We start from the raw sequence: 138,949 nt of genomic DNA, 5'->3' as shown, positions 1-138,949 counted from the left end.
AAGGAGTAAGGAGTCAGAGGTCGTCGTGGTGGAGAGGGAGCCTTGCGGGAGAGGCTGCTTTCTCAGAGCACCATGGGTCATGAGGGTTGTGAGTTTGAGCTGGGTAGGTGCGACTGTGAAAAGAAATCTTTTTAAATCCGTGTGTGTGTGTGTGTGTGTGTGTGTGTGTGTGTGTGTGTGTGTTTTCTACAGCAGCCTGCTGGGAGGAAGATTGATGGAAACAGGACTGAATTCCCTTTCTCAAAGAGAAACCGTGAATGTCCACCAAGGAGAAAAATCAAGGGTTACTTTGGGGCAGAGAGGGTTTCTGTATTCAGGCTTTTAAAAGGGCAGATCACTTCGCAGTATAAACCTGAGTGATGGGCATTTGCAGCTCTAGTGTTATTTGCGTCCACGCCTTCTATTGTGGACATGGTACTTAGTGGTAAACACACAGGATTTTAAGCCCCAGGATTTACCCTCATTGCTGCTTATTGAGCTTCTGAGGTTTGCCGTGGGCTTTGGGACCTTACATTCTTGCTATGCAAGATGTGCTAGGGAAGGAAGGAAACTTTCCATTTCTGAGGTTCTCCACTGAAGGGTGAACTTGGTCACTTGGGGATAATTCTCAATGTCAAGTCACCTTCTCCTCCTTGATTGGTTGCAGACATAAGAAGAGTTCAACTGTGCTAGCAGTGACAGCCTTTTTGATGAGATGCAATCATTGCCATTTTGTTTCCTTGACACCCTCAAGATCCCCTTCAACTCAGTTGTCACTGAGAATTAAAATGAGCACAATCAACACTTTCTCTTATAGCTGCCTGACATCTGATCTCCTTTCTATCAGGGAAAAATCCATATGACACAGCACAATTAGAATCTACGGGATTCCATATCTATCTATATAAAAGCCTAAGCGACTGTCGCAACCGAAACAACCGAACAGACAACCGGACAGGCTGCGTGGGGCGACCAGGCCGGCAGGATGGGTAGTTGGGGGCAACAAGGCTGGTGGGGGGGCAGCTGGGGGTGATCAGGCCAGCAGGTAGAGGCAGTTAGGGGTGATCAGGCCAGCAGGGAAGCAGTTAGGGGCAATCAGGCAGGCAGGCAGGTGAGCGGTTAGGAGCCAGTGGTCCAGGATTAGGTCCGGGGATCGGGCCTAAACCAGCAGTCAGACATCCTCCAAGGGGTCCCAGATTGGAGAGGGTGCAGGCTGGGCTGAGGGGACCCCCCCCCCCTTCCCCGTGCAGAATTTCATGCACCGGGTCTCTAGTTTATGTTATATTCTTCCTTAAGAGGATAAATTAGAACCGAAAGACTCTAGCTCATTAAGACAACTAAAAAAATCATTAAGATGATTAGAACAGATTTGATCAATAAATTCCAAAATACTCAGTTACTCAAGAACAAATCAAATTACTATATTATAAAATATAGTGAGCTTATTGGATTTGTTATTCCTAGAAATAATGCAAAATTAGGACAAAAATAGATCCAGGATGAACTGATAAATGATGGCACCATATGGAATTATTACAGGAAACTTGGGGTCACCTTTGGTAGTTAATATCATATAGCACTATTCAGAAAGTACCACTTGGGATAGTGATGGAATATTGGGCTGGTTTTAATGATGTATAGCAATTTTTCAAAACCTCACCTGAAGATAAGTTTTTATTGATTTTTTTTTTTTTTTTGAGAGATAGCGAAAGAAACACTGATGTGAGAGAGAAACATCAATTGGTTGCCTCCTGTATGAGCCCTGACAGGGTATGGAACCTACAACCTAAGTATGTGCCCCGACTGGGAATCGAACCCACAACTTTTTGGTGCACGGAGAAGGATGCTCCAACCAACTGTGAGCCACCCAGCCATGGCAAATATAGGAATTTTAAACACTGGACAAAACTTACTTTCCATCTGTGTGATGGGAAAGGAATTTTTGTCCCCCCCCCCCATCACTAAGAAAATAATGAATAATATATATCCTGCTTTGCCAATGAGTGCGTATTTTTATTTTATACATATATATATAAATAATATGTTTATATGTATTATATATATATATATATATATATATATATATATATATATATATATATATATTTCCACCATAAGAGTATATTCACAAATACATTCTCAATATACCTAAGTTCTTTCTAAAAGTTTCAAAGAGAAAGCCTCCTAGGTCTGTCTGAAGTATCCCTTGTAAGAGTTTGCCTTTGAGCTCACTGGCAAAGCATGGTGTATATTGTTCATTATTTTCCCATTTCTCTTTCATCCCCAGATATTACTTACCTTCCACCTATTTATTTTATGTGCCATTCTTATTCTCCCAAGCATTTTGTAATCTGTTACTTTTAGTCTATGTTGTCTGTGCTTTTATTGCTCTTTTGACAGTGCTGAGATTTTTTGTTTCTATTTAAATCAAGAAAAAGATGGAGTCTTTCATTGAATATTACACTAAACACCTCTGAGAATTCACCAAACACTAAGTGATCGTGTCAAGTGTAGACATAAGTAGATAGTGTGAGTGAGAAGGCTAAAGGGTGGGCTTGTATTATGGGAGGCTGATAAGATACCTGGTTGAACCAATAAATTCCTCAGACTATTCACCAAATGATCATCTATAACTTGGGTAGAAAGAAGTGGAGATGTTTACATGTTGAAACTAATGTTATACTTCGAAACCATAACAGGAATAAAGAGTTTTATTTTACTCTTGGTGCTGTGGAAATCCACACTTTATCTTTTCCATAAATGCCGCTCCAGTTTTTTAAACTATAGACATTTCTGGAGGAGAGATATACAGACAGTAATATGAAGACAATGAAATAAATAAAAATACCCAAGGCCAGGGTAAAAGCTAATGGAATGCATCAAGTTAAAAAAATACCTGGATTTCACACAGGACTAGATATAATTTGTGTTCCCCCCAGCCAGAGTGGAAATACCTCATCACACATGCAATATTGGGTAGAGTCCTTAGAAAGGTATTTTCCTAATAATGGAGCTAAAATAGTTTTAGATTAAAGTCCCTCTAGATTTACTCCAACAAAGCTTAAAAGGATTCATTACTATTTATATAGTAACTAGAGGTCCAGTGCACAAAAATTTGTGCACTCGGGGGGAAGGAGGGGTTCCCTCAGCATGGCCTGTGCCCTCTCACAGTCTGGGACCCCTTGGGAGATAACGACCTGCTGGCTTAGGCCTGCTCCTGGGTGGCAGAGGGCAGGCCCAATGCCTAGGTGCAGCCCCTGGTTGGGCTCAGAGCAGGGCCGATTGGGGAGTTGGGCCGCTGCCCCCTGTCATGCACAGAGCAGGGTCGATCAGGGGGTTGGGGAGCTCCCCCTTGTCACGCACAGAGCAGGGCCCATCAGGGGGTTGGGGAGCTCCCCCCTGTCACAGAGTAGGGCCCATAGGGGATTTGGGGCACCGCCCCCTGTCACACACAGAGCAGGGCAGATGGTGAGGTTATGGCTCTACCCCACCACACACAGAGCAGGGCCTGTGGGGGGAGGGGGGGAGGGTGCCGCACCCTGTCACACACAGAGCCACAGGGCAATAGGGGGTTGGGGAGATCCCCCCTATCAGGCACAGAGCAGGGCTGATCAGGGGGTTTGGGTGCCTTCCCCTGTCACGAACAGAGCAGGGCTGATAGGGAGGTTGTGGCCCCGGCCCCTGTCACACACAGAGCTGCAGAGCGATCAGGAGGTTTGGGCGCTACCCCCTGTCACGCTGATCCCGGTGCCGGGAGGCCTCGCGGCTCCGCTGATCCCGGTGCTGGGAGGCATATTACCCTTTTACTATATAGAATAGAGGCCTGGTGCACGGGTGGGGGCCGGCTGGTTTTCCCTGAAGAGTGTCCTGGATCAGGGTGGGGGTCCCCACTCGGGTGCCTGGCCAGCCTGGGTGAGGGGATGATGGCTGTTTACAGCTGGTCACACACCCTTCAGGGTGGGGGTCCCCACTGGGGTGCCTGGCCAGTCTGGGTGAGGGTCTGAGGGCTGTTTTCAGGCTGGCGGGTGACGGAAGCTCACAACTGCTCCTTTTTTTCTTTTTCTTTTTTTATTCTGGGCCAGCTTTAGCTCTGGCTCCAGCTCTTAGGCCTCCGCTGCTGAAAGCAGGTTTCTGGCCTTTGTTTACCTGCTGTATTTGAAACAATGTTGTGATCCTGCTGGCTGAAGCCCAGCAGACTAAAGCAGGTTTCTGGGGTTTTGTTTAGCTTCTATATTTGTAACATAGTTGCTTAGAGTTGCAGCTCAGAGGCCGGCAGCGGCAGGCGGGGAACGTTGGAGTCCTCCGTCACTGAAGCAAGCAAGCCTCATGTTCGCTTTAAGCTGCCTGGCTGCCGGCCTGCATCTTGGCTGGCAGTTGATTTGCATATTGCCCTGATTAGCCAATGGGAATGGTAGCGGTTGTACGCTAATTACCATGTTTCTCTTTTATTAGATAGGATGAATAAGATGGTAAATTATGAATTTGAATTTGAGGCCTGATTTAGCAATGTCTGAATTACCTAACTATTCCAAGAAACATGTTGATATTCTGAGAATGCATTATCAAGTGAAATGTAGTGAAGATAGGTTGAATGGAAAATAATAATATATATTTAACAAATGGTCAATATGTTTTTATAAAAAGTTTTGAAATGTAATTAGTTTAAACTCTTGCAATTATTTTGTTTCTTGCCAGTGTGATTAATAATAATCCCTATTGAAGTTTTAATATGTACCAGGTATTATTTTTAAAACTTTACTTGTTTAACTTATTTAATATATACAACTCCTGCAGGTAGGTAAAATCATAATTCCATATTTCCAGGTAACAAAACCAAGCTATGAGGATTAAACAACTTGTCCAAGGCCAACCAGCTATGTGGAAGAGCCAATAAGCTCACTCTGTATTTTAAGTACTCAGGTTCGGGGGCCTGTGTGCTTAAGTAAGTACCTTTAGAGGGAAGTGGCTATTCTATGTCTAATAAAGACAGTATGTGTTTTTAGAAAATATTAGCCAGACTAGATTATAATTATGAAAATAAACATTGGTAAGTGTAGAACAAAATAAACATAAAGTAAGCACAACCCTCAATAGTTGATTCATTCACAAATAAAACTGTTGACTGAAATCAAACATGTTGGAGAAGTGGAATCTCTTCATAGGACTGTGGAAAGCGTACAGAAGCCGTTTCCTGATCTACCAATTACTGCCTGCTTCCAGTGGGCATCAATCCTAATCTCTATGTATTCATTTTCTCCTTCGTAAATTAGAAGGTCTAGGCTCAATTAATTTTAAGGTCCTTTCTCCTCTGATATTTTAAATTTGTTTCTTTTATATGAATATATGCATATTTCTAAGTAAAATTTAAATAGAACATTCTTTCATTGAAACATTGTTGTTTGTGAGCAACATGTACTGGTATATTTTCTCTATGATAGCCACTTTTGGAAGAGAAATAATCAAATGAGACAATTAAGTAGAAGTTATAGATTCAAATATGAAGTTTTCTTTACTTCACTGGATTATGACTATTTCCCTCAGAGGTACCCCAGTACAAAAAATTCTAGCACAGTGCTGACAGTGGACACTCTGTATACACCATTAATTTGTATACATGCAGCTCAAAATCAGTTTCCTCCTCATTCATTTTTGTTAAGTGCTATATCTGCTGCCACCTGGTGTTCATAATAAGTCAAATGTCTTAGAACAGCGGTTCTCAACCTGTGGGTCGCAACCCCTTTGTGGGTCGAACGACCCTTTCACAGAGGTCGCCTAAGACCATTGGAAAACACATATGTAATTACATATTGTTTTTGTGATTAATCACTATGCTTTAATTATGTTCAATTTGAAACAATGAAAATACATCCTGCATATCAGATATTTACATTATGATTCATAACAGTAGCAAAATTACAGTTAGGAGGTAGCAATGAAAATAATTTTATGGTTGGGGGTCACCACAACACGAGGAACTGTATTAAAGGGTCGCGGCGTTAGGAAGGTTGAGAACCACTGTCTTAGAAGGTAATCTAAAAACCTTATACTTTTTTTTAAAAAAACTTCTTTTTAGATCAGTTTTAACTCTACTATAAAATAGGGATGAAGGTACAGAGATTTCTTATATATCCCCATCACACACACATGCATAGCCTCCCCCATTATCAACATCACTCATCAGAATGGTACTTTTTTTTCTCTTTTTTTTTTTTACCCGAGGATGAACCTACATTCACATATCATTATCATCTCAAGTCCATAGTTTACCTTAGAATTCAGTCTTGGTGTTTTACATTCTATGGGTTTAGACAAATGTATAATGGCACCTCTCCATCACTATATCATACAGAGTAGCTTCACTACCCTAAACATACTCTGTGCTCTGCCTTTTCCCTCTCTGCCCCTGGCAATCATTAATTATTTTATTATCTCAACAGTTTTGCCTTTTCAGATGTCATATTATAGGAAGAATAAAGTATGTAGCCTTTTCAGACTGGCTTCTTTCACAGTAATATGTATTTAAATTTCTTTCATGTCTTGATAGCTTTTTGTGTGCGTGTGTGTGTGTGCTGAATAATAGTCCATTGTCTGGATATATGACATTTTATTTATCATTCACTGAAGGACATCTTGGTTGCTTCCGAGTTTTGGCAGTTGTGAATAAGCTGCTATAAACATCCACGTTTTTCGTGTAGACATAAGTTTTCAAATTCTTTGGGTAAATTCCACGGAGTATAACTGCTGGATCATATGCTAAGAGTATATTTAGTTTTGTAAAAAATTGCAAAACCATCTCCCAAAGTCACTGTACAATTTTGCACTTCCACCACAAGGTATGATAATTTCTGTTGGTCTGTATCCTCATGAGCATTTGGTGTTGTCAGTGTTACAGATTTTGGCCATTCTAATAGGTGTGTAGAGGTATCTCATTGTTGTTTAAATTTGCATTTTCCTAATTTTCCATGTGCTATGGAACATCTTTTCATATACTTATTTGCCATCTGTATATCTCCTTCTCTATATCTGAGGTGTCTCTTAAGGTTTTTGGTTCATTTTTAATAGTTTTTTTGTTTTCATATTGTTGAGTTTTAAGAGCTCTTTGTATATTTTGGATATCAGTCATGTATCAGATGTGTCTTTTGCAAACATTTCCTCCCACTAGGTGACTCTTCTTCTAATTCTCTGGATATTGTCTTTCACAGAGCAGCATTTTTTTATTTTAATGAAGTCCACTTATCAATTCTTTCTTTCATTGGTTGTGTCTTTGATATATCTAAAACATCATCACCATATCCAAGGTCATCTAGGGTGTTCTCCTATAAGAGTTTTATTGTTTTGCATTTCACATTAAGGTCTGTGATCCATTTGAGTTCATTTTTGTGAAGGGCTTAAGGTCTGTGTCTAGATTCTTTTTTTTTTTTTTTTTGCATGTGGATGTTGAGTTGTTCCATCACTATTTGTTAAAATCACCATCTTTGCTTCATTGTATTTATCTGAGAATTTATTATGTACTGTGCTTCGATAGCACTGTTGAAAAAAAGGGGGATACAGTTAGAATATTTAGCCATCCATATGTACTTCTCATTTATGGACACTTAATATATATATCTGAATTAGATCATCAATGAACTATAAACTGAGGTCCAATTGGTACAACTGCTTTTTCCTGTTCTCTTGAGCCATTAGCCCACATTAGGGGATGTTATAAGCATCAGACTTATGGGAATTGGAAAAGGAAGTGGATGGCGACAGAAGGCTGAAATGATGGCTACTGGCTAATTGTAGCTTTTAATGATCCACCCTACAGGTTCTTGGAAGTCTCCCATATTATACATATTTGAAAAATGATCTGTATCATCAAGCTGGATTGTATTTCTCAGGAATTAAGAACATAATGACTCCATTTTGACAGATTTATGTGACTATTTATTTCCTTTAACATTCTTTTTATCAATCAATTTGCTTTCTATCCCTTTCCCAGTGATTTACTTTGTAGTATTACTAGTAATGAGCTGTAGAATCATGCAATCTTATCTTTCTTTTCTACATATTGGTAAAAGTCTCTAAATCTAAACAAAGCTAAACAAATCTGTTTAGGGGCAATATAAAGAACATCTTTCCATTTTTAAAAAGATGAAATAAACAAATACATCAAAGGGTGAAGCATACTGTAGTACTTAAAACCTAGGCTTTCAAGGAAGGTGATGTGTGTTGGTTGTGTTAGTATGAGAAAGTTATTTACTCTAGGATCTAGTTCTCTCATCTGGGAACCCACATCTATATAAAAAAACCTTAACACTGGGCTTGGCGCATAAAACACATAGTTAATGCTCAATGAGAAATTGATAAGTAAATAGAGTAATAGAGTAATAGATCGTATTTTGAGTTTTCATGGCAAGCCACAATTGGCACACAAGCAGATTAAATCCTCATTACAATCCATAAGGTAAGCATTTTTATTACTCCTGTTTAATAAATAAAGATAATGAGGCCTATCTTAAATAAATAACTTTTTACACAAATAATAAGTGATGCTATTCTACCTCTATTGAGTGGAAACAAAAATCAACAACCAAAGAAGGGAAGAGAAGGAGGGAGGGAGAGAGGAAGGAAGAAAAAGCCAGAGAAGAGAGAGAAAAGAGAAGAAGTGTTCTTTAGTTTGCTGAGATGTGAAATGCTCCTTTATTTCAAGAGCCTTTGATCATGCAGCTGTCTCTCTTTGGAAGGACACTCCCGTTCATTGTTTAGCCAACTCTTTTCATCCATTACTTCTCAGCTTTAAGCCAATTTTCAGCTCCCACGGCTGGGTCAGGTTTTCCCTGCCTTAGCTTTGAACTTTCCTTTCATCATGCTTGACACAATTGTATTAATTGTCTAATTATTTTTAACCTAGTCTACAAAACCAAAGCTCTGTGAAAAGGGGAATATACGTACTTTGTTTATTTCTATGTCTTAATGCTAAAAGATGGGTGATAAAGAGAAACTCAGTTATTAAATGAATGGAATAATAAAGAATAATAAGAAATAGACAAGTGAATGTGGGGCTGATGATGGTGAGATATTTCATTAAGCAGCATATACCAATAAGGAAGCAAAAAGAAAAAAATAGTGCAGTAAAATAGTTACAACCTGTAAACCCCTAAGTGATGGGACCCCTGCCTGTCTCTTTCACTTCATTGTCTACACTCTCCTCCTCACTCACCATATTCAAGCTCATGAGTCTTCTTTCAGGTTTTAGAATCCACCCACATTGTTCTGAGTTGTGTGTTTTTCCTGGAGCTGCTGTGACAAAGCATCACAAACTGGTTGCTTTAGAACAACAGACATTTATGCCCTCACCGTTCTGGAGGCCAGAGGTCTGAAATCAAGGTGTGGGCAGGCTTGATCCTTCCTAGAGGCTCTGGAGGGAGAATCTAGTTACTCCATGACTTCTCTCTTGGCTTCTGATAGCTGCCAACATTTCTTGGGTTTCCTTGGCCTGTAAATGCATCGTTTAGTCTCTATTTTCACGTGGTGTTCTCTCTGTGTGTGTGTGTGTGTGTGTGTGTGTCCAAATTTCTCTTCCTAGAAGAACACTTTGTCTTATAAACCCAGCCTAATTCATTATGCCCTCATCTCAATTTGATTACATACATAAAGACTATTTCTTTTTGCAGGACACAATGCAACCCACAACAGCTGCCCAGAGTCTAACACTGCTGTTGTTTCTGCCTGGAATGATTTGCCTTCAAATCTTAGCATGGCTACCTTCTTAAGCATGGTACCAGCCTAAATGTCACCTCAAATCAAAAGTAAAGCAACACCACACCAAAATGTCCCTTTTCCCTGACCCCACACTTCATGTCTCACATCGTCTATTTCCCAATTGGTCTCTATTATACCATCTGGCTTGATTTCCTTTTTCATTGCTTACAGATGTTCCCATTTTCCCCCTTTGCCCAATTCCCCCTTCCCTTTTACCCCCTCTTCCCTTGAATCTGCAGGCCGACGCTCTATCCACTGAGCCAAACCAGTTAGGGCACCCCCTCTTCCCTTTAGCTTGATTTTCTTCATGCACTTTTCACTATCTGAAAGTATCTTGTACACACTGTGTTCCTCTGTGCCCCTCTGTAGAACATGATCTCCGCATAGAGCAGGGACCTTGTTTCCTGATTATCATTGTAGCCTTAGCACCTACAATTGTGTCTTAAATAGAGTGAGCACTCAAAGTCTTGCTCAATGAAACTTGTCCTATTTTCTGTCCATTATTTATGACCAAAATAATAATGCATAACACACAGTAAAAAAATTCCACTGGCATCCAACATTCAGAATTTATTGCCATAATCAGTTTACTGGGAGTTGGATAGGTAGCTCTGCTGATGTGGGCTGGACTTACTCACACATCTGCAGGTTGTTGGCTTGATGTGACTAATCTGGGCTCATGGAGACTGGCCTCCACTGGGAAACCTTGGACAGCTTAGTTCTAACAGACAGAGGGCTCAGCATCCAGGAGTCTAGCCTACGCATGTTTTCATGTTTTCAGGCACAAGACACGAAGTGGAGACCTGCATGCTCTCTTTCAGCCTTGCCTCAGGATTGGTATGAGGGAGCCTTTTGCTACATTCTAATCGCCAGAGCAAGACCCATGACCAAGCATGGATTCCAGGGTGGGAAATGAATTTATTTCACTCTTTAGTGAGATAAACTGTAACACCACACAGCAAACAGCATGGATATAGGGAAGAGTGACAACTTTGTACCGTAAATACAATCTACTACATAGGTATTTTTGAGTGGTACTTTAACTCCATTCTAGAACAAGATGGGGTACTAATAAATATCTATTCAAATATAAATTTCTCTTCATTTATGAAAACTATAGAGTGGCAGGCACTTAACATGTTTTTAGTTAGAAGTACTGATGTATAATCGAGTGTGACCACATAGGCTTGACTCTTATCTCTATCATATATCCTATCCTAAGAATCATCTGTAAAATTGGCATAATAATAATACCCATCCAAGAGATTTCTTTGTAAGGATATAACACAAATAAAATGTTTAGCATAGTGCTCAGCTTATAATAAACATTCAATAAATGATAGCCACTATTATTAGCTATTGTCATTCACTACCACTAAAGTATTCAATGTAGATTTATTTGAAACATTTTTTCCTTAAATTTGCAAGTGGGTAATTTAATTGATAAAAAATACCCCCAAGTATAAACCCTGCCAGTATATCTATTATTTATACTGTAGATTGAAATGAGGAAAACCATGATGAGAATTAAAAATAAGACTAGTTTTTGCTCCAGTGAAGTGAGATATCCTGTGATTTATTAAAATTATATATAAATTATTGATCTATTAAAATCCCCTGATTAGTACTGTTTTCTTAAATCATTAATGTTACTAGAGTCCAACTTAGTCCCTCTTGTTGAAAAGTCACTCCTTGGCTTTGATACATTCGATGGCTCAGCCAAATATTACTATTTCTGAAGATAAAGTGTTCCTGAAACTGTGATGTAAGATAGTAGGAGTGTGAGACGTCACTAGTCAGAACATTGTTTTCCAATACCTTGGCTGAAGTTACTCTTTTCCATTATGGGATTAGGTTACATAAATAAGTAAAAAAAAAGAAAGAAAGGAGAGAGGGAGGAAGAAATAGAGCGGGAGGATTTCAGGGAAGCTAGAAAGGAAAGAAGAAAGTCGTGAAGAAAGAAAGGAGAAGGAGGGAGGGAGGAAGGAAGGGAGGGGAGAAATTGTTGCTATTTTTTATTGTTGGAAATATGATTGCTTTATTTATTGTTTGTTTTTAATTGTCTTGTCTATGCTTGAACAATTTATTTTTCATGTGAATTTTAGGGATTCCACTTCTTGGAATATATCCTAAGAATCCTTAAACACCAATCAGAAAATATATATGCAACCCTATATTCATAGAAGCATTATTTATAATACCCAAGATCTGGAAACAGCCTAAGTGTTCATCATTAGATGAGTGGACAAAAATTCTGTGGTACATTTACACAAGGGAATACTATGTGGCCATAAAAAAGAAGGAACTCTTCCCTTTTGCAACAGCAGTGGATGGACCTAAGCCAGTCAGAGAAAGACAAATACCATAGGGTCTCACTTTCATGTGGAATTTAATGAACAAAATAACCTGATGAACAAAATAAAACCAGAGGCATGGGTACATGGAACAGAGGGATAGCTTTTGTGGGGTGGGGGTGTAATGGAGACTGGAAAAAAGAAGGTGAAGAGATTAGCTAAAGAACGTATATGCATAACCCATGGACACAGAAAACAGTGTGGTTATGCTCTGAGGAAACTGGTGGCGGGACCTGGGTGGAGGTGGGCAAAAGTGTGTGGGGGGATCGGAGCATCTTTAATAGTATCAACAATAAAAATAAAGTAAAAAAAAAGTTTTCTATTCTAGTGGTATGTTCTAGTATATCATTGTGGTTTTTGCATTTCTCTTGTGACTAGTTATCTTGAGTTTATTTGTTACTTGTATCTCTCATATATGTCACTTATACCTTTCCTTTTGTGAAGTATCCAAATTTTTTCAATTATTTATCTTCTGAAATTGATGTATAACAATTATTTCTATATTATGGAGCAAAGTTTGTTGTGAGATACGTGTATTGAAATATTTCCTCCAGACCATAATGGACTTCATTTTATTTGCAGTGTATTCAATGAGCAAATGTTTTTTTTATTTAGGCAGTCCAAGGAATCAATTTTTTTCTGTAGTGGTTCCTGCTTTTTATGTCTAGTTTCAGAAATCCTTGATTAACCCAATATTATAAAGGTTATCCCCTCTGTTTTCCTGTAAATTTTTAATTGTTTTAGCCTTTATGTTTATATATAAGATCTGTTCAAAGGAACTTTTTTGTTTAATGATGGGAGGTATAGTTAAGATTTTTATTTTGAATGTGGCTGTGCTACTCCTCCAGAATAACTTGTTGAAAATTTTTCTTTCTCCATTCTATTATCTTGGTAACATTATTGAAAACCAATTGATCATATAATTGTGGATTAATTTTGGGACTCTATTCTGTTCCAGATTTATGTATGCCTATTCTTATTCCAATACCACACTATCTTGATTACTGTAGCTTTATCGTAGCTTTTCAAATCAAATCATGTAAGTCATTAAAGTTTGTATTCTTTGTCAAAGTTATTTTGGCTCCTCTAGGATCTTTGGATCCTCTAGGGTCTTTGGATTTCCAAATTTATCATTGGTTTGATGATTTCTACTGTGATATTGGTTGGGATTGTGTTGACCTACAGATTAATTGGGTAAAAATTGACATCTTTAACAATATTAAATTTTCCAATCAATGAACAGTGTACCTCTTTTCATTTATTTACATTTTCCTTAACTTCTCTCAGAAATGTTTTACAATATTTAAAGTACAGCTTTTGTACATAATTTGTCAAGTTTATCCCTACATACTTTATATATATATTTTTTTAAATATATTTTATTGATTTTTACAGAGAGGAAGGGAGAGAGATAGAGAGTCAGAAATATCGATGAGAGAGAAACATCGATCAGCCGCCTCCTGCACATCTCCTACTGGGGATGTGCCCGCAACCCAGGTACATGCCCTTGACCGGAATCGAACCTGGGACCCTTCAGTCCGCAAGCCGACGCTCTATCCACTGAGCCAAACCGGTTTCGGCAATATATTTTTTATGCTCTTGTTTATAGTATTATTTATTTTACATCAATATTCCAATAATTATCTAATATTATAGAGAAACACTCTCTAATTTTGTTTACTGACCTTGCATCTTTCTAAATTCTATTCTGTGTCATAGCTTTTTCAAAAATGGATAATAATAAAAGCATAATATGCTAATTAGATCAGATGCCCTTCCTGCCAAAGCCAAAGCCGGGGCTGCGAGGGAAGCCCAGGTCCAGGGTGCCAGAGGGAAGCCAGGGCTGGCAGCCGGGAGAAGGAAGGCCTACTCTTGCATGATTTTCATGCAATGGGCCTCTAGTTATTTATAAAAATGTCCATGGGATTTTCTATGTACACAATGTTTTAGTCTCAAGATAAAAACAGATTTAGTTCATTCTTTCATTTCTATTTCTCATTTGGCCCATGGGTTATTTAGCTAAGGCTTTCATTTTTAAAAATTTGGAGGATTTTTCATATACCTTTTATTTATTGATTTTTATTTAATTTTGATGCAGTGAAAGAACATATTGGTCTAACTTCATTCCTTTCAAATTTGTTTTATGTCTCAGCTTATTGTATCTGGGTGGATAATTCATTTGTACTTGAAAACAATTTATATTTATATTTTGCTGTTGTTGGCAGAGAGTTCTAAAATGTCAATAAAGTCAAGCTGGTTGTTCACATTTCCTACATCATTTCTGATTATCTATCTACTTGTTCTGTCAATACTGAAAGAGTGTTGGAATCTCTAAGTGTACTGTGACTGCCTGTTCTTTTAGTTTCATTAGTTTTGTTGTATGTGCTTTAAAATTCTACTATTATATGCATATCTATTTAGGGTTGATATTTCTTTTTGATAACTTGACTCAGTTATTATAGAAAACGTACAAGTTTATTTCTAGTAATATTTATCTTAAATATACTTATTCTTTATTTTAATACAGCCAGGCCAGCTTTCTTTGGATTAGTGTTTTCATTGTATATTCTATCCCATCTTTGTACTTTAATCTATTTGTATCTCATATTTAGAGTGGGCTAGAACTTGACTTGGAGTGGTGTACACACTATATAGTATACAGATGATTTGTTGTAGAATTGTGTACTGGGAACCTGTATAATTTTGTTAATCAATGTCACTCCAATAAATTCAATACTATTTAGAATAGCCATTTTAATATTATAGTCTGCCTGTTCTATAATTAATATAATACCTGAGCCTATTTGTTTTTGCTTCTGCTTAAGAGTCATATTTTCCTACTTCTTACCTTGTCACTCAGTAATGTAAAATTCACAATTCACTAGACATTACCAAGTGATGCATTTTATTGTAGTCCTTAAATATGGCACATATTCAATGACTTTCAGGTTAGGTTAGCCTTTTTGGGCTTGTGTTAAAGTGTATTAAGTCAGGTCTGGAGCAGCCTTTTCATATTAGGGCAGGGATTCTGAAACGTAGTTGTCTCAGGACTACCTCTGTCTGATATCACAATTCTGTGCTCCCTATTATCCAACGTCTAAAAATATGTGTTTCATACATTTTTGTCAAGTTTTCTCATTGTTTACAGTGTTATGGCAATTCCCACTACAGTTAATCTTTTATAAATGGAAGCAGATCTTAGCTTTAATTTTAAATAACCTAAAATTAATTCCTCTTTCCCAATGATTGAACCTCACACTAAATGACAGTTTATAATTTATTTTCTTTCACACTAGCATATTTAATTTTATGCATTCAACCAAAAAGATAGGGAGGAATAACTAAGATATGAGAAGAACGTAACTAAACAGAGTAATCTCTATATATAAAAGGCTGAGTGACTGACCATCCATCCATCCAACCTTCCGACCAACGGACCAGCTGGTAAATATGACGCGGACTGGCAATGTAAAAACAAACTCGCGCATGTGTGATGCATATAAAGCTCTCGCTGGCTCCAATTTATACAGAGTAGGAATATTCCTACCTGAGCCCATTCTCAAACATGGTCAGTTATGGTATATGTTGCTTTCTCTCGAGTTCGAAGAGCATGTGATGTTAAAGTTAAAATTGTAAATACTTCATCACAAGCGAAATTAGTCAAGCACTCTGAAAGTGTTTTTACTCTTAATATGGTATATAGGGAAATATTAGAATAAGTTTAATAAATTTATCAGTTATTGTTTTTATCAATGTTTCTATATCATGTTTTTGTTGTTTTTAATCATGTCTTTGTTGTTATTGTTTATTTATTAATCAATTTATATATTATTTTCAGATACATTTTACTAATTTTCTTTCATCTTTGACACTTCTGTTATAGAGGAAAGGTGAATAGCAATATTAAAATATTTCTTCTAATTAATTTCCTTTAAATGTGCACGAGTCTGTGCACTGGGCCACTAGTAATATAAATAAAACTTTCTATAGACAATGAGCTATAGCATCTCCAGAGAACCTAGATAAATAACTCTATAATCTCAGAGAGAAAAAGTTAATCAGATACAGTTAATATCATAGAGAACTTATTGCTAACATAATAACCACTAAGATGAAATAATATAAAACAAAAAAGCATGCAGAAATCATTGTAATGCTGTCTTCCCTTACAAATGTCCATAGATACTTACAATAATAATAATAATAATAATAATAATAATAATTCATGGTATAGTTGAAATTGTATACCACATTTCAATCTTCTTGTTAAAGAAGAGTTGTACAAAGGAGTCAAGAAGCTTATATCTATAGTGTATGACTTGGTCATGAGGGACATCTACCTCCCCCCCTCACCACCAAGAGTAGTTAACTTTCACAATTGTGTCGATAATTCTGGCTGGTTGAATGCACAAAGGCTTGTAGGTTTAACAAATAGTATGTGATTTGGGGGGTGGGTAAGGCCCATTATTTTTTGTAAAATAATAAAAAAGGTAATGTGATCATATTGGAGATTGATGATGGCTGTTCCAGGAAGATGCTTGGAGCCTCTGACGGTTCTTGTCACTGGTGTTAAGAAAATGGACTGGAGTGGATTCATATTTTACAAGATGTTCCATTGGTAATACATCAGCAGTCGACACTGCCTTACAAGCACTTACCCAATTATAAGGTGGCCTCACGATAAGCTGCCTTTGCTTTTTACATACTCTGCAGTGGAAGGATTGCTCTGGATTCTCATACTTGTGGCTTTAAAATAGTTTATATTTCTGTTAAGCCTCACAATTCTGGTTATTTCTACAATTTACGTGGGTTTTCAGTAGAAAATAATGCAGGTAAATGCAAGCTAATGCACATGCAATCAATGCCTTGCTAAGCTTTTAATCACACTTTCTTCCTGTACAGATCAATTGGTAATGAAGGCATCCAATTACTTTCCTCAGAGTGTGTTTGGGAATAGCATTAAGTGAAGAGATCCTGACATGGCCACCTGTTTATAACTGTGCATTATTCATGAGACCTTTCCTGTGAGCAGCAAACGCTGCAGCAGCAGAGGTCTCTGGCAGACCTTGGCTGGTTTTGCTTGGGTTGCACTGCGGTGGGATCTTTGTGTGCATCGGAAGGATGCATTGTTTTCTTCTGCAGACAGCAATATGAGAACAAAATATATATATTTCATTTAAGGTTCAGGAGAAAAGCAGACATCTTGGAGATGATTCTAAGTCATTTCTGTGATGTAAAAGAAAATAAATCAAGACGTCTTTAATCAAACTGGAGCTGGTATTACAGTCTTGCTTGCCCCAAATATGTCAGTGCTTTGCCTTAATGTAAAGAAGGTTCACTCAGTTGAGAGAACAATTACATTTCTTCCCCAGACTATCAAGCATGATGGATAGACAACGGAAAGGTGATATTTATTCAGCAAAGATAGCTCTTTCACACACTGAGACAACATGATGTACCCAAAGATTAAAATGTACTCCTGCTTCACATTGCACTATATTGTGGACTCATGATAGTCCCCTTCCAATTCAGTTGTTTAGGAATCTTGGAGAGATTTGTACTGAGCAAGAAGTGAAAGTCATTGTAGGATTGGAAACTACAGCCCATGGGATATATGAGACTGCTGTGTTCTCTATTGCACTATTATATAACAATTATCCTGGTTTAAACTCTAAAGAATATAATACTGCTACAATGGTGTGTATTTATTTTTTAATGATTTGGATCTTTGCCTGGAAGTTTTGGGAAAAGGTTTACGATCACCTAAGTGTCCCTCAAAGGTTCTTATTTTTCCTGATAGCTTAAAAAAGATAAAATATGATGTGGCTATTCCCTGCTACTTTATGATTATATGAACCAAGTTGTCCTATCATATTGGTTGTCATTCATTGATTGATGGCTTCACTTGTTTCATAACAGATTGCCCACCTTAATCCATATTTCAATCAGTAGAAAGAAGTTAAAAAGGATATAACTTATTTACATGGTCAGCCTAAACTGAAAAAAGAGACTATGCAATGCACTATTTATTTCAGAAGGCCATGTGACTAGCTAAGAAACAGGAATACTATTATCATAAGAGCATAGAGACACCATAATGAAGGGCACCTTTTATCCCAACACCCAACAGCAGAAGACTACTCACCTTGGATCTAAAAGTAGAGGACAGCCCAGGTAGGCTTATTCTTGATCTGGATCTAAAGTAAGTTAGACAAGACATAGACAAAATTTCAGAGGAAAAAAATATCACCCAGCATACCAAGAACTAAGAAAATCATACCTTGAAGGGGAAAAGACAATTTGTGGCACTACATATTAAGGTAAATCAGGTGTTGGAATTGTCTAAGAAGTATTTGAAAGCATTCATCAATTAAAATTCTTTTTTAAAAATATTTTGTATTGATTTTTTACAGAGAGGAAGGTAGAGGGATAGAGAGTTAGAAACATCAATGAGAGGGAAACATCCATCAGCTGCCTCCTGCACACCCCCTACTGGGATGTGCCCGCAGCCAAGGTACATGCCCTTCAGTCCGCAGGCCGACACTCTATCCACTGAGCCACACCGGTTAGGGCAATTAAAATTCTTTTGAAAGAAATCTAAAAAATAGAAAACTTCCAAAGCAATTGATTTTATAAGAAAGATTGGAATTATTAAACTAAAAGAATATGACAATAGAAGTAAAAATCTCAATAGAAGGGGTCAATAGTAGAGTAGAAATGACAGAGAAGAAAAATCAGTGACTTTGAGTACAGAACAATAGAATTCACACAAAATGAGCAACAGAGAAAAAGCATAGACTGGAAAAAATGAGACTCAGGAACCTGTGGGACAACAACTAAAGAATCATCATTTATGTCATTACACTCCCAGAAGGAAAGTAGAAAAGAGTGGCTAAAAAGTTGTTTGAAAAAGTATTGACTAAAAAAGCCATACATTTGGTAAAAGACACAAATCTACAATTCCAAAAACTTGAGTGAATGCTAAACAGAATAAACACAAAGAAATCTATGTTAAAGTTATACCAAATTAAAAATTTTGAAAACGAAAACCAAAAAAAATTTTGAAAGCAGCTGGAGGGAGATAACATGGCACCTATCCAGAATACCAATGCAAATGATAATGGATTTCTTATTTGAAGTAATGGAAACCAGAAAGAAGTGGCACAATACTTTCCAAGTGCTAAAAGAAAAGAACTTCCAAGTGCAAATTCTATAATCTATAAATTTATCCTTTAGGAATGAAAGATAAATAAAAATATTCTCAGAGTTAGAAGAGCTAAAAAATATTACTAGCAGATGTCATTTTTAAGAATTCAGTTTAACCCAATATATAAAAATATTATCATTTCAACATGTTATAAATATTAAAATATTACAAAGAAATAAATCACTTACTCAAAAGATTGGCTGAACAGATCTTTTTCCCAACAAAAAGGAATTGATAAAGGAAGGAATAATGGAACATCAGAGTGGAAGAAGGAGTAAGGGGAAGAGCATAAATATGGGTGCATTAAAAAGACTTTCTTTTCCTCATGAGTTTTAAAAGTACATTTGATGATTGTAACAAAAACTATAGCACCATTTGATTCCCATGACAAAGCTATTTTAAAACAAAGAAGAGAAAGGGACCTTACTGGGGCTTCCACACTTCATTCAAAGTGGTAAAATGTTGAAATTATTAGACTGTGTAATTCATAGGTAGATAGATTGTTAGGTCGATAGTAATACTCAGAACAATCACTACCAAAATATACAAGGAGATACACTCAACAACACCATCAATAAATCAAGATACTTACCTTCTTTTCTAATTGATAAAATCTTTGTTTTCCTTCAGAGGTGTGCTTTACTAACTTCACCTGTGCTCTACTAATTTCCACTTGGAGCTCATAATTTTTTTCTGTATACATATTATAATTTATAACAGTGGCATACAAATTACCACATATTATAATCAGCTATATAGTTATGTGTTCCCCACAGTAGTCAGTAAGTTCTTTTGCCTCAGATTTGTCTTTGTATGTATGTATGTATGTACGTATGTACGTATGTATACCGACCCAGGTTCTGGGTTTACCTGTAGGATTGTCTCTGCTTTTAAATTTCCTCCATAGAAGAGGACATGGTGATGTCCATAGCATTAGAGACTCAGACAAACATAGAGATAGAGAGATACTCCTTATCTCTATACAGCAATTTCATTCATCTTAAACTTCTCTGTCTCTACTGAGGTCATTTATTACTAGACAGTTATTGTACAGAGTGATTAAATATTAAGGCTCTAAGACTAGACCTGGTTTAGAGTCCTGACCTGTCATTTACAAGTTCTATGTTAGATAAAAGTTCTTATAACTTCCTAATCTTAAATACTTTTCATCTATAAAATGAGAATTATCATTGCTTCATAATAACTTCCTAATCTTAAATACTTTTCATCTATAAAATGAGAATTATCATTGCTTCATGAGTGCTGTGAATGCTAAGCTTATTCATGATAAATATTTAGCATGAGTCTGGACATAACAGTCTGCTTAACAAATGGTAGTCATTTCCAAATCGTTACAACTATTTCAGTAATTATATTTATTAGAAGACCTGAAACAATTTTTAAAGAAGCAGATACTGGGAAATAATAACATACCAATAAATTTAATTTCAACATTCTTTTCTAATTCCAACATTCAGATTCTAATAATATTGAAATAAATATAATGAAGTTATTATGATTTTAATGAAAAGAATGTTTTTAACATTTTGTTAATATGTAGGGGTCTCTGGCAAGCTCACTAACATTAATTTTACTAAATTAAGTGAATAAAAAGCACAAATTTTCCCAGTTTTGAATTTTGAGACTGAATGAATAAACTATCATGTAAGATTAATTTATAAAGGTTTTTTTTTTAATTATTATTTTAGGAAGTTGCCAAACTGACTTGCCAAAGAAAAGAAACAAAACTTAGTGTGGTTAACAGGTTGCATTTATTATTTTCTCTAAAGTATCTAAAGAGTAGAATATATTGTATGGCTTTGTTAAAAATAATTCTTTACACAATATTGGTAGGTTAGTGGCAAACACAGTTTACAAGTAAAAGATATAATTTCCAAACTAAAATCAGTTTGTGGTCTTTATGGAATTTACAGAAGCAAGTTAAGATTCAGTTTAAATATTGGAAGCAGTATCTGCATTAAAGCACTTCCAAGACACAGAAAACTGATAAGCTTAGATAAAGCACCAGGTCAACAGGTTACCAAGTTAACACTGATCTCTTATGGTCCCCATCACATACCTGATGGAGAACAGGAGGAGAAAGAGGAGGAGCACATAGAAAAAAACAGAACCCTGAAGTTGCATTTGCTTAGGGGATCAGATTCCCAAAGGCATCTTGGTCAGGTTAATACATTTTAGAGAAGCAAAGATAGTTAGATTATAATAGTTAAGGCTCAAGATCATGCATTCATAATAAAATACAATTGCTGATATTTAAATGGCATTGAATGTCATACAACATATTGAAAACTTGTCATTTAAGCTTACAGTATAGATATTTTCATTTTGAATCCTTTAGGACTTTATAGGCACATTGATAGCAAGTTTTATACAAAATTAATAAATTTCAGGATCTCAAACTACATGGATGTGACTGCATTTTTATGAATATATCGAAAAACAATTTTGTGCCTATCTTTTAAAAATAATTTTAATACTTAAAATTAATGTTTAGGGTTTTAAAGTGTTTCAGACATAAAACATTTTACAGAGTAGTTATGTATGTGATGAGATAGGAACAGCAAAGAACTTGAAAAGATAAATGAGTAAGTGAAAACTAACTTGCATACATTAATGTTATAAAATCCCACCACCAACAAACTTACACTTTGATCTCCTAATTCAGAGTTCTCACAGTTTCTCTGATCATTTTCTTTCTCTAAAGTATAAAGAACCATAAAATACAGCAAAACATACTTTAAATTGGCCAGTTTCCCAATGGAATTGGCCAGTTTCCCAGGATCAAGACACTGCGAAAATCCCTAGACACAATGGTAGCCCTTGACTCTTCTAATTCAATTATTGTATGCATTTGCCAGATCTTATATACTCAATGTTACATAATGGATAAATGGTAAAATACATCAGGTCTATGATAATGTAAGACTTGAATCTATTAACATATTGCCTATTATATCATTTTAATAAATGTATACTTTAAAAAAAAATGTGTTCCCTTTATTTTTCTTGTTCTAAGAATCATTCTTTTGGAGAGCTGAGCTTAGGTGGAACTAGCCAGAGATGAGAAACCAGGAATCCAAGAACAATGAAAAACACGAATTCCCCTTCCTCATACCAAAAAGAAAAGAAAAACAAAAAACAAAAACAGAGTTCCAATAGATCTTTTTCAAATGTGGTTTGATTCAGCCCAAGGTCTTTGTGATTGATCTTGAAGGCACTTTCTAAGAACTGCCCTTCCTCTTCCCCCAACTGGCATCTGTGTAGCTGAGTTCATGATTTAATGGCCTATAGCATTGTACTGTTTTTAAACGCTATCCTACGTTAAGAAAGAGGGGACTTAAATCCCATCAAATTAAAATATGCATAAAATATACAAGTAAGACCCTTTTGTTACTAATCTCTACCACCTCCATCCCATTCTCCAGAGGAAGCACACAGTATGTAAATCATATACAGAACCCAAGCATTGGGTTATCAAATGGGAAGTTTAAACCACTTTAACTCACTACAGTGATTTAAAGTGTTGTCTTGGTTACATTGAACACAGAGGGGTAAAAAAGTGAATTCAATGTGGAATCTTGTGAAAACAAGCTTAACTTCCATGAGCTGTAAACAATTGCTGATTCAGTGAAATCTTTACTATCTCTAGTCTTTGCTTTTATTTCTGTCTTAAACTTTTAACATTTTTGAGATATGTAAAGAAGGTGAAAAGGTAGTAAGTGGAACTAGGTCTGGCTTTGAATAGTTGATTTTCCTAAGCTCTATCAAATTAGGCATCTTCTTTGGTAGCCTGAACTTCCCTGTCATCATCTATCATATGGATATCTGACGTTTTTTTGTCACTTTGCCTCAAACGGTAACTTTTATAAGCACGCTGAATGATGGTTGCTGAGACTGCCTCTTGTTTTCGTTTCAGGGTAGTTGTAATTGGCTCATATGTGATCTTAAAAGGGTTAGCCAAGATAAACCCCGATTCCATCTCTGAAAGAAGTTTCTCCATCCTCACATCTTTACCCACAACTCTCTTTGTAAAAGCAAGTAAGATGTCTAGGCAATGGATTCTGTCCCCAACAGCCATCGGAAGATCCATGGCCACAAGCTGGCCCTTGTTTGGTTTTGCCATGAAAAGTGGAGCATCCAGAGCAGCTGCAAAATCTGAAAGCTTGCTAGAATCTATGTACTGGGTCCCATCAGGGTCAAACCTCTTCCAGACCTGAAAGAATTTCCTAAAGTCATCTTCACTCAAGGTCTTGGCTGTTTTTTTAGAAGCAATATTTACAAACTCCATAACAAGAACAATGTACATGTTCACAATGATCAGCCATGCTATGAGGATGTAACTGACAAAATAAATAATTCCGACAATGGGGTTACCACAATCTCCTCTAACCTGGGTCCCAGGGTTAATTTTATCAGGATCACAGTCAGACCATTTACTGTTAAAAATAGCATTGAGCATTCCATCCCAACCAGCAAATATTGTAACCTGGAAAAGACAGAGCATACTGCTGCCAAAGGTTTCAAAGTTGGACACATCATTAATTCCAGCTTCCTTTTTCACATAGGCAAAATTGTACATGCCAAAGATGGCGTAGATGAACATGACGAGGAAGATGAGCAGACTGATGTTCAACAGTGCCGGGAGGAAGAGCACCAGAGGAAGCAGCAGATCGCGGAACACCTTCGGTCCTTTCCCAGGACGCAGGATGTGGATGATCCGGGAGAGAACTATCAGTTGCAGGAAGGAAGGAGGTACAAAGTAGTACTCTCCTATCAGAGGCAGAAGTAGTCCTTGATGTGGGGAAAGACAAAGCAGGCAAATTATTTAAATTTCATGGTATTTAGAGGACTATAAATTTATTTTACATTTCACCTTTTTCTATAAGTTAAGATTATTTTATTCATACTCCCTATATAGCATTTAGCACACATTGAAAGTTTGGGTTAGCCCAGTAATAATTGTGGCAATACTGAGAGTATCTAGTAAAATTTGGAAGAGAATTCTTTGCATCATCACCTTAAGAGGATTATGTATCAAATACTTCTGGAATAACAGAGAGCATGAATCTATAATATAGGGCAGTAGTCATTTTTTTCTGATTGTAGTTGAATCAAGAAATTTAATTCAATGCAACCTTTATTGGATACTTAATAAAGGTGTTGTGCACATATGCAAAGATGATCAATGTGGCTCTGTCCTCAAAGACTTGGTAATCTTTAGAGGTAGACATTTAAATTAATTATAATGCAAAGCAGAAAAATCTGGCTGATAAGTATAATTACAAAAAACGTTTTTTATTGAATTTATTGGGGTGACATTGGCTAACAAAATTATACAGGTTTCAGGTGGACAATTCCACAACACATCATCTGTTCTCTGTATCCAGTGACTCACAGATTATAATTTAATTTATTTATTTCATAAACAGTATGGGAGCTCTTGGGAGCTTTCAATGTGAATTGAATAGCTGAGTCTTTGCCTGGAACTATTTTCTGGCAGTAGTGGGTGAGTGAGGGAACTATGAAAGTGAAGACAGAACTATGATACAAGGTGAAATTATAATCGCCATAAAAAAGCATAAGGATGTTCTCTGGAAGTACTGGAGGGGGTGTGGTTTATTTTGAGTTGAAAAGGTCGGGGAGGGGAGAATCATATGAAGCTTTTAACTGAGATGGCATGCAGCATCTGGTAGACTCAGGTCTCACATTTCTGTTGAACTTTGTCACTATTAATGTTGGCATTCTCTCTGATGTTTCTGTCTTATATATACCCTCATCTTCATAGTGTTTTAATGAACCTTCTACTCTGGGTCAATTTTTCATTTATCCTCAATTTTCCAAACTCTTCCATTATGCAGGAGGTATTCCCCTTCAATATAGACATATTTTTCCACATCCTCTAAACTGCAGACAGCTCATTCTTTCCCACTCCATATTTCTCCTGGTAGAAAGATGGAAAAAGCAGGCACCTTTTTTTCTTTACAAAGTGATTTCCAGACACCTTTCTTTTCCATCATTTTTAGAATAAATTAATTTCAACTCCTTGTGGGTCATGTTATTTAACAATACCATCTCCTACCATTCCTGACTCTGTGATGTAGTCATTCCTCCTCATTTATATTCAACTGGACTCTTTAGTTGGCTCATGTCATCCTTCCCATCTCAGCACCTACCATCAACAACCCAGCCAAAGGCCAGTCTTTCAGTCTTCAGCTTTTTTAATTTTAACAATTTTACATCAATGGCCACATTCTGGACCCTCGCAGGATACCTGCCTTCTGATATCTCAACTCCAAACAATTTTCTCTCTGACCACAGTCTCCTCTCTTTCTGATTCAGTAATTCTCACTTGAGTCTCATAGGGCTCTTTAATGCCATATTCCTATTACCTTCCTACCCGCTCCCTCCTGCCTTTATGCACTTTCAGTCAAACTTCTTGTACTTGTCTGTCAGTAGTAATTGCACTGTTTCCACTACCAGTTGAATGAGTGGACTTTCTGGAAGCACAGCTGGGCTGACAGTTCATCTACATTTTTTTACTGCTGACTACACACAACAGTAATTGACAATAAATATCAAATGTCCCTATTTCCTTGGAGCTCACATTCTAGTATGTGTCTTAGAGGAGACAGACAAGAAAAAAACCTTTCTCTGCTTAAAATCCTTTTCTCCTAGATTATTTCTTGGCTACCTCCTTATCCAATAGTTAACTTTTGCTTTTTCCATGAAGTTTTCTCTGACCTCTACTTACTGATTAGGTGTGCTGCTGTAACATCCCTTATATAACCTTTTCATATCCTTAATAGCACAGTAAAATGCACTATTAATTATCTGTATCCATTCATAGATTATAATAGACTAGAGGCCTGGTGCACAAAGTTCATGCATGGGTGCAGTCCCTAGGCCTGGCCGGCAATGGAAGCACAAGCATCTGGCATGGAAGGGCAGATACCAGGTGACCTCTGGGCCCTGGGCAGCACCTGGCCTCCCAGGTCCCCACCTGTCCCCCTCCACCACAGCGCCCAAGTCCCCACATGGAGATGCAGAGAGTGAGACCAAATGCCGTGGGCCAGGGCACGGTGTGGGCCTCTGGGCCACCCAGCAGTGCTGCACAGAAGCTGGGCAGGCGATGTGCTCTCTCCAGGCCAGCCTCGCAGACTGGCTTCTGCATGAACCCATGGCGAGCACGACCAGACCCTGAGGACCCAGTGGCTGCAGCCTAGCTCACCCGGAAGTGGCTGCTCGGGTGCGGGGACGGCTCCTCACAGACACCCAGCACCTGAGCACCCCTTGCCAGCACCACATCACTGATGCCCACCATGTTCTACACCGCGCCTGGGGATCAGCATATGTCATAGCGAGCGGTCGAACTCCTGGACAAACTCCCGGTCTAATGACTGCCCAAGGGGAAATTTGCATATTAGGCTTTTATTATATAGGATTATAAACTATGGGCACACAGGAATTATGACTAACTTGTATACTAATGAGTTCTTTGAATATAGTGCAATATCTATTCACAAAAAGGATAATCAAATATATTGGTTAAATCAAAGACTGAGATCTCTGGAGTAAAACTAGTGACCTTGAGCATTAAACTCTACTGTTGTGGAAGCTGTTAGTAGTTTTAGCGATTAGGAGAAAGGGAAAATAGTGAGCTTGAAAGTTTATATTATACTAGGATGTATAGATATTTAGTGTCATCCTAAAAAAATAATGTAGTTGATATGCTGAAGGGGTAATTAAATATTTACCTGGTGGTCTGTGGAGTAAAGTCTGTGTACTAATTCAAACAGTATTTTTGAATATTTTATATATGTCAGGTATGTGTACAGATATTTTTATATAAAATGCAAAAATGTAAAGCATTTCTGTTGGAAATAACTATAAGAACTTGCCTGAATGAATATTAATACAAATGAAAATCTGACTACATAAAATCTTACCTGTAATAGAGAAAATGACCACTATAAAATCTAAAATGTTCCATCCACTCGTGAAATAGTTGCAACGGAAAGCGATGAGCTTCAGCACACATTCTCCAGTGTATAGAAGAATGAAAAGTATCTGCAGCCAGAGGACAGCGGTATCCATTTGTCTACTCTGTTCATCACTTTGTATCATAAGGGTTATTGCTTGGAAACAGATAAGAACCATAACGATGATGTTAAAAGCTTGACTTGTTACCAAGTCAAAGATGAACCTTCGGAACTTGTTCTGTAGGTGAAAAAAAAGGTATAATAATCATATTAATAGGATTTCTATACACACACAGAGGCTATAAATTTATATCTTCCCTCCCAGCATAAATAGGAGAAGAAGTCAGGGCCTACGTTTGTACCAAACTAGAATTATAGCACACAGTCAAAGCAAACAAGACCATCACAAGCTTTGTCAAGGAACACATTTAGAAAAATGTTTGTCAAAAGCATATTTTGTTAAGAATTTTAAAAACACATTTATTTTAAAGATGAATATATCAAGGAAACTTTTTTTAGAAACTTAAAAATATCTAGATGTTTTCTTACTCCTGGGCAAGGTATTGTTTTTCGAGAGTCCTCATACATCAGCTTCTTCAGTGTTAGATATTGTTTCTCTTGTTTTTCTGTTATAAAAATATTGGAGCCTCCCTGGTAAAGAAATGAAAGAAAAATATATTAAAATCATATTTAATCCAAATTTCATTTTATATTAATATGCATTTTGGAAAGCTTGGTAATGATTGATTTAAATAAAGGCTTAACTGTAGTTAAATAAATCATGTTTAAACTTGTCTCATTTTCTGCACAAAAATCCATATAAAACATATATGGAATACATATCGGTAGTGATTGATATTCAGTTATCTTTTGGTGCACCTTATTGTGGGTGGTCAACATACTTTGAATTTTCAGTTTACTGAGCTACCTCTTGTTAGACCGAGACAAAGGAGGAAGGGAATCCTAGAAAGGCTTCTTTCTAGATATTTGACCACTGACCTCTCTAATCCCATCTGATTAGTAGAGATTCAGAGTTGTTTGTTTACCAGAATCTGCACATTGCTAAACTTTGCTGACATGGCTAACCTGTACTTTTAAAATTAAATGATTCTTTTCTTCAATTTGTTAGAAGGCTTTTCTCCACCAATAAAAAGCAGGTCCCTGTGGTTAGAATAAGTAGACGTAGATGAATTCTGAAGCTTTTGCAATTTGTAGAAGCATTTACATGAAAATGGCACCAAAGAAGTGGTTCAATACTGCCTCTGAATTCTTTCCAATTAAGCACTCCTATTTAAGCCACCCAATTCAAATGTATGACTCTCTACTTCTAGCATGAAAGCTATCCTAACTGAGAAGATGTCTATGCTGGCTATGACTCTGAAGACTTTGAAAGTTTCAGAGAGGAAGAAAGTGCAGTCTTCACATATTTGCACAAATGCACAATGTTTTTTATTTCTTAGCATGCCATTATTTATGAATATACATACAGAAACACTTGGAATCTTTACCTTTTAAACTTGTCTGTACATATTTGAATATAGAAAACAATGTACAGACTGAATATTTTAGCAATGTTTATTAATATGCAGGAACATCAATATTTTTTTTAGGTGAGTACCATATAGAAATGACATTAAGTTGAATCCAAAATGAATCATTTGAAGCAGGACATTTTTATAAACGCATTTGATATTTATACTTATCTTTATTTTATGCTTGTTGAAATTAGCAAGAATAACACCGACCAGCATAGTCAGAGGAAGAAATAAGCCAATGATAATAAAACCAATAAAGTAACAATACATGTAGATATTCACTTCAAAATCAGGCTGCACATCTATCTAAAAGTGAAGTAAAAAATAAACAAGATGAGGAAGAGCATAGAGGATTTTTAGAGCAGTGAAAATACTGTATATGATATTGTAATACATGTCACCATACATTTGTTTAAACCCATAGAATGCACAACACTGAGTGAACCCCAGGGTAAACTATGAACTTTGATTGATTATGACCTGCCAATGTAGATTCACTCTTGGTAAAAAAAATATACCATTCTGGAGAACCATGTTAACAATAAGAAGGCCATGCATGTGTGGAGGAAGGGGGTATGTGGGAAATATTTGTACCTCCCTCTCAATTGTGTTGTAAACCTAAAACTGCACTAAAAAGAAATTCTTTAAAAGTAAAAATGTATAAAAATTGAAAAAATAAGGAAAATATTGATACTGACTTTTTAAAACACTAGGTTTATAAAATAATTTCTGACAAGAAAATCCAACAATGCTACTTGAGGTATGTTTCCTCTTTGATCATTGGTGAAGAGATATCATTGCTTTGTTTACTGGATTTTAAAGTGTATTGTATTGGTTTAATAATTTTTATGAAGTCTGATAATCCTTCAAGTGGGCCTATTGGGCCTCAACCATTGTATATAATCCTGAAAGGATTTCATTGTCCATGAAATGCTCAATCTGAACAGTATTTAACTTATGTCTAGCATAAGTATTTGCTTTTAACTGTTAATTATTGTTCTTGCTGATGCCCTGTTCTTAAATTAGAAAAATGACTTTGCTTGAACTATAACAATGACTTTAGGATTATATTGTACTTACACCAGTAGAATCAACAGCTGAATTCATAATATCAATCCATCCATTAAATGTTGCCTGTAAAAATGGAATGTGTTTAATTCTTACAGAAATTTTATGCTTCATGGCAAATTAAAGTAAAACTCAATTTGTTACTAATATAGTAAAACATTTGATTAGTAAGACTGACCACACTTCAATATATTGTATAACTGAGATTCTTACCATTTTCATTATTACATTTATGTTGTCTGTCAACAAATATTTAAAACTACTTAGTGTAACTGTAGTTGGTAACTTAAAATATTTTAAGATAGTATAAATAGAAAGGCGGAGATATAGGTAGAGAGATAGGTAAATAGTAAATAAATACATGCTTCTCAGGTATCATAGTTACTTGTAACTGGTATTACACGTGCTTTTCTATGGGGGAGTCAAGACAAGAATGGTTCACCTCCTCACATCTGCTAGATGTTGGGTGACTGAGCAGCCATTCTTCAAAGCACTAAGTAGAAATAAAACTGTAGTAACCTGAGTTGGACCAAAAATTGTGACCCTAGTACATGATCAGTGATGGAAGCAGGTTTGGCCAGTACCTGCCATTTCCCGAGTCAGTCCTGCCTTCATCTCTCCTGCCTTCTCCAAAAAGTACAGGAACTGTTTCACTTTTGTTTTTCCAAATGAACTTATTTGTTTACAGTGGTTCTCAACCTTCCTAATGCTGCGACCCTTTAATACAGTTCCTTATGTTGTGGTGACCCCCAACCATAAGATTATTTTCATTGCTACCTCATAACTGTAATTTTGCTACTGTTATGAATCGTAATGTAAATATCTGATATGCAGGATGTATTTTCATTGTTACAAATTGAACATAATTAAAGCATAGTGATTAATCACAAAAACAATATGTAATCATATATGCGTTTTCCGACGGTCTTAGGCAACCCCTATGAAAGGGTCGTTCGAACCCAAAGGGGTCGCGACCCACAGGTTGAGAACTGCTGGTTTATAACATGTATCTATGAACAAATAATAGCTAACATAATTTCTTACCAATTCTGTTAATCATCCACATTTTGTCCTTATGTTTACCTACAATATGGATGCACATGTAAAAAATAATAAAATCAAAAGCATACTTACTACTTGAAGCAATGAAAGGAAACCATTTCCAACATTATCAAAGTTCAGTTTTGCATTCTCCCATGGCATGGATTCATTGAATACAAGACTTTCACATTCACTCCTATTCCTGACTTCATATGTAGGAAATCTTTCTTCACTTGTTGGGTCAATGCATTCATAGAATGTGCCAGCAAATAAGTGTACTCCTATGATGCTATAAGCCAGCCAGATCATAAGGCAGACCAGAAACACATTCAAAGCCGGTAAAGTTGTTTTCATCAAAGCTCTCACAACCACCTGGCATATAAAAGCAAACATGTAAACTGTAGGTTTGAAATGTGAAACTATTTTGATTAAACTAAAAATGCTAAATCATGTAATATCATATTGAAATAACAAAAAAGGCTATCTTTAAAGATTTAATAGGCCATACACATGAATAACCAAAATAAAAAATTTCAATTAAAAATATACATGAAAAATCCAGATATTCTCAAAATGTTTTTAGTAAAACTAATCATTAAAAGAACAACAGAGCTAATAAGTATAAATGCTAGAATAAAGAATTATTTTACTGATTTAACACACGTGTATCAACTATTGTGTGAGAAAAAGGCAAGACGAGTGAACCTGTATACATGTATACGATTATCTAGAAAGCATAAGAGGGCTGGGTAGCTCAGTTAGTTAGAGCATAATCTTTTTGTTGTTGTTGTTCTTAATCCTCACCTCAGGATATTTCTCAATTGATCTTTTAGAGAGAGTGGAAGAGAGAGGGAAAGACAGAGAGAAATTATCGATGTGAGAGAAATACATCGATTGGTTGCCTCCTGCATGTGCCCTGACCAGGGCCCAGTCTGGGGAGGAGCCTGCAACCAAAATATATGCCCCTGACCAGACTCGAACCAGGGAACTTTTGGTCCACAGGCTGAATATCTAATGAACCAACTGTCTAGGGCTAGAGCATAATCTTGATATGCCAAGGTTGATGCCAAGGAGGACACCAAGGCTGACACCAGGTTGTGGGTTCAATCCTCAGTCAAGGCACATGTAAGAATCAATCAATGAATGCATAAATAAGTGGAACAACAAATCAATGTTTCTCTCTTCTCTCTCTCTCTCTCTCTCTCTCTCTCTCTCTCTCTCTCTCTCTCTCCTTCTCTCTCTCTCATCTCTCTCTCTCATCTCTAGAAAGCATCTAAAATGAGAGTAAAATAGGACCAGACATAATTGTTGGGGATTCTAACCTTCAGGAGGAACAGCCTACTTAGGAGAAAGTAAAGAGGTGGCAGAGGACATAAAAGAAGACCAAGAGATTGTAGCTCAGTGAAGTCAAGTCAAAAGACTGTTCCAAGAGACATGAATAAGCAGCTAGCTAGCCTCACAAGTTCACAAATCACTTCACAGAATCACTCTATGCCACTGGTGAGATACTCCAGAATGGAAGTTTGGGAAGTGAATTCACTACCTAAACTTGAATAACAAAAATAGCCTATAATCACTGCCTTCATTTCCTCAACTCCCTTCATTCTTTAATATTACAATCAGCATTGTATTTATTCTTAATCACTCCACTAATGCTGGTATGGCAAATATAAAACCAATTGTTATATCCAATAGAATATTTTCAATCTTTGCTATAGAGAGAAACATCAGTGTGAAAGAGAAATATCAATGGGTTGCCGCCCATACTCACTCTGACCAGGGATCAAACCTGCAACTCTTTGGTGCACAGGATGATGCTCAACCAACTGAACAACTCAGTCAGGACAATCTTTGCTACTTATCTTTCAGTTACCATTTACACTTTTGACTCCCTTCCCTCAAAATAATTTATTTTTCCTTTTTTCTGAGTCACCATTGATTTTCTTTTCTACCAGTCTAACCTTTCCTTCCCTCAGTCATTACTGGATACATATACATTTGCCTGTACTTTCTTGCGTATATTCCTTAGTTTTCTGGGCTTGAATTAATATCTTGACTTTTAATTATATTTTCAAAAAGACTTTATTTCTAAAACTAAGTCACAAATCCTTTGTTGACACTTTAGGTATTTTGATAGGTCCACTGATGCCTCTGATGAAAAAACGCTATGCCTGTTAGTAACTGCACATATATAAGAATAAAAGCCATGGATATGGTTGACCCAAATATTTCAACAGTGGGAGCATCAAGACCTGAAATTCATTAAATACATAAAATATTAATTTTTTAACCATGGAGCTTCCTTATAAACTCAGTGATATATCTTCAGAGATCATTCAACTACAGAATTTCCAGAGGTTTCAATGAAGCTTAATATCTAGAACTGACCTTAATCTAAGAATGGCTACTACTAGTATATATCTGTCCTTGAATTGTCCATGGCTACAATCTCACTGCCATTCTAGGGAATGTTTGGCATCAAATATTAGAGTGCTTAATTTACAACAAGCAGAGGCAGCTTTCTTGGCAAATATCTTCCTACTTTTCTCTAAATTAGGTGCTGGCAATTTGCTAATAGAGGCACTCTTCATCCCATGAATCTAAATTTATTAGAGAAAAAATAACCCTGGTATTATTCCATAACATTTCTTACAGTAACAAAGTTTATTTTAGTTGCATTAATTAACATCTCTTTGTGTGTTTCCCAGCTTCATGGAGGTATACTAGACAAATAAAAGTTGTATATATTTAAGGTGTACAAAGTCATGATTTGGTATACGTATACATTATAAAATGATTCCACAATCAAGCTAATTAACCACATATAGTTCTTTTTTGTTTGTGGTGGTGGTGGTGGTGAAAACACTTTAGATCCACTCTTGGAAAATTTCAAGTATCCAGAATAATATTATCATCTGTATATAGTCTCCATGCTGTACACGAAATCTCCAGACCTTATTCATCTTATAAATGAAAGTTTGTGCCCTTGACCAACATCTTCCTTCTGTAATCCCCACCCCACAGTAATCTGAGTTAACAGTTCACATGTAGTTTACAGCCCTAGCATATTCTATAAACATTTTCAATGGCTATGTTTATGCTGGAAATTTAGTTGTCTTGTTATTTTAAACTCAAGCTTATAGACCTCTTTAACCACATTTTACTTTTCATCTTATTTTCCTCCTTATTTTGGTTTAAAAGCAAATCATTAGGGATAATACCACCTTGTGGGCCTCTATAATGCTGTTAATAAAATGTTTAATAAGTTAACCAGGGACATGAATAATTGTATTAGTTATTATTTAATTATTAATAATGATCCCATAATTCTCCTTTGCATATTCCTAGAAACTGAAAAAAATTACTGCACTAATACAAAGCCTAACCTCAGAAAAATTAACTAGGTGACTTACATGAAAGAAATATCAAATTCTATAAAACTCAAGGTGATTTTCTTCAGGTTTAACAGGAGACAATTATAGTTCCTCTTCAAAGGCAACTTGAGCCTAAATCTAAAGTTCAATTCTCAAATCCCTAAGTCATGACTTATATTTTACTAAAAACCGTGTATCTGTATGTTTTTAAAGATTATACCAAACATTTATAATCAGTTTCCATAGAGACATTTTTTTCTAGGCTCAGTTCATGGTAAACAATGAAAACATTTCTAAGAAATATATCTGCATAGCAGGAAATCATATTTAAACTTGCAGAAATACATTCAGTGAAAATAGAGGAAACTCTGATCTTTAGTAACATTGGAAATGGCAATGGTTCTGGTGAAATAAGTGGCAAATACTGTAAAGAGCATGTTATGAAATTTCAGTCTCCAAACACAGAGGGTCCCAGAATAACCAAGTAACTGCAGGGCTGAAGGGAGGTGAGCCATTCCTGCCTGGAATAAGGTTTCTATGTTGTACATCAGCTCCTCATGCCCCTCAAAGATGGGAGTTAGTCTTCTAGTCATCTTCCCGGTAAGACCAAAAGAACTTCCAAGATTCATTCTTGCCTTATCAACATGTAACTCAAATTCAAAAATATTCAGCTCTTCAACTACAGCTCAGACCCCAGTACATGTTGTGTGACTTCTGGCTCTCATCTCCCATGAAGAGGGAAATGCTACTCCCAGGGAATCTACAGCTACCTATGGTCAGTTTCTCTGTGCTGTCCAGCTCCTCGCCCTTCTCGGGTCCTGGCTGCGCAGGGCTGTGTGCGGGCTCTGCTCCAGGTACCAGTGTGACACCAGGCCCCTACTCCCTGCACCATCATCTGGGACACATTCCCATCACCCCCAGGGGTGTCTGGGGCAAGGAGGACAAGGAAGAGGATGCGAGGACTAAGGGGAAGCTAAGTCCCACGAGCAGCGAGTGTCTGTCAGGAGGCATCACCCCGCCTGTTCCTGCAGAGCAGCAGACCCCTTTCCCCAGGGGGAGCAAATGCTGGGGGACCCTGCGATGCAGGATGGACCCCTGCTCTCCTCTGCCGGCCTCCGGACTTCAGAGGCTCAGTCTGGGAGCAGCACAGGTTGGGCATTTGATCCAGGAAGTGTTGGTTCACAACCCTTGGCGTTCCCGGGTTGAATTCAAAACTGTCCCCCTCACACAGGTTTGTTTGACAAGGAAGGGAACTTCGGAACAAGGCTAGTAGATTCCTGCCGAAAATATTTTATCTCAACTATTAGGGTTTCTGGTTTTTTGTGTTTTTCTTTTGCTTATTTTTATTAGTTTTCATCTTAGGAACAATGAAGACCTAAAATCCTAGTAAGCAAAGCTAATATCCTCTTTTGTATTAATATTGTTAAAGATAAAAATGAGAAGTTTCCAAAACTTTACCTATTTGGAAATTTAGTAATTTTAAATTAAAAGTTATAGATTAGTTTAGGAACGTTTCTCTTACCTTCATTCTTTCAAATTGAGATAGAACTCTAAGTGCCCGAAGGAATTTAATGGACATAAGTAGTTTTAGTTCCTGAGATTTGCCTATTAAGTTCAGACAAAATACCTAGATATATGAAAAATAAATAATTAATGGGATTTAGTTTTAACTTTAACAAAAACAATCTATAAAATAAACTTATCATTTATTAGAAAAAGATACATAGTTAAAGCCTACCAAGAAATATGCAAAAGCTTTACTATATATTTCAATAGATCTTAACAATGACTTATAGAAAGGTATAAGAATATCATTTTGTGTTAAAATCACTTAAAGGATTTAAAGATATCTTCTGGTAATAATACATGTTACTAAAATAAATAATATATATTGTTTATTATTTATTATAATTTATCCTTTATTATAATTAAAGATTAATACTCATATACATTTTTAGTTTGTAATTAGATTAAAAATCAGTTTCATGATTATTTCAATATAATTATAGTATACAATGTATTTGTTGAAACAAAATTTTGAATATATTTACATGTTCTTCTCTATATAAATATAGTTAAGACAATTTACAGAATTAGATTTTAGAGGAAAGGCATCAAGAAAGATATAAGCACAAAGAATAGAAATATGGTAAGGTTATTTTTCAAAGTAAACATATTTATATAAAATGATTAGAGGTTAATAAATGTTAATGGAGATTGAGCAAGGTGGAAGAGTTGTGATTAACTTTTATTGTGCCTTCATATTTTCTGTAATTACAAGGCAACATAAATGAAAAATGTGGAAGCAAGAATATCAGTTTGGAAGCTATTGCAGTGATCCAAATGACAATTTTTGGCTGCTGGCATCAGTGTGATACTGGTGAAGGAATTGATATGTAGTCTCATTCTGAAAATATAATTTAAAAGTTGAGCAAATAGAATGTAATTATTTTAGGATGCTGATAATTTCAAAATATTATGCAATAAGCCTATTTTGTTAACTGTGGGTGCATAGGTGATGGTTAGAATAATCAAGAAATGAAGTGCTGAATTTTAAGTTTTAGAATGAGAAGGAAAGGATAAATATTAAACACTACAAATGAAGAAATAGGGGATGTTGGTGACTAAAAATGTATATAGAGAGATAAAGGAAGATACAAGTAAATGGAACAGTAAAAGAGTAAGAGTAATGAAGCAACAGCAAATCAAATAGCTTTAAAAGTGTGTTTACATACGTACAATAACAACCATGAAGTCCAGCCTGTGCCAGCCATTAGTGAAATAGGCTTTAAAACCATATGCCATCCACTTTAGAAGCATTTCCAGAATAAAGATGTAAGTGAAGATCATGTCAGCATATTCTAATAAGATTTTAATAGTTTTTCTTTGATTGATATATATATCTTCAAAAGCCTATGGGGAAAAAATTTACAGATTAGCATACATTTTTCACATGAGGGGAATGGAATGCCATCTCCAAGAAGCAGATGGTGAGCAAAGTCATAGATTGTAGCCTCAAGGGCTGGTTCACTTCTCTTTCATTTATTCACATAACCCATAAGTATCATTTTCTGATCCAGTGCCTGTAACAGACATCATTAATTGATCCTAGAACCCCTTCTTATAGAGTTTGAACCTGGCCTCATAATTGTTCTAAATAGTGACCATATCAGTTAATCAATCTTAATATAAAAGGCAGTATTTTTAGTCACATCCGATGTGGCTCTTATCTCTAATTCCATGTGGCCAATGCACAGATATATGCATTGCTAATAACAAAGCAGATATTGGGGTTTAAATGTTTTTAGAAATCCATAGTGTTATTATAAGAAAAAGTCACAAAGCTTGTTTCACTGCAGGAATAATCAGGTATACCAGTTAAAACACACAAATATGAAGTGGAACTATAATAGTTTCTCTAAAGCTTCTCAGTTTTAAAAGGTCAACCTTGGTTTTTCTATGGAGGATGGAAAGTTTAATAATGACATTTAAAGCAATTTCATAGTGCTTTTATTTTAGCACTGACAAAAGGCAACAAAGTACTAATAATCTCAGGCAGACTTGTATCAAAGTATATTCAAGGTTAAAAAGTAAGCAAAGATTAAAATAATCTTATTCAAAGAATGGTGTGATTTTCATAAACCTACTTTTAAACTAAAGTAAATACAAAATTACAATAAAATTACTGACTTAATTGAACCAATTATGAAGTAAAAATGTCTATAAAAGCAAATTATAAGTATCATCTAAAGTTATTTTAAAGGACTTTATTTTATTACTAGAGGCCCAGTGCACAAATTCGTGCATAGGTGGGGTCTGGCGGGCCAGCCCCGATCGGGACCCAATCGGGACCCATCGGGGCCAGCTGTCCAGGAAGAGGGGACACGGGAGCTTGGCTGGCTAGTCTGACCCCAATCAGGCAGGTTGGCCGGCCTCAGTAAGCGTCATAGCGACTGGTCATTCTGGTCGTCCAGTCGCTTGGCTTTTATCTACCTATCTATCTATCTATCTATCTATCTATCTATCTATGTATTTAATTTTTGAATAGGCATATAATGCAAAACAATATAAGATGTACAGAAATCTCCACTTTAATTTAAAAATTTAAAAAACAGGCAAAGCTAATCAATGGCAGTTGAATTGCATATACTGGCTACCCATACGGAGTGGGGAAGTGACTGTGGAGGATCAGAATGTGGTTCTGAATTCCTGGTAATGTTCTGTTTCTCAAGCCAAGTGACAATCACACAAGTGCATTTACTTTGAAAATCCTTTATATTGTACAATTATAATTTGTATGGTTTTCAGAATGTGTAATAAATGTCAATATAAAGTCTACTTAAAAACATATGTACTACAAAGTATGGTTCCCAACCATGACTTTATCTTCTCTAGCTTGTGCCTCTCACGGGTAACTATTTCGTATGTATTCTTCTCTGATCTTCTTCAATGAAACAAAGCAAATGATATACATTCTATTTCTCTTGTTTTCCTACCTAAAATGTAGCATGTCATACACTTTATTCTAGATCTTTTTTTTTTTTTCCCTTCTTACCATATCTTGCAATATCAGCATGCATACAGCTCCTGCACTTTTTAAATAGCTGCACAGTATCCCACGGGATGATAATCCCATAAACACCTATTATGGGCTATTTTTGCTTTTCAATCCTTTGCTACTATAAAAAAAAAAATTACCCTGTGAATAGCTAGAGGTACAGGGCACACAGAGTCCAGATACTGCTTGTTTGAGAGATTTTAGGAAAGTCTGAAGCATGAACCAAGACAGACCATTCATGTGGTAAAGCCACTGGAAATGCGTTGAGTGAGATGAAGTCTCAGGGAATCACCAGGGTGGGGCCAGGTTGATGGAGACTCAGATATGGTCCCTGCCTGCTGGCTCTGTCAGGGGGAGGCTCTGAAAAGGAACAATGGCCTCTTCCAGCACTTCTAGCTGGGAAAAAGCTGTCCCTCCAGCTCTTGCCCTGATGCTGGACAATTCAGTTCCTCCCTGTATGAACCTGATGACTTTAAAGGTGCTCCCACAATGCAGAAGCTCAGAATGAATGAGTCTAAGTCCATGCATGGACCCTTTAAAACAGTGATCGCCAACCTTTCGGACTTCATGGACCACCAGTGGTCTGCAGACCACCAGTTGGCGACCGTTGCTTTAAGAGAAACCCCCGGGACTTCAGCAGTCTTCTTTCTCACCCAGCCAAAATCCCCACTGGTTTTTATAGCCAGAAGTTATGGAAACTTCTCTTCCTGACACTGGAACCCTGGGCTGGGGGGCCTGGTGTGGAGCTTGGAACCCTAGTTCCTCAGGGGATCCCTCCACAAGCCAAGATATCCCTGCCAACTTTTATCTGCCACACTTGGGTGTGGAACCAGCTCATTCAGCATCTTCATCGCTCCTACCAATCTCAATATGTCTTCTTCTTTATATCTTTAGCTGTAGGACTTCTGTTTAGCTCTATTCCAGGAAGTCCTGAATGATGGTTGTTCTGTAGTTTAGTTGCAATTTTCATGTGGTTGTGGGAGGATGCAAATACCGAGTTTACCTGTGCCGCCATCTTGACAGGAAGCCTAAACTTTGTTTCTTATATGAAACTTTATTAAAATAAGAATTAAGTGTCTTTTAACATTCCTTTTCCCACTGTTATTAATATATTTTAGAATTGTATTATTCATTTAATATTAAATGATGCCTATACAGATTTTAAAGAAATTATAATGTATATCTTTCAAAACTAAAATCACAGATTATGAACTATGATGGTATAATAATAAATATTAGGATGGAAACTAATTTGTTATGGTGACTTTACAAATTAACAGACTTCTGATATACTTTTCCCATAAAAATCTCACATACCCTCACTTACCAGAGCACCTGTGCTGAGCAAAGTGACAAGGCCAATGAAACACTTAAAAAAACTGTTTTCTACAATCTTGCAGCAGGTTTTCCTTATGTTTCGCCAAATTTTTCCTCTCTTGGATTCTCTACTAACTTGACCTGCTGAAGATCTTCGTTCATAACCTGTCAAGAATAAAACTGTTAAAAAAATTCTTGACAATTCATGAAATAAATAAACATCTCAAAGTTTCTACCATGTGCTTTACAGAATCTAATATAGGTGGTCTCTGACTTACAAGCACTTGATTTTTACTCCTGCTGTACTGAACACTGCAATCACTGAGGAAAAAAGCACAAAAACTTAACTTGTGATTTGGAAATTAAAAAAAATTATGAAAGGCAGCACATTCCCTAAACCTGCAGGACAGCGTCTGAGAGTAGAATTTATCCCCTACTAGTACTACTACTTCTACAAAAAAAAATTTTCTTTTAATCACACACATACAACATCTTTCGAATATCACATTCATATAACACCTGAAAAATGCATTCTCTGAAGATTCCCATGGCATAACAAGTTTTCCCACTTAAATTCGCAAATATTTATTAAATGTCAAGAGGTATTAATATCAGTTAAATTGATTTCAATCCTTAGACTGTATGCAAATGGGAATTTTGTTTGAGATTAGCTGAGGAGCTAACCTAGATGATGGAGTACTTTGTGAGTAGGGTACATGTGCATGGGTTTTGAACTCTATTTTGTGGTCAAGAGAGTTAGCATAAGGAAACCTAAGGAGAAGAGAGTGATTAACCTGTAAAAAAAATGAGGAAATGGTGATGGGTGGAGTTTAAATCAACACTTATTATTTTAGAATTTTTCCTAATATCAATGTATATGTCTTTGGTCAAATTTAAAAAAAAGGAAATAATTCCTCCCTTATTTTGGATGAAACAAGTCCTACAACTCAGCTACTAAGAGCAGATGCTTATTTTGAGTATAGAGATTTGAGCATTTAGCAGTTTCCATTTTGATGATGTCCAGTCATTTCAAAGGACTAGAACCTGTAGCCATTTGTTAATCTTCCTAGGAGGGTACTTTTAATTATGTCATTAAGAGATGTATGTTACATATCTTGTGAGTCAACCAACTGCAGTCTTATATTTTTCTTAACAATCATGTGGAATGTAAAAATATATCACTATTACATGATTTGTTTTTCTATGACAGTTAAGGATGCTTTCATATGAATATTTAAATGTTGTCTCCATTCTACAAAGCATGAAAATACATATACACATAAGCCTAATTCAATTTGTTTTAACAATCCTATAAAGTAAGTTTTGTTATTACATTCATTTTACATATAAGGAAATGAGTCAGAGAGAGGGTAAAAGTAGAGCCCTGGGATTTGAATTCAGGCTTTCTGATTCCAGAGCCCACACTCTTTTTTTAATAATTATTTTTAATTTTTATTGATTTCAAAGAGGAAGGGAGAGGGAGAGAGAGACAAAAACATCAGTGATGAGAGAATCATTGACTGGCTGCCTCCTGCACCACTAGGGACTGTGCCCGAAACCCTGGCATGTGCCCTTAACCAGAACTGAAACTGGGACCTTTAGTCCGCAGGCTGACGCTCTATCCACTGAGCCAAACCAGCTAGGGCAACAGCCCACACTCTTAACTACCGCATTAGATTCCCTAGAAAGTGGCCCCATTTCCTTTTTTTCAAATGTTGACTTTTTTTCTTGATAGTTATTTTAGTTTTCTATCAGGATTCAGATGGGCATGTGCACACATGTGTGTGCACACACACTGTGTGTATTCCTTAGCCAAATTAATAAGTTTTCTATAATTAAAAATATATCCAATAGTATTATTTAGGTTAATAGAAACTTAGTCTAATCTATACTAATAGTCCCGGATTGTGAGAGATTTAAACCAGCAGTCGGACATCCCCCGAGGGGTCCCAGATTGGAGTGGGTGCAGGCCAGGCTGAGGGACAACTCCCACCTCCTCCCTCCCTCCCCCCCTCCCCCCCGTCGCCCATGCATGAATTTCATGCACTAGTCTACTAGTTGCAGTGTAATATCCAAAGGAAATTTTTCTTACTGTTTTTAGGATGCTTTGGCTTCTCATGTTCATTGATCATTTCTTCTTCTTCAGAGATAGCAATATCAACTGTACTGCATTCAGATGAGCTAGATGGCTTTACTTTCTGAAAAGGAAAGTCCCACCAAAAATATTAATAAAGTTTCATTCACTCACTGTAGTTATAGTTCATCTCATTTTTAGAAATAAGATAATTATGCACATGAATACCATTATCAGGTTTAAAAGATTTTAGGCCAAGTTCATGATTAATATTAAAATGTGTATATATCTCTGTGATTGATGGTGTTAAAATTATTTTAAAAATTAATTTAAGATAAAATAATTTTTAAAATTTAATTGACTTCTATTTTTTATTTTATTTTTTCCATCACCACTTCAAAAAGAAAAAAGAAGATAAAATGTATGTTAAATTAAAATTGACATTTAGTTAATAACACTGTTCTCCCAAATGATGTATAGGCTATCTCCAATTTCCAAAAGGATTTGAGTTCCAAAGTTTTCTTGAAGTTATTCACAAATTTTCCAGTATGCTATTTCAATTAGATGAATAGCATCAGAATAAATCACCCCTTGATGCTAAAGATGGGCAGACAAGGGTGTACTTAGTATTTACTGTAAAATCCAGTCCAGACATTCTTAGGTATTTCATCATACAGTGAGACTGATTGAGGTTATCCTGAAGTGAAATGAAGAAATGGCACAAGGAGGCTAGTTGCAGAGATTGACATTTCCCCCCACTCTATTCTTGACTGAAGTTCAAGACTGGCTAGGATAAGGTAGTCATGACTTTGTACATGTGGTAACAATGCAAGTGCCATGCTTGTCCTCTTCTTAAAATGATTTTCCCACAATGCTTTCTTGCACCTTACTGAAAAGTGGACATATAACATATCATGTTTTAAAATGACCAAGATCCCAAAGTTAATAGCTTATCAAATCATTTACTAATTTTAAAAATTAAGATATGTGTTTAAAACATTTGGAAGAAAATCAATCTTATTTCTTAAAAATTAAGGAAAGCTCTAGTAGATTATGTAAAAAAGGAAATTATAAATATTTTGTCCTACTTCTTCCTCCTATGCACAAAAAAATGTTAATCAATATAATCAGGAAGCTTTGTTTGCTTAAACCTTAATGGCAATTTTCAGTAAGACAGTATGGTGCTCAATTTAAAAAATATGTCCAACTGAATATTCCTCTTAAATAAATCATTTTTATAATTTCATTTCTCTTAAATTTCCTTTATTTCTGATTAACTAAAGGCTATAGCCATGCACTGATTTGGATAAAGACAATAAACAAATTAATATTATATTTATGTTTTTTTAGAGTTCTTAAAACCATTTCACCTAAACACTTTGATGTGATTTTTTCCAAACTCCTTTTAGTATGTATTATTTTAAATTTACAAATAAATCAATTAAGATTCAAAATTATATATAGTTTATTTTAGTAGAAGATTTAATGGCATGAAAAAATAGCCATGATATATTGCTACATAGTGAAAAGTTATAAAACCCAATTTAAGGTTTGATGTTATTGTTATAAAATTTAGTTACATATTTGTAATTTAAAAAGCTGCAAGTTTAAATTCCAAAGAAATGAGAGTATATATCTCTGAATTACCAAATCACATGTGATTTTTATATTTTATTCTTTGGCACTTGGTATATCAACATCCTAGGTACTCATGAGCTATGTAATCTGGAAAGTGTCTAATTAAATTAAATATGTAACTAAAACCATACAAATATGTGAACAAATCTATGAGTAGCTAACCAATCAATAGAACCAAATAAGTATGCAGTATAAATTACAAACTTCTGCAACCTCAACATATCCAATTATATTTCATTTCTTCCTTCCTTTACCTCTTTATATCACAGACTTTTTAATGAGATTTGGAAAGGAGTTTCCAAGAACATCTTTATGTGATGTGTTGTGATAAATAGAAATTTTGCCCAGAGATGGATGATAGTCAAGGTCTTAAGTAAAGATATAGAATTGTGCTGGAGAGGAATTTTCTCTGTTTTTTTTTCATAATGGTATTATTTTTTTAAAAAAGAAGAAGAGCCTGAGCCTGGCTGGTATGGTTCAGTGGTTGAACATTGACCCATGAACCAGGAGGTCAAGGCCCATGCAGGTTTTGATCCCCACTAGGGGGCATGCAGGAGGCAGCTGATCAATGATTTTCTCTCATCATTGATGTTTCTATCTCTCTCTCTCCCTCTCCTTCCTCTCTCTGAAATAAATAAAAGCATACTTAAAAAAATATTTTTTTAAAAAAGGAACCTGAGAACCCGGCCGGCGTGGCTCAGGGCTTGAGCATTGACCTATGAACCAGGAGGTCACGATTCAATACCCAGTCAGGGCACATGCCTGGGTTGTGGGCTTGATCCCCAGGGTGGGGCATGCAGGAAGCAGCCGATCAATGATTTTATCTCATCATTGATGTTTTCATCTCTCTCTCACCCTTTCCCTTCCTCGATGAAATCAATAAAAATAAAAAAGGAATCTGAGATTGAGTATGCTAAAGAGTGAAAGTTTCCCTAAAACAAAGATGCCTTTACTAAAGCTAGAAACCCTCTGAATAATTGAAATTCAACCCCTTCTACAAGGCCAGTTTCAGAAGTTATTGCCCATAGTGGCTGCCAAGCCAGAAGAGGTTTGGAAGATAAGATGGTGCTGGAGAGTTGGGGACCTGTAAAGAGACATCCGTTGCCTCTCTCTTCCTGGTGTCTATGAGTAATCTGAGAGGAGTTCCTCGTTAGTTTCAATGCAAAAAGCCCACAGTGCCATTGTGATCTAGGTAGATTGTAGCTTTCTATTAAACTATATCTCCTACTAAGACATTATGCTGCTTTCAAATGGATACAATAAAACTGTATCCAGTACGATGTATACACATGTGAAAAGCAAGTGAACAGCAATATCTACCCTTCTTTTATAGTTTCTTTTTTTTTTTTTTGTCCAGGAGTTTATAAAGCTACAACTGTTCCCAAATCAAACCGTTGGTTTCTCTCTATTCATTAGTCCAATTTAATTACATATGTTATAAAATATGTTGCAGAAATGAACTGACAAGAATCTTACAATTTTAGCAAGCATTAATGTATCTTAGCGTGTTGTAGTCCAATCTCACAACTTAAAGATGCCTAGAAGAGTTTAATGATTTATCCAGTAGGACAAATTGATTTTGAAAATTTGGTTTTCTTCAGTATGCTTACCATCACCCCACACTGCCTGTTTATTAATATATATATTATTTTATCATGATATTATCCAATTTTTGTGAAGTGCTTACTATATTATAGGCATTGTTATATGCACTACTGTTCTTAATCTTTCTATCTTTTATTATTTTTTTCTTTTTTAATATATTTTATTGATTTCAGTGAGGAAGAGAGAGGGAGAGAGATAGAAACATCAATGATGAGAGAGAATCATTGATTGGCTGCCTCCTGCACGCCCCACACTAGGGATCAAGTCTGCAACACCTGCATGGACCAGGACCTGGGAATAGAACAGTGACCTTTTGGTTCATAGGTCAACACTCAACCACTGAGCCAATCTGGCTGGAAATCTTTCTTTCTATTAGAAATAGATACAATTTTATCCTCATCTATAAACTGAAGTTTATAAAGTTTAAGCAGCTTGATCAAGATCATAAGATCAGGAGTAAAGAGTGCTATTGCTAGGATTGAATGGGCAATGTAACGCTGGAACTTCAGTGCTGATTCACCTTCATATCAACAATGCCCTAAATTAATAATAAGCAATCCAGATATTGAAATATCTTACCTCTTTGCTGCTGCCATAACCTGATTTGCTCTGAATCTCCTTATTATCCAGATTTTCTATATCAGATTCTCCGGAAGCAATTGGTACAGTTTCAGAGGCACTTGGACTGGGGATAAGTGACTGACTCTCATTTTCAGTCACTGTGGTTTTCTCTGTGCCACTGCTTTTTCCCTTGTCCTTGAGGACATCTTCAGTGTTGCTCAATTCAGAAAGAGTATGGCCAGAAATATTCTCTTTAACATGCGTGTCATTTACATTGTCCACTGTGTCCTTGGGAACATTTAGTCTTTTACATAATATTTTAGAAAGCACATAGCATATCCCTTTTTTAATTCTTGCCATTGCACACTGGAGATTTTTGGCTTCTTCATTCTCTGCATGCGTTGCAGCATTGCATGAGCTAAAGGAGATCACCAAAGCCAGAAACAGGTAAAGTATCTAAAAGAAGAAGTAAATGAGGTTAAGTGAATCTCATTTTTTCAGCTGAGACTTGAAAACAGCATATTAACTACAATACTATTCAGTTCTTACTCATCTATAATGGGTCAGGTGCTGTGCTAGAGATTTGTATAGTTAGAACTCAACTGAAGGTCACAACATTCTATGAAATATTTGTTTCTCTTTTCTAGAGGAAACAGGCAAGTTTTATAGATGTTAAATATCAAAGGTCACACAGATTGAATTCAAGTCTGCTTTATTTCAAAGCTTGTTTTCTTTTACTGAGCCAAGCTACCTCTGGCAAGGTGAGAAAATGAATTGCTACTCAAAGTGGCTGACTTCAGTTCTACCCCTGATGTATAATGATATCTTCTTGGATTCTGCAAACCCATAGGGAATCTCATTGGGAGGCATCTACTCCTGGTTCTGTGGCCCACATCTAATATTTCTGGACCCATGCAAGGATAGGGATTGGGTAGGTTAATTGATTACTTTTAGTAATAATTTTGGCCAAATAAGAGAAATAATAGAAAAATTATTATCAATAATACTTTCAAGTTATTCAAACTCTATGATAAAATATATTTTGATTTTGCTATCACTAAAAAATATGATCTGTGTATGTTCAGTTTCCAGAGAATCAGATTTTCATCTTGTTTATAGTTATAAGGTATAGATGCTGTTTTTGGATTCTAGTGTTGAAAATTAACATCAATTATTCTCTTAGACTTAAAGTAATAATTTGAGCATAATTGTCTATTATGGAAGTTTCCTCTTCTATCTTCAGATATATGAGCTTAAGAGTTAGTTCATTTTATGCTTTACATATTATTTTAGAGCACAAAGTTCAAATGGCATGCATCATGTGTAAGAATATGTATATATAGTAAGTCCTCATTTAACATCATTCATAGGACCTTGAAAACTGTGACTTTAAGTAAAATAACATAAAACCAATTTTAACATAGGCTAATAGGTATAAGAGCTAAGTTCTTACAGCATCTTTCTGGTCACAAAACATCACCAAACTTCTAAGTAAAGATCCAAAACATTTCTACTAGTAAACAATAAAATAAATGTGAGCTATACACACATGTAAAAAACATTAATAAAAACAAGACAATTATTTTCCAATCTGCTTATTCAACTTCAGGGTCATGGGTGGGTGGCTGAAACAACATTATGTGAATGACATTATTGAAGGAACTACTGTATATAAACTTACATAACGTTTTTTGCCAGTGTTTCTGATTTTTTCAAACATTAAGATCTACTCTTAAAAAAGTATACTGACAATTAATCTATACTAATAAAAGGGTAATATGCTAATTAGACCGGGTCAACTGGACACCTTCCGAATGTCTGACTTCCTTCTGGACAAAGCCACAGTGGCAGGGGCTGAGGCAGAGGCAGTTAGGGATGATCAGGCTGGCAGGGGAGCAAGCAGTTAGGGGCAAGATCAGGCCAGCAGGGGAAGGCTGTTGGGAGCGATCAGGCTGGCATGGGAGGGCAGTTGGGAGCGATCAGGCTGGCAAGGGAGGGCAGTTGGAGGCAATCAGGCCTGCAGGGGACGGCAGTTGGGGGCGATCAGGCTGGCAGGCAGAGGCAGTTAGGGGCAATCAGGCAGGCAGGCAGAGGTTGTTAGGGGTGATCAGGCAGGCAGGCAGAGGCAATTAGAGGCAAACAGGCAGGCAGGCAGGCAAGTGGTTAGGAGATAGTGGTCCCTGATTGTGAGAGGGATGTCCCACTGCCGGCAGTCAGACATCCCCCAAGGGTTCCCAGATTGGAGAGGGTGCAGACCAGGCTGAGGGACACACCCCCCTGCACGAATTTCGTGCACTGGGCCTCTAGTGTGTATATAAAATTTAAAAAGTCTATGAAGATCTCCAAACACTCATTTGTTAAAACTTCTCTCAGAATTGTGTATCTGTGTGAAGAGATGAAGTTCTCAGATACTCTAATTACTGTCCTTCTCATACATTTACACACCTGAGAGAACATGAACTGCCCACCATATAGTGTTCAGTCCTAATGGACTGCTTGTACCTGTAAAGATATAGGTACAAGCAGTCCATTTTATATATATATATATATATATATATATATATATATATATATATATGTAGGAATAAAGTTCAAGTAAGACTCATATGGAAAATTAAAATGTTATTGCAAATATTGCCGTCACATAGATAATCATAATCTTTGCAATATTTTGGTGGAGCGATAAAATGTGGATGGCTTAAAATTGAAAATTTCTTACAGGTGATAATATCTGAACAACTGATAATATATTCTAGAACCTCCAATGACAGAGTCTCTGAGGGCAAACTGAAAATGAAAAACAACACATAACTGAAAATACAAGATCAAATGCCAATATGCCCTGAGATTCATGTGATTTTTCCCATATGATTTTGCCTCCCTTGACAAGCTCAATGACCCTTATAGGAACTTCACTATTGGCCTCTCTGTCATTCTCAAAGGACAATAAGTTCAGGATGTGAAAGAGCAAGACCAAATATAATTTAAGGCGGTTGGTTGTTTCTTTTTCCCTGCCACCTCCCCGCTTCGCTTGGTTAAGTATTAGGCATGGTGACAAATAAGAAAAGGGTTCTAGGTAAGGATTTCATGACGATAAGCTTCATAAGAGCAGGAACCACATTTTCTCTTAAGTAGACAACGAGCACAATGTGAAGCACAGCCTTAGTGATAAACAAATACATGTTGAAAATGAATTAATCGTAGAATAAATAAAAGAATAGATTTTGTGCCAGAATTTGGACAAGGAAAATTATGCTACAACAATTATATTTTTAAGAGCTTACAATCTGAAATTTTTTATACCATGGATACACACATACACACACACACAATTACCCACACACACATGTACATGCATACATATATATGTACTAGGAATGTCACATATGAAAATAAAGTTCAAAATACACTGGAACTTTGGGGCAAATGAAGAACTTTTACACTGTAGAGTGCTTCTGCTTTGTTCAAGTGTGCACTGAACTTAAAATAGCCTGGTCACTTGAAGGATTAAAAACGAAAAACAGGATGTGTAAATGACCAAAGCTATGGAGGATTCATAACCTCTCCTAATTAGAGGCGTAATAAAGACGGGAGGGGAAAAAAACATAAATTATATTATAAACTTAGGGTTACTTTTTTTCAGTCACAGTGTTATAATGAAGGTCAAACCATATATTTATCGCTTTGGGGTTAAGAGATGAAAGGTGAAGTGATATATATAAAACAAAACAGTGGGGTCTAACTTATCAGGTTATTATTATTTTTTTAGTTTTTTGGGAAATGTACTTAATGTCTATCACTTATGAGAAAAAAGCAAATATTTGAGTCCTGTTTTTCCCCCCATAATAAATTTTTATTTTATAAGCCATTCCTTTATCTTAGAAAAAGTAAAAGCTACTTAATCAATTCATGTAGTACCACTTCAATGACTGGATATTTAAAAGTGAAAGCTTTCTCTCTTAATTAATGCATAACAGTTTTATAGAACATTGGTTTTCAAATTTTGCTGCACAATTTAATCAAATAAAAATTCCTAAAATATCCTGATGTCCATGTATCAATAAAATCAGGATCTTTGGGAATGGATCCAAGGCATTATATTTTTATTAATTCTACAGGTAATTCCTACATACATTCAAGTTTGACAGTGTTATGCATAAGTGGTTCTTAAAATCTAATGTGCATACAAATCACCTGTGGATATTGTTAAACTATAGATTCTGCTCCCATAGGTCTGGATGGGTTCTGAGATTCTGCTTTGATAACTATCCCCCACATGATGCCAATGCTACTTTGAGTAGCAAGGTTATAAACCACTGCTATCCAATAGAAATATGATGCATGTCACATTTTTCAGTAGCCACATTCAAAGCATAAACAAAAACAGTTAAAATTAATCTACTAACAGTTAATTTAACTAAATATATAAAAATATAATTTTAAAATGCAATTCAATAAAATCATATATATGTATATATACAACCCTAATATGCAAATAGACTGAACAGTGGAACAACCGAACAACTGGTCGCTATGACATGCACTGACCACCATGGCACGCTTGTGGAACATGGCGGGCGTCAGTCACAGCAGGATGGTAGAGCAGGTGAGCAGGGGCACCAGACTAAGACAAGGTGCCGATCGCTGTCATAGGGGCGAGCCTCTGGTGGTTACTGAAAATCCTTTGCTCCCGTGTGCCGCGATCCTGCCTGGCGCTTATACCTGCTGCCAGTGCTGGCCCCGCCCACACCCACTGCCAGCGCCCAGCACTGGTCCCGATCACTCGGCACCATCAGCAGGTGCGAGCGGCCGCTGCTGGCCCAATTGCCCCTCAGGGCTTCTCCACCTAACCCTGCTCCTGAGGGGCGTTCAGGGCTGGCAGCTGCTACTCGCACCTGCTGCTCTCACCCACTGCTGGTGCTGACCCCCTCGCACCTGAAGCTGGTGCCAGAGCTGCTGCTCGCACCCACTGATGGTGCAGCCCTGCTTGCACCCACTGCTGGTATTAGCCCCAATCGTTCTGCACCATCAGTAGGTGCGAGCAGGGCTGGGGCCATCAGACCATGGGAGCTGTCGAGGCAGGGGTGGGCCTGCTGGCAGACAGGGGACTGGGGACCGCAAGGGGAGGGGCTGGGAAGGGGCACAGAGGAGGGCTGAGACCTGCCCCTGTGCCCACTACAGCCTCATGGCCCATAGTTACTTTCAAGGTGCAAGAATTCGTGCACCAGGCCCTAGTTATTAATAAAGTAATTTACATACTTTTTTGGGTAAGACTTAAAATCCAGTGGATAATTTTACACTTTGGGCATACCTCAAATTAGACCACTTGTATTTCAACTGACCAGTAGCCACTGGAGTCCATGAATGAAAATATTAGACTATACTTCATCAGTTTCCTAAGGAAAATTTTAAACCATGGGTTACTTACCAAAAGGTTTCCAATTAAAATGACCATCATGTAAAAAGGAACACAACTGAATTGGCCTGCTATGTCAAAGCAATCCCATAGAGTCTCTACCCACTCTCCACAGAGAATCCGGAACACATTCAGAAAGGAGTGGAAGAAGTCACTCATGTGCCAGCGTGGAAGTTGACAGTCTTTGTCTAAGTTGTAGACATATGCTTTGTAACTCATACCAAGCAGCTTTGTGCCGACCACAGCAGAAAAGAACAGGAATGTGGACAACAGCAGGATCAAGTCTTTCAGGGCCATCAGTGACTTTATAAGAGTCAGTTTCAGAATCTCAAATGTTGGCCAGTATTTCCCCAACTTGAAAATTCGCAACTAATAGAGCGATGTACAACACAGGAATAAGAAACAAAATGCAAAAAAACTTGGTTATTCATTATGATATACATTTAAAATCTGTATCAGCATTATACGTATTCAAATATATAGTATTTAATGTAATATTTAGTTTTGAACATTTTAATATTAAGCACTAACAATTCATTTTATGGACAATTCTAATACAAAACATACCTATTCTATAACTTTTTACACACAATTCATACATATTGATCTGTCAATGCCCATTCAATATTATGTTACAATTACTCTAGCTATTTGTTTTAATATCTGGTAGGGCAACTGTCCCTTCTGTTTTGCTTTTCACACTATATCGGGCATTTCCCCACATTCTGATATATAGATGATATGGAAATAAACCTGTCATTTTCCACTGAATTCCATTAAAGGTACTATTGTGTGTTTTCCTTTTAAAAAAACACATTAAAGACCAACCACAACATTCCAGGTTTAGTTTGAATATTTCCCTTCTTTTCACTAATGCTTTTTTAATTGGTATAGCACAGATTACCTTAACATTTTAGCCACCTAAAATGAACTTAGTCATCTAAAATCCACACATCATTTTTTTGTGCACTACCTACTGTCCTTAACCTTTCCTAGAATATATTTGGCTTTCTGGATTCAAGAGTAGGACTTTACATTTATCCAAATAAAACTTAATCATCTTTTATTCATTCTGTTACTAGCCTTTCAGATATTTTGATCCAATCTTTGATCACATTTTCTGCATTTTCCAGTGTTGTTTCTTACATAAACTTGATAACTACATCTTGTACATATTTCTCTCAGTCATTAGAAAAGCTTATGGATGAGGATTAAAACAGGTTGCTCTTGATTCCTGCTTCATTCCTTCAACTTATTGCCAGAATGTGACAATATATTACTTATCAAATGCTTAATATTTTCATAAATAGCATTCTAATAACATTATTACCTTATCTAGTTTTCTGATTCTTAACATTAACCTTCTCTGCGGACATACTGATTCTGACAGTAATTTTTATAACAACATTCTGCTGGCCTGACTGCTGTTATATAATGTTTTCTGCCCTGCATTTAGAAATAACTGGTTCCAATTCCTTAGTTACACACTGACATTCAGCTTCTCGGGCTCTTCATTACCTTGCTCCTTAAAACTGGCCCAGGACCCCTGGCCCTGCTTCCTAGAACTGCATCTCAAATTTGCTACATATATGGCTTATTTTTTTTTGAATGCTTTGGTTAAATAATAGCATTAGAGACTGCATACTTTTTCCCGGGGCAGTATTAACTCATGTAATACTCCAAATGTCCCAATGGTATTTCTATTACTATTTTTTCATTTTATGTTTGATAAAACTGAGATAAATTTTCATAAAATAAGATTTAGGTCTTGGATTCTACTTACCACCCTGAATAATCGAAAAACATCCAGCCCATGAACATTCGCTAGAAAAAGTTCTGCTAAACCAAGGAACACAATTATGCTATCATAAATATTCCAGCCTACTTGGAAATACCCATATGGATGCATGGCAATTATTTTAAAAATCATTTCTGTTGTGAAAATTCCAATAAAAACCTAAATAAAAACAAAACACATGGATGAGAATATGATTGCAATGGCTCTTTGGAACCCTCATGCACAGAAACTGTAACTTTTTAAAGCCACAATCCTCACAGTTCTTCTGTCAATATCTGATTAGTTTTGGAGTCTATTACAAGAGTCATACATTTTATTTAATAATCTAATATTAAACACTATAATAAAATCATCAATTACTTTTTAAAGCCAGTCTGGAAGAAAATAAAAGAATATTGGAGGGTAGAAAATCTTTTCATTTTGAATAGTTTCTTTTGGTATATGGACTATTTGTTAAGATATTTAATTTTTCAACTTGCAAAAGAATAAAAGAAGTACATATATGATCCAGAAATAAACAGAATGAAGCTATGAAAACTGTTTTCTGAAAACTATATTGGAAGAAGTTATTTCTACCAAATTATGGTTTGGGTATCAAGTAAATGTATAATTCAAAATTAGTAGAAACATGGCTGTTTGTATGAATACCAAGTAACTAACCAATAACAACTTAATAAAAGGGAAAGAAATTAAACACTATATATTTGCTTGAATGTGACTTGTTTTTAAATGCATACAAATCTGTTTTGTCTTTTGCACTGTATGGGATGAAAAAGATAGGTGAATCCCAACACCTTGCAAAGGATAAGCTCCAATCGAAGGCACAGACAGGTGGTGAGAGCAGACAGGGTCAGGTGCAGTTGTAATCAGGATTCACAATCAGATGTCATCGAAGAACATTTGTCTGCTATTTGACTTTTACCCTATTCTGATCTATGGGGATATGATGCCCAAGAGAGGGTATACTTGGGAAAAGAGAGGAAAGAATAATTTCATGACTGCTAAGCAGCTGGCGAGGAATCCAAAATTTAAGTGGCAGATTTTTAAACTCTAGGTATTAACCTATTCAGTGATAAGAACATTTACAAAGCAGGGCTGGGGATGAAGTGGGGAAGCATGAACACAATACTTTATCTTGTGCTTATAGAATGCATTTGCAACATATTCAAGTTATAAAATAATAATGGGATAATGACAACTAAAAAAGATTGAAATTACAAATGAAAGTAAGATAGAATAAGAGCCTTACCAGGTTTCCAATTCTGAGAACATAGGATGTTGTTTCACTCATTGGATAACATTCCACGGCCAAAAAACATATGTTTAGAATTATGCATATAGTGAGAAAAAGATCAGTAAATGGATGCAACATAATCACATGGACAAACTCTTTCAACTTTAACCAACAGGGAGAACAATTCCAAATCAAGAAAATTTTAGCAAATTTATACCAACACAATGGACATCTCTTCTGAGATTTTGTATGCTCTGCAATGAAAGAATAGTAAAGTGAAACTTTAGAAAATTGCCTAAGTATAACTAATAAGCAATGTTGACTTTTGCATATACTAGTAAAGAGAGGTTTGAAACTAGACTTCTGATTTGGAATTAGCAAAAAAAAGAAATATTTTATACTAATAAGTAGAGCAAAGTAAATATCTTCTATTTTTTCATGGAAGTTGAATTAGACAAATGAAAATGAGACAAACTGTCTAGTGGAAGAAAAACATAGGAGTATCTGTCAAAACAACAAATATGGAATATAGCTGAGAACATTGTAATTTATAATTCCTAGATTTCTGTACTTTACAAAATAATGCCTTTTAATACTGGCATAATAATGAGTTACCGGTTGTATGTTTAAAAAGCAGAGTCAATATAGAGAGAACCTTAATATATTAACCCTTTCCAATGTTAAAAACACTATATTTATGGAATTTTTCTAAATTGTTCATCCTAATATTCTACTGTTATTCCTTAAATTTTAGTTATCATATAAAATTCTGAAGTCATGCCGAAACCGGTTTGGCTCAGTGGATAGAGCGTCGGCCTGCGGACTGAAGGGTCGCAGGTTCGATTCTGGGCAGGGGCATGTACCTGGGTTGCGGGCACGTCCCCAGTAGGGGATGTGCAGGAGGCAGCTGGTCGATGTTTCTCTCTCATCGATGTTTCTAACTCTCTATCTCTCTCCCTTCCTCTCTGTGGAAAATCAATAAAATATATTTTAAAAAAAAATTCTGAAGTCATTATAAAATTTCTTTAAAAGTGACTCTTATGAATAGTACCTTTCATAATATTTTTTACTAAATATTTTATCTAAAATATTTTTAACTAAAAATATTATCCAAATATTTTTTACTTTACCTTCTCTATGTCTGATAGTAGCATCATCCAACATATCCAAAGAAGTGATCATAAAAGTTTGTGATCTTTTCTTCATTTCTATTTGTGTGGTCTTGGCCTAAAAAGAAATTTGATGAGTATAATAATGGCTTCTTCCCAAGATTATAACTATAAGAAGGATTTTTAACCTCTTTAAATATGCTGATTTTTACTTCCAGAAGCTTTTTCTTTTTCTTTTGGAAAATGTGTATAACTTGCAACTTGACAAAATAATTGTATCCTATGAGGTCAACTATAAAAGGAGTAAATCAGAGAATGATAGTGGTTTTACCCATATTTGACAAAGAATTCAATGTATAGTTTAAGATTATTGTGAAATATCCAGTTGGTAAGCATGCTATTGAATAACAACAGTATTCCTCTAACACAGGGATAGGGACTGTCTGGCCCCTGGGTATAAGGCCCATGAAATTATTTGATCTGGCCCTGCCATGGCATAAGGAGTGAGTTAATTACATGTTTGACAAAATATAGCAGGCTAATTTTTAAGTTGATAATTTTGTATGACCCGCAAATGATGTTATAAATATCCAAATGGCCTATGGCAGAAAAAAGGTTCCCCGCCCCTGCTCTAACATCTTAAATTTCTTTTCTTGAGACTATGTTAACAATATAACTTTGCAAATTCTCTTGACAAAATAAAAATACTTACAATGCAAATGAAATAAGTCTGGAAGAATATCAAGTAATAGATTTTTTTTTTTAAATTGTGTTGTTAGAACATATATGATAATCCCATAAAAGAATCACTTATTTATCTTGAATAACAATTTTAAGATACCCTCTGCTTTGCTGATGTGGCTACATAGGGTTAAAAAGAATCCTTGCATTGAAAAAGCACTCACGACCCCTAACTTTGATGTCTAGATTATAACTTCTACACATTCAGTGTTACAAATATAGCTCAAGATGTTTCTAGTGACCATGTATAAACTTCATAATTGGATTTAAACTGTAAGAAATTCATAATGGGTAATGATATTACACCATAGATTTCCCAAGAGTTTTCACATTTGGCACACACAAAGAATAATCATATTTATCTATTTGTTAACTTGGGATAAATAGGTGAAGCTACTCTTTATTTTATTTTTTTAATATATTTTATTGATTTTTTACAGAGAGGAAGGGAGAGAGATAGAGAGTTAGAAACATTGATGAGAGAGAAACATCAATCAGCTGCCTCCTGCACATCTACTGGGGATGTGCCCGCAACCCAGGTACATGCCCTTGACCGGAATCGAACCCGGGACCCTTCAGTCTGCAGGCCGATGCTCTACCCACCGAGCCAAACCGGTTTTGGCGGTGAAGCTACTCTTGGATAGAAATAACTATCCATGTTTAAAAAGCAGAGTCAATATAGAGAGGACCTTAATATATTAATTACATATATATGTATTATATAGTATATATATTATGTAATTCCCATATATATATGTAATCACATACACACAGCTTGGAATACGCCCACCATAACACTGAGGGATTTAGAAAATGAGGCTCACCAATAACCTATACACAATACACTCAGGTTGGCAAGTTCTGCTGTGGTCTATCTAAAGAGGGATAATAGATTTGAAAGGAATCATACTCATCTCATTCAGTACCAGTCAAATCCCCTCTAATTTCACAAATAGTGGTGAAAACCAGTTGTATTTCATACTGCGTCCCACTGGCAGATTCTGCAGGTCTACAAATCTTGGTTTCCTCCCCGCCTCCCTTTTTTAACTCAAAAAGTAAGCTAAAAACTGAGGATGCCAAGTTAATGTATTTACTTAAACTATGATTATTTAAGAAATTATTTTAGCTCACATAAAATTACATAAAGTTATAAATTATACCAGTCCAAATTTCCATGAGATAAAAAAATAAATAAGCATACTTTTTTCCTGTTATTAAGATCTGATGAGGATTTCCCAAGTGTATCTTTATGATGATGACACTTTGGTGATATAGGGAATAGTATCTTTCACTGTGCTCTTAATATAGAGAAATTACTTCCCATAGAGCTATTTCTGACAGTGACAATGATTCATGGAATCACACCAAAGAGCAAGTCAGTAAAGACAGTCTTTTGCGTGTGGAATGGAGGGATGGAGTAGTTAGAATAATAATGTTATTGTTGATATAGTCAATGCCAATTTTCTACTAATTTGGGTTGAATATGGATGTATTTTAGAATACAAAATGAAAAATTGAGCTAGAAATATTAAATGAACACCCACGTGTGGGCCAACTCTTAAGGATACAGCTATTTACAATGCAAATTGAGAGGATCATAACAGTAACTCCTTTTTGGAAGTTTAAGAGTTAACCAGGTGAATTTTTGGAGAGTTCGTTCTACATCTGTGAAGTATGCCGTTGGTATTTTAATGGGAAGTGCGTTGAATTTATAGATTGCTTTGGGTAGTATGGACATTTTATTTTTTTTATTTTTTTATTTTTTAAAAATATTTTTTTATTGATTTTTTACAGAGAGGAAGGGAGAGAGACAGAGAGTTAGAAACATCGATGAGAGAGAAACATCGATCAGCTGCCTCCTGCACATCTCCCACCGGGGATGTGCCCACAAACCAAGTACATGCCCTTGACCGGAATCGAACCTGGGACCCTTCAATCCGCAGGCCGACGCTCTATCCACTGAGCCAAACCGGTTTGGGCAAGTATGGACATTTTAATGATGTTGATTCTACTAATCCATGAACACGGATAAAGACCCCGAATAGCTGCAGCGATCCTGAGAAAGAACAAAGTAGGTGGGATCACAATACCAGATATCAAGCTGTATTACAAAGCCACTGTTCTCAAAACTGCCTGGTACTGGCACAAGAACAGACATATAGATCAATGGAATAGAATAGAGAGCCCAGAAATCGGCCCGAACCAATATGCTCAATTAATATTTGACAAAGGAGGCAAGAACATACAATGGAGCCAAGATAGTCTCTTCAATAAATGGTGTTGGGAAAATTGGACAGATATATGCAAGAAAATGAAACTAGACCACCAACTTACCCCATACACAAGAATAAACTCAAAATGGATAAAGGACTTAAATGTACGACGGGAAACCATAAAAATTTTAGAAGAATCCAAAGGCAACAAAATCTCTGACATAGGCTGAAGCAATTTCTTCACTGAAACAGCTCCTAGGGCACTTGAAACTAAAGAGAAAATGAACAACTGGGACTACATCAAAATAAAAAGCTTCTGCACAGCAAAAGAAACCATCAACAAAACAACAAGAAAGCCCACTGCGTGGGAAAATATATTTGCCAACGTCATATCTGATAAGGGCCTAATCTCCAAAATTTATAGGGAACTCATACAACTTAACAAAAAGAAGATAAACAATCCAATCAAAAAAATGGGCAAAGGATCAAAATAGACACCTTTCAAAAGAGGACATTCAGAAAGCCAAGAGAGATATGAAAACATGCTCAAAGTCACTAATCATCCAAGAGATGCAAATCAAAACAACAATGAGGTACCATCTCACACCTGTCAGACTGGCTATCATCAACAAATCAACAAACGACAAGTGCTGGAGAGGATGTGGAGAAAAAGGAACACTCGTGCACTGCTGGTGAGAATGCAGACTGGTGCAGCCACTATGGAAGACAGTATGGAGTTTCCTCAAAAAACTAAAAATGGAACTCCCATTTAACCCTGTGATCCCACCTCTAGGAATATATACCAAGAAACCAGAAACACCAATCAGAACGGATATGTGCACCCATATGTTCATAGCAGCACAATTCACCATAGCTAAGATCTGGAAACAGCCTAAGTCCCCATCAGTAGGTGAATGGATTAGAAAACTGTGGTACATCTAACGATGGAATACTATGCTGCTGTAAAAAAGAAGGAACTTTTACCATTTGCAACGGCATGGATGGAACTGGAGAGCATTATGCTAAGTGAAATAAGACAATCAATGAAGGAAAAATACCACATGATCTCACTCTTTCATGGATAATTAAGACCATTATAAACTTATGAACAATAATAGATACAGAGGCAGAGCTGCCTCAAACTGATTGTCAAACTGCAGCGGGAAGGCGGGAGGGTTGGGGGCAGAAAGGGGGGGGAGTAAGAGATCAACAGAAGGACTTATATGCATGCATATAAGCATAACCAATGGACATAAGACACTGGGGGCTGGGGGAGGCCAGGGGATTGTCAAGGGCAGGAAAAAGAAAGGACACATATGTAATACCCTTTGTAATACTTTAAGCAATAAAACAATAAAATATAAAATATAAAATAAAAAACAAAACAGAAAAAAACTGAAAAAACACACACATGTATTAGTGAGTTAAATAATAAATTTTGCTTCATTTGAAAAAAAAAAGAGTTAATCTGGGCATATGCCTGAATTTCAGACAATTCAATGTCAAAATTAGACTGGGAAAAGGGACTACGTGTCTCATAACTGGTTTAAATTTTCTCTGGAGGGAGGTGTGAATAAGGAAGAAAGAACATGGTCATATTTCTGGCATTAGGCAACAAATACCTGAAGTGTTCATCTTGGACTCAGACTTTCTCTCTTTACTGCAGCCACACTGACCCTGTTTTCTCTCCCTATGTAGCACCATCATTCCTCAGATCTCAACTCAAGTAACAGTTCCTCATAAAAACCTTTTCTGACTCGGAGAAATACTTTATTAGTCTCTCAAAGCAGCATATTACTCTCTTTATAGTTACAGGGTGTTTTTTTCAGTAGAGAATAATAAAGTCAACCACCAGGAACCCAATATTCAGCTTCAACAATTAACAACATCATACCCTTTCTTTTTTAATATATTATTCATCCAAGTTTCTTTCTGAAAGATTTAAAATCAGATTTTAAACATTTTTCTTATTTTTCAATTACAGTTGACATTCAATATTATATTCTATTAGTTTCAGGTACACAGCTTAGTGGTTAGACATTTACATAATTTACAAAGTGATCACTTTTTAAATCTAGTACCCACCTGGCACCATAGTTAGTACAATATTATTGACTATACTTCCTGTGCTGTACTTTACATCCCCATGACTATTTTGTAACTACCAATTTGTACTTAGTCCTTTCACCTTTTTTACCCAGCCCTCCAGCACCCCTCCCATCTGGCTACATCTGTTTCTGTTTTGTTTGTTCATTTGTTTTGTTCTTTAGATTTCACATATAAGTTAAATCATGTGACAAGGCATTTGTCCTTCTCTGTCTGACAGAATAAGCTTTTTAGGAAACATAATCACAACACCATTATCATCAGCAGCAAAATTAGTAATTCCTTAATATTATCCAATATCCAGAGCAAGCTCAATTTTCTTTCATTGATCAGAAACATTCTATTGTAGATGATTTGTTCCAATAAAAATACAAATACGATCTACATATTGCACTTTGTTGATGTCCATTGAAAATCTTGAGATTTTAATTTATTTTTTCTTATGTGATTTATTTGTTGATGATACTTGTTCACTTACACTGTAGAATTCTCCACATTCTTTGTTTGACAGATTATGTCCATTTAGTGTAATTTAATCTGTTCTTCTCTCTCCTACTGTCCCTGGATAAAGATAGATCTAGAGGCTTATTAGACTTAGCTCAAATTTTGGAAAATAATTTATTGTATGTGGTTTTTTTATGTTTCTTATTTCATAACATCAGGAAAGACATAATGACTAGTGGTCCTAGAGTTACAATTTTGTGTCATGATAATTTTATAGTCTATCTCCCCACTAGTTCATTAGCTTCATGAAGATAGGTACTATATTTGTATCTATTCAAGTTTATTTTTAATCTGCAGTGTTTTGTACAACGCCTAGCACGTAGCAGATTGACAAAGCGTTATTTAACAGGATAAATGAGTTATAGAAATGTCAGTTTAGATGGGCAAATAATTTGAAAATATTTATAATCCTGCAGTTGTATATATCTGATTCTTTTCCTGAGGTTTTGTCAGTAACTGACAACTTATAGAAAAGCTTTACTTGCAAATTGAGAAATTGATGGAATAATACTGTTTCAGCATTGAAACAATTGTAAAGTGGTGAACACTAGGTTCTTTTCCTATGTATTGAGAAATCAAATACTAATAAATACAGATTTATTGCAACTGGAACTCCTCAATGAGGATTACATTTGAGGATTCATGAAGGCACTCATGTGTCGGTACATATCTGATGATCAATAAACATTATTTGCTATTATTGTTATTATTATTTTCAATTTCCCTAAAATGGGATATAGTCAGAGACTTAGAATTTTATGTTGATGAAGTATTCTCCATATGAACTGCTGTGCCTTTTTGCGTTTGTCTTCTTGTGCTCCCTATAATTAGTCATTAACATTTTTCAGTTGCTCAGTATATTCTGAGAATGCCAAGCACTTAAAATGAATTTATTTCATTTGAATCTTATAACAACCTATGAGACAGATGCATGCTATAGATTTTTACATATTACAGATAAAGAAGCTGAAGTTTAGACAAATTAACAGAATTGGCAATACATCCATTAAATGACTAAAATTGACCAAAAAAAAACTGAGCTGTTAGCCAATATGATCTATTGCTTTCCTATAACGTGAGAATTTGAGGTATCTAAACACTCTCCCAATAATACCAACATTGGAATCTGACTCGTCTTCATTCACATGGGCCACCTAAAGTGTCCTCAGTGTGTTCCATGTTAAGTTCTCCCTCCAGTGTTTTCTTATGTATAAATCAAAAAAAGAAAAGAAATCTTGTGAAAATGTTTTTCACTCTCACTTCCTGGAAAACCTTTGCATGACAAAATGTTCTAGTATTCTTCCAAGAAAAGAAATCCTTTACAATTGAGAATTTTAATGAAAATCAGAAAGGCTTTGTGTGATCCAGAGCAGCCAAATGAATGAGAATATTGGAAAATTAGGAAATAATCCAAGTTCTTAAGCAGAGTTAATAGGGCATCTCATCCTGGGATAAGAGCAGTATTGTGTTCTTGGATACATTTGTGTGTTGCCCTTGACATTTGAAATGTCACTTCAAAAGAAATTACACATTCAACATATCATTCAGACTGTAATCATTCAATCTTAAGGACCCAAGACTCATTTCTAGAAACAGAAAGCTTTTGTAATTTGCTTTTCTGTGACTTCCTCATGGGTGATATAATGGCTATACTCAATAGCCTCTTGTTATACATGTTTTCTTCATATGGTGTATAATTGCTTCTTGTTTCAATGGTATGTGTGTTATAGACCATGTAGACATAAGTATCCTATATAATAAAGAATTAATATGCTAATTCGGCCAAATAGCAGAATGACCATCCAGGCGACCTTCCGGACGAAGCCAGGGCTGCGAGGGCCGAGGCAGCTAGGGCTGCGAGGGCCAAGCCCCTTGCAAGAATTTTGTGCATCAGGCCTCTAGTCTATCAATAAGTTGTCATTCAGTATGATCCTGCATCATGTCATCCAGGCCCCACTTTTGGAAAAATGACTTTCCTAGAGCTTCTTTATTGATAACTCGAGGCCTAGTGCATAAAATTCATGCAGAGGTAGGGTCCCTAAGCCTGGGATGCAATCAGGGCTGATCGGGGCCTTCTGGCTGCCAGCCGGGGCTTTCCTTCCCTGGCTACAGGCTGCCGCCCCACCCCCTGCTGGTCAGCACATGTCATAACAAGCAACCAAACTCCCAGTCTCCCAGTAGAACTCCCAAGGGAACACTTTGTGTATTAGCCTTTTATATACATAGATGACTTGATAAAAAGGATTACATATGTAGGTAAGTTAACATTTTCCCCTTTATGACTCAGAAGGAAACTTTACTACCATGAACCTCCTAGCCAGCTTTACTACACATTCCAATTAGTGTCAGAGCATATATCTTGACCCTTTCCTTTTCCCCATCTCTCCTATATTGAGGAGATAGAAGGGCTAAGCAGTCAGGGACAGGACCTTGGGAGAGGGAGAAGAATTGGGAAGTCCTTCAATAACATGACCTTGCAGATGTGAACATGATACAGCTTTCTGACTGTACCACAGAGACAAACAAAAGGATCTAGAACTGACCCTCGCTAGGCGGAAATGCTAAGACAACCCAGCTGGGTGGGGAAAGAAGGGCACATGGGAGACATGAGCTTTAAAATGTATGGATGTTGCTAAGACAGGCAGCTTGCTGATAACAAATCACAGGGATATTGCTAAGGCAGGATTACTTGAAAGAACCAATTGGGAGTTAGCAAAGCATGTATCTACCCTACACAAAGAAGAACACACTCTTCTCTTCTCTCTCTAGCTTCTGTGGCAGGGGATAGACTCCCCTGTACCCTTGTGGCTTATGACTGTGTGGGACTCCACTCATGGACTAATGGACTTTAATTAGTTTGGATGCTGAACTACACTTGGCTACAACATGGAACGGAAGCTCTGGGAACTGGCCTATTTTTTGAACCCCAGCTGCACCTTTTCCAGGACTGGCTTGGGGTGCATGGAACTTTGGAACCTGAGACAAAGAAGCTTCACCAGTAACCCGCTTTGGGCCCCTTTCCTGCTGCCACCTGTGGCAAGAAGTCCATCTATCAAAGGCATTATCACTTTTCCAAATTATGATGTGCTATCTGAAGCAAGTCTGAATTAATAAACTATAACTGCATTGTGGGAGGTCAAGTTTAAATATATATGTATACAAGAGGCCCGGTGAACAAAATTCGTGCATGGGAGGGGTCCCTCAGCCTGGCTTGCACCCTCTCTAATACAGGACCCATTGGGGGATGTCCAACTGCTGGTTTAGGCCTGATCCCTGTAGGCCTGATCATCCCTAACTGCCCTTTGCTGCCAGCCTGATCATCCCTAACCACCTCTGCCGTGGCCCCTGCCACCATGGCTTTGTCTGGAAGGAGGACTGGAAGATGTCTGGTCTATCCAGTCTAATTAGCATATTACTCTTTTATTAGTATAGATAGTTTATCAGCAGCAGTAATACATGTTTTGGAACAAAATGTATATATTAATGAAATATTAATGGCATTGGCTTTTCTTACCATAGTGCACTCAGGAAAGAATGTTATATAGTAAAAAAAAATGCTCTTATCAAAATCACTTTCAATCTTCTTATCAATCACCACACACCTATTGAGAATCTACCAATATACTCTAAGATCTTGAGAAGATAACTCAAATTCTGTGATTCTAAGAAGCATTTTAAAAATTATACCTCAGCTGCTTCATTTTCTTCTTGAAGTAAAGTGTGCTGAAATTCTGTTTCAATCTTCTTAGCTTTTTCAGCAGCTGTCCGTTTTTCTTCTTCATAGGACATTGCAAGTATGCCCAAGAACAAACTTGCCATGTAAAAGGCAAACCAAAAACTTATTATAATAAAAAATATCATGTAGACCTTTCCAGAAGCATAAAGGATCTAAGAGAGGTGGGAAACAGTACAAAAAGGAAGATGTTATTTGTCTTCCTGTAATCTTCTTTTTTAAAATAAAAATGAAGTTTTTTATGAAAATAATTTAGTCATAAGTGAAATGTAATCACAAGACAGTTCAAGTACTGGCTCTATTGGAAAAATAAGCAAAATGAAGTTCAACTTTAGACTTATCTAAGGTATAAAATATATATAATATCCTTTTATATTAACTATGCTACTAAAATAGCATTGCATATTCTACTATGCGAAACTTCTCTGAATAAAAGAAAAACTGAATCTTTGTTTTAATTAATATTGTATCTTCTTGAGAAACTATGGCACACAAATCATCAGTGATGAAGACAGACTTTCAGAATTTGGATTTCAAGTCTGATAACAGCAAACCTTCTGTTACAACTGAGGCATGATTGAATATTAAAGAGAAATGAGGATATGAGAATTGAAAAGAAATAGCCCATTGTAGGTATTCAATAAATAATTATGTAATACTTGGTAATCTCATAGGTTCAAATTTGTGACTGAAGAATTGGTACCTAGAAATCTTCTTAACTTAGTTCATATCACAGAGCAGGACAGTGATCCTGTATATACCTGTGTTGTAACTTTGGAGAGGTTACCCAGCCACTGTGATCTTAGTGTCTTCATATAAAAATCATATATATATATATATATATATATATATATATATATATATATATATACATACACACACACATATATAATATAGGATTGTTGTAAAGGTTAAATGAGATGTCACACATAAGAGTACAGACCACAACACAGTGTTAGGGTATAGTTTGACCCATAATAATTCTTGTTCTCTTTCCTTCTGTCTTCAAATACTTCACATCAAAATGTAATAAACTAGTTACATTTGACATTGTCTTGGAAGGGAGGGGCATGGTACCATTCTCATGTGCATGGCAGATTCTCTCTGTTCTTACCTGATGATACAGTGCTTCAGGGTAATCCTGCGTCATCAACCGGAATAGGGCTAACAGGGCCCAGCCAAAGTTGTCAAAATTTGTGTAGCCATTATCAGGATTCATGCCAGCTTTTATACACGCATAGCCTTCAGGACACTGACTAAATAAAGAACACAAAGAAAAGAGCAACTGCTTACTTTTAGGTGACTTCCAGATTATGGCCAAATCATAAATATAGAACATTTGCCCATAAATCATAAAGGGCTCTTGTTTCCATAGGGAGCAATCTTCTCCCAAACAATTTCCAGTGGAAAGCTGCAAATGAGGTAGATTTTTAAGTTGGTAGAAGTGAAGAGTGTTAATTAAGCTAAAAGGGAAAGGGGCCTGACAAGTGCTTTTTGCCAAGCTTTTGTTAAAGTTTTCTTTAGCACCCAATATCAAAGTGAAAGTATAAATGATGAAATGTAACATAATAAAAATAAAACTGCACGAGTTAAGGGTTTAATTTTCAATTGGTCTCACCTCAGATCCTTAGATCCTTATATTTAAGGGTGAGAAAACATTTATTACATCAATAATTACAAGCAGTACTTGTACTACCATGGAAAGAACAAATACTATTTCATTTCCTTTTATGGAGTCTTCATACTTTTATCTACTAGGGGCTTGAGTGTTATGGTCAATTATTACAGTAGTGGCCCAATAAGTGATGCATCCCTCTATCCATGTGCATTCCTAGTTGCCTCAGACATTATTTTGGCTTTGGCCATGTGTCTTATTTTGAACATTGGTAAGTGGTTAATAAATGTGATACAAACAGAGGTATAAAAAGTAATTACACATTGAGGCTTGCTAAACTGTTGATCCACATAATCTGAACAAATGAATATTTCTTCTTGTCTTAAGGCACTAACCTTTGGGATCATTTACTCTGCAATAAAGTATGATGGCTACAGGTGAAGTATTGCATGACTTTCTGGCCTTGAAATATATCATTGTGATTCTGGATATCTATAACCAGATATCTTCAATATGTGTTAGGAATGTCCACAAAGAGGATTAGCTGGTGTTGAATATGACAGACACAATGGGATGAGCTCACAATTTGGACTTGAGAATAGAGTGTAAACCCAAAAGTAGCTGGGCAAAGAGTTGAGCAAGTGACAAATATCTAAATCAATCAAATATAACAAAACTTCATAATTTAGGTTCCTCTTCCCATCGTGTGCCATTTGTCAACCTGGGCCCCTGAGCCTAAGAAAAAGTAAGCCTACAAATGGGCATCAAGTCATCAGCTGAGGGAAGCAGCATAAGGAACTCTGTAAGGCATTGCACTGTCAAGAAGCACTTTATTTCTACTTTTTTATCTCTTCATCTGAAATTATAGGACAAGACATGACAGTTGTGTTCCCACTGAAGAATTACTTATAAATATTGTTTTCAAGAACACTAAACTTTTTCTTAATTAAAATTATAGTCATAAAAGATAGATAAGCCATAAATAAGTGAAATAACAGCAAATCTTTAATATTTCTTTCATCAAAGGCTTGGGGCCAAAGAAAAGATTTTATTGTCTTTTTTGGTAATTTCCACTAGCTCTGAGGCACACTGAAAACAGAAAAAAATCAGATCTTGTTTAAGCCTCAGCTCTGCTGTTTACTAATGAGTATTATTTCTTTCTTGACCTTAAACAAATTATTTAGCTAGCTTGACTATTGTTTTCTAAAAAAAAAAATAAAAATAGAATTGGTTTAATAGCATTCCATACTATTCATTCTCAGAATGGTTTCAATGAAAAACAAAACAAAACAAAACAAACAAAAGAAATGAGAGATAATCTAATCAAACCGGAACCATAAGTAAAGATAATAATTATCCAATAAATACAATTGATTGGTGATACTGCCTTGACAGAAGAAAACTTTAACCTCACTTACCTGGCATCTGATCTGTTGCCACAAAGGAGAGCATATCTTTCTCCTTCCAAATAATAAAAGTTTTCTGTTTCTGAAAATAAGAAAGAAATTATATTCTATATCTAATTTTCTAAGCTTGAGTGAACAGCATATCTGGAAGCCATTTAAACCTCTATAGTGAGAAGGAATTAGCAAATCGCTTGTTTTTTTTAAATTTTTTTATTGTCTAAAGTTTTACGTATGTCTCCTTTTTCCTCATTGACCCCCCCCCCCCCACAAGCTATTCCCACTCCAGGCAAGCCCCACCACCCCAGTGTCTGTGTCCATTGGTTATGCCAATATGCATGCATACAAGTCCTTTGGTTGCTCTCTAACCACCCCCCCCCACACACACACACACCATCTCCCCTGCCATTTGTCTCTGGATCTATTTTTGTTCATAAAATTATGTTAATCATTATATCCCACATATGAATTAGATCATGTGATATTTATCTTTCTCCAACTGACTTATTTTGCTTAGCATAATGCTCTCCAGTTCCATCCATGCTGTTGCAAATGGTAAAAGTTCCTTCTTCCCCCCCCTTCTTTTTTATAGCAGCATAGTATTCCATTGTGTAGATGTACCACAGTTTTTTAATCCACTCATCTGCTGATGGGCACTTAGGCTGTTTCCAAATCTTAGCTATTGTAAATTGTGCTGCTATGACCAAAGGGGTGCATATATCCTTTCTGATTGGTGTTTTTGCTTTCTTGGGATATAGTCCTAGAAGTGGCACTACTGGGTCAAGTGGGAGTTCCATTTTTAACTTTTTGAGGAAACTCCATACTTTTATCAAGGAAGCTGTCTCAGCATCTGATGCACAGGCAAAAAGTCCTCTGGCAATCCACCTACTTCACTGACCTGAAAGTGATAAAACTCAGTATTGAAAGAGGAGAATTCCTTTCAAAATTAGAGTTCAAGAAAATGAATGTAACCAGCCAGGTACGTCCAGACCCCTGAAGGAAAAATTCCTAAAACTAATATGTTGGAAAGCCACGGGCCTTTATTTCCAGGATTTATTCCTGATGCTCTTCCAGATTTTCTGTCTTTGGGTTTAATTTCCATTCTCTTCTCACTTCGAAGCTTATTTTTCTTCATTGAGCATCCAGCGCCAATTATTTCCCTGGTGTCACCTAATTTTGACCACAACCTAAGCTGATCTGAATTACAGCCCATAGAATTTATCCAGATATCCTTACTTGTCAATTAAAATGTTAACTGGATATTTATAAATATAGTTACCAGGGTTGGGAACATGCATCCCTAGAAGCATTAATTTTTAGATTCTAAATTCAAATCACAGAAATCAAACCCATGAGAGCAGTTCTGAGCATGTGCATGTATGTGTGTGAGAAAGAGAGTATGTACATGCAAAAATATATATGTACACAAAATTGTATATATGTTATATATACAAAATTGAATTACTCCAATCTCAAATAATGTCACTTAAATTTGTCATCTAAAATAATTTTAGAAGAATTTTTAAATCATACATAATTAGAAACCATTGATCAACCTCTTGAATAGCAGTTAAAAATGAAATGACAATCAAAGAACTTATGTGCATATCAGCATAACCCAAGGACACAGAAAATAGTGAGGTGAAAGCCAGGGGAGGGGATGGGAGTGAGAAGGAGGGAGTCAAGGGGGAAAAAGGGGACATCAGTAATACATTCAATAATAAAGGTAAATTTTTTAAAAAAACAATTGAACTTTGATATTAGTGAAACTGGACAGTCCCAAATACTATTCTATGAACAAGGACTATGACATGGCAATTAGGTTAATAATATTATATTTTCAGTGGGTCCTAGCATGCTATTTGACTATTTTAAAGAGGTAATCTTTAAAAGTGATTTGTTCTTAATATATTTTAACAAAGATGAAAATAACCTGTTTCCTTAGCAATAATTAATGAAGTAACAAAAATTATTTTTAAGTAATTAGCATATTTTGTTACATTGTCAAAGGAACCAAAGGGTATTTCAATTGGAATCTAACATTTACTAATCTAGCTCCTGATGTCCTCACCACTAAAATTAGGGCCTTGAAATAGACACATATCATAAGGAAACATTCCACATAATCACAGACTAATAATTCTGTATTACTTGCATCATTATCATTTCATGGGGAAAACTGAAGAGTAAAATTTATTAAGATTTGTTTTAGAACTTATTAAATCCAAAGTATAAATTAATGTAGAAGGACTACATAAGATTAATCAATATTTGTTTTTTATTAGTTGAAAAATATGCTTTTATTTTTTTCTAAATACTGTCAGAAAGGACCTGATAATTTTAATGTGAGAAAAAAAAAATCCAGTAAGAGTATGGTTTGTGTAAAGGGAAGGGGTATTAAACCCGAATTTTGCTTGGAGAGAATCCTGATTTTATCCCCATGTAGTTACAGTACTCTGGAGCATTCACTAAATTCTTCTGAACTTCATTTCCTTCTTTGTAACAGGGGTTATTCATGTCTCCTCTGCAAGATTGTGGTAAAGATTAGAATCCAGGATATACAAAACCTTATTTTGATTCAATAATAAATAGGCAAATAACCCAGAGAAATGGATTTGAATAGACATTTCTCCAAAGAAGAAAGTGAAAGAAGTTAGTCACAAAAGACCATACACTGCTTGATTCCATTTATATGAAACTAGAGGCCTGGTGCACAAAAATTGTGCACTTTGGAGGGTCCCTCAGCCCAGCCTGTGCCCTCTCGCAGTCTGGGACCCCTCAGGGAATGATCACCTGCTGGCTTAGGCCCACTCCCCGGAGAATTGGGCCTAAGCTGGCAGTCAGACATCCCTCTGGCAGCCCGGAAGCCCTCGGGGGATGTCCACTTGCAAGCAGGTAGCAGGCCAAGCTGCAGTCGGACATCTTTAGTGCTGCTGAGGAGGTGGGAGAGGCTCCCACCACCACCGCTGTACTGGCAGCCATCAGCCAGGCTTGTGGCTGAGAAGAGCTCCCCCTGTGGGAGCACACTGACCACCAGGGGGCAGCTCCTGCATTGAGCATCTGCCCCCTGGTGGTCAGTGTGTGTCATAGTGACCAGTGATTCCCAGTCACTCTGCTGTTAGGGCCAATTTGCATATTACCCTTTTATTATATAGTATAGAGGCCTGGTGCATGGGTGGGGGCCGGCTGGTTTGCCCTGAAGGGTGTCCTGGATCAGGGTGGGGATCCTGCTGGGGTGCTTGGCCAGCCTGGATGAGGGGCTGAGGGCCATTTTCAGGCTGGTCACACCCCCTTCAGGGAGGGAGGTCCTGCTGGGGTGCCTGGCCAGCCGGGGTGAGGGGCTGATGGCTGTTTGCAGGCTGGCCACAGCCCCTTCAGTGTGGGTCCCCGCTGGGGTGCCTGGCCAGCCCAGGTGAGAGATTGATGGCTTTTTGCAGGCTGGCCACAACCCCTTTATGGTGGAGGATCCTGCTGGGGTCCCTGGCCAGTCTGGGTGAGAGGCTGATGGCTGTTTGCAGGCTGGCCACAGCCCCCAGCCACCCAAGCTCCCAGTGGAGGCTGGCTGGAAGCAGGTATCTGGAATTTATTTGTCTTCTATAATTGAAACTTTGTTGCCTTGAGCGGAGGCCACCGCCAGCCAGAGCAGGTGGGAAGCTTGGCTTCCTCCATCGCTGGGGCAATCAAGCCTCCTACTTGCTCCAGCTCCATGGCTGCTGGCTGCCATCTTGGTTGGGTTAATTTGCATATAGTCACTCTGATGGGCTGGTGGGCGTGGGTTGGGCATAGCGGAGGTACAGTCAATTATCATCTTTGTCTTTTATTAGTGTAGATGTCCAGAATAGAAAAGTATATAGACACAAAGAGTAGATTAGTAGTTGCCAGGGCCTGGTGCAAGGGGAATGAGAAATGATTGCTAATGGATAGGAGTTTCTGTTTAGGGTGATGAAAATGTCCTAGAATTAGATAGCGGTGGTGGTTATACAACCTTGTGAACAAACTAAAACTGTGACTATTATGGTACATAAATTATACTGCAATTTTAAAAAATAGAACTAAAAATATCCCTCACCCCCCTAATGAACATTTAAATTGTTTGACATAGATGGCAAGTGATTCTTACCTCGACTATAACATGGGTTTCTGGTTCTGTTGTGCAGGGTTTCTGTTTCATTTTCTTGGGGCCATCGGAAACATTTATGCTTTAGGTTGCCCATGAAGAACCCCATCCCAATTAGAGAAAATATGATCAGAAAAAATAGAGTAAGGATAATGACACCGGTAAGTTTCTTCAAGCATTGGAGCAGGATCCCTACATAAGATTTCACACCTGAAAAGAGACAAGTTTGTTTTCAATAAAGTAAAGTGCTTTAGTAAAGCAGCATTAGCAAACTTCTTCCATGGCAAATACATATCCATTGAAATTGGTAGCTTTGTGTTTCATAATCTAATTTACCATCATCTAGGTCAGGGATGGCGAACCTATGACACGTGTGTCAGAGGTGATACGCGAACTCATTTTTTGATTGATTTTTCTTTGTTAAATGGCATTTAAATACATAAAATAAATATCAAAAATGTAAGTCTTTGTTTTACTATGGTTGCAAATATCAAAAAATTTCTATGTGACACGGCACCAAAGTTAAGTTAGGGTTTTTCAAAATGCTGACATGCCGAGCTCAAAAGGTTTGCCATCACTGATCTAGGTCTAATAAATAAAATGAATAAAACACCAAACTTTAAGGTTTTTGTATAATTGCTAATTTTTTATACTTAACAAAATAATGTAGTCACAAGATATTTTAAAATTAGTCATTTGTTTGTTTCTCTTTACTACATAAAGGACAGGCTTTCTCTCTTGATTACTGATTTTCATACCAATCACTATTGTTTGTAAGCATAAGTAAAGGTATAGAGTTATTAATCAAAATGGGTTGAAAATGTTGAAACAAAAACTAGTTTGAAACAGCAGTATTCTATAATATTCTTTCATTAATTATTAAGAATTCATTTTTTGGAGCTGATTAAATAAGAGATGTTAAACTAATGCATAAACCAAACACTACATATGTATATAATCAAGTCTTCATTAAAAATGAAATATTTAAAACTATTTCCATTTTATTAGAAGAAAAATGGGATAACTTTACTCTAATGTAATTTCTTTGATTACCATAATGAACTTTTAAAACATGTACATTTGCAATGTACTTCTGTTTGGCAATGTCCCGAGTCCTCTGTATATTATTTTACTGAAAAATGTTTCATATTGTTTTATTGGAGTAGCTCTTGAATAAGAACACATGTATGTGTGTATATGTGTATATTTGTATGAGTATATATATATATATATATATATATATATATATATACTCATACATATATACCAAGTTTTTGTGAGTTTTAATCTATTGGTAACATTTTGTTTGAAGGTAAAAAAGTCACCATCCAATTTTACAGAATCAATCTTATTAATAATTTTCTTTGTTATCTACCATTTATTGCTACCTACCACATGCCAACTTTGACTTTAATTTCTTGGTATTACTTTCCCCTTCATTTTACTTTTAAACTTTTATTTTGTTTTAATTTAGGTATCTCTGGTAGAGTTCAATTTATTTCTGATTTAATATTAAAGTCTCTACATCTTGACAGAAAAATTCAACCCAATTATTTTTATTTTCATAAATTGCCTTTATTTGGATTGGCCTTTACCATTTTGGTTTTTTATTTTTATGTTTCCCTTATGATTTCTATGTGTTTTATCTTTTTTAAATAAATTTTAATATTTTTTTCTTCTAGTATGTCTATTTTGAGCACCCGTATCAAACTTAAATTCTTATTTTGAACAAACATACTCTCTACATAAAAAATAAAACTGTATCTACTATAGTCTTCTCATATAAGAACATAATAATATTTGCTTTCTCACATTTCTCAATTTCTAGTTCTCATTTTTGTTAATATAATTTTGAACCTCTGACCTAATTATAATAGTTGAATTTCATGTATTTTGCATTATATATTATCTTTCATGATTTATAGGAAAGATAACATTGATATTCTTACAAAGGCTTGTCAGAAAATAAAATTTGTGCAAGTAGGGAGTGGAGGAGACTTGGATGAATGTGCCTGATGTAAAGGTAAGCTGCTCTACAATTACAGGTGGTAGTTGCATCCAGGAATTTGGCTGGATTGATGCTGACAATTTATCCAAATTAATTTAGATTTTAATGTTAAAATCACCAGATTTTTATAAGGTTGGTATCTATTCCAAAGTTTTTAAGAGCACAGACAACATATGTTTCTAGTTCAAGGATGACCCACAGATGTCCATGCTAGAATTTATAATTTATAATACTTGTATTTTGTTTTTCAACCCACTAACAACATAATTTGAAATTCATTCTCTGTTGAAATGATTTAATACTTCATTGCGATTACTTTTGATAGTAAATCTTCTTATTGTGGAATATTTTATTTTTATATTTTTGTTTTTCAGCAGATATTCAGGAAAGATACACATGTAAAATTCAAGAACTCTGGGGATGGCTGAGATTATTTTCTGTTGACTTCACACATAAATGACAAACAGGTATGAAGTTCTGGTGTCATAACCTCCCTGCCGACATGCCCTCCAAGTTCTGAAACTCTACTGCCCACTCACGAGGTCTAAGGATTACCTTTCCATGGGCTCTTTTTTCTTTGCTTTTTTGCTTGTAGGGGTTTTATAATACTTTCATAAGTGTATCCTTTATTTTATTTATTTATTTATCTAGTATAAGATGACCTTTTCCATTTGTGACTAAGGTCTTGATTTAAGTGATTAAAAAATTCTAGTGTATTTTTTAATAATTTGTCTTTTACATTATTCTGTCTCTTTTTTAGTATTACCTATTATCCATAAAATGAAACTTAAGTTTTCTCTCCTTTATTAATCCATCCAATTTTTGGTTCTACTGTATTAATATAGAATGTCTCTAATTTTTCTGTACAATAGGTTTTGCTTTACCATAATACTATACAGATGATACTATATTTTACTGCCATCAGATATTAACCAAAGTTATAATAATTTTATCATATTTTAGTTTTAACAGTATTTTAACAGTATTTTTATTTGTCATTTTATAATCTTGTTCCTCTTTTGCTTCGAAGAGTCTCGATTTTCTTCTATTGGGACTACAAAATATGATTTTTTAATGCTTGCTCCTATTTCTTAGAGCACTGTTTTTATGAAAAAGAGAATTATTTTCATTATCTCAAATAGTATGTTTCTCTTTCTATGTTGCAAAATATTTTTATACATTTTAAATTGCTGCTATGTGCCTTCATTATTTTCTCCCTTGTAAAGCAGGTCCTACCAGCCTGTGTGCTCTGAACTCTAGTGTGTGTATTCCTCTGGTATTAACTGGGATCCGCCTGATTTCTTCTATAATCCTTGCCAAGATGAAGATGCAATTGATGCAATTTTATGTTCTAGTGATTTGTAGAGACTAGTAAGGAAGTTCAGACTGTGACTATCCCTACCAGGGCACGTCTCACTGGTTTCTTCACTGGGTTTGGCAAAACTGCTATGCTACAAATCATATTTATTATATACCTCTACTGAGATATAATTCACAAACCATACAATTCACCCATTTAATGTGTACAATTTAATGTTTCAGTATGGCCACATGGTTATGCATCCATCACCACACTCCCCCAATCTTTTTGCTGTTTTGCCAACCTGGAATTTGGTTGGATTGATACATAGTATGCATGTGTTTGGCACTCTTCATGGTGTACCAGTGCACAAAAGTTGCCTGTAGTTCTTACTTTTGGTATTATCACATTTGCTAAGGACTTATTGATCTAATTATTTCATACTACTCTGATTCATAGCATTAAAAAAAAAAAAAACACCAAAAAAAATCCCCACAACTCTCTGATTGGAGTTTTCCTATTTTATTGTTTTTATTCATTCTGAATAACAAATTAGAAGGTTTTAAGGCATCTTCAGGAATGGGGGCTAAAATTAGTCCTCAGCATCTTCCTCAATGTGGTCACAGCCTTACTTAGCAGGAACTCCTTGAATTTTGTGGCATATGGAATGCACCCTATCCAAGCACTCAGAACAAAAGGGAATTTGTTCTATTTTATATTACTTTATTCATTTCATCTGATTGTTAGATGCAATTTAAAAAAGAAGAAGTTAGATTGGATATCTGTCTAGGCTGCTGTCTCTCTAAGAAGTCTAAAGATGCCCTGACCTGTTTGGCTCAGTGGATAGAGTGTCGGCCTGTGGACTGAAGGGTCCCAGGTTCAATTCTGGTCAAGGGCATGTATCGTGGTTGCGGGCACATCCCCAGTGGGAGGTGTGCAGGAGGCAGCTGATCGATGTTTCTAACTCTCTATCCCTTTCCCTTCCTCTCTGTAAAAAATCAATAAAATATATTTTAAAAAAAGAAGACTAAAGACAATTTTATAAGATCATATTTAAGATATAAGAATAAATAAATATTTAAAAATAGAAAAATTATCTTTTCAATTGATCACTATATTTTATAATTAATGAACCGACCTCAAATAAATAACAGTCAAATGTGTAATTTTTTTGCCTTTCCTGTAGTGACTGAAACAGATTTAAAGATCAGATAATTCATTAATTGAATAAGCTAAAGCAGTATTCAATTTAATATTTCTCCAAACAATAACAGAGGAATTCAAATGAATATATGGAAATACATAAAACAAAATGAAGAAAAGGAACTCAATGTCAAAAATTTCTTACCTTGGTTTAAGGGAATAATTTTCAAAATTCTCAAACTTCTTGCAACTCTAAATACTGGTGTGAAGTTTAGAGGCGAATATATTGTTATGTGCCTGTGGAATTAAGTTAGAGTTATATAGAGGTTATGCTACGTATCTTTGGCTCCTTATGTTCTTTAAAACTTATTTTAAAAGCCATGTATCCAAACATTTCCCTTGCTCTCATTACTCCATTTTGCAAATAGTTTTACTACTGATTGGAAGACAAAGATTGCTGTAATGTGCAAAGTAGCCGAGTAAATATCAATCCACAAACAAATTATGAGAATTTATAAATTTTGACACTGTGAGTACTTTTAAGTCCATATTTATGTCATCTTCATAAATATTTTTTTATCTAACTAACAAAACGATTATTTAAAATAAAAAACCACAGTCTTTTAAAGGAATGAGCTTCAATGTAAGGGTTTAAGGTGATTTTGATGATGACAATGGTAATGGTGGTGATAGCAGAAGGCAGGGTACATACTGGCCCAGAGCACAGACTCTGGAGCCAGACTGCCTGTGTAGAAATCCAGGTTCCACTCTTTACTAGCTGTGTGACAGAGAAAAATTACTTAATCTTTCTTGCCTCGGTTTCCTCAGAAGTAAGGTGGGGGTAATACTTTCTTTTTCAGAGGGTTGGGACTACTAGATGTACCAGTTAATAATGGTGGATGTTGTAATAAAAAAGAACACGATAATTTCAAGAGAAACATCAAAAGTGCTTTGTTCAAAGTAATGTCCATCGCTAGCTACACATTTCCCCATCTTTCAGGTAATTTGTGGATACCGTCCCAATAGAACTTTTCTTGTTTTGAGGCAAACCATTCAGAGACCCAATTTTCCACTTCTTCATACGTTTTGAAGTGCTGCTCAGAAAGAGCATGTGCCATCGATCAGAACAAGTGGTAATCTGAAGGAACAAGGTCTGGTGAATACAGTGGGTGAATTAATACTTTCCAGGCAAGATCTTTTAATGTGTCTTTAACTGGTTTTGAAGTGTGTGGTGGTGCGTCATCATGGAGCAAAATTACTTTGCCGTGTCTTCTGGCCCATTCTGGTCATTTCACGATCAGAGCATGGTTCAAATTGATTATTTGTTGTTGGTAGCGATCAGTATTAACAGTTCACCTGGTTTTAGAAGCTCATAATACACCACACCTTCCTGATCCCACCAAACCCAGAGCATTGTCTTCTTTCCAAAGCGAGTTGGCCTTGCAGTCGATGTTGATGGTTGACCTGGATCAACCCACAATTTTGTGCATTTGGGATTCTCAAAAGAAATCCACTTTTCATCGCCAGTCACAATTCAATGCAAAAAAGACTTTCTTTCATGCTGGTGAAGCAACATTTTACTGATGACTTTTCGGTTTTCCATTTGTCTTTTGTTCAGTTGATGTGGTGCCCATTTTCCTTCCTTTAAAAATCTTTCCCGCCGAAACCGGTTTGGCTCAGTGGATAGAGTGTCGGCCTGCGGACTGAAGGGTCCCGGGTTCGATTCCGGTCAAGGGCATGTGCCTGGGTTGCGAGCACATCCCCAGTGGGAGATGTGCGGGAGGCAGCTAATCGATGTTTCTCTCTCATCGATGTTTCTAACTCTCTATCTCTCTCCCTTCCTCTCTGTAAAAAATCAATAAAATATATTTAAGAAAAAAAATCTTTCCCATTGCTTGTAAACAATCAGAAATTGTTTACTGAGCAACATTTAATCTTTCTGCAAGTTGTTTTTGAGTTTGACACGCACCTTCATCCAATAATGCTTGTCATTGTTGGTCTTCAAATGTTTTCAGTTGACCTGGACGTTCTTTGTCTTTCACATCGAAATCATCACCTTAAAGCGTTGAAACCAGCGCTCACACGTATCTTGAGATGGAGCTTGTTCACCGTAAGCTTCCCGAAATATACAATAACTTTTTCTTTAAAATAAAGTAATGAATTAAAACTTTCCGCAAACACTATTTTTTGGCACGAAATTCGATATTTTTAAGTTTAAAAATATCTATGATGTTAACACCTTCAGAAATTTTGACATATGAAGTTTTGAAGCTTGCTGTCAATACAACAAAAGAGCATACATATCAAATCACATTTATATCAACATACTAGTATGTGTAACTCCATCTGTTGAAAAAAAATCTCCATTATTAACTGGTACACTTAGTAGATCAGCTAATATATGTAAAGTGCATAGAAAAGCAACTGGCACATACTATAAGATATCTAAATGTTAGCTATTAGCTAAGTGTTTGCTAACAGCAACAGCAGAAATAATGATAGCAATAGTATAAGTAGTAGTGATAATTGCAAAATAATTTTAGCTACTATTTTCTTTTATTGCTCACCATATGGCAGACAATAATTATTAACCTTTATAAAGATTTTTTGAAGAAAAATTCTTGTCCCAAAATCTAGAAATAGAATATTATTTTTAATTTCTTTAATAGAAGTTCAACACCATTGATCACTCAGCTACAAAACAGAGTATATTAAACAGATGCATTAAAAAAATAAATACATATGTAAATCATTAGAATTTAATGTAACAACACTTTAGGAAATGTAGAAAATGTACGTGTGTGTGTTTTTAAAATATCTTATTCAGAAATTTAATATATTTACTGGTGTTAAGAAATGTAGCTAAAAAAAATGTAAATGAGAGACAGAACCAAATATGCTAGTATCCTCTGCTAAGTCTCCAGAAGATTTTCTGCTCATTAAAACTAACTTAAAAAGCAAAAATTCAACCTCTATTTTCTTTATTTCATATAGAAAATACAGATACTATCCCATTCCTTTCATTTTTTATTCCATATTCTATGACCTAGTTCAGTTGGAGCTGTCTGAGAGAACTCACTATGATTAGAATTTATGAAATATTCTATATTTGCAAAAATTTTTCAGGCAGAAAATTTTGCCAACTTCAATGTTTTTATTGAAAGCATTTGCTTAGCAAGGTATTAAGATGTTCACAACTTAAATAGTACTTACTCAAACAAAGTTACACTGAAGTCAAGCCAGTTCCATGGGTCACCAAAGAAATAAAAAGATCCTGTCCAGATGCCTCTTGCAATGAGTTTTACAAGTATTTCAAATGTGTAAATTGCAAGCAAAGTGATCCTGCAGAAAAATTTATATATTAAAAAGTTTATATATATGTGTGTATACACACACACACACACACACACACACACAAATATATATATATATTTAAAGCGAAAATAATACATTGTCAGTTCTGAAATACAATCTATACTAATAAAAGGGTAATATGCTAATTAGACCGGGACACCTTCTGGGAGACCTTCTGGGCATCCTTCCGGACAAAGCCATGGTGGCAGGGCCAAGGCAGAGGCAGTTAGGGGTGATCAGGCCAGGAGGGGAGGGCAGTTGGGGGTGGTCAGGCTGGCAGGGGGCATTGGGGGTGAGCAGGCCAGCAGGGAGGACAGTTGGGGGCAAGCAGGCCAGCGGAGGGGGAGGTTGGGGGCAAGCAGGCCGGCAGCAGAGTGGTTAGGAGCGATCAGGCAGGCAGGCAGGTGAGCAGTTAAGAGCCAGCGGTCCCCGATTGTGAGAGGAACCACAGGTATTGGGCCTAAACAGGCAGTCTGACATCCCCCAAGGGGTCCCAGATTGGAGAGGATGCAGGCCAGGCTAAGGGACACCCCCAAACCTGTCCATGAATTTCGTGCACTGGGCCACTAGTGTTTATGATAACTATCTGGCAAATAATCAACTAATGAACCAAGCAACCAACCAGGCAATAAAAAAAGCAAGTGCCCTTTGAACCATAGGCAGGCTTTAGATAGGGCTTCTAGGGTGGCCTATGTCTCATGGCATTAACCATACAATTTGATTACCAGTTTTTTCAACAAGTCCTAGCTCAAGGTTATAGTCTGTCTATATATTTAGGTAAATGGTGAAAATATAAAATATCACCGTTATTCCATATTGGGGGTCACACTGAATTGTAAAAGGGTTTAAAGAATTAATTTTATCATATGTTTAAATAAGGATTTTTATAATGAATCAGTACTATATTTATCTTCCAAAGTCAACTAGTCTTAAGAACAGAATTAAACTTAAGAGGTAGCATTAAAAAAGGCTTTCATCCCTAGAAAATGTAATGGACCTTTCCATAATTATAAGCTAATGCAAGTCAATCTACTCACATCTCTTAGGAAAGAGAAAAGAGATAGAACAGAAAGAAAGGAAAATAACTTTCTTAAAGAATAAAAAGAAATAGTTATTTGAGTTTGAAGCAAATTGGGTATGGGATTGCAACAGTAAAGAAAATCCGAGGCACTGAAATATTATATTAATCCTTAGTGATTAACTTTAAAATGATACCATAGACATAAACATATAGCTAAAGACTCAAACATTTACACAATGTTAACATAACAGGTTTGGAAATAAAGAAAGGGTAGAAAAACATTAAAATTGTTTAGTTGATATATATGTAGATTTCTATTTGGCAAATTCATTAATCATGGTATATGTATAAATATTATATTATGTATAATGAATATTATATATACACTAGAGGCCCGGTGCACAAAAATTTGTGCACTTGGTGGGGGGGTCCCTCAGCCTGGCCTGTGCCCTCTCGCAGTCTGGGACGCCTCAGGGGATGACCACCTGCTGTCTTAGACCTGCTCCCCAGGGGATTGGGCCTAAATTGGCAGTCAGACATCGCTCTGGCAGCCCAGGAGCCCTCGGGGGATGTCCACTTGCCAGCGGGCTGCAGGCCTAAGCTACAGTAGGATATCCTTAGCACTGCTGAGGAGGCAGGAGAGGCTCCCACCACCACTGCTGTACTGGCAGACATCAGCCTGGCTTGTGGCTGAGCAGAGCTTCCCCTGCGGGAGCGCACTAACCACCAGGGGGCAGGTCCTGCATTGAGAGTCTGCCCCCTGGTGGTCAGTGTGTGTCATAGTGACCATTCATTCCCAGTCACTCCGCTGTTAGGGTCAATTTGCATATTACCCTTTTATTATATAGGATAGAGGCCTGGTGCATGGGTGGAGGCTGGCTGGTTTGCCCTGAAGGTGTCCCTGATCAGGGTGGGGGTCCAGCTGGGATGCCTGGGCAGCCTAGGTAAGGCGCTGAGGGCTGTTTTCAGACTGGCCACACCCCCTTCAGGGTAGGAAGTTCCCGCTGGAGTGCCTGGCAAGCTTGGGTGAGGGGTTGAGGGTGGTTTTCAGGCTGGCCACACCCCTTTCAGGGTGCGGGTCCCTGCTGGGGTGCCTGGCCAGCCTGGGTGTAGGGCTGATGGCTGTTTGCAGGCTGGCCCAGCCCCCAGTCACCCAAGCTCCCAGTGGAGGCTGGCTGGAAGCAGGTATCTGGGATTTATTTGTCTTCTATAATTGAAACTTTGTTGCCTTGAGCGGAAGCCACAGCCAGCCAGGGTAGGCGGGAAGCTTGACTTCCTTCATCGCCTGGGCAACCAAGCCTCCTGCTTGCTCCAGCTCCATGGCTGCCGGCCACCATCTTGGTTGGGTTAATTTGCATATAGTCGCTCTGATTGGCTTGTGGGCATGGCTTGAGCATAGCGGAGGTGCAGTCAATTTGCATGTTTTTCTTTTATTATATCAGGTTATAAATATTAAATTATGCAAAGTTATAATACTTAGTATGTAATGTACTATAATGCCACATGTAAATAATAAATATAATCTTATATGAGATTACATACAATGAAATTATATAACTTACTGTAATTCTGGCCCCCATTTTGGCCCCTCAGTCAGGGACATAAATATGCAGTCAATCAGGACGCTAATCAAAATGAATAGTCGAAAAAAGGTAGATTGCAGTCAAGGAATAGTATATGATAAATAATATTGGAATTATATGTTTCTAATTCTGTTTATATGTATGTATACATATGAGATAAATAGTTTCTTAAATTATCAAAAATATATATTAGTCATATTGATAAATGATGAAGATTAATATTTGTTAATGTTTACTAACTTGAAAATATATTTAAATGCATTTTCAAAGATGAAACACTTAGTGCAGTTATAATCCAAATTTCAATATGACCTAAAATGAGAAATCAATTCAAAAGAGGAAATGACTGCAGCAATATTTGAATAGAATGGTTACATTTGATATTTGTACATTCCAAAGCCAATAGAAAAGGATATGGATGTACCAAAATCTTAACAGTTGCTCTTCTAATTGAATTGAAAGGAGACAATGTACACCAGGTGGCATTAAATCTGAAAATTGTTCTCTTCTTGTTTAGTATCATGAAAGTCTGTAAGGCAAAAAAGATCATGTGAAATTAGAACATGAACTATATAATCTAACCAGTTATGCAACATATTGACAATGGTCATTTCCATCATGAGTTCTAACAATTATATTTTTCTTATATTTTTATATTGTTTTACATTAAAAGCAAGGGGAAAGTGTTTTCTTAACTCTTTTAATTGATATTTAGGCTTATCTACCACTTTTTTTTGGGGGGGGGGGAGGCTAGGATTCTATTGAGAAAACCATTTGCCACACACCAGTCCTCAAGGTTTCCGGCAAAATTAAAATAATAGGAAGAAAGGTATATATTAATGGTTCATGGAGATTCATTTAAACATACCTGAATTCAATAAATGTAAAAAAAACCCATTAATTTTATTTCAAAGACAATGAGGTATGGGATTACAATAGTAAAAATGACCCAAAAATACCTCAATGTTACCCCAATCATTAGTAATTATCCATGGTATAAAACCCCACTTGTTTATTATCATTTTTATAACATACATTTAAATCATGTAAATATAATATGTTGGAACATAAAACCAAAACTAATGAAAGATCAAAAATATCCTAAAAATTAGTCATATATATATAGATGTTTTTATATATATGTATATATGTGTGTAGCTACAATATATATGTATATACATATACACTGACACACAGTGAAAGTGTGTGTGTGTTTGTCTCTGTATACATACCCTTAGTATAATACATATCCAATTGGAAAATTCATTTATTGTGATATGTGCATAAACATATTTTATATTGAATATTATATATGTTATATAATAGGATATAATATATAGCATATAATGCAATGTAATACAATCTATAATAATAAAATCATAATGTGCTAATTAGACCAGACATCCTTCCGGATGACCTTCGGGACCAAGCCGTGGCTATGAGGGCCAAGGTAAGCTGCCGTGGCTGTGAGGGCCAAGCCCTTTGCATGAATTTCATGTGGTGGGTCTCTAGTATACTATAATATACTAAATGATATATATTAAATATGACCTCATATCGGGTGGGGCAAAAGTAGGTTTATAGTTGTTCATATGGAAAGTAATACAATAATTAATAAGTAATAATACAAATAAATTGTTTCACATACTCACAACTGTAAATCTACTTTTGCCCCACCGTGTATGCTATAGTATTATATTTTATGTTATATAGCATATAATTATACAGAGGTGTATATGGTAATTATATATAGGTATTTGTATTTATACTAGAGGCCCAATGCATGAAATTCATGCACAAGTAGGCCTTTGCAGCCACGGCAGCTGCCTCCATCCCACGGCTGCAGCCCCAGCTTCATGCAGAAGGTTGTCCAGAAGGATAACCAGATGGCTGTTTGGTAAATTTGCATATTACACTTTTATTATTATAGTTATAGTTTTTTAAAATTAATAACTTTAAATAGCCAATCATTCATATATATATTTATATAAGTGTATATAGCTATGTATATATAGATATTTATATTTATATTAGTGGAGACAAATATATATTTGCTAATTATTTATACATATACTAGAGGCCCGATGCATGAAGATTTATGCAAGAATGGGCCGTTTTGCCCCTGGCTGCCGGCACTGTCTTCGCTCCAGTCAGAGCCACCTTTCCACCTTCGCTCCTGCTGGAGCCTCCTTTCTGACTTCACTCTGGCCTGGAGCCACCTTTCCGCCTTCCCATGCTGCCCAGAGGCCTGGAGCGGCTGGGGTGGTATGGAAGCCTGCGCCGTCACCATCTTTGTTGAGTTAATTTGCATACTGACTCCTGATTGGTTGGTGGGCGTTGCAAAGGTATGGTCAATTTGCATCTTTCTCTTTTATTAGTGTAGATGTTCTAAATGGAAACCTTTTCCAACATACAATCTATGGATATCTGGCTGTATTGTAGACATTTCCCCCTTTCATTTTAAATGCAATGAGACAACTAAAAAGGTCCCCACCAAATAAATCTGATTATTTAAAATGTACTTTCTGTATATTTCCAGAACAATCTCAAACTTCACAGAAGATGGATCTGCAACCAATCAGCTCACTAGTACATGTTATTACAAAGCAATGAGTAATTCCAAGTATAATATTTTCCAGTTAATGTTTAAATGCTGAAATTATTTATTTAATTTTAGAATCTTTAATATGCCAATTTTAACAAAATAAACTGAATGTAATTCAAATTTTTTTAAATATATTTTATTGATTTTTTACAGAGAGGAAGGGAGAGGAAGAGGGATAGAGAGTTAGAAACATCAATGAGAGAGAAACATTGATTCAGCTGCCTCCTGCACGCCCCCCACTAGGGATGTGCCCGCAACCCAGGTACATGCCCTTGACCGGAATTGAACCTGGGACCCTTCAGTCCACAGGCCGACGCTCTATCCGCTGAGCCAAACCGGTTAGGGCTGTAATTCAAATTTTTAATAAATGTGCCATCATAAATAACTACTTTTTATACTAGGCTCCACTGCAGTTTTTTACTTTTTTTGTTTTTCAAAATTCTTGCTTTTTGTCTTTAATAACAATCCTGATTTGCTTACCACTTCAGTATCCTATATAATAAAAGGCTACTATGCAAATAGACCGAATGGTAGAACAACCAGAACAACCAAACAACCGAACAACCAGTAGCTATGACGTGCGCTGACCACCGTGGGGGGTGTGCAGAACATGGCAGGTGTTTGCCACAGTGGGGTGGTGGAGCAGGTGAGTGGAGGCACCAGACCAAGGCAGGGCAGTGGTCACTGTCATCAGGGCAAGCATCTGTTGGTTACTGAAAATTCTTTGCTCTCGCGTGCCATGGTCTTGCCCAGCACTCGCACCTGCTGCTGGCGCCGGCCCTGCTCACACCCGCAGCTGGTGCTGGAGCTGCCACTCACACCCGCTGCCAGCACACAGCGCCTGTCCCAATCACTTGGCGCCATCAGCAGGTGGGAATGGCAGTTGCTGACCGTGATCACCCCTGAGGGCTTCTCTACCTCCCCCTGCTCCTGAGGGAAATTGGGGCAGCAGCCACCGCTCACACCCATTGATGGCACTGGCCCCACTTGCACCCACTACTGTCACCAGCCCCAATTGCTCCTCACCATCAGCGGGTGCGAGCGGGGCCAGTGCTGTCAGCGTATGGGAACAGCGGTGGTGGGAATGGGGCTGCCGGCAGACAGGGGACTGGGGCCGTGGCAGGAAGGGCAGGGCGGGGACACAGAGGATGGTCTGAGACCCGCCCCTGTCTACTGCAGCCAACTGGCCCACAGTTCCTTTCAAGGTGCATGAATTCGTGCACAGGGCCCCTAGTATATTATAAAGAACTCAGAACTCTGCTATATTAGAATTACCTCTACATAACTGTTATATTAATTTTATGATTTAAGCACAGCGAAAACTGAAAGCAGATAAAATTGAGATGAGGACTTACATTTCCACTATCTGAAGATCTTATAGGTATTTATTATTGTTGTATAATGCCCTGAAAGTTATCACAGTTACTGGAGTCCTTTTGTTAATACATACATTCATCCTGTAAAATGCCAATATTCTTCCACCATGCAAAGATTCAAAAAAGCTGTGGTTCTACAAAATGATCACTTTGCCATCCATCCAGAATTTTGCTTCAATTCTATTGTTAATATCAATGAATGTTCTACAAGCATGTCAAACTCAAAGGCTAACATTGGCCAAATAAACAAGGTTTAAGTTAATGTCAGCCGCAAAAAACAAAAGCTTCAATTTTCATAAAAACATAGGTTTATTTCAATAGAGACATGCTAAATACAAAGGGCTGAAATAAATGAGTAATCATTAACATAAAATAATAGAACACTTTATTTTATTTTTTGTTCTTTATTGATTAAGGTATTACATATGTGTCCTTATCCCCCCATTCCTCCCACACACACCCCCACACCCCCACTAATGCCCTCATCCCTCTGGTGTCTGTGTCCATTGGTTATGCTTATATGCATGCATAGAAGTCCTTTGGTTGATCTCTCACTCTTACCCCCACCCTCCCCTACCTTACCTTTGAGGTTTGAGCATCTGATTGATGCTTCTATAAAAATTAATATTTTTTTCTTGAACATTAACTTACCAGACACTGAATAACTGCACAAATTAATAAGCATAATGCAAATAAACCTATTTTTCTTGTTCTCCAAAAGGGAAATATTTCCTGTTGTGCACACCAAACAAGTCAGTCCAAGACTAATGACATGGAAATTGGCTGCTAAAATATTCACTGCTAGTATTAGTGGAGAGAAATGGTGCACCTGTGCGTAAGGCATGTAAGGGGAATGAATGCAACATGATTATAGTGATCAGTCATTAGCAAACATTGTAGTTTGTTATTAATAATTATGTATAATAGGATATTGTAAAAATTAAGTTATGAAATTTTTATTAAAACGTTTCTTACATACCGTTATACCAGGTATTGGTTGGGCTGCAAAAATATTCGTTGTGGGACATATGGGGCCTATGGGCTGTGAGTTTGACATGCTTGCTCTACAAGAATATCAAATTACATTTGTCCACAATGGAGCTAATCCTTTTGTCCCCAAATTTGATCTTTTTTATAGTTATTGCATTTTTGTCAGCAGCACCACCATTCTTTCAGGCTGAAGACCTTGGCATTATTAGTCAGTCTTCAAATCTTGCTGATTCTTCTCAGATTTGTTACCTCTCTCTCTCTCCTCTGAGACACCATCAGGCTGAATTCCTCTTTCTCTCCTATTTCATTTTTCTGACCCTACCTCTTCCATGCAATAATAATTTAGAAATCTTCATATTAACCTTACTTAAATATTGTATTCATCACATCAATTTTTTGGTCATCACATTAAATCCATGTTGAAATCTCCCTTATTTCATCTATTTCCTACAACTTGCAGCACTGTTTCTTCCCTATTCCAGAATTAATCTCTGCTCTTGCTTATTCCTAGATCTTCCCTTTGCCTTGTTAAAAGGTGAAATGTTCTCTAAACTATAACTCACATTCTATTTCGTTAATGAAGACTCTTCCAGCTACCAAGCCACACAGATCTCTGCCATTTCTAAAAAAATTTCTTATTTTTATCATTTTGTGCTTGTTTTTCAATTTTTCAAATATTTAGTAGGTTCTTCAAGTTATTCTGGAGATAAGATAGGATATGATTTATGAATGAATAAAAATGATAAATAAAATATAGGTTGACTTTATTTTCCTAACTATTGAGTGAGCTCTTATCAAGTTGAACATGTGGAATTGTGTAGATATTATATAACTTTTATAGTATAGAGCTTTAAAATTGGTAATCTTAAGTAGCTGATCATCATACGCCAATAAAACAAATCATTATATGAATGCATAACAGGGGGGAGGGAGTGAGAGGGTCTAGATAAAAGAAGGTGAAGAGATTAGCCAAAGAACATATAGGTATAGGCCATGTTCACAGACAACAGTGTGGTGAAGGCCCAGGGTGGGGAGGTGGGCAAAGGGGGAAAATGAAGGACATCTGTAATAGTGTCAACAATTTTAAAAAATATTTTAGTGAGGTTTCAGGATATAAGATTAATATTTAAAAATCAATTGTATTCTATACTGTAGCAATAAACGAGCAAAAAATGAATTAAGGAAACAATCCTATATATAAAACCCCAATATGCAAATCGACCAAACACTAGAACGACTAGTCTCTATGAAGCGCACTGACCACCAGGGGGCAGATGCTCAATGCAGGAGCTGCCCCCTGGTGGTCAGTGCGCTTCCACAGGGGGAGCACCACTGGGGCAGTGTTAAGGACCCCTTGGTAGACATCCCCTGAGGAGTCCCAGACTGCAAGAGGGCACAGGCTGTACTGAGGGACCTCCCCACCCAACCAGTGACGAATGTCATGCATTGGGCCTCTAGTTCCATGTATAATATCACCATAAAGAATATAATACTTAGGAATACATTTAATAAAAGCAAACACTTGTACATTGAAAACTACAAAACATTGTTGAAATAAAAAAGATCTAAATAAATATAAAGACATCTCATGTTCACAGATGGGGAGAAAAAATAAAAAAGGTATAACAGTATAGCCTATTACAAAGTAAAGGAACCCCAAACTAGCCAACCAAACAGTGACTCTTTATAAAATTCTCAAATATGTGTTAGATTTCTTATGTAGTTTTGTATAATTTAAAATTGCTTATTAATTTCTTATTAATTATCTTTTTACATTCTATCTCAATTACATTTTTGCATGTCTGAAAAACAAATGTGGTCATAATAAGTTCAATCGATCCTTACATTTTTACTCTGGTAGTACGGGTCCACGTCTTCCAAGGGCTCTGACACCATTCCTGGAGGAAGATTTCCATAAACAGATGGAAGCTCTTTTCCAACTTCCAAGTCAGGGTTTGGCTTGAAATCTTCTTCGTGTTCCTCATTGTGTTTTTTAGCGATACGCTGTTCCATAAGTTCCAGAGACTCCCGCGTGAAGGGGACAAGGCCCTTAGGTTCTGGGGAAGCCATTTTCAATTTTGCACCTGCAAGAAATGTACTTTTTAGCTCTCTATTAGATTTGGGTATACCGTAGAAAGAAAAATTTTAAATTAAAAAAGTTTAGGACATATATAAATAAAAGGTAACAGATAACTGCATTTATTTAAAGAAAAGTCTTGAGTTTTGTAGAAAATTGAGCTGTTAAATTAGGTCCTGTTATACTTAATATTAGATTTAATTTGTAATTTCATGTGTAACTCATTCAGTTTTCTTTACCTCTCCACTGAATCCTTTCCCTCTTACTGAAATATTCCTTTCCATTTCTCCTTTGTCATAAGAGTTCTAAAGATCTGGCAGTGGGGGGGTTGGGGGGGGGAATCCAATTATTTCACTCTCATCTGCATTTAACTATTGACTAGGCTTTCCTTTCCTAAAGGCAGTCATCATTGCCTGTGAGCCCTACTCTTCTCTTCTTTTTCTTAAAATTAAATTTATTGGGATGACATTAGTTAATGAAATTATATAGGTTTCAAGTGTACAATTCTATGATACATAATCTGAACACTGTGTTGTGTAAAGTCAAATTTCCTTCCATCACCACACGTTCAACCCCCTCTAACCTTCCCTACCCCTCCACTCCCATTTTTCTGTGGTAACCACCATACTGTCGAGTGCATCTATGAGTTTTTATTTGTTTGTTTGTTTTGGTTCTATCTACATGAAAAAGGAAAACATTTATTTACAAAGATATATGCAGTCCTATGTTCATGGCAGCATTATCCACTTTTCTTATGACTCTGAATACTCCCTTTGACTCAGTTCTTCCTTCCAAATTTTAACTCTGATATCCCTTAAAGTTATGCTGTTCCCTTCTGTTATGTCCTTCTTTTTGGTGACTGCATAGGCAAACACAGTTTTAATTACTATACATGGATACTTACTGGGTACATTTCCCAAAATACTATCTTTCTTCTGTTATTTATGTGGCAAACCCACCAATGAGAGCAACTTAACAAGTAAAAACAAAATTTATTGTTTTTCCCCATGACTATAATCAATCCTTAAGCTTCCTACTCATTATATAAGAAAGCACAAATATAAACTAATTATCTTAAATATTACTCATGAAATTTGTATTTTTCATCAATTTCTCTAAAGAAAATAATGTTCTTTCAATTATTTTTCATTATGTATTTAAATATGTTCCGTTGTTTACATATCTGCAGTGAGGTAAGTCATCTATATCTGGTTGCTATAGTAGTCTGTACAGGTTTCCCTCCGTTCTAGTCTTTACTTCAAATCATCCTACAGGCCACTCAAATTTGTCTTCATGAAATATAATTTTATGCATCAATTCCCCATTCATAAACCTTGTTACTTCCTCTCACATAAAAATATGTTCTTTTGCTGATTTTCTCCAGTCTAATTCTTGTCAAAACCTACTCAATGATCCTATTCGGTGACAACTGACTGATTATTCTTTATTCATTCCCCTTAACCCTCTTGGTAATTTTATTACTGCAATCAAGGATAAGAAATTTTGTACTTGATAATTGTGGCATTTTGTATGTTTATATTTTGTCTCTTATAGTGCTGGCTTTGGCTGAATTCCTTCTAGAAGGTTTTCCTAAAACAGAAATCACACACATGTGTACACACACATATATTCTGCACCAGAATTCCACACTGCTTAATGAAACTGAGTTGCTTAATAGTTTAGTTCATTACTTATATGTTAAGAAAGAAAAGGTGTTAGTTAATCTTAATGGAATAACAGTCATTGTAAAAATCAGACTCTAAATGCTACCTTAAATAAATGGTGTGAGGCAGACATTTAGGTATACAAATGGTAATCTCATAGACATCCAAGGAAAGAACACACAGTACATTTTTGTGTCCTGGGAAATAAAAATGGAAAATCAAGAACTTGGATGACTCCTATTCCTCTCATGGGATCACCATCTTCTGGGCTTTTCTTTTCATTCTATCTAAAGAATGGCTTCCTTTGCTTACTTCTCAGAATGCGCATTAAATAATGCCATCCCAGCTTCAATTTTATTTGATTTTTCAGTTTAATTTCCCCCATATGCCTATGTCTCAAAAACTGTGAAAAGATACTCTACATTGGTCTAGCCCAGCCTATGGGTTTATTCCCCCTTGGTATAGTCACTATAGACCAGAGAGAGAAACATTTTCACAATAGCAACAGCTTCTTATGTCTACTTCCCTCAAGGCATGTTACAAGGATGGGGTGTGAAGCAATTTTAAAGAGATAAATATGAAGTATGAATAATGGAATGTATCTACTTGGATCTCTCTTTCCAGATTAATGGTTTAAAGAAACTAACAATTGTTCATCTTAAAATTTACTTATTTTCCAAGTACCTTGTTCAATATCATGCACAAAACTAACACATTGAAAGTTGGTTAAGAATCATTTATATTTACCATATGCACATACAAACACATCTACATCAACAACTCACAATTTATAAACATAGGCTACAGATACTGAAGTTTGTTCTTACATATGAAATCTTATTTCTTTAATACATTAAGTGGGCTTTTCAAAATTAAACTCCTTACATGGAGTTCTTTGAGTATAAATTAAAAGGTTTCTTAATGACTCATGATTATAGGTTAGTATAAACAAATAAAATAATGAACTTTGAAATTAGATAGACATGCATTCAAAAGCTAAATTCTGTACTAGTGTTTTGAGAGGTCGCAGTCAAGTTACTCAATATTCTTGAACCTTCAGTCATAAAATTGGTGTTTTTCTTTGGGTTAAATAAGAATAAAATAAAATAATATCATTGGCAATGCCTAGTACATTGACTGGCACCTAATAAATGGGAAGTAAATATAAATTTTAATTGTTATAAGATTTTTATATCTTAGAATGATGGGCCAAACCTAATAAAATAATATATAATGGGAATATGTGTATGGTTATGAAAGTTGGACCAAAAAATCCCATCTGCACAAGTACAGTGAAGATACTTTTTCTGTAACAGAGAAAACTGCCAAGGGATTTTACTTAATAGTAATTGCAATGTAAATCAATACTACCTTGTATCTGCCAAAAAAGCTATATAACTGTGATCTGTATTAAAGCAAGATGTAGGAGGCACATCTCTTTTCTGCTGTAATCCATAACCACACCCAAAAGGCATGTAGGTAAACTGAAGGGTCTTCAGATAGAATCAGAATACTGATTAGCCTCAAATCACAGCATCTATAGACTACTTAAAAGAATAGAGGCTACATTAGTTGAAGTAGAAAAGACTCAAGTAAAACACTCTCTTTTCAAAGTATCATAACATTGCCTGAGTCATGTTTTTCTTCACATGTAAACCAGAATCCCTCACGTATTACACAAGGTCCTAAGGGTTAAACAGACCACATACAGAAAGCCTGCAGTACAGTACTGACTCTGTCCATGCTAATTCTCTCCCCCCAATTCAGTTATCCCAGAAGACTTCCTTAGTGATATTAGAGAGGAAGGAAGAGGGAGAGAGAGATAGAAACATCAATGATAAGAACCATCCATCAGCTGCCTCCTGCCCCCTAATGGGAATCCAGCAACCTACGAAAGCCCTGACCTGGAATTGAACCCTGACATCCTGGTTCTTGGGTCAACACTCAACTACTGAGCCATACAGGCCAGGCTCCTTAGTGATAATTTTGATGTTGAATAAAAGTACTCTGGGTGGTTGACTATGTAAATGAATTGATAGTGAGCACTGACTTCTACAGTATGTCAAAAAAATGCAAGTACTTATCAAATGGAACTGACTTGCATCTGACTTCTAGATGGCTAAGAAAAGATTATCAATTATTAATAATTAAGTCACACTTAGGTAAAAGCATTTCTGTGGGGAATTTATAAAATATGGTTCAGGCACTATGCTTTCCGGTGAGTGATCTTAATACAGCACACTAAAGCCTGAAAAATATAGAAAGATTAATAGTTAATCTGTCCATTAGACTGCCTTTCTAAAAAATTGAAAGCTAAAGTACACTTTTGGCAAGAATTGTATCAAATTAAACTCAAGTTTGGACTCTAACAAATTCTAGTTGCACTAATATTTTATATTGATTAAAGTGCAAGCCCTGTATCTTGGATATCAGTTGAAAGTAGCACAACCAGCATCAATATGAGAAAAAGAGATGCACTATGATAGAAAAATATTCTCCTTATAATAATTTTCAAGCATTTGAAAATGAGCCAATATTTGTCATAATTAAGGCAATTATAATTTTGGTCACACTTACTGAGTGACTACCATTTGTGAGGCACTGGACTAGATGTTTCTATTATGTTATCTCACATGTTATCCTTGTGATCACCATTTATAAATAGGGAAACAGACATTGATGAGTTTCATGACTTCTCCATCATTGTATAGCTAGTTGAGTGGTGAAAATATATACTAACTCAGGTGTGCCCAGTGAAATATTTTTGGTGGTTTGAGCTGAAGTATCACTGATGCTCACAGGACTGCTTCTGCCATATGATATTGGCTGTGATCTTGGCTTTGACTAAGTCCTCCCCTTCTCTCCCCGTCCCTCCATTTTCTTCAGTAGATGCCCAGATTAAGGATTATTGAGAGCTGAGTTTAATTCTATCAATGATTTCATTTCTCCCAGGCTAATCTGTTACTGTCATTACGCATAACTTGAAGCATTGGCATCAGATAGAATATACTTAGTAGTTTATTTCAAAGCAGAGTGGCAAAGTAGAGGCTATTCAATAATTGATACAAAGAAGTTAGTGGGGAATGCTTTCTCCTAAGTATTTTCACCATTAGTGGGAGTGTTCTCTTTCTGTCAGTCATTTCAACTTAAATTTAGACCACATTCTCTATAAAGCATGAGAGAGAGTGCATGTGGGTTGAATTTTACTTTTTATTCACGGGCATTTTGAAGTTTGGGCATTCTCTGACTTCTAGTTTTGCTGATGGTGTGGGTTTTGTGTCATTTTAATTGTTTTTGTTGTTGTTGCTGTTTTGTATTTCATTGTTTGTGAAACATATGGGGAGGTTCAGAGTTGGGTAGTTCCCATTATCCTTAGCTTCAGACACTTCTAATAGCCAAATAAATTTTGGATGGCTGAATAATATAAATGATAAAAAAAATTTAAAATTAAAATTAAATTTAAAATTAAATTTAAAATTAAAATTTAAAATTAAAAACCCACACAATAAAACTTATAAAATAAAGCATAAATAAATGGTTTTATAGTAATTTTAAACGAAGGTCCTAGTTTAATGAAGCAAAGTGATGGCTAGGATTGAGGAAATAAATACTCTAATATAAACTTTTTTGGTGTTATGAATTGGTACATCTTTTCTAAAAAAAAATATCTGGCACTAGTTCTCTAAATTAAAAACTATAAATTTTACCTTAGTAATTTGAGCAATATGAGCATACCCAATAGGTACACCTCAAAGCAATTAATATACACAGTGTTAAAGTTGTATTTTCTATTAAATTTATTCACTGTGACGTTCGCTGTGCCAACTAGCTGTGGGGTATCTGAAGCTGGCTCGTAACCCGAATTTTAGCTCACAACTCAAAGCAAAAAATCGGCTGAGAGATGGCTCGTATCTCGAAAAACTCATTAGTCGGGACACTCATAAGTCAAGGCCCCACTGTAAAAACAATGGGTGGTGTTCATCACATAGGGACAAACAGCCACGACCAACCTGAAGGAAGTCAGTCCTACAGGGGTTGTCTTGGCAACAGCTGCACCCGCCGCCAAGCTGTTTCTGGGAGCTGTTTCCTGTAAGGGTGGGGTTTGAGGCAGGAACCCGCCCTGGGAGCCTGGAGGCAGATCTTTCTAAAGTGTGAACCTGAGTGGGGCAGCTGAAAGGCTTAGAAAAGACAGACAAGAGAATGAAAGCCGGGTCTGGGTGGGACACTGCTTCTCTGAGAGACAGTGACCACGCCCACAGCCATGCCTTTAGTTTATAGCAGATGCTATGAGGCAAAGTAAGGGTATGACCAAGATGTTTAAGAATACTCTCTTGGGTTTCAATCCTACTCAACTACATGCACCTGAACTCTATCAAGCCCACATCACTCAGGCACGTGGGGCCACTTGTTCGGACCATAGGTTTAAGCTTGCAACTACAGCTGTTGGCTGTAATTGTGCTGGGAGGGCCCTGCCCTCCAATCTGGGATTTGCACGTGGCAATGAGAGGACTGTACCCTCTTATCAGTCCAAGGCTTGAACCTGTCCAAAACACTGTAGTGGCTCCCTACAATAAAGTTTTAATTCTGTTTCTTTGTTACTAATGTTGTGGCCCCACCCCATGACAAAGAAACAAAGGAAAATTTCCCCATCGAATTTCTGAATAGTATTACTCCTTCGAGAATGCTGTGTCATAAATTAAAATTGAAAGTGGGTGCAATCATCATGCTATTGAGAAATCTCAATAGTAAATGGGGTCTTTGTAATGGTATCAGATTTATTATCAAAAGATTACGACCAAACATTATCGAAGCTGAAGCATTAACAGGATCTGCAGAGGGAGAGGCTGTTCTGATTCCAAGAATTAATTTGTCCCCATCTGACACTGGCCTCCCATTTACATTGATTCAACAACGGTTTCTCGTGATGCCAGCATTTGTGATCACTATTAATAAATCACAAGGACAAACTCTAGACAGAGTAGGTATGTTCTTACCTGAACCTGTTTTTGCACATGGTCAGTTATATGTTGCTTTCTCTCGAGTTTGAAGAGCATGTGATATTACAGTTAAAGTTCTAAGTACTTCATCACAAGGGAAATTAGGCAAGCACTCTGAAAGTGTTTTCACTCTTAATGTGGTGTACAGGGAGATATTAGAATAAGTTTAATCACTTTATCAGTCATTATTTGCATCACTGTTGTTTTTATTTCATGTTTTTGTTATTTTCATATCATGTTTTTGTCATTTTTATATTATACCTCTGTCATTGTTATATCCTTTTGTTACTGTTTCTCTCTCATCAACGTTTCTAACTCTCTATCCCTCTCCCTTCCTCTGTATAAAAAATAAAAAAATATATTTTTTTTAAAAGGGAATTAATTAGCAGAGATATTTTAATATTGCTATTTTCCCTTTCTCTATAATAGAAGTGTGAGAGATGAAAGGAAATTAGTAAAATGTATATGAAAATAATATATAAATTTATTAATACATAAACAGTAACAAAAGGATAGTTCAGGTGCATGTAGTTGAGTAGGATTGAAACCCAGGAGAATATTCTTAAACATCTTGGTCATGCCCTTACTTTGCCTCATAGCATCTGCTATAAACTAAAGGCATGGCTGTGGGCGTGGTCACTGTCTCTCAGAGAAGCAGTGTCCCACCCAGACCCGGCTTTCATTCTCTTGTCTGTCTTTTCTAAGCCTTTCAGCTGCCCCACTCAGGTTCACACTTTAGAAAGATCTGCCTCCAGGCTCCCAGGGCGGGTTCCTGCCTCAAACCCCACCCTTACAGGAAACAGCTCCCAGAAACAGCTTGGCGGCGGGTGCAGCTGTTGCCAAGACAACCCCTGTAGGACTGACTTCCTTCAGGTTGGTCGTGGCTGTTTGTCCCTATGTGATGAACACCACCCATTGTTTTTACAGTGGGGCCTTGACTTATGAGTGTCCCGACTAATGAGTTTTTCGAGATACGAGCCATCTCTCAGCCGATTTTTTGCTTTGAGTTGTGAGCTAAAATTCGGGTTACGAGCCAGCTTCAGATACCCCACAGCTAGTTGGCACAGCGAACGTCACAGTGAACGTCACATCAGCCCAGCATCACGTGTCTCACTCGTTCACTTTTAATTTGACATACGAGTAATTTGAGTTATGAGCTCCGTCATGGAATGAATTAAACTCGTAAGTCAAGGCCCCACTGTATATAAGTAGATAATTACAATGTCACAATTATTACCTGATAATTTGAAGTCCTGAGGGTAGACTATTTATAAGCGGGAGAACTGAATGATAGGCAACTAGCTGAACAGACTTAACATCTAGTAGCAAATAACCATTATCTCCTGTGAGTATACAATCTCTAGTCTCCAAAACTGGCTCATATTTCATTTTAATTATTACATAATAATTTATACGCTTAGATTCTTCTTGTATTAGCATCTCTTTACTCTAGTGTGGCTAATCACTTTTTTTTTTCAACTCGTTTTCTTTCCCCTAAGATTGTTTTGCTCTTTCTGACTAAAATGACTGTTGATACATAGCTCTTGTTTTTACATTCTCTGCAATTATGGTCTGCCCAGAGTTCAACCGATTTTGGCTAAGGCTCCTAATCTGTGTGCCTGACCTAGGATTGACCTGCTCTCTGGGTGGACATTCTGCATTTTTTTGGTGGCTTCGGATTTCCTGATTGCTCAACTCTATCCTTCCTAACCCCTTTCAGAACCCGTGGAACATATTACTGAAATGTGCTCTCTTGCAAAAAGAAGTTGTAAACAATGTCTTGTTTGATAGATGACATATATATATATATATATATATATATATATATATATATATACATATATATATATACTCATATATATGAGTGTATATATATTCATCTATTTATTTTTAATTCTTATTTTTAATTCTATATTTTAACATTTTAATATTATATATGTTTTAAAAATTGAGCTCCAATTTTTCTTAAAGATTCTTCTTGCCAGTTAATATGTCATGTAGGGAAATATGTTTAACCATGGTGCTTAATTTTGGCATTAATTTATTTGGCAATCAATTGCAGAACATACTTAAGTGCCAAGTACTATGCCAGGTAGCAGTGCTATAAACATTAATAAAATATAATCACTGAATTTAAGGACAATAGGAGACAGACTTGTACACAAATAAGAACCAAGTCATCTTGGTCATCTCTGAAAATTTTTAAGTTTTAAGAGCAACATTGACTGAAATTAAAATCATCTCCAACACTGGTGGACCTGGATTCTACAGGGTGCCAAATTTTCTAATAATCTGATAACAATTAATGTCTCTCTTCTTGAGGAAGGGAGCAGTCTAGGACACTAAGCTTCAGAATTACAGTCAGTATTACACAATAGGATTAGAGGTCCATATCCAGTGTCAGATAACAAAGCCTCCCTCTCTGTATCTGAGTGTAAATTTGCTATGAACAATAAATAAAGGAAAACGTATTGGCAGTTGAAACATCAGGAAGGAACATACACCACTGGGGATAGGATCCCAATGAAGGTCTCCTGACTCACTAATAAATGCCTCTATGACAGTGACAGAGATGACAGAAAGTGAGGCTACTAGGAACACAAAAGTAAAGCTGCTTCTGGCTTAAATAGTTCAATTTGAGTCTTCTAAGACAACACAGGTTTGGGTGCCCGACTAGTAAGTCTGAGAAAGTGGTCTGACCAAACATTGTAAACCACTAATGACTCCAATTTCTCCAGATGTTCTTCAAACTTCTACTCCTTTGTAAAATTGGCCTCTAAAATTTCTGAATTGCCCCTTATTACCCTAACAAAATGAACAAGTTGTAGAAGAGCCAGGATCTTCCTAGAATTGTATTTTTGGTGAACCCAGCCTGTCAAATCCTTGACCAAAAATTCCTGGCCAGTGGCCACATTAGGGCTTAACAAGTGGAAGAAAAAGTACCATTTGTCACTTCCCAATAGAATGTATGAGGGTTTTGTCATGTAACCAGATTCTAAACTTGCCTTCAACCCTGAAGTCCTTGGTGCCACTGGGTCCCCGGAGATGCAAGACCTGCTCTCAATTTCCGTTTAATATAATCCATAACTGGAGCTCTTCCTGGAGCTCGTGGGGACCATTCACAGCAAGCTGACTTCCCTGAGCATCTTCCTAATCTGCGATGGGACTGTTGAAATTCTCTTAACCTTCATTGTTGCCCAGCTTCTGAGCAGTGGAACTAAGCTCATCGATGGCAAACCATGCCCTGAATATGCAACCAGATGAAAGAGTTCAGAACCAGTTGTCACATAAGGCAAACCAAAAATCTCTAGCACTTAGTCTGGCTCGGGGTTAGCTTGAGACATGTCTAAGAGCTTCAATAATGTATCTAGACTCTGGATGGCTGACAAGATGTCACAGTGTCCAACCTGCAGGTCCTGAATCCTGGGGCCTCTCAAAAGACAAAGGTGAGAGTGGCCTCTGGTCATACTAGCTCTTGAGGACCTATTGGAAATCTCCAGGTGTTAATACTGAAAACCCAGGAGCAAACAGCCCAACTCAGGAAGACAGTTTCAGAATATGTTGGGCTGAGGCCACCTGAAATGAATCTAATGCAGCCTGTCAGACAGAAAGATTCCTTTGGATGATAGCCCAGCTTCATCCAACCACCTTTATAAAGCAAGCAGAGACTTCGCTCGCTTTCAATTCAGTCCTGCATTTTCTCTAATTGTTTTTCTCTTGTTTGATATCCTAAATATGAGACATAGAACATCACTTCCCCAGAAGATCCACATCCTTTTCACCCCTTTGAGCACCTTCTTTTCTTTAGCTCTAGAGTTTCCTCATTCTCTGGCTACCTATTTAGCAATGGCCTTACCAGGTACTACCATTCTGCCACAGAGATCCTAGGGTAGAACAGTCCTAAAGTTTGAAATCAAAGAAATGCAACTGGGACATCCACCTTACCCTATTGCTCCCAGTTCCCTCTGAGATAGCATGCACTCTAGCATGCACTTTCTTTCCACTCTTTCCTCTTGTTCCCAACACGTCCAATCTCATCTATAAGTAGTGTGATTAGAAGTCACTGGTTTTGGGGACAGTTTGGGTGTATGCTGAAATTGTTGAAAACTAATTATTATTATTATTATTTTCTTTTTAGGTTTCAAATTATGGCAATTTATTTTATTTTATTTTTATCTATAATTTCTTTGATTGATTAAGGTATTACAAATGTGTCCTCATCCCCCCATTAACCCCCAACCTCCCCTCCCCCCCACTTCATGCTCTCATCCCCCTGTTGTCTGTGTCCATTGGTTTGGCTTATATGTATGCATACAAGTCCTTTGGTTGATCTCTTCCCCTTACCCCCACCCTCCCCCTGCCTTCCCTTTGGGAATTAGTTGGAGGACGAATGACATGGCCACCCAGTCAGTGAGCCAGTGCTTTGCCTCTGTTCTCAGGGAAGAGGCTGTGTGGATAACATTTTCTACCAGCAGCTGGAGCTGCCTCTTCTGAGAGATAATGAAGGAGAGCAAAGAAAGGGCAAGTCAGAAGTCAATGTTTTTCCTCTCTCCTCCCACTCCTCTTTCTTCTGTCTCTTGGTTTGATTCACAGAGAACAGCCTGCCAGTAATGCAGTCAGGTTTTGGAGACAGATTCTGCACATGTAGGAAGTAACTATCCAGGGCAGTCACAGCCTCCTCAATTTCATTTTTCTCCTTAGGGAATGAAACAACAACATATAAATAATCAACCTCTGTGCTTCCTGGGAAGCTGGATTTGATCCTCGTGATGAGAAACAGATGCTAGATTTGCTTTGCCAAAAAGAATTATAAAATGTTCTACTCTATACTAGATATTCATGTATTCTCCTCACTTATTTACCAAAAGATTTAGGGTAGCTTACAAGGGTGTAGGCCATAGAGCGAAAATATCAATTAGGGAAAATATAGCATAATGGATCCACAGAGTAAGGATAATATCCCAAATGCCAATTTCATTCTAACATAGAATAGGAAATAAAAGGAAAAATGACTTCTCATTTAGTTTCCAAACTATTTTGAAACAATTAAGCTTTCTATCAGCATGAACAATGCATCAAGCCTATTGCACCAATGAGATTCAGATAATTGTAATAAAAAAAAGTAATGACAATGCTGATAAACAAGTTAACTTGGGACTAGAATGCACTGCATACATAAGTGAAGGAGACAGGTAATGTAATCACTGAATGGAATCTATATTGTTGAGAATGTAGAAATTACACATGCTTTAGAGAAGAGACCAATTTATATTGACATTTTTGTTTGTCAGGACTACTTGAGTGCACTTCATAGATATATTATGGCTTATATTTCATCTTTCCCACATTCTGTGATGACCCACAACTAAGTTCTCTGATGCAGACAGAGCCTTTGCCCTTAGAGCTCTCTATCATCTCCCCTGCCCCCTCCACTCTGGGGGTTTAGAACTCAAATGATACAGATGCATTGCTTTTTTTATGGAAGACACAAAAATATTATCGTTGTCTTTTAGGAAGCAGAAAAATATGAGGAAAGGTGATTAAAACTAATGAGACTCTGAAAGATATGGATAAGATTAAAACAAGAGCTTTAGCAGTAAAGCTCTAGAGACGTAAATGAGACTCTTCTCAGTGGATATGACCCTTGACTCTCTGGGATACAAAAGCAATGGGCACCTTCACACAGTTCAGGTGAGAATGTGAATAAGTGCATTTTTATTGGAAGGACTGTTTGGCAATACTTACATGTACTCTTTGCCCCCCCACCCCCCACACCACCACCACCAAATTAAACTTCCCAATGAATATTCTTGCTGGAGTTGAAAGGTCATGTTTGCAAAGATGTTAGTCACAACAGGCCTTTAATTTCAAAGACTGAAATCAATCAAAGTGTCCACCCTAAGGAGCTAATATCCTAAATCCAGTAGGTTGCTATCAAGAGACACTATTTAGTAAACATGAAGAATGAGATGTGACTGTGCTCATATGGAAAGATTCCCAAAATAAATTACTTCATGAAAAATGTAACATTAGGAATGGCTTGCCTTGTTTACCTTTGAATAAAATGTTTTATAAGAGTTATATACATAGGGTTATATATGCTACCACATGCATAATGTTCCCCCTCTGGAAGAAATGAAACTGCTATATCCATGAAGAGGAACTGAAAAGGTGTCAGGAGATTCTGTTGCTTTCTGGTTAATGGTTCTCTACTACTTGAATGTACTATACCATGTACGTATTACTAAAACCCAGAAGGGGACACTTACACACTGAAGGCGGGGGAATAAAGGTCAGACTGTCAAAAAAGGCACCAATCCACCTGGAATTTTGCAGCTGCCTGTTCCCCTTGACTTCAACCCACTTGGTTTGTTGCTTTGGGATTATTTTTCCACTTCAGCTGCTTATTTCCTGTTTAACTTTGATTAGCTGACTCCTACTCTTTAATTCTTCCTGGCATACAATGTATCTCGCCTGCTCTAATTGACTTTGCCTCCTTTGTCCCTGGACCTGGAGTCTGACTGCAGCTGTTTCTGTTCCCAAGTCAGCCCATTTTGGCCTCAGTCTATCCACTTCATTCTGGTCTCAACTCTCTCACTCTGACAGTTTCAGCCAATATGTCATCTTGCAGAAGAAAATTACAAATAACTTTCTCAAAAACACAAGTATGCACTGTCATTTTGTCTTTTTAAAAATAAATTTTAAGAATTTTAATCTAGGCATTCTTCTGGATTCAAAAGCTAGGAAAACAGCCTTGTAAATCATGAGCAGCAGCAAAAGTTCAAAGGGACAGGTCCCATCTCTCCTCAAATAGATCACTTTTGAGAACTGAACGCCCCTCAAAATCTGATAAACTTATATTCCAATGATGGTTCATTAAAAGAATCAGGACCTGAGGTTTTTGCAAATGTCTTCTTTCCAGGGAGGGGGAGAGCAGATCACACACATTCGGAGTATGTGTGATCCTCCTATACTGAAGAGAATAAATCCTCCTATACTGAGGAGGATAAAAGTGTCATATGACAGTCTTAGCACCCAGTCTCAATGCCCTTATACCAGCGGTTCTCAACCTGTGGGTCGCGACCCCTTTGGGGGTCGAAAGACCCCTTCATAGGGGTCACCTAAGACCATCGGAAAACACATATATAATTACATATTGTTTTTGTGATTAATCACTATGCTTTAATTATGGTCAATCTGTAACAATGAAATTGGGGGTCACCACAACACGAGGAACTGTACTAAAGGGTCGCGGCATTAGGAAGGTTGAGAACCAATGACTTACATGAATGAGACCAAGGAAAGCTAGGTGGATGTCCCAATGCCTTGAGAGGATGCAGAACAATAAGTCTCTGTGGGAGACAGAGTCTCAGCAGGGTGAGCCATTATGGCTGGTGAGGCAACAAAGGGGTTCCAGGAACAGGAAGAAAAGCCGCCTTGGTCTTTAAATGTGCCCACTTGAGCTTCTCTATGGCAACCTCATGGTTCACTAGCCAGGTCCCTTGTTTCTGTGAATATGACAACAAATTCCAAGCTGTGCCTGTCCAGCCCACCAAAACAAGCGTGTTGGGGAAAGGCCAGACTCTTTCCAGAGCACACTGTTCTGTGACCCTAGTCAGACCCTTGACAAGGAAAATCTGGCCAGAGGCCAATAAAGAGCTCAACCAGGAAGAATGTGTTGTTGCCCCTGCTAGAGGCATACAAAGGAGAGCTTGTTATGCATGTAACTTCTATACTCATCAGCGATCCTGAGACCTTTTGACCTATGGTTTTAGGTGCCACTGAATCTGTGGAATATAAATTTTTTAAAAATTGCATAATTGGCACAGTCACTGGAACCCTGAAGGCCTCCTAAAGCTGGCTGTCCACCTCGGCTCCTGATCACTCTCAGAGAGTTGGTCTGTTCCTCCAGGATCTACTCCTACTCCGCAAACTCTCTAGCTTTTCAAGTGAGGAACCAAACACATAGATACCCAACCACTTCTCGAATTTCAGAGATACCAGAGAGGAGCCTTGAAACATATTAGCACAAAACTAGCTATGGACCAGAGCCAGAGTTATAGCCCATAATTAGCACTTAGACCATGCAGCTTCGGGAAGAACTCGGAGAGTGAGAGGCTGGTGGCCTGGGAGCCTCACTCTGGCATCTAAAGCAGATAGGAAGGAATATTCCATTCAACACCATAGATTCAACCAGGGACATTCATCCCCCTCCCCAAACCCAATCAACATCCTCTGATGTTCTAGTTTAAAACCAAATGCCCTGGCCTGATTTCAGTCTTTTAAAAACAGAATTTCCCTGGGCAAGGCCCTAACTTAATCAAGCTCTTGTTTGATGCTAATATAGTCAGTTTGGCAGTTGGCTGCCACCACACAGGTGGGAATCCTCAGCCAGCATCAGTCTGAGTCAATTCAGTCAGAAACACTGTGTACACAACAGGGATATCTGTTGGCCAGACAAATGGGGGTTCCCCCGTCAGCATGGAGTATAACCAGAATAAAACTGGTTTATAAATAGCAATGATTGAACAAATTCATGGAAATCATAATCCCACCTGGGCCAAGAGATACAGACCAATGGAAAAATATCCCTAGAATCCATCAGATAAAAACTTTCTCTGCAGTGTTAAAGGTCCCTTCTTTCAATGTTGTAAAGATGAGACCTTGCTTACCTGGCCTTGATGGTGAGTGACTGTGCGTTGCTGATAGCTAGTCAGGGTGGGCAGGGTTTACACACGTCCTCTCACAACTGACCAATGTGGATACTGGTAGTGAAAATAATGGGACCAGACTCCCAGAAATCAAGAATGTCCTTTTTATGCTAATGCCCTCACCATAAGTTTTCAAGAGAAAGCCTATGGTGGTAGAGATAGGATCCTGGGTCAGGCTCAGAATGCCTCATTTATGATACAGATCCTGTCATAATGAGATCTAGGGCTGGGGTGTATTAGGATATTTCTTCCCTAGGTAGCAGTTGAGCAAAATACTGTTATTTTTATTTCCAGTGTGCTTTAGGCCTATATTTATCCTCTCTGTTCAAGCTATGGGAGTATATATCAACTACCCTCCCAGAGCTTCTCCCACAGGAGGCTGTGAGACACAAGACTCAGTTCCCAGGTGCCTGGCTTCACCACCCACTCTCCAATGGAGGCTGATGGGCAGTGGCAGGTCCTGGGGCCTGCCCACATCATCTGGGATCTGGTGGTCCTTCTTCCTGAGCCCACATCCAATTTTAAGATTTTCTCCTATTGTTTTAAATGTATTGATGGGAAAGAAGGGGCTCAGAGTACTTCTCCCCTGAGTGCAGGGTTTTAATTACTCCCAGCCCTCAAGAGTGGATTATGTATGCCTCAACTCTGATTTTTCCTATAGTAATTAATGGATCAAAATACATTCACCAATAGCCAATATGGGATGATGGTTTCATCCCAAGGAAGAAAGACCATATGACTAAATCAAAATTTGAAACTAAAAAGAGAAAGTGGCTAAAGCATATATTGAGAGCATTCAAAGGTGTTTAAACATAAAATGTTGCAAGGAGGGAAGCTCACAGGTTAGAATATACTTGAAACTGTACAGGTGGCAAGAGATCATGACCTGCATGTGAATTTCACTTCCTCTAGTGAGGCCTGTGAAAGCTCATTTTATTCAGATATTGAACTTGACTTAAAATGAGAGCCAGAACAGTGAAATAAATGTATAAAAACAGAAAAACTCTTTATGCAAACAACAGTTAAACACATTACCTTCACAAAACCCTTCTGTAACTTAGTCCTTACCAGAATATAAGTTTTTGATGTGTGATTTACAATAAGAAATATAAAGCTTAATCAAAAGTTAAATAATTTGCTTCATTTTTCACAAAATGGAAATCATGTTTCATTATTCTTAACCTCAAAGCCTTCTTTATTGGGCTTCAACTCTTCATTCATTAGCTAGGTAATTATTGACTAATTACTCCTTATGGGCCTTATCTGCTTGACCTGTAATTTTAATAAGGGCTCCATGTAGCAGGTATGGTACCCAGGATTCTTTTTTATTGGGCCCCGCTTCCTTCTATTGTTGCCATAAACTACACTCCTGAACAATAGCCAGGAAGAAAAAATAGCCACAAAAAGCACCACCCAAACTCCTTCCCATTTTAAGAGATTTTTCTGACCAATACCCAGACCTGCATCCATCATTCCCACAAGTAAAGGGAGCCCATCACTGTCGTTCCACCTGCATTCATCACTTATCCTACTCTGGCGGTACCCTGAGTGTTGGAGGCAACATATAGCCAGAGCCACAATAAATAATCATCGCTTCTAAAAGAAAACCCCCGGACGTATGCATTTCACAGAACTAATCAATGAAAGAAAACAACCACAACCCAAAACCTGTTGATCCAGACAATACCAAAACACCTAGTGGTTTAAACTAGACACAACAGTTCCCATCACATCTATGCCTCTAATTTTATACTGTCAGTTCTTACATGAAAAGCACAAATCTTGAAATCACTAAGTTAGTTAGAATATGAGACAAGATTCCTTAGGAGAAATATGCTCCAGCCTGCATAGGGTGTCATTCCTCCTCTTCTATTATTGTGTCATGTGACCTAAAAACCATTGACAAGTAGGGCTTCTAGATATTTTACACCAACATAACTTCTTGGTTTCAGAAGCTTACCTGGTGGGATGAACAAACTGCCCACACATACCTTGCAGAGCAAACACCCACAGGCCACTGCTGCTCTCAAAAGCAGCTCTCAATTCATGTCCAGAACCTATTAATCGCCTGGGGTGTGTATGGGGTGGGGTCGGTGGGGGTTGGGTGGGGAAGACTGGCTGCAGATGACACCCTCCTGGGACTGGGCACACAGCAAGGAAAAAACACTTACTTGCTCCCATGTGATGGGTCTCCGCCAGCACCTGGGCTCCTTGGAGCCCTTGGAGCTGGGCTCCCTGGAGCCCTGTCTCTCCTCCTGGGCTTCTCTTTCTTTCTGAGCTCTCTGGCTTCCTGGGCTCCGGTGGCTTAGATGGTGTTGCTAGATTAGCATCTGCCCTCACCAGGTGATGCCACCCAGGCTCGGTAGTAAACGGCCCCACTGAATTGCCAGCTAGAACCCGAGTCCCCGGGGCAGCTGCCCAGCCACTAAGCGAGGGAACCCCTCCAGCCAGATGCGCAGTGGAGCCGCGCCCGCCGCCGGGAAGCTGTTTTGTGTCCTTCCCACTCCTCCCTCCCCGCTCCTCCGCCCTCAGCTCCAGGCCAGTGTTGGACTTCAACACCCGGCGTGGGCGGGGTGATGTTGACTGAAACCGGCTGCGGAGGCTGCTGCTGCCGCAGGACCCCGCAGCTGCGAGGGCTTGTGCCCCAGCTGCCTTGGGAAGGGAGGGGGCGAGGGGAGCGGGATCTGTAAGGAGGTGGAGCGGGGAGAAGACTTGGACTTGAAGAAATGGAGAGGCGATTCAGAGCAGGGATGCAGTTAAGGTGGGAGGTTGGAGAGGATGGCAAAGCGATGTGATGGGGCGGGAGAGGAGGGGAAGAGTGAGAGAGGACGGCAGCAAACAGGTCTTTACCTCCAGTTGCCTTCTTGGTCGCCTTGCCCTGCTGCCCCAGTGGAGCCTGCGGCATTCAAATCTGGGCATGGCAGTGGTGTGGCTGTGAGGTGTGTGTAGGTGTGTGTAGGTGTGCAGGTGTTTAGGGAACAAAGGCCTGGAGCTACAACCTCCTCACTCTAGGTTTCTTTCCAGCTCTGGTGATTTGAAACACAAGGGGCACGGGAAAAACTATGCATTTTGGAAATTTTGGGGATGGTGAAGGGAAAAGTTGTCGAACCTTCTTTCTCAAAGGGAGTTTGGAGATTTTCCCACACCATAGCACATTCATTTTATCATTCCAATTTGTTTGGAAGGGGTGAAGTTTCCTTTAAAAAAAAAAATTCCTGCAACACACTGAGGAAAGGGGAAAAGAAATCATGTAGATTTATGAGATTCAAATTGTATATTGCCAGTTATGGAACAGAGGAGGAAAGTGGGATTCAGCTAACACTGTTTCTGTGCAAAACCATCTTAGGCACAGCATGTTTCATTCACGATTCACAGAAAGGGAGGGTCTGATGCATGTATTTTGTTTGTTTGTTTAAATTACATGTTTATTATGAAAAATTCCAAATGTATACAAAAATACAATAAAGTACAATAAACTCCTATGTACTAGTACTCAGCCTCAACTATTGTGACACACAGACAATCTTGTTTTTCTGTATCCTCCTTCCCACCTTAACTTAAAAGTGGTTCAGATGTCACATCATTTTACCCAAAAATACATCAGCGTATGTCTCTGAATGATAAGGATTTTTAAAAAATATAACCCAAGACCATTATCAGACCTAAAACTTAACAATCATTATTTTGTGGTGTCAAATATGCACTTGATTTTTTTCTAACAGCATATGAATCACCAGCTTTCTTCTGCATGCTTTGTGGTGACAATACAAGTGAATTTTCCAGTGCATAGAACTTTTCCTTGGAGCAGTCTGACACATCCCTTCTCACTTAGTAAAATCCTATGCATCTCTCAGTACATTCAAGCATAATATAAACTTAAATTTATTAACATCAAATATTTGATAGTTTAAATAAGATATTTGACATAAATAAAGAGAAGTGGAGTAGGCCCCTCTATCTGCGGATTATCTTTCTGTGGTTTTAGTTACCTTACTGTCAACTACAGTCTGAAAATATTATGTGGAAAATTCCAGAAATAAACAATCCATACGTTTTCAAGTGCCATTCTAAGTAGCACGAGGAAATCTTGAGAACCCCGTTCTGTCCGACGAGATGTGAATCCTCCCTTTGTAGCCATCGTGCTTATCGGAGCGATTGTCATGGCATCACACGGCTCATGTTCATGTACCACCATTGTTCTTCATAATGGCCCCACAGCGCAAAAGCCATTATGCTGGCAATTTGGATACTCCAAAGAGAAATTTTAAAGTTTTGAGTGAAAGGTGAAAATTCTCTACTTAATCAGAAAGAAAAAGGAATCGTATCCTGAGGTCGCTAAGATCTACGGTAAGAACAAATTTTTTACCCATAAAATTGTAAAGAAGGAAACGAGAAATTTGTCTTCATTTCGCTGTTTGTTGCACCTCAAACTGCAAAAGTAGTGGCCACCATGTGTGATAAGTGCTTAGTTAAAATGAAAAAGGCGTTAAGTTCGTGGGTGGAGGACATGAATGGGAACTTGTTCTGATTGGGGACCACGTGTTATGCCAGAAAACACCGAGCCTACAAGAAAACTTCAGCCAGGGACACCCGGAAACAAGTGGCACCACACCGCTTGTTTACTGAAAGTAAGGGGTGGTCACACAGATTGAGGAATAGGTTTGGTATTTTGTCATCTCACAACATCACAAGAAGAAGGGTGAGGAACTGCAATAGGGTATATTCTCGAGTGTGTGTGTGGCGGGGGGGAGACCACATTCACATAATTTTGTTACAGCATATTATTATAATTTTTCAATTTTATTAGCATTTTTGTTAATATTCGATAAATTTATAAAATTATTGCCTAATTTATAAATTAAAATGTGTCATGCATGTGTACATATAGAAAAATATATAGTATATACAAGGTTCAGCACTGTCTGCAGTTTCATGCTATCCACTGGGGTCTTGGAGTGTATAACGATGGATAAGGGGAGATTACTGTATGGCTTTGTATAATATGTAATGAACACGCAACTCATTTCAAGCCATTTTGCAGAGCAATAATAGAAAAAAGAGGCAAATAGAAGGGAAACTGATGATATTGGATATATCTTCTGAGTGGTACATCCATTTTCTGCTGTTGTTCTGGAGCAAATTATATTTGCCACCGCTGTTAGATAATTTTACTAGGTTGGATCTGATAAATTTTAGCAATTATTGTGCTGCTAATAAGCTGATGAGATCCCTTGATTTGCTCAGAGGTGTATGTGGTGGGAGGGTTCATTTGCTATTTGTTTCCCACACTTCTGCCTTAACACCCTTGCTCTATGCTGTGTTTTCTAAGGATCTATAATAATAAAGCGTAATATGATAATTAGACCAGACGTCCTTCAGGACGACCTTCTGGATGAAGCTGGGACTGTGAGGGAAGCCTGAGTCCCAGGTGCCTACCAGCAGCTGGAGAGAAGCCCAGGTCCTGGGTGCTGGAGGGAACCGATGCCAGGAGCCAGGGGAAGAAAAGCCTACTCTTGCACGAATTTTGTGCATTGGGCCTCTAGTATATTCATCAGGTGGAAGCTCTACCAGTGGTTCTCAACCTTCCTAATGCCGCGACCCTTTAATACAGCTCCTCGTATTGCGGTGACCCCTAACCATAAAATTATTTTCGTTGCTACTTCATAAGTGTAATTTTGCTACTGTTATGAACCATAATGTAAATATCTGATATGCAGGATGTATTTTCATTGTTCAAGACCCACAGGTTGAGAACCTCTGCAACCCACATGTCCTACCTTGTCAAGATAAACCTGCTGTATCACACTGCACTCGAACCAGAGAAGCCCCTTGGGGGAATCACTTTCCTTGCAGGATGCCACAGTGGGGCCTGTTTATTCTAGCATCAAAGATGTCAGTGTTAAGAGTGGGGATAAGCCTAGTGTTTCTATTCCCACTCCACATCACTATATTCTCAGTTGGTGAAACCTTGTGTAAAACATGACCAACAAACAATCTCCCAAAATACAAACAAATCAAAACTCTTCCTTCAAAGATAGGACCTCTAGCTGTCTCACTCTCATCTTCTTCTGCTGTCGCAACCGTCTTCTTACTTTATGGGCATTCTTTTTTTTTTTTTTATCAACAGATTATTTATTCACTTGATTCTTAGATTCACTTGTTGATAGATGCATGTTTGTTGTTCATAATTTGTATCTTTACCTTTTTCTTCTTCTTCCTCTTCTTAAAGGATACCTTTCAGCATTTCATATAATACTGGTTTGGTGGTGATGAACTCCTTTAGCTTTTCCTTATCTGTGAAGCTCTTTATCTGACCTTCAATTCTGAATGATAGCTTTGCTGGATAAAGTAATCTTGGTTGTAGGTTCTTGGTATTCATCACTTTGAATATTTCTTGCCACTCCCTTCTGGCCTGCAAAGTTTCTGTTGAGAAATCCGCTGACAGGTAGGTAACTGAGTTTCTTTCTCTTGCTGCTTTTAAGATTCTCTCTTTGTCTTTTGCTCTTGGCATTTTAATTATGATGTGTCTTGGTGTGGTCCTCTTTGGATTCCTTTTGGTTGGGGTTCTCTGCATTTCCTGGACCTGTAAGTCTATTTCTTTCACCAGGTAGGGGAAGTTTTCTGTCATGATTTCTTCAAATAGGTTTTCAATATCTTGCTCTCTCATCTTCTGGCACCCCTATAATTCTGATGTTGGTACGCTTGAAGCTGTCCCAGAGGCTCCTTACACTATCTTCATATTTTCGGATTCTTTTTTCATTTTGCTTTTCTGGTTGGGTGTTTTTTGCTTGTTCGTATTTCAAATCTTTGACTTGATTCTTGCGCTCCTCTGGTCTGCTGTTGGGAGTCTGTATAGTATTCGTTATTTCAGTTCACGTATGCTTAATTTCTAGTTGGTTCTTTATCACAACCTCAAGGGTCTCATTAGATTTCTTGTAGATCTCATTAAGTTTATTGGCAGTTTCTAGAAAATTCTTGAAAAACCTTAAAAGTGTGGTTCTGAACTCAATATCCTCCATTGACAGTTTTGTCCTGTTTCTTTGTCTCTGCATTTTCTATGCTTTCTTGGTGCACCCCCTAGTGGTCTTTGTGTGCAGTCTTGTTGTAGTTAAGCCTTGATTGTTGTTGGCAATACCGGGGGTGATTTGACCTCCAGGCTAACTGGCTATATCGGCATTCTTATTAAGAGTTTATTTTCTGGTTGAAAAATCTTCCCCTTTGTCCAAATTCTTATTACAATTATGAACAGATTTTTTATCCATTTGAATGCCAATAATCATTGTGAATAAAACACAAGCTTCTGATTTCCTCCACTGCCCCTCACTTATTAATTCCCACACTCACTAAACAAGAACCATTGGACATTTGGAGAATGCCTTTGTTATGGCAGAGAGAAACTGAAACAAATTCAATGAAACCAGTAACTCTGTGGAGGTAAAGACAGAGCAACAGAATTAATGTGAGAAATAAGAGTGATACATCCATGGAACAAGAGTAGGATGCTCTATATATGAAAGCTTTTGTAATCTTAATCTATGAAGAAGAAAAAGGAGGAGGAGGAAGAGGAGGGAGAGGAGGAGGAAGAGGAGAAAAAGTGGAGTAGAAAAAGGAGGGGAGAGGGAGGGGCATAGTGGGGGAAGGGAGAGAAGAAAGAGAAGAGTTTGGAGAATAAAATTGTGAAAATCACAAAGAATGTACTAAGAGATGGACAATAGGATAGTAAAGATAAGAACAGAGAATAAATTCCAAAGGTTTAACCTCCAGCTGACAGGAATTTCAGAGAGAACAGAGAACAGGGAGAGTAAATCCTCAAATAAATAATTCAAGAAAATTTCTCAAAATTGAAGGACCCAATTCTCCTAAGTCAATGAGCCTACAGAAGGTCAATTAGTTTAAATGAAAATAGCTTCTCAACCAAAGAAAATTATCATGAAATATTAGAATCTTGGGATAAAGACCAGATTTTAAAGCTTACAGATAGAAAAAAAAATTTAGTTAAAAAGAGGGATGGGGAGGATACCTATTTCACAAATTTTGGGTCTAATACAATTCTCCAATTAATTATCAACCAGGATTTCTTTGAGAAATGGCTGATTTTAGGATTGCAGTAGGAAATTTACAAGGAGAGTCTGGAGCATCTTATAATTCCAGAAATTAAGGAAGTGTTCAAAAAACTCTCACATTAATGTAGGTATAGCAAATGGGCATAAGAGCCACCTGCAAAAGCTACTAATGACCAAAACTGGAACAATTTGAGCTACAAAATAAATAAAGGCATGTTGGATTATAACCCAAAGTATAAAATATCCATGAGACCATACTGATATAAATAAGTAATTGGATAAATTAATAAATGTGGGAGAAGAGACACATTTTTCATGCAGAAGAATTCTAAGTAGTTGATGTAGATACTCCACACTAAGGGAAAGGGAGCATAATTCCTCACTTCTTACATGCGGGCGGCACATAGAGACTTGTTTCCAAGGTGTACAATATGGAAACAGGGAAAAAGAGAAACTTTATTGTGTAGAAATCTGACAAACATTTTTACCTCAGTCTCGTGGTCAAGGTCAACATCCACACTCATAAGCCATATTGATAGTATGTACTCTTGATGCGATTTGATGAAAATGGCGATTTACCTCTTTGAGCTTCCTCTTAACACCCAAATCCCCAGAGTAATAATTACAAAGTGGAAAACAGCAACTTTTCAGTGACATATCCTGGCAGAAGTCAATATAATAAAATAATCATAGTTAACACATTGCAGACAGATCATGAGAATTCTCGCTTCATATTACAGTGTTTTACAAAGTATCATATTTTAAAAAGATATTAGCTTGTAATAACATGTAATAAATAACTTCAAAATGCAATGGGTATTTAATTTTAAAGCATGCCTTTAACATTTATGTATGTTTTTTGTACTCGTTCAATAGAAACTTAGCTGGCCACTGGGTAAAGCTAGCAATAAAACTACTTGTCCGCAAGGTGATAACATCCTATATAATAAAAAGGTAATATGCAAATCGAGCAAATGGTGGAACGACCGGTTGCTATGATGCACACTGACCATCAGGGGGCAGACGCTCAACGCAGGAGCTGCCCCCTGGTGGTCAGTGTGCTCCCACAAGGTGCGCGCCATTCAGCCAGAAGATGGGCTCACGGCTGGTGAGCTCAGCAGTGGTGGCAAGGGCCTCTCCAGCCTCCACAGCAGTGCTAAGGATGTCCAACTGATGTCTTAGGCCCACTCCCTGCCTAAGCCATCAGTTGGACATCCCCCGAGGACTCCCGGACTGCAAAAAGGTGCAGGCTGGGCTGAGGGGAGCCCCCCCTTCCCCCAGTGCAGCAATATCATGCACTGGGCCTCTAGTCACCAATAATAAGACATGCAGACAACATGTTCCTCCTGATATAATGCACCGACAAGACATCCATACTACTTCTGTGGTATTTCACCAAATATGTATTAAACGTAACCTAATCAGTAGAACACATAAGACAAACCCAAATTGAGGGACAGTCTACAAGATAAACTGGTCAATACTCTTCAAAGGTTTCAGTCATTAAAGGCAAAGAAAAACCAAGGAACTGTCATAAATTATAGGAGACTAAGGAGACATCTCAAGTAGATAAAATGTGGAATTTTGTATTATATTCTGAACCAACAAAATGACATTGGTAGGAAAACTAGTGAAATTTTAACAAAGTCTGTAGATTTAAAACTACAACAACAAGGGATTGGGCTACAATAGTATAGGACTCAGCAATAGCATCATTGGAATCCAGAAGGCAATGGAGTGGTATGTTCAAATTTCTAGTAAAAAATGATCTCCAATCTAGTATGTTATATATAGCCAAGCCATCAGTCAATATAAAAGAAAATATAATTAATTTTTAGATGTGGAGATTCTCAAAAATTTATTTTCCATGCTTTTTTTCAACTCCTATGCATTCTTACATAAGGAGTTACTGGGAAATGTGATTTATCCAAGGAGAAAGCAATACAAAAATGCTTCTGGCATCCAAAAACCAGGATTGCAACACATGAAAAATGAGAAAAAGTATTTCCTAATGATGAAAATGAAAGGGCCAGAATGAGAGCTGCTCAATAGATCCCAAGAGTATCCAGTCTAGACTGGAGGTGGAAGTCCATGTGGTATTTTACAGAAAATTTGAAGTGTGAGTAAACCTAGTCAAAAGATAAATACGAAACTAAAAAAGTTATTAAAGTATTAACTAGTAAAAACAAAAACACATGTGTTTTTTTAATATATTTTTATTGATGTCAGAGAAGTAGAAAGAGATAGAAACAACAATGATGAGAGGGAATCATTGATCAACTGCCTCTTGCAGGCCCCACACTGGGGATCAAATCTGCAACCCAGGCATGTGCCCTTGACTGGAACCAAACCCAGGACCCTTCAGTCTGCAGGCCAACACTCTATCCACTTAGCCAAACCAGCTAGGGCCAAAAACACATGTTTAAGAAAATATAATTACAATACTCTTCTTTCTTACCAGAATCATATTATGAAAGCTACAATGGGGATTTAATCAGTGTCATATAGCCACATTTGCAGGATGTTTGCATGGAAAGGAGATGAAAGAGAGGGAAAATGCTCATTTTCTATAGCAGAAATATGTAATATGTAATACCTAAATTGATGAATCAAAATAGAGCAGTTCCATATATTATTTGTAAATTTGGTAGATTACAGATGAAGCAGCTAAAATGATTTAAAGAATTGCCTGTTGTAAAGAAAAATCAAGAAGATGGGAGGGCGTTGATATAAGCCTTTTAGGACTATTTATAGTTTTAAACCATCTTTATGCTTTACCTTAATAAAATAAAATTTATTGAAAATAAAGTTGATGCATAATTTCCCAGGAAGTGATTACACCAACATGAAGATTTCAACAATGCCCCGCCTCTTCCCCTGATTGCTCCTATTTTCCACCAGAAGAAAAACCAGCCTTGTAGTGATAGATTTCACAAAACAACTATTCAAGAGATGACTCTACATGACTCTACAAAGAGATGGTATCTCACCTCACCAGAAATGAGAGAAATTTCCAGAAAACCACCAAATCTTAAATTGTCTCTTCTCTTATTAAGTGAATACAGTGCGTTTATAGCCATAGCCTGAGGAATTCACCTCTACCTCCTTCAAAACTCCATTCCCACAGCCCCTGAAGCCTACCTGCAGACTCCATCTTGTAACCTCTTTTCTGTTGGCAACTCCCTCCCAGAAGTAATTCCACCGCTTGCAGAAACAATGTAATTGTCCTTCAGAACCCCCACATTACAGCTGATGAAGGGAACAAATCTTGAATGAACTTGGAATGAAGCCCTTGAGGAGAGTTCATATTCTGTCAACAGTGTCTCAATTTGCACAACAAACATCAGCTCAGGAAAATAGCTACTTATCTAAAGCCAGCCTTCTCAAGTGTTTAAAACGGTGGAGCAGTCAGATTTTTTTCCTTCAGCATGTTATACAAAATGAAGAATGAACTATCAGTTCATTGTGAGTCACCTTCTTCTCCAACAGCATCTCAAGACATTTTGCATCTTGCTTTATTTTCCTTTCAATTGTTTATGCTTAATTTTTCATTTTTTTAAATTAAATTTATTAGGATGACATTGGTTAATAAGATTATACAGTTTTCAAGTGCACATTTTTATGATACATGGTCTATATATTGCATTGTGCACCCACTACCCAAAGACCCCATCTTCCAGCAACCCCTTTTTTGACGCCCTTTACCTTTTACTATCTCCCCCCCCCCATAACCACCACACTGTTGTCTGTGTCTATGAGATTTTGTTTGTTCATTTTTCTTGTTTATTCATTAGTTGTTTTCAGTTTCATCTCTACATGTAAGTGAAATCATGTGATTCTTAACTTTTTTGTCTGACTTATTTCGCTTAGCACGATATTCTCGAGGTCCATCCATGATGTCCAAATGGCAATATTTAATCTTTTCTTATGGCTGAGCAGTATTACATTGTATATATGCACCACATTTTCTTTATCCAATCATCTATCAAAGGACACTTTGGTTGTTTCCATTGTCTTGACCACCGTGAACACTGCTGCAATGAATGTAAGGATAAATATAGTAGTATCTCTGTGAATACATGTTTTCATTCATTTTTTTAATCCTTAGGGAACTTTTTGCTGTTTCTCCTACCAGACAGAGTTAGCTATGGACTTCCATATTACTTATTGTAATTAAGTTAATGTGTCACTGTTTAATTTATATATCTTTTTCCTGAAATCCAAGGAGTCAGAGTATTTAGTGTTCTTACTACTATGCCTCTGTATGAGTTCTGGAGATTTTAGAATTATTGCATATATTATTTGTAAAACAAGATAATAACATATTATGTCCAAAATCATTGGGATTCAATGAATGTAAGCTTCATTAATGTAGATATTATTTAATAAATATTGTATTGTTATTGGACTTCTTACTACAGATTATTAAGGAACAATCAGAACAATAACAGAACAATGATGAAATTTCTAAACATCTACTTTAGAGTGAAATATAGACAGATTAAAGGAAATCATTTCAAATTGCAATTAGATAGGCTATGTAGGTACTGCAACTACTTAATGTAAAGTACAATGAGGATTTTGGACAAGCTGAAAGAAAGGCAGAAAACAAATTAATTGTGTATGATGAAATAGGAGAGAAAAGTAAGAGTCCAAAATGTATGAAATATATTGAAAATATTAAAGTTATACTGCACGAGGTCTTTCTTTGCATAGTTCTGGTCTTGGTACAAGAAAACATATGTAAGTATTAAAACAATACTGAACATAATCAGCTTAATTAAGTGCTTAATTAGTATATGTCAATATATTAGTTTATAATATGTGTTTTTAGATATTTTCCACAAAATGTATTGTTTAACAGAAACAACTTTCTATGTAGAGGTCATATTTGGCAAAAATATTTGGAGATAGCTGGCATGAAACCAAGAAGAAATTTGAAGCTCTTTGAACAGTGTTACAAAATTTCTCAATTCAATTACTCGAGATTATCTCTCTCTGCTTATGGGGCCTTTCTTCCTTTGATGTCCAAAACTGAGACTTTTGTACTCTTTCCTAAGATTTACTTCTCCCTCTCTATCTGATTCCTTTTCTTACCTACGTCCTCTGGGACCTTGCTAGATTGGTTTTCTGTATCTTCAAATTCTCCCATCTGTCTAACCTAGATTATATATGGTGCACATTCTATCTACAGAAAAACACACACAAATTCACAAACCTAGAAAGCTTTGCATTTAGTTTTGGAACTAATCTGAAACTCATTTACTAATCATAAAGTTGATAGTGCAGTAGAACAAACTCCTGGTCTTTCCTATGCTGCCATCCTCTCTTTTCTCTGTCACCTTCTTAGAAGAACAGTTTGATGCTTTTGCTTCCTCCCCATTGGTTCTTTCATTCTTGGACTTGGCTTTAGGCTCTTTCTCTCCCACTGAAATGCAAATGCCAGGATCACCAATAAGAGCATCTCCTATGAATAACTTTCCAGAGGGCGCACAGGTGGTGGTCTCCCAAAGAAGCCATATTAGTTTATCTTTTCTTCAGGGTGTAGTTTCACAAATATTTCACAAAGTTTACACTATGAAGATTAAAATTGGACATGTTGCAATGCTGATTAATTGATATGTCTTATAATTCAGTAATTTCATTTGTTGCAATTATTTTTCCTTTTTGGGAAATCATGATGTTATGTTAGGAGCCTGGCAGGTGGGGAGGCACTGTATACTGTTATGGTAAAGATTCCCTAAATGCCAGAATCAATGGACTCCTTTCAGTTTCCATCTGCCTGACACCTCTGTTGTATTATTATTTCCTTCTTGAAACTATCTTTTGCTTTGTGTTTGCTGACACCACATTTTTCTGATTCAATTTCTCTGGCACATCATCTCAAGAGATCTGGTTTTATTCCAGCTCTTTCCTAGTTCAGTGTGATCCAAAAGAACCTTCTGCTGCGATGGAAATGTTCCATATCTGCCTGTCTAATACAGTAGCCATTAGCCATATGTGGCTATTGAGCGTTTGAAATATAACTAGTGAAGTTGAGGAACTGCACTGTAAAACTTTAATTTGTTTTAATTGATTTAAATTCAAATAGCGACATGTAGCCAGTGGCTACAATACTGGACATGTTAGAAAACAGTGTGATATCGCAGTCAGAATAGTTGTTTTCAACTATTCTTTCTACCTTCTAGCTCTAAAATTTTGATCGTGTTTCTTCACATGAAAAAAAAATAGATTTCCTGGAAACATAAACCCCAAAGATTTTCCTTTTTATGATTTGAAGCAGTTTGAATATTGGAGAAGAGAATTAGCACTCAGTTTTTGGCATTTATTCAGAAAGCATTTGTGCAAAGAAGGTAGAAAGCCACTCAAGAAATTATACTTTAGTTGCTAAGAGAGTAAATCTTAAAAATTCTTATAACAAGAAAAAAATTGTAGCTATGTGTGATGATGGATATTATTGTGGTGATCATTTCACAACATATACATATGTCACTATGTTGCACACCTGAAACTATTATAGTGTTATATGTCAATTATATCTTAATTTTAAGAAGCAATTATAGTTTGCTGTTATAAGAGGCATATGCACTAGCTACTTTAGTTTTAATTAGATTAGAAAGCATTGACTTACATAAGTTAACATTGGAGGATAATGGATTTAATAATTATTCCATTTTAAATACCTATGAATTGTGTGCATTACTTCTTCAGGAATTTCCTCAACATATATGGAGGGGCAAAGTATGTTTATATTTGTTCATATAGAAAAGAATACAATAATTAATAAATAATAACAATATAAAAATAAAGTGTTTTGTGTACTCACAACTGTAACTCTACTTTTGCCCTTCCTGTATTTTTCAAGAGTCTGCACACAGTGGGCACTGTGTAAATGTGGCTGATTAAAAAATGGTTCAAGTTCTTTTTGATACATTATATTTTATTTCGTTTTTAGGTGATACAGGAACCTTTTATTTCACAGGCTGTACTTTGATAGCACTATGTTTTAAATAAGAAGATACTCTACTGCCCCCTGGTGTTCAAATTAAGTCTTATTTGCTACACAGTCTGCCTCCACCTTGCATCCCCATAATTTTAATAAGCTTTTTCTCAGTGGAGATATGTTGCTGTGCAAAATTTTTATTCCAGTAGATCTATTTTCATTCAAGCTGTGATTTTTGCAAGATTAACCATTATACCTGATACTTTTTAGTTGATTCAATTGGTATATCTGACATAATTCCTGTGTAAAATCTACTAAATTTCAGAATCCGTTTGCTCTCTTTATCTCACTCTTCTTCCTTCCTTGCTCATTCCCTGCTCTCTCCCTCTCATTAATTACTCAGTTTATATATACATTCATGCACATTTGCAAGGATTCACGTTCATTTAATTTGCCTTCTGCCCCTCCTGTTCAAATTAACTGTAAGGAACATCAGAAATCATATATTATTAGATATTCATAGCTTGCAGTGATCTCTAGATGGCATCTAGTTTGACTTCTCATTTTAGAATTTAAGATGTATTTCATAAGCAGCATTTAGGACAACAGAGTATCAGTGACACAATGTTAGATGTCCTGCCCATCAATCAGACTTTTTCTTTCTTAATTCTACAGAAACAAACACAGAGGGAATTTTTACTGTTAATTTTATATAAAAACTAGAGGCCTGGTGCATTAAATTTGTGCAAGGGGCTCGGCCCTCACAGCCCCAGCTTCATCCAGAAGGTTGTTTGGCTATCTGGTCTAATTAGCACATTACGTTTTTATTATTATAGATATTTGTAGGATACCAACTGTGTGCTAGATATTGAGTTAGGCACCTCTTCTTTGCCTCAGGAAAATTATAGTCTAGTAATCTACAGATAAATAAACAAGATTTACAGTACAATGTGTTAAGTGCAATAAAAGAACAAATAGAAGATACTACAGAGGATCCAGAAAAATCATTTTGATTTAGATGGCAGAGATGGAAAAAAAACTTCTGATTAGGAATGATGGTTAAGCTTTGACCTATGCAACAATAATCCCTATAACAGTGTGTTTGATTGTGGCTGCAAGAAATTTGGTCATGAAGTATAAGAGTAAGGGGCTTACATTTGTAAAGCCATAGTTGTTTAGAAACAGAGATTAATGTATGAAGAAAAAAATGAAAGCAAATTTAGAACCCATCCGCTTCCTGATTAAATGCTTGAGCCTCCCCTAATCCAGGTATGAAAAAAGGTAAAGAAAGAAAAAGAGAAACAAGTTGGTAGAAAGGACATTAGAAGGTTTTAAATTTACTTCAGTAAAGATAACAGTGCTAAAGGGCTTCAGAGAGTAAATTGCATTTGAAATTTTAGGTACACCGTAGGGAATTTGTATGAAAACAGTTCTCAAACTTTATTTTAATAAGAGAATTTGTTTCAAGAACTCAGAATTTCAGGAAATTTTTGCTCCATTGTTGGGGGGTGAGTAGTTGTGAAAAAGGTGACCATTTATATTGGGAGCTAGGAAAAAAGAACATTTTGAGGGTCAGAATTAGTTACAAGTTCCAGATGCTGTTTTAGAAAAACACTTGTTTTAGAAAATTATATTTCATATTTCAATGGCTATTGAGAATTTGCTTTCTTAGACACCTAAGACTGCAGATTTAAAAACTTATACAAATGCTATAATTGTAACTAAAAGAGCCTTCTGCATATAATCAATTGCAATTGCTTTTTGGCTTCTGCCCTTGTAGTCATTAAGAATAAATGCCCCATTATTTGTACTAGCACAAAAATTAGTCTTGCTGCAATGGTAATGATTTTCAATAGGACAAGAGCAGGGAAGAAAACTGAAAATGCATTTGAAGAGTGAATATAATGTAAAAAATGTATTACTGCTTATGCAATGCTCTGAGCCTTTAAGAAGATTGTGATTATCTCAGAACTCACAATTGAGTCTGAAATAGAATGGCTTCATTTTCCTTAAAATCAGTTGTTTTAAGAGTATTACTTATAGTTTAAAATGTTTTGATAACACTAAATACAATACATATTTCAGCTCAAACAAACTTATGGTAGGTCTTTATTTCATGGAGGATTAATTCTTTATTGAAGTCTGAGGCATAATGGAGTATGTAAATAATGCTATACATTGGGCTCCCCAATAATTTGTTTGCTTGAAATAGCCTAGATTCTCCTTTGAGTAGGGTTCCTCACTCCTCACCCAGGTCCTTAATTCCCTATCCTTCCAATATCTAGTTATTTTTCACTTGTCTTAACATTTCAAATAATCCTGAATTGCTTACCTTGGTCCCAGTTATTTGGGGACAACTCAGCCTATTTCCCTCTGACATTTAACCCAGTGGAATGATGATGCTTCTATTTAGGTAACTCTAGGCTTCCTCTTGTGTAGAGAAGTAACTAGACCATAATAAATAGATGCCTGACTCCAGAAAGATTCATAATATTTTTTATTTTCAATTTAAAGCATCTACAATTATGCAGATTTGAAATAATAATTGTCATTCAGAGAATTTTTAAAGGGGAAATAAATTCAGTAATATCAACATGTGCCCAGGCCCATGTGACTCAGCGGTTGAGCAACAACCCAGGAACCAAGAGGTCACTGGTTTGATTCTGGCCATGGCACCTGCACTAGTTTCAGGCTTGATCCTCTTAGGGGTATGCAGGAGGCAGCTGATCATTAATGTTTCTCTTTTATTGATGTTTCTATATTTGTATTTCTCTCCCTTTTTCTCTTTCTAATATATATATATATATATATATATATATATATATATATATATATATAGTTTTTTAAAGCAACATGCAAGGAGCAAAGGCATTGAAAATAAGGATCTTTCCCTTTGAAATTTTAATTTTAGCCACCATTCATTGAGCACATATTATATGCCAAATTAAAGGCTCATAAAGAAGTAAAATTATCATCCCAACATAAATAATGAGTGCAGATAGACTTATTTCAAGGTCCATGTTCTTAACCCCTAGTGGATAACTTGTAACCTTAGAGCAGCCGTGGGCAAACTATGGCCCGCGGGCCCGTTTGAAATGAATAAAACTAAAAAAAAAAAAAAAAAAGACCGTACCCTTTTATGTAATGATGTTTACTTTGAATTTATATTAGTTCACACAAACACTCCATCCATGCTTTTATTCCGGCCCTCCGGTCCAGTTTAAGAACCCATTGTGGCCCTCTAGTCAAAAAGTTTGCCCACCCCTGCCTTAGAGTCTAAGCCAACTCTTAGTTCTCAGCCTTCAATTTGCATACAAATAGCTTGAAGAACCTTTTGTAAATCTAGTAGATAGGGAGTTGGGTCCAGAGAACTATATTTTAACTGCAGTCCCTAGTATACATTTAGGCACACTAAAGTACTGTGCGATACTGGTTTGGCAATGATCATGAATATAATAATGGAATCATTCTGCACATGTGAGCGTCAGGTATCTGCTTTCTATCTGTTGGAAGAGTCAGCTTCTTCATTCAGTATCATTCCTCTGTGTATCACTGCCCACCCAGCACCAACCAATCTCCCTGGTAGGTCTGCTCTGTTTACTTGGGAAGAACAGTACTGGCTTCTTCCAGATATTCACTTTTTCTAATGTAAATGCTTTGGCTAAGCATTGGCACCTTAGAACATAATGCCAAGAGTTGGAAGAACATAATACTCCTCTCAGGCCCACTGGGACTGTCAAGTGGAAAGTCTTGAAAGCAACTCTTTCCAAGCTTTACTAAGAGCCATAAATGACAAGTTAAATTTAAATCCATTTTCTAAACACAATAAATGGAGATGCTAAAAGGAATGGAAGGATGGAAGTAACCATCTCTTATGGTAGTAACATAATTTTCAGTTTTATTGTAACTTAGATATAAAACCCATTAGCATATTGGCCATTTTTATTCCTTAGTTCTAACCATCCAGTTCACTGTTTTCTAAATGTGTTTTTAAATTTATTTTACTATGAATATTGCTTATAACTGTCTAAAAGGGATCCTGTTTTTGTCATCACACTGTTTTATAATGTCTGAGAATGGCATTATGCATTCAAGAAATGTTATAACAATCACTGAGTGTATGCTAAGAAGTCCTATAAAAATAAGAAACAAAAATGTATTTGGGTAAAATTATTGATTTTGATAAAACTTGCTATTAGCACAGGTCTTATTAATATATTCTGAATGTCAATGAATGACTTACATTTTTGAATGATAAATTACTTTAGTATACTAGTCTGGTACATTCTGCTAAGATATGTGATGTTTGTCCCAGACCTTAAAAATGTGGTAATACTGATTTTGCAAACAGTTTGGGAGACAGTCTAACAGAGTTCTTTTTTTTTTCTATGCCCCTGATTCTATTATAATCACCAGTTCATTCTGTTCATCAGATTATTCACTTGATTTTCAGATTCACTTGTTCCTAACAGTGTTCTTAAGAATGATGTTGAACACCAGCAAATAATTTTATTCATTAACAAGGCAACACTAGGCCAGCTGGCATGGCTCAGTGGCTGTGTGTCCACCTATGGACCAGGAGGTCACAGTGCAATTCCCAGTCTGGCCATATGCCTGGGTTGTGAGCTTGGTCCCCATTGTGGGGTGTGCAGGAGGCAGCCCATCAGTGATTCTCTCTCATCATTGATGCTTCTATCTCTCTCTCCCTCTCTCTTCCTCTCTTAAATCAATCCTATATAATAAAAGGGTAATATGCAAATATACCAAATGGTGGAACAACCAACCAAAGTGTAATATGCTACTGATATGCTAAGGATGCTCAACTGCTCACTATGATGTGCATTGATCACCAGGGGCAGATAGTCGACCAGCTGACCAGTTGCTATGACGTGCACTGACCACCAGGAGACAGATGCTCTGACAGGTAGGTTAGCTTGCTGCTGGGGTCCGGCCAATCGGGACTGAGTGAGATGGGCCAGACATGCCCTAGAGCCCTCCCGTGGTCCCTCCCCAGCCTAATCGTGCACCGGTGGGGTCCCTCAGACTGGCCTGCACCCTCTTGCAATCCAGGACCCCTCAGGGGATATCAGAGAGCCAGTTGCAGCCCAATCCCTCAGGCCACTCCCCTTGGGAGGGCTCTGCATGCAGGGCTCATGGCTGGCGAGTGCTGCTGCAGTAGCTTGAGCCTCTCCTGATCAGAACTGATTGGGCACAAGCCACGGCAGGCACAGTGGGGCCGAGATGAGTGGGAGCTGCAGGTAGGAGCTGCAGGCGGTATTGGACTGCGGGTTTTGGCCTGATCCCTGCAGGCCACCCAGAGGGACCCCATCCATGCACGAATTCGTGCACCGGACCTCTAGTAAAAATATATTTAAATTAAAAAAAAATAAAAAGACAACATAAAAGTATGGACTATATTGTCCTGACCAGTTTGGCTCAGTGGCTAGAGCATCGGCCTGTGGACTGAAGAGTCCAAGATTCAATTCCGGTCAAGGGCATGTGCCTTGGTTGAGGGCACATCCCCAGTGGAGGGTGTGCAGGAGGCAGTTGGTCGATGTTTCTCTCTCATGGATGTTTCTAACTCTCTATCCCTCTCCCTTTCTCTCTGTAAAAAATCAATAAAATATATTTTTTAAAAAAATATGGACTATATTTCCAGAGTTTAACAGGCAGACTCGGGTTATAGGAGGTCACCTGGCATCACTTATTGCCACTATAGATCTTCTCGAACTCATCTTGTTTCCTAAACCAATTCTTTGTTCCCAGTGGTTTTTGATCTACCACCTTAATGTGGACCCTGTCCCAGTATTGCAGTATGACATAATGCACAATTTTGTGATTGCTCATTCCTCCCACCCCTTCTCACTCAAAGGAAGCTCCATACAGCGGGCAGAGGAATTGGGTTTCCTGGCAGCAGCTGAAACAATCAGGTGAGAAACCTGGAAATGAAGGCAAATTAATCTTTTATTGGGGGAAAACTTTGACCCATGAGGAACAGGAGTCCAGAGTGATGCAGAAGAAATCATCTATCAACATCCTCCTGGTTTGGATTGTTTGAGTGCAGTAGTTCCCTATTTCTATGTCTGTATCCACCAAGACAAAGAAAAAACTCATTCTGTTACAAAGTTGTGTCCCTATTTAATCTGTTCTCTCTTCTCTTATAGACATCAGAACCTGAAGCAAAAACTATTTTCTTACGCTTTACTAGAGGTCCAGTGCAAGAAATTCATGCACAGATAAGGGTCCCTAGGCCTGACCAGTGATCAGGGCTCATCAGGGCCTTCCTTCATTCCACACCACCCCATGGTGGTCAGCGCACATCATAGTGAGCGACTGAACTCCCGAGGGGACAACTTGCATATCAGGCTTTTATATATATAGGTAGATTGGTGATTGCAGTCCCTCAGACCTTGGCACTAATAAGGTGGCGATCACCAATAAAAACCAGGCACCTAAGCTTTTACTTCAGATTCTATTTTACATGTAATCCTATCTAAGACAATATGGCAGGCTGGGTAATGTTTAATAACATAATTTCAGTCCTAATACAAGTTTAAATGGGTGTAAGAGTTTTTTCATCTCCCACTAGAGAAAGCATGACATATACTTGACCAGGGAAGCCTGAGTTAGGGAGTTCAGAAATTGATCCAGTAACACTCTTTATTCGAGGCTGCTTGAGTATTGTGGGAAGAGATTTGGGATTGTGATTGATAGGCACCTCAATTTAAGACTAGGCAGACCTCTGAAAAGCAGATAATAATATAAAAATAAAGTTTGGGAAAATCAAGAAACGAAAGAGACAAAGGGTTCAGAATTCAGCTGACAGAAGTAATCCTGGCTTTGAAACGGAATCTAGAATAAACTGCTTTATAATGTCACACCAATTTTACCTTATTGCAAGAACACCAAAAAAAATTGGGCTTGATTTCTTTTTAAATATTACTGGGTTTAATTTACTAATATTTTTCTTAGTGTTTTGAATCTGTGATTATGAGAGACATTGCATGTAATTTTTCCTTCTTATAATAGCTTCATCACATAATGGATGCATAGCTATGGTGACCTCATAAAAGAATTTGAGTTGTTTTTCTATTTTCAGAAACTTTATGCATATGTTTAGAAAAGTTAATAAGTAAAACTATCTGGTTTTGGCATTTTTGGGGAGATAATGATTTTAATGTCTTACTCAATGTCTTAATATCTACAGAACTATTCATGTTTTTCATTTCTTCCCATGACAAGTATGAAAAATTACATTGTTAAGAAATTTGTACATGTATCTAAATGTTTAACCTATTGAAATAAAGTTGTTCATTATGCTCTCTCCTTATCTTCTTATACCTAGATAATATGTAGTAATGTGCATTTTAAATTCTTGATTTGGTAATTTTCTTTTTTTCTTAATCAGTTTTTACATTTTTTGGTCTTTTTTTTTTTAATATATTTTATTGATTTTTTACAGAGAGGAAGGGAGAGAGATAGAGAGTTAGAAACATCGATGAGAGAGAAACATCAATCAGCTGCCTCCTGCACATCTACTGGGGATGTGCCCGCAACCCAGATACATGCCCTTGACCGGAATCGAACCCGGGACCCCTCAGTCCGCAGGCCGACGCTCTATCCACTGAGCCAAACCGGTTTTGGCTACATTTTTTGGTCTTTTAAAAGAACTAAATTTGTTTTTATCGAGTCATTTATTGTTCATTTGTTTTATATTTCATTGTTTGTGTAACTTATCTTTATTTTCTTCTCTTTCATTTTGGCTTAATCTACACTAATAAAAGAGAAACATGCAAATTGGTGTCACTCTGCTATGCCCACCAACCAATCAGAGTGACTATGCAAATTAACCCAACAAAGATGGAGGTTAAGTTGCATATGCAGCTGCAGAGTGAAGACTGAAGACTGAAGAGGTTTGGTTTCTCCTCTGCGGCGGGACCAAAGGCCTGGGTCCTGGGTGCCGGAGGAAAACATGTGCCAGAAGCCAGGGGAAGGAAGGACTATTGTGCGAATCTTCGTGCAACGGGCTTCTAATTTGCTAATATTTTTTCCAGCTTCTTTAGATGGATTCTTTAAATTTTTTTGTTAATCCTCATCCTAGAATATTTTAAAAAAATTTTTTTCCCATTAATTTTTAGAGAGAGTGGAAGGGAGGGAAAGGAGGGGAGAGACAGAAAGAGAGAAACATCAATGTGAGAGAGACACATCAATTGGTTGCCTCCCGCACTTGCTTAGACCTGATCAGAAATCAAGCCTGCAACAGAGATGTCTGCCCTTGACTGGAATCGAACCTGTGACCCTTCAGCCCATGGGCTGGTGCACTAACCACTAAGCAAACTGGCTAGGACAGATTCTTTAATTATTACTGTTTAGGCTTTGTTCCTTTTTCACAATATGCATTTAAGGCTATAAGTTTCACTTAGCACTATTTTAGCAACATTCCACACATTTATGTTTCTTTTATTTTAACTGAAATATTATTTTATTTTCTGTACAGTTTGTCCAATGGACTATTTATAAGTGTATTATTTAATTACTAAGTAGATATTTTCTTTTTGTTGTTGTTATTTGCTACTAGTTTAGTTCCATGGTGGTCAGATAAATATTTTGTATGATTTTGAAACCCTGGGCTTTATGCTCAAAGACATGGTCCATGTGCCCTTGGGTAGAATGTCAGTTAGTCATTTTTGGTAATGGTGGTGTTCAAGAATTTTATATGCTTCCTGTTTTTTTGTCACCTTCTTTTATGAGTTACTGAATGAAAAATGGCAAAATATCCTAATATTATTGTGGATTTATGTGTTATTTCATACAATTTTGTCATTATTTCATTTCTATATTTTAAAACTATATTTTGTATATTCAAAGATTTGTGGTATTTTCTAATATACTCAACTTTTTATCATTATGAAACATCATCTTTACTTCTAGAGATAATTCTTGCTTTAAAGTATTTTATGTAAATTTAGTAAAGCTTCACACTCTTTTTGTTAATATTGCATGGCATACTCTTTTACCTTCAATCTTTCTTACATTTAAGGTGTATTTATTGTAATCAGAAAATAGGTCTACTTTCATTCAGACTGAAAATCTTCATCTCTTAATGTTATCACTGGTATATTTTTATTTTGATTTATCAGTTTACTCTTTTTTCCATTTTCCCCTTTTGTTCTTGCTTCCCTTTCTTTCTATTAAACTTATTATGAATTAATCAAATGCATTTTTAAATATTTCTATTTTTCCTTATGTAATCTCAACTATAAATTTTGTTATTATTTTGGGAGAAGCAGGAATGAATTTCCTAGAGATGACACAATTGGTCCTTAATTTATTGAGTCTACCTTAGATTAATACTTTACTTTTTCAGTCAGTACAAATGGATACATAAATCATGGTATATTCAAATTACTGCTACATACAACAATTTGTATGAATCTCTAAATCATAATATTTAGCTAAAGAAGGTATATACAAAAAATCACATGCTTTAGGATTCTTTTTCTATAAAGTACAGAAACCAATAAATCTAATTCATGGTGATAAAAGTCAGAATAGTAATTTCTTTGGGGGAAGGTGGTAAAGAGGAAGCACAAATGGGATTTCTTGGGTGCTGACTATTTTGTACATTTTGATCTGTATGGTGGTGGTTTGGTTGATTATATCCAATGTAAATTCATTGAGGTGTGCACTTACATATGTACTTTTCTCTAGGTATATCATATAAATATATATTAATCTTTAATAGATACAAAATAAAAATCTAGTTTATTAACACCTCCTCCGGGCTAACTTCTTTAAGTTGCCCAGAGAGGGTAAATCACTCCCTTTTGTTCATGAAACACTGGTTGTGTGCCTTTATAAAAATATACATATGTATTTTATTTTTTAATACCTTTTTTTATTGATTTCAGAGAGCAAGGGAGAAGGAGAGAGAGATAGGAACATCAATAATGAGAGAGAATCATTGATTGGCTGCCTCCTTGACCAGAATTGAACCCTGGTCCCTTTAGTCTGCAGGCCAACACTCAATCCACTGAGCCAAACCAGCTAGGGTGGTTGTGTGCCTTTTCTGAGCACTCATATAGGTGTATTGAAATGTGCCACTTTACTCAGCAGATTCACAATTAAGTTATTCATTTTTTAACGAAGGTTCTGTGTAAAGCAAGGGCATAGGTCCCTAAAAATCATAGTAATCCATCTTGTAATAGACCTTTATTTCAGGGAGGAAATGTAAGTAATGTTTTTTTAGCTATGCCATAGGCTTGCTGTGGTGATCCTAGGGACACAGAATGGCAAAACAGCTCACTAGGAACTTGTATTCTTTCTACAAAAAACCTGAGGCTTACCTGCATGGCATCTAGTTCCCTAAATCTGTCTGCTTTTTTCTTAGTCCTAGACTCTGCCTCAATTCTCCTCTTCCTTCATTCTTCACTAATGTTACCAAGTAATCAAGATGTGTGCTAGGTATGTGATTAAGGCAGATTTCTCCCTGAGGAAAGATTCCTCCATATCTTGGTTCAACTAGTATTGATCTTCCAAAATATTGATTGGCTTCTTGGCTTGCAACTCAGAATAGAAGTATTTTCTCTTTAAACTCATAGGCAGATTGTTTCTACCCTTCCTATTGAAAGAATTATAAATTCTGCATGTGAATCCAAGTTACTGTACAATCTGTAAAGAGGGCATCCTCCACTGAAATATTGTCTACTAATGCCTGACTCCATAGCCCTTCACACAATTGGCAGCATTTTTGTGTATCTTCCATGGTTTTTTCTATAAGAAAAGCTTATTGTTTTTTTTAAAATATATTTTATTGATTTTTTACAGAGAGGAAAAGAGAGGGATAGAGAGTTAGAAACATCGATGAGAGAGAAACATCGATCAGCTGCTTCCTGCACACCTCCTACTGGGGATGTGCCTGCAACCAAGTTACATGCCCTTGACCGGAATTGAACCTAGGACCTTTCAGTCCACAGGCGACGCTCTATCCACTGAGCCAAACCAGTTAGGGCAGTTTATTGTTCTTTTAACTCAAATTTCTTAGCACAGAATTACCTACAAATTTCTTCAATCTCTTGTAGAAAACAGCCCTTACTACCTTCAAATTCTATAGCAGCAGTCAAGTCTCCAGCCTCAACTAGTAGCATAATGGCTTTGAATTCATCCAGTCATGTCTAATACTGACCATCTCTTTTCAGCCAAGAAAAGCTTCCACTGATTTAGAATTTGGGCTTCCTTGCAGGTTGGGTTGAAAATACTGTTTAGTTGGCAATTTGGCTTTGTGTATGCAATGAAAACAAACACACAAAATATTGCACAGAGTATTTTTTGTCTTCTACCTTGTTAAACAACCTTATCCCCAAAATCACAACTTCAGTCTCATCAATGTGCATGCCTTTCAATAGTAAATTTTAATACCATATGTTCATAGTTAATCAGTATTCTCAGCTCATCGCTAAGGTGATGATTTGAATCCTAGATAAATTGTGCTTTCATGTTGAGGAAAAATTTGCCAAAGAGCCAACAAATAAATTCAATACCAATTTCTAGTCTCCTCTAGTCTTCCCACAAATATAGCTGCTACCTGTTCAACTCAAACCAGGAAGTTCTGAGTCATCCATGGCACTTTCTTCTCTTTGATACTCACATTTATTCCATCACTAGAGGCCTGGTGCACGAAATTCATGCATAGGTAGGGTTTGTATGCCTGGCGGGTGATCAGGGCCAATTGGGGTCTTCCTTCCCCTGGCTGCAGGCTGCTGGCTGGGGCCTTCCTTCATTCCGCGCCACCCCCTGGTGGTCACCACACATCGTAGCAATCAGTCGAACTCCTGGTCGTTTGAACTCCTGAGGGGAAAATTTGCATATTAGCCTTTTATTATAAAGGATTATTAATGAAACCTGTTGATTCACTCTTAAACAGTTTTCAAATCCACACACTCACCTTAATTTACAATATCATTACCCTATTCCTAGCTACTATCAGCTCTCACCCATACTAATGCAATACTTTCACCCATACCATACTGGTCTATCAAGATATTCTTTTCTATTCCAAGATGTCTTAGAATAAACATTTTTCACAATATAAAATAGATTATATCAACCCATTTCTTCAAAGCCAAAGATCAAAACCACTAATAAGACTTGCATGGCCCTATACGGTCTAACCTCTTTCTACCCCTCATGCCACTTTCATTCCTAGTAGAACTCACTAAATTCACCCCAGCCACACTTCCTTCATTTCCTAGAATGGGTTATGCCAACACCCTTAATCATCCTTGCGAACCCAGGGAAAGCTTTGCTGACCATCCCGAGCAGATAAAACTCCTCTACTTTTATAATAATAGCAATTGTAACATCAATAATTTAACATATGCATAGCTGAGTATTCAATCAATGTTTGTTCATCTCCCTGAACAAAACTAAATGCAGACAGAAACCTGAGCCTAGAAAGTCTGAAGCCACTGTCTATGCTCTTCTTCACAAGCCGTACCCCAGTGTCTCCCTACAGCAGCAAAATCATTCTCAGTGGTGGTGAGCCTGGAAAGGCTGTGAAAACACATGCATTTATGCATTCATCATGCTTGTCACTCCCTACTCCACCCAGTGTCTAGCACAAACTATAGAAAATGACCAATAAAATATCAGTAGAATGAGCAAATTAATGAAATAATTGGTTAAACAATGAATCAATCTATCAAGAGGTATATAATTTAAGGGGTTGAAGCAACAAAGTGATTGATAAATAGCATGTGTTAAGAATAATAATCTGTAGGATAGATTGTAGGTGATAGCCTTGAAAAAACACTAGTAACTAGACACAGTCATTTACATATGAAGTGGTGGAGTTTGAACTAGAATATAATTATGAAGCTGGTCAGATAAATACCTTTTAGAAAATTTCTTAAATGTGAAGTTCTTTTTCTATCTTTTCCTGTGGCTTCTATTTACATATCTGTAGGACAGATCAGACAAATAATAGGAAGGGGGAGGCAATTTATAAATTGTTTAAATATCTCATGGCCCAGATTAAAAAATCTCCCCAAAAGGCTGACTTCTGCCTTAACAGAACGTATTTCCCACTTCATATTTAATAGGGATTATATTAACCTCTTTCACTGTAGCTTTAGCGATAAGGAATAAACTTAAACTGTTGCCAAATGGGTCTTTCTCTTTTATTCATCTCTATCGCTTTCTTCCTCATTAAATTTAAACTCAAATTTATAAGTGTTAGTAGTAGACAGAATAATGTCCTCCCTCACCTCCCACCAAAGAGGCCCATGTCCTTATCCACAGAACTATCAATATGTTACCTTACCTAGCAAAAGTGACTTTGTATATGTGATTAAGCTAAGGATCTCATGATGGGGAGACTATCCTGGATTATCTGAGTGGGTCCAGTGTAATCATAAGGGTCCTTAAAAGAGCAGGTCCTGGCCGGTGTTGTTCAGTGGTTAGGCATCAACCTATGAACCAGGCTGTCACAGTTCTATTTCTGGTTAGGGCATGTGCCCAGGTTTCAGTCTCAATCCCCAGTAGGGGGTGCACAGGAGGCAGCCAATCAATGATTCTTTCTCATCATTGATGTTTCTATTTCTCTCTCCCTCTCCCTTCTTCTCTGAAATCAATAAAAATATATTGAAAAACTACAAATAAAAAAGCAATGGAAAAATATCCTTGGGTGAGGATTAACAATCTATACTAGTAAAAAAGTAATATGCTAATTAGACCGACATCTTTCGGACGTCCTTCTGGATAAAGCCACGGTGATGGGGGCTGAGGCAGAGGCAGTTAGGGGCAATCCGGATGGCAGGGGAGCAGTTAGGGGCATCAGGCAGGCAGGCAGAGGTGGTTAGGGGTGATCAGGCAGGCAGGCAGGCAAGTGGTTAGGAGCTAGCAGTCCCAGATTGCGAGAGGGATGTCTGACTGCTGTTTTAGCGGGATTTGGCTTAAACCGGCAGTCGGACATCCCCCGAGGGGGCCTGGATTGGAGAGGGTGCAGGCCAGGCTGAGCAACCCCCTCTCCCTCTGCACAAATTTTGTGCACTGGGCCTCTAGTAAGTAAATAAGAGGGAAACAGGTTCTAATTTCAACTCACATGTCTGATAACTCACATAGCCACCAGGAAGAGTTTTGCCACCTTTTTGCAAGGAGTCTGAATAGATATTTCAGGTTACAGCATGCATACTTTTCTTGGCATAAAATGGACCGATGTTGTGCATCAGTTTATGTAGAATATTTTCTTTAGGATCAGGTCAACTAGACAAATATTCATTTCATCTGGATTGGATCTCCTGTCTTCTGGAAGTAAATTACTGTGTGGTGATATTTCACTATTATTTTCCCTACTTTTTAATTTAAGTTCACTAGGTTTTGATAACTTTATGGGACTTTCCTATACTCATATGCCTGAATTTGTGTTTCCAGATTTAGAAACTGGAAAGTGAACAGAACTTTATTTTACTTGAAAAGTGCATTTTTAATATCACCAGGTGGAGACAAATATATAAAGCACATTCTATAAGTTTTTGGGAGGAGCACTGGGATTTCTGCACAACTTTTTTCTTTCTCAATATGTTGTTAAAAATCATTTTAACTCTGTATATTTGCTCTAACTGACGAATGAAAAAACGTTGTGGACCATTTTTGGGTCACTTTCAAATTATTAATTTTAAAGCAACTTTGTTTTTTGTTATATATTTTGATGATAAAGTCTCTTTGTAACTATATTTAAAAGTATTTCATATACTCATGGTCAAAAATTAAACTTGAAAAAAAAAGAGGGAGTCAGGGATGTCAGAATCAGAGATAGTTTTGAAGGTGCTATGCTGTTGTTTTTGAAGATGGAGAAGGGGCCAGGAGCTAAAGAATGGAGGAGGCCTCTTAGAAGCTGGAAAAGGCAAGGAAACACCCTGCTCTAGAGCCTCCAGAAAGAATGTAGCCCTCTGATGCCTTGATTTTGGGATTTCTAACCTCCACATTGTTAGATAATGCATTTGGGTTGCTTAAAGCCATTACATTTGTAGTAATTTGTTACAATAGCAACAGGAATCTGATGTCCTTATGGCATGCCTATAACTTTATTTATTTTTTGTTTGTTTGTTTTAAGATGGGCAAAGGAGCAAAGAACTAGTATTGGCTGACCTCAAAGAGTCAATTGTTTTGCTGTTGCTGAGGACAGGAACAATTAAAGCAATTATTGGAACATTCTGAAGTTAAAGATATCCTGGTGTGTTTTTTCAGAGTTGCTTTAAATGGCTTCAATAATCTTAGTTTTTCAAAACTGGATTACCCCTGGAAAAGTAAGTAATTGATAATGGAGGAAGAGGCGATGTCAATGTAAACACATGTAGACTTATTGATTTAGATGCGTGCTTAATTTATAAAGTACCAATTTTTTATTCTAATGTTTAAGATGATCAGAGGAGAAAAATAATACCTCCTGAGAGATAATAATATATTCATGGATATATCAGTTTAATATACAAACTTTACTTCATATAAAACATTCTGAAATTATACTGTTCAAACCAAATTTTTCTAGCAAATTACAAGCAATGTTTACTTTCATTTGTCTTAATTACTCCCTTTATCCACATCCTAAGCTAAAATTTACATTTCAAATTGTATATTTTTCACTCTAGTATAGTCTTCTATTGATTTACCCAGAATCTAAATACTTAATTTTTCCTTTGTATCCAATTAGTAGATGTTTATCTTTCCCATCTGTTGTACAGCTAATCTATTTTGCTGGTCAGAATCTTACTGGTCAATCAAGACTGATTGAATACATTCTTAAATAATACTGGAAAGGATTCATGCCTTAGTATAATCTTATATTCAAATCCTCCTGATGTGGGGGGAAAAAACCTATATGCTTTATATATTATTACTGATGCTATGTAGATAAACTGGAAATAATTCCAAAGCACCTTTCTGACTGTGTTTGTTAAATGATGTGTGATTAGTAAGTTTTTGTTTTCAAAGTAACTTAAGAATAACTCCTACCTGCAAGACATCCCTCTCATGTCTGTTACACTTAGGGGAGAATTTCCACAACCCAAAGTTTTGCTTTCCTAGTAGCTGCAGAACGCAAACTAACAGGCTGTCATCTCACTAGGATGACACCAAGAGAATCTGTTATTTCTGCCTGATTGCATGGAAACCTAATTCTGATGACTGTCCTGAGTCATAGTGTTACAGAAAAACCGGACCAGAACCAAACAGCGCTCTGAGAGTTTGGAGTTATACTTTATTCACCACGGCGGGCTCAGGGAAATGAATCCAAATCTAAGCAAAGCTCTAAGCAGAACTTCCCTTTTTATAGAAGAGCCAGCCCTTTGTGTGCTTGCTGGCAGCGGCCTTGAAAACTATACAGTTCTATCCAATTAAAAATGCACCTGGAATGGCATTGGGTGTATCTAGTCTCTGGCCTACAAGGTCAGATAGCTAAGTTTATCTCCCCCACTATTCAAGCAGGCTAGAAAGCAAAGTTACTTTTTCAGAATAAGAGGCCATCCAAAGAATAGCAGAGAATTCCAAACAGTATTTTTACAGAATAGGGGTTTTCCTTCACAATAGGCTTAGGCAAGACCTCTAGAATCTATAATCTAAAAGGAGCCCGTTTAAATGTTGATTTAAAACACAGACAAATGAGGTTTTGCCTCACCTCAGTAACGTATTAGTCAGCCACCATTTTTTTCAATTAAAGAATGAATCTTTGTGCCTGAATTATATTCTTCTTACACAAACATTCTAAATCAATGAAAACAGATTTGATAACTATCCTTCCTTTTTTTTAGAAATAAAAAATAACTTTCATTTGAAAATATAATTTTCTTTTCCAACTTTTACAGTTAAAGGTTTTTAATGGAAACTTTAGAATATGTAATACCCTTTAAAAAAATACAATATTTGCTTAAAAGCTGGGACCAACATAAATTGTTATAAACAGTTGCCTACAATGTGCATGGGACATTTGTGTGTTTTTTTTTTTTAAATCTTTATTGTTCAGATTATTACATTTGTTCCTCTTTTTTCCCCCCATAACTCCCCTCCTCCCAGTTCCCGCCCCACCCTCCGCCCTCACTCCCCACCCACTGTCCTCATCCATAGGTGCACGAGTTTTGTCCAGTCTCTTTCCGCATCTCCCACACTCCCTTCCCCCCCAAGAATAGTCAGTCCATTCCGTATCTATGTCCCTGATTCTATTATAATCACCAGTTCATTCTGTTCATCAGATTATTTATTCACTTGATTCTTAGATTCACTTGTTGATAGATGCATGTTTGTTGTTCATAATTTGTATCTTTACCTTTTTCTTCTTCCTCCTCTTCTTAAAGGATACCTTTCAGCATTTCATATAATACTGGTTTGGTGGTGATGAACTCCTTTAGCTTTTCCTTATCTGTGAAGCTCTTTATCTGACCTTCAATTCTGAATGATAGCTTTGCTGGATAAAGTAATCTTGGTTGTAGGTTCTTGGTATTCATCACTTTGAATATTTCTTGCCACTCCCTTCTGGCCTGCAAAGTTTCTGTTGAGAAATCAGCTGACAGTCGTACGGGTACTCCCTTGTAGGTAACTGAGTTTCTTTCTCTTGCTGCTTTTAAGATTCTCTCTTTGTCTTTTGCTCTTGGCATTTTAATTATGATGTGTCTTGGTGTGGTCCTCTTTGGATTCCTTTTGGTTGGGGTTCTCTGTGCTTCCTGGACTTGTAAGTGTATTTCTTTCACCAGGTAGGGGAAGTTTTCTGTCATTATTTCTTCAAATAGGTTTTCAATATCTTGCTCTCTCTCATCTTCTGGCACCCCTATAATTCTGATGTTGGTACGCTTGAAGCTGTCCCAGAGGCTCCTTACACTATCTTCGTATTTTCGGATTCTTTTTTCATTTTGCTTTTCCGGTTGGGTGTTTTTTGTTTCTTCGCATTTCAAATCTTTGACTTGATTCTTGCGCTCCTCTGGTCTGCTGTTGGGAGTCTGTATACTATTCTTTATTTCAGTCAGTGTATGCTTAATTTCTAGTTGGTTCTTTATCACAACATCGAGGATCTCATTAGATTTCTTGAGGATCTCACTACATTTATTGGCACTTTTTAGAAAATTATTGAAAGACCTTAAAAGTGTGGTTTTGAGGTCTATATCTTCCATTTCTGACATTTGCGTCCTGTTTCTTTGTCTCCGCATTTTTTTATCTTTTCTTGGTGCACCCCCTAGTGGTCTTTGTGCGCAGTCTTGTTGTAGGTAAGCCTTGATTGTTGTAGGTAATACTAGAGGGGATTTGACCTCCAGGCCAAGTGGCTGTCGGACATTTGTTTTTTGTTTGTTTTTTATTCTCCCTTTTATGTGCATGTTCTTGCATCGATCCTCACTTTGTAGTTGAACTTCATCATGTCAAACAGTTCATTTAAGTGGTGACTACCATTGGCCCTTGCAATTCATTCTACATTCCTTTGCAATTTCACATTGTCTCATTAGGTTCAGTTCCAGCTCATATCAAGATCAGACTGTTAATTTGTAAGTCTTGCATTAACTTCATTATCAGCAATTCTTTAAGAAGCTCTCTTAAAGAGGAGGGAATTTCAGCAGGCTTTAGAATTGCTCTGCCTCTGGGTATACTTTAGGCAGATGATAAAGTCCCAGAAACAATCTGGACTTGCTCTCAAGTAGCCTCAGGCATGCATTGTAATTCCTATAGTCAAGCAGGTTTGAGTGAGTCTAATGAATCACTCTTCTCATCTTTGGGAAATAACCAATTGAAGCCAGACCAGGATCCAGTAAGTTTAAAGAAGGCTCATAATTTTCACTGGTAAAGGGTTTATCTGGAGCCTAGAAATGGAGACCCTCAGGTCTCTGGCCTGCCATCACTTTCAGATAGACAAGCTCTTCCTACAAGGAGGCTGATTCTTCAGCTTGCTCCATGCAGTTTGTAAGAGCAAACTTTGCTGTGTCTGGTCACAGTTCTCTCCAAAAAGACAAATTATGCTTGGGCTCGAAGCTTTTGATTATGTAAATCAGGGAACAGTGCACTCTTAATTGGAATGCCCACTTCTCTGGTGGGGAAGA

The 138,949-nt window shown here is 36.9% G+C and overlaps 1 protein-coding gene across 1 annotated transcript; it reads right to left on the bottom strand.

The window, feature by feature from the left end:
* Positions 1 to 21,038: 21,038 nt before the first annotated feature.
* On the bottom strand, positions 21,039 to 107,331 carry SCN7A (sodium voltage-gated channel alpha subunit 7). Its single transcript, XM_081096286.1, has 25 exons — positions 107,045 to 107,331; positions 89,270 to 89,508; positions 82,870 to 82,982; positions 82,433 to 82,522; positions 79,709 to 79,837; positions 76,701 to 76,792; positions 72,048 to 72,254; positions 67,943 to 68,012; positions 66,024 to 66,165; positions 64,864 to 65,064; positions 55,634 to 55,730; positions 54,519 to 54,757; positions 53,255 to 53,428; positions 51,484 to 51,840; positions 46,074 to 46,511; positions 42,270 to 42,375; positions 40,188 to 40,342; positions 37,042 to 37,215; positions 35,825 to 35,929; positions 31,022 to 31,300; positions 29,900 to 29,953; positions 28,985 to 29,125; positions 27,834 to 27,935; positions 27,252 to 27,522; positions 21,039 to 24,096 (listed from the first exon to the last, which is right to left on the bottom strand). Exons 1-25 carry the CDS (start codon positions 107,052 to 107,054, stop codon positions 23,075 to 23,077), a joined length of 5,007 nt encoding a protein of 1,668 aa, XP_080952412.1. The 5' UTR covers positions 107,055 to 107,331; the 3' UTR covers positions 21,039 to 23,074.
* Between the last annotated feature and the right edge of the window lie 31,618 nt (positions 107,332 to 138,949).

This window comes from Myotis nattereri (assembly GCF_964212035.1).
Source record: "Myotis nattereri genome assembly, chromosome: 7".
NCBI lineage: Eukaryota > Metazoa > Chordata > Mammalia > Chiroptera > Vespertilionidae > Myotis > Myotis nattereri.
This window is presented reverse-complemented; position numbering and strand designations above follow the sequence as displayed.

Coding starts and splice junctions, on each gene's coding strand:
- SCN7A (XM_081096286.1), bottom strand. Junction 65,065..66,023: donor CTGAAGCACTGTATCATCAG/GTAAGAACAGAG, acceptor CACCTCTCTTAG/ATCCTTTATGCTTCTGGAAA. Junction 55,731..64,863: donor AAGAAAATGAAGCAGCTGAG/GTATAATTTTTA, acceptor ATTTCTTTTTAG/GCCAAGACCACACAAATAGA.